Consider the following 144,179-nt stretch of genomic DNA (forward strand, 5'->3'; position numbering starts at 1 on the left):
TGAGGAATTTCAAAGAAAAGAGTGTTGTGTTTTATGCTATGAGTATGAGAAGTTAATGGGGGTCTTTGTGAGCAATTATCCAAAGATAAGAGTCATCTGGCGCTAACAAAACAAAGAAAGCATTTACGCTTTACAGTTTTGTTTTAGATTTAGATCCAAAAGGGAAACGGTATTAAGTGCCTGCATGTGGTCAGTCAAAGAACATACATATTCCTGGGCTGATGGGCAGACGATAGACATGCTGACATGCCTCTGATTTGTTTACTTCATGCAACCCTTGGTAGTCATTGCATCTGCAGCCACTACTGTTCTCATAATCAATCGGATTTGCTGTTAAGAGGTTTAACATGTTCCAAGCGGTCCATTTCCAGACCGCAATCAACAGGTCAAAGCCAGCCTGCTGTTTATTGCCACATAAATATGAAATCCTTCCATTTTATGTATTTTGCTAAGTATGAAAATGACATAATAAAGGCTGTTGTGCAACGAGAGGAGTTCCTGGGTGTTTGCGACAAGGAGATTGAGCTATTTTCTGTTTGGGTTTGTGATTAACAGCCTCCAGGTTGTCTCCAGATGTGGCTTGGCCTCCTCAGACACACACACTGAGTACATTTTTTGATCAATTCTCCAATAACAGAGCGACCCTCTACGACACTATCCATCATCATAAGGGATGACGCACTGATCTAATAAGTAGATCCGACTCCTCGCTGCAAACATGGAACCATTCTTTATGTTAAATGGTGGACAGATGTTTGGGCCCTCTGCAAGCAATCACAGCCAATGATTACCAAACGTCTCATCACACACTATCAACTGGTGAGATGCAAACAATCGCGTGGTGGGGAAACAGTAGGAGGAGGAATTCAACCATCACAGCCTCTAATATTTGCCAGGCCATGGTGACTGGTTGAAGCGAGGCTCCGCAGAGCAACCCTTTGTTGTTTTATTAAAACTGTTTACTTTCAGAGGGAGGTTGGATCAATCTACGAACAACAAGCACAGGGTTGTGCATGACCATCAACTGCAACATGCCATTCTCCATTTGCCCATCCCCTCTGCAGCCTTTTCGACAATTCCCAAACAACAATTTGCTCTGAAGTCTCTCTAAACATCTCACGCAGTCTTAATATGCAAGTCCTGTGATTGATTCCTCTGCGTTATCTTATCCCGGGGGGCCAATGCAGTAAAGTAGAAGCAGTTGAAGGACAATTTCATGACGTTATCGCTTTGTTAACAGCTCTCGGTAATTGTGACGTCTGTCATCATGTATTTTTCTACTTAGCTCTCATACTGTGTTTTTATTCATTTGGCCGTTTACCCCTTCCTCAGATAAACGCTGCGCTGGACGGTGCCAAGACCGTCCATGAAGAATGGAGGCTGGGTACTCAATCTGCATTTGAGAGCACGTATTACAGAAACAACACTGGATCCCTTATCACAGTCAATTCACTCCATGATGACAGAGCGACAGGCCAACCTTCATATGCTCTTGTGTTTTCATGCTTAATTACATTATGTATTACTGGCGTCATGCATCTTAACATTTGTCATAGAGAACAGACCAAAGCTATATGGAAACCCTGTTCTTATCTTTGGATTGGTGTATAATCTAGATTTCGGTGGCTGATATATGATACAGTTGCAGTTGAGTGTTTATATGAGAAACCGTAGTAAAATGTATATTTAGCTACTCAAGGTTACATACTTAATTCCAGCTTGTAGATAATCCTACTTTCATTATGCTACTTATATTTCACTACATCCCTGGAGGAAATACTTGCTTTTTTTGTGTGTGTGATTAAAGTTAAGAGCTAGAAGCCAAGAATAAGTCCAGCAAACAACTTTTTCATACAGATGAAACAAACAAAACAGAATGTTTAAATCATGAACATTAGAGGTGCTGGAAGGCTTTTGCCGGGCTAGTTGCTTCCGGTCTTTGTGCTAAGCTAAGCGAAGCTAACCAACTGTAACCATTTAATTAACGGACAAACATGAGAATGGTATCAAAGTCTTAGCCAGAAAGCAAATGATAGAATCATTCTAAATACAAAACTATTCATTTCAGTTTTAACGTATAAAGCCTATGAATTTATAATGTTGCATTGATGCAGATTTAACTCGTTAAATGAACCAGCTAACATTAAAATGCTACTCACATGTTAATGAATCAGTTGCAGTAATCCAATGATATATTATGTTGCTCACATGGACGATTCTGTTGCATAATTGGTGCTTTTACCTCACTACTTTTACTACTTTTACTTTGTTTCAGTGTAACTTGGAGTATTTTAAAATGGTCATATTGTTTCTTTTACCAAAGTAGCTCATCTGTTTACTCCTTCCACCTCTGATGAGAAACTAAGAGCCCGGTGTCGATATTATTATCTAGTTGCTGTTTACATCCCATGGCCTGCTGAGGAAATAACTTTGGCCAAAGACACCTTTAACTCTCTTAGATGCCGTTGGGCATTTAGCCAGACTGCTCTGCACTGAGCTGGTGTAAATGTGCACAGCTGTGTGAATGTGACGGGCATCCTGCACATGTTCAACTTTCACTCTATAATTAAAGATTGAGTTATAATGTACATTGCTTGACCCATCAGTCTCGATTGAATTGCATCTATCCAGCACCAATCCGGCAAACTCGGTGTCTGACGGATCTCACGACCTGATGGTGGAAGCTGTGCAGTGGGTGACCGTTGGGTCGTGTACGCAGATGCGTTGCTCATGATGCCATGTGAAATCACGAGGATCAGCAGGATAAGTAAACTCACCTCTTCTGGCACTTGAGGCTGTTTAGCAGCATGTCTGTCTGCGGGCTTATTAAAACTTGGCTCCCTAATGAACGTTCGCCCTTGAAGCCTGCTGAGTGCTTCGTGCTGCTCAGGAGACGGGGCTCTGGACACACGGGGCCTCTCTTCCTGCTCCCTACGGAGCGCTCGAGTATAAAACTCCGCTGTACCGGCAGGCTGGGGTAGAGTCATATAAACACTTTTACATTACAGTGAACTGGAATGTTAACAAAAGACAGTCCGCAGAAGAAATTCTTCTTCCTCTGTGTTTTATTTTTTGCGGAAATTCATTTAAAAGCTGATGGGGGAGAGCAGTTTTATTGGCTCCCCGACTGTTTTTGTTTAAACTTTTGTCATTGTCATCTTGTCATCTTTGCCTTGGGTGATTCAAACCCCACTGCTGCGGCATGGGAGAGTGGGAGGAAAAAGGCATGCCATGACTTCACACTCAATTGTGAACATGCCAATTTATGTGCGTGTGTGTTTGTGTGTACACTGGACAAAACAGAGTGTGGTGTAGGCTTGTAGACAGAGTTGCACAATAACAAATCCAGCCCAACAGCCCCCTCAGGGGTGTGATTTATGAACTTGGCAGTGACGGTAGACATCCAGGAACTAAGGCTTAAACTTTACAGACATGAGAACCCCATTCTAAATAATCGATCCGTCCATCTATCCATCTATGACTCTAGAATCTATCTCTTTCATTGAGCTTCGTTTAAGTTTGACACAAAATTAAAAACAAAAAAAGCAGTTCAAAGAGATTCCACAGAAGTGCCTTGATGAATGGGGCAATTTTCCGAAAACATCTGTCGGGGGCCTCGGTATCTGTCTGCCCGGGGGGCTCTTGCAGACAGGTCAGCGCAGTCAGAGAGGCTTTCTCCCTGAGCCTCACACGCCTATTCTTCCCCTCAGTCCTGTCCCATGGATCCCATGGATCCCATGGTCATAACAAGGTTTCATTGATGGCTGTCGCACCGGCTGGACTGAAGTTTGGCCTTTGTTGTATGCTGCTGTTGGTGTTACCCTCTTGACCCTCACGCTGGAGGGATCCCCATCCAACACTGGCGACTGATAATTAGCGAAAGCCCGTGGGAGAAAACACTTTGAAGTCATCTCGGCTAATTGTTGTGTCATCCCCTTTTTCCTTGAAGCTTGCTCGCGTCAACAGAATGTATACGGCAGGCCAATGGTTTGTTCTGACTCAATGGACTATGGGGAAAAGGTTTAATGGATTGAAAAATAACAAATTTATCATGCTTAATAGGAAGCTATTCAGGTCAAATTGACCTCATGCTGGGGGTTAAATCGCATCATAACTTTCTGGCGCTCGACCTTCACTGTTAATTGGGGGCAGTGAAGAAGATTTCTCATCCACCTAACTGTTGCTGAAGAGCACATGATTCTCTGCTCACAGCTAACCAAGCATGAGGCTCGTCCAGCGGGACCAGCAGCCGTCAAACATGAGCATTACACGAGGCTGAGCGCTTCATATAGGAAGGGGAACACTGCTTGAAAACACAACTAGTAATTAGTTTGGCCCAAGCCACGGCACCATACCAAATTGATGTAGTGTCGTGTCGGAGGCTGGAAGGCACGTGTGGTCAGTGAGTCAACCAGCAAATGGGGTTTTTATGCATCATCCATTCCCCGCCGCAAAGATAAACAGACCTTAACCTTTAATACTCAACAGGCTGCCGTCCGGTATCAAAACAACTGATACTTTTAGTAAATCTTTCCCTCAACCTGCATGCAGTCAGACTGTTGAGTGGGCAGCCTAAGGGTGGAATTAAAAAAAAAAAGGTTTATCGCAGTTCCATTGTGTAATTATGTGGGTCTATTAAACAAGCAAGAAGAACTTCCAGCTGTGAATTATAACAGACAGGGTCACAAATACACATAAGACTTTTAAAGGCAAATGGGCATTTAGTTTACCTACAACATAATCAACATTACAAGCTGTGTTAATGATAGCTACTTTGTTGAAAATGTGTTAAAAAGGGAGAGACCGTCTGGAGGCAATTTAGCAGTCAAGTGAGTGGAATCTAACACTTTCGGTGTAAGTGTGTACAATATTTTTACAGGCCCTGGTTCAAGAATGAAACCCATTGAAACCCAATGAAACCCATTTTAGAAGATCACGATACTCATTAAAGTTAAGTCATAAAAATGGTGAAATCGAGCCAATGTAGCCTCTTGACTTGGTAAAACTGGGAATTTCTTTTACAGACCACAGAAGTTTCAGTAAATCCAGTTGCATGTCTGAAAATTGCACAAATCGGAAACGGAAAAGTCATTGGCAGTTTGGTGCCAGACAGTTGGCATGAACTCCCGTCTCACCTTTGCCCTAATTTCTAAAACATCCCGTCTAATATTGCCTGATGAAACGGTGTTGAACAGAGCCATCAGTTCGTACTGTTGGGACATAAGTGTGTGGAGCTGTTTTTTCTCCTGTGGTTGTTGGGGAGGGATGTATCGATAATTGGAGCAGATATCCATTTCTATCATCCCGGTAAAGCCGCTAATGTGGAAAATGCTTGACTTTGATTTTCCATAGTCGGTTGGTTTGAGACACCGTGAATGGGGACTGAAGCTGCGAGAGCGAGCGGCCATTTATCACCCTTTCAGGACAAATAGCAGCTGAGCAGGTCCAGCAGGTCCTAGTGGCCAGGTCACAGCCAGGAGGACCAGGAGGAAGAAAGCCCACCGGACCCTGGTTGACGGCTAAAGAGGCACTCTGAATCAAGGGTGATGGGGCCAGGAAAACTGAAAGGGAGGGGAGAGAAAAAATGGGGGAAAAGGAAAAAGAAAGCTGCGGGTGAAAAGCCAGGATGATCTATCATACACACGATCCCCTCCCGCTGCTTTTTCTTTTGTCAATTCTTCTAAGAGCCAAAGAAAACATGACGACTCAATACTCAGAATTTACAAGAATGCATGTCGCCACGGGCACACTCTCCACCCTGCAGTTATTTCGACATTACTGCCATTGATTTATGTTGCGATGGATTTCTGTGATTTTTGAATGTTTCGGGCTACATCTGGCTAATGACTAGAAGGGCTCCACATTTTCCGGAAAGTTATGGCGAGTTCCTTTTTGACCTAATTGGCCGCCAGCGTGATCCTCCCTGTGAATCCTCTCCAGTGGCATCCATCATGCAGTGGCGTGACATCATTCGACGTATTGTTCAAAGGAGACGCTTTTAAATGAAACCTCAAGACACAGAAGGACCACACCACAGACTTTAAAGGCCGAAGTGGTCGATTTAGAGAGCACTTACAGAATTGAGTAGAGTTTCTAACTGTGTTGAAAACATTAGGCCAGTGCGTATTCCAACAGCCCACCAAGGCTGCCAGCGATACAAACTATTTAAATGTGATAAACAAGAACCAGGAATTGTAATAAATCAACATGAATCTTCCTCTCTCAGTATTTCTGTCTGAACCAACTCCCTTGGTCCAACAAATTTCACTTTCGGTTAACTGGGGAAGACAATTGGACGGTCGTGATCAGATGTTCTTGGTTATAATGTGAAGCAGCTTCCTGGATCCCATTTCAAAGAACAGAGCTGGTGTACTTTTTGCTTATCCAGCCCCTAGATGGAAGCAGGAGGGTAGCAGCTGCCTTTCTGCTCAGCTTTCTTAAATTCCTATCTCAGGAACCAGATTACACTCAAATATTCAGGGAGCAGAACTATTCAGGGTACCAGCGTGTTCATGTACCAGCCCAGGGAATAACCTCATCCACTACACAGTTTATTACACCAGCAGAAAACACACAAATCTGTCCTCCGAGCCCCTGCTGACTTACTCTAAACGTCAAGCAACAAGACAAGACAATGTAGCCCCCATCAAGTCAGGCAGAAAACTGTCCTTTTGACCTGGTTTTTAAACCTCACAGAACCATGCTGATAACATCGCAGACTCACTCAGTAAACCAACAAAACCGAAGATACAGGAAGATGAATTTAGTCTTTTTTGTTTCTCCAGGACGACCTCTGACACGAGGCTTGACTTCATTTGATGCAGTTGGCACCAGGTTATATCACAGACTGTGCTACAACATATGATATAATGAGTCCTGTACAAAAGCCAAAACCGCTTGTCTTCTGGTGTGGCTTTTCAGAGGGGGGCAGAAGGGTAATTTGTAAAAGGGAAGTACTTAATCCAATCTGTGGTACAGTTTTATTGCTGATTTCTTTTAGCGCTGACATCCCAGGCAGCTTAAAGCCTTTGTTAACCTAACAACTCACACCCATAAATGAGTGAGCCGATCATTTAGCCGTGAAGAAGAATGCATGGTGGATGAATTGCCAGTGCTATGATAGCCGACGGTGCTGAAGTCTGTCCGACTTAAACATATTTCTGGATCGCTCCACTATTTGAATGCTTGGATGGTGAATGTTTTCGCTTTGTCTTCAATAATCTAGAGAACAACGTTGCGCAAGGCTTACATGTACAGCATGGCTTTGAAGCGCGCACACACACACACAAGCCAGCGATCGCAACGCCCATTTCAAAGAAAATAAGTATGAATATCATGAAAGGCGAAGTGGAAGTGCCTGTCTTAAATAACGCCCATGTAACCTACTTCTATTACCCAGCTGACAGCACTTCATTCATACAAGCTGGGGGGAGACCCTGTAGTCGTTGGTCTAAGCACATTACATATGTCAACTGTTTCCCTTTGTTGCGCGAATGCCTGTTTCATGTACACTGCTGAATCTGCCATGAAGCTCGATGGAGGCCTTCTGTAACATTCCTTCAAAGGAAAAGGTGTCACGTTCAATGAAAAAAAACTACTATCAATAAAACACATCATTTCAGCTTTTATGAAGCGGTTGTCGGTCCAATTGGACCTCCCTTTTCCACGTTTCCCTCCCAGGTCCTCACTGCTGCCCAGTCTGAACAATGTCAGCATTATGTTAGCTGCTCAAAGGGGAAGGAGAGCTGAGGGCTTTGATACAAATGGCGAAAAGGTAGCTATAGCGGAGTGATTGACGTTCCTTGTTGGTGCTCTCCATTGAAAGTCATCACAGAGACCGATTCACATGGATCACTTAAAATTCTGGAGGCGAGGCTGAGAATCCTCTGTTGATGCTTGCTTATAATGAGAGCCCTACGTTCTGGGTGTAATGATACTGTTTGGCTTTCTAATGGGTACACTTGAACTCTGACCTTCACTCGCTCAACGGTGACGCGTCAGTCCCTCTCAATTGAATGGATGCAAATGTGTCTCGGTTGGGCTGTTCATGCTGACAGCTGAACGTGTGGAGTTTGTTCCCATTGATAGAATTCATTAGAATCCATCAAATGTGTGTTCAGTTGCTTCAGAACGTTTGCCCAGAGCTATACACCGAAGACCATCTCGGAAATGGTGCAATTAAAAGCACTAAGTATCTGGACGGAAGTCAAATCCACCTTGAGCTTTCTTCGTCAAACACGTGCATGCAAGTTGTTTGCGTCAGAGTAATCGCAAGACTCTGAGATTGTTATTGTTACTGTGACCCTGTGCTTTGTATGAAACTGTGCTGTGTAATGCAGTTATATTTCTGCTCTGCGCTTTGAAAGATGATAGGAGTGGCTTGGTTGTCATGCCAGAGTTTTCAAAAGACTCTTTGTGTAGAAGCGTCGGTCATAGCCAGAGACATCCTCCTGGTATTTACTCGAGAGTTCCTCCAGATGCTGCAAATTGTATGAAAGTGGGCCACGTTAAGGCCCACTTTCATAGCCCTGAATGGCCGCCCCACACATCTTCAGTGATTCCAAACCGGTGTTTCTTGTGCCCCAGGGGGTACTGCTGCAGTTGCCAGGGGGTATGTGAAAGATTGTTGAGTGGCTCAACTACTTCACCTCATAAACCCTATGCTCTAGCCTTGAGGAAAAAAAAGACGAAGATAACGTACTCAAGACGAATCAGGAATAGCTCCTCAGCCTATTGTCATTTCAAAGATAAGAAGCTAAGGAATATGAATCCGCTGTAAGTAAACATATTTATATTACCATTCCAAAGTAAATGAGATGCAATAAGGGAAAGAATTCGATTTTTATCCTTGCCTGGTATATCAACTAAATTTCATTGTAACCGAGATCCGATGAAATGATGCAACTGAATGTCTTCTGCTACTCTTTACTACACCTGGACTGAAAATTTGGCAAAAACATGGTGACTATTTTTGTTAACATAAATATCCCATAATCATTGAAATAGTAGTTATGAACACATTAAATATTGATCATAATGGAGAATGAAATTGCCCACAGTGCACTATGAGATATCCACAGTTTGGTCAAAGGAAGCAGTTGCCGAACTTTCCGAACCCTCGTGGCGACTTTTTCCGTCAAAAGCTACTACATTACAGAGTTTCAGCCAGGCATACCGAATAAACTTGCATTACTGAATGAAGTGAAAGTAATGGATACATAATGTCCCATTTCTCCCATTACAAAGAAAGTAGTAGTGCAAATTCAAACCTGACCAAATTGACAACAATTTGTGATAATAATTATACTTCATGACAGGGGTGTCAAACTCATTTCCACTCTGGGCCACATCAGCATCACGGTCGCCCTCAAAGGGCCGGTTGTAAATGTAAGACTGTATAACTAACTTCTCCCGAACATATTGGTAAATAACTCTCTCTGCATTTGATTATTGTTTATTCAAGTGTACAAATATTGTAGCTTTTGTAAATATATTCTGCTGTGATTGCAGTCTGCCTTTTAATTCTTGGACAATGTGATGTTTTTCTTGGAGGCTAAATTTAGCTCCGTGTTTGGTGTCAAAATGCCGACGTGAATTGTATCCTTCATCACCGACACGCCTCATAACGCAGAAGACAGAACTGTTTTTCTCCTTGAAGCACAAACATGTATTCGTTTTCCCATCTTTCATTACATTTTCTTCCCTCTGCATCCATTTTTCTCTTCGTGGACATTTTGGGATTATTTGTCGACCTTTTTCAATTGTTGGAAAACCGCTTTTCGGGCTGTTGCCTCTCCTGTCCACCTGTTGTGATATCGGTGTCAGTACACAGACAACATGCTATCTCATAATTTCAACTTTCTATCTCATAATTTCGACCATTGGGATACTTTTATTTTCAAGTCAAACTTTTAATAATTTTTGTAAAAAACAAAAAAGTGTTTTTTTTTTTTTTTGCTGGCGGATTCGCGGGCCACATAAAATGACGTGGCGGGCCGGATTCGGCCCGCGGGCCTTGAGTTTGACACATATGCTTTATGTAATTAAAAGCCTCATGTTGAACAGCGTCCAGTCGAAAATCTGTACAAATGAACACATTTGGAACATGACAGTGGTGTCGATGAAGTGGTAGACTGCTTTGAGTTTGTCTGACAGGGCTGTAGAGGTACACATCTGCCAAAAAAGGTGGAGAACCAGTGCTCTAGCTACACACTCAGACCACAACATGGGACGACAGATTAAGACACTGATTGAGGCTATAGTGCAGGAACAGCTGAGCGGGAGCCAGCTGCTTTCTCACACAGAGCTGCACAGATCTATCCGTGCAGGCTCTTGTCACCTTCTAGGATGCTGGGGTCAGCTAGGCCGTGATCTTTGCAGCGGGTTGCAAGATGAGCTGTAATCAGCTGTGGCACTCAGCAGAAGTCTCCGCACAGACATGTTGTTTACTCGGAGATCGGACAGGAAAGACGACACCTCTGTCTCTCCAAAGCGTTCATTCAAAAACCTAAAGTGTCAGTGGCTTGTATAGCACATGCTATGGCGGAGAGGAGACGGTCACCGTGACGGTCACAGGACACGGCAGGTGGGAGGAAAGAGGGCGCAGGGGCCGGCGGGCGGTCTGGAACCAGCAGCAGTCCCGGGTGAGGAGTCAAGGTCACTCACCAAGGAGACAAGAGGACGGTGCATCCTCTGCACCATCCGGGGAAACTTCTCCCGGGGCCGACGAGGTCAGCCCTCTAGTCCGCGTGCCGAGGGCCGCATCATCCCAAGGGGACGGCGGGCACGTATCCCCCAAAGCGGGACCGGTTCATGCCGCAGGCGCCTCCCAGGAAGACCTCGCCTCTCCGCCGCGGGATGGTGCGCTGCGCACCGCCAGACAGCACAGAGCCAGAGTGAACCGCAGGCAGAGCAGTAAGCCCCACTCTGCCAGCAGTCTTACTCTCCGCCGCTGTGTGTTTTGGATGGCAGTGGAGTGTGACGGGGCTCAGGGACCACTCGTGAGAGAGACAGGCGTGCATCTTTGTGGGTTGAATGAGAGGAGAGAGAGCGAACTCTTTCTGGGGTTGTTTAAGATCTTATGGGATTGAATGTTTTGTTTCCAGACAGTCAGGGGGAAAGTGATGATGCAGCACGGATGAGAGAGGGGGGGATGAATGGGATCTGTTACATAACCTGTTTTCCAAGATTTCAGGACTGTGAGCTCCTCATATACCTTTTACTGCTTGATCAAACCATGCCTTCAAATTGCCAGGATGCGCGTTTTACATGCAACCTTATGAAAGTTGAACTGCAGCATTGTAAATTGAATTGCTTCACTGTGCCTGCCCACTATAAATGAACTGATGAATCCACACTCAATTCATTTAAATGTTTATAAAAAAAAAGAAGCTGCATTAACTCCAATTATCCAGCAATCAGTGCTGTAGAAGAACATCTGGTTTCTGAAGTTTTTTATTTTTATTGTTGTAGCCTGCCAATTCAAATTGAAATGGAAGGTAACGATAAACGCAGCTGCCTTCACGATAACTCCAATAGTGTTCAAAGGGATAATGGGCAAAAGACGCGCGGTATACATGATGTAACTTGGCAGGAGGAAGCGCGTGTGGGCACATGGACCGAGCGATGCCGTGCAGTGAAGCAACAAATACAGACGGCAAGGGGGAGTTTCTTCTTGCGAAGCGCATCCCTACAACAACAAAAAAAAAGTTCCCGGTGACTTCAGATCCAAGGAGGTGGTGATATTCATGGAGCACGATTCAAACTCTCTCACTTGGAGTAGGAGGACAGCTTCAGCAGCCCTGGAGCCAGCGCGCGGACACTCTCTTTGCGCCTCTTTTTCTTGTTTTAACATCAACTAAAAACAGATGGAATAATGTTTGCTTGAAATAACAGTTATTCAGCGCTGGAAGGAGGAAAAAAAAGTGCCTCACTTTGGACTGTATAGGTGCTGATTTGACAACCTGAAGACATTCATGCGCAAAGTCTTACCTGGGCATTATGAAGAGGTGTCCAGGTTGTTTTTCATTCTTGGGAGAGGATGCCGTCTTACTGAACTCGTGTAGCTAAATCGCGAGACTTTTATTTAATTTGCTCATATTTTTGTGTGACTCTCCAGAAAAAAAGTGTTCCGCTATCTGCGCCTTTTTTCGCGGTACTTTCAAAAACGTAACGCAACCATCCAAAATGGACCGCGCAGGATTTGCTGTTTTGGTGATTTTGACTGTTGCACTGCTGCGACTTGGTGACGGTCACAAGGACACGGCAGGTGGGAGGAAAGAGGGCGCAGGGGCCGGCCGGGCGGTCTGGAACCAGCAGCAGTCCCGGGTGAGGAGTCAAGGTCACTCACCAAGGAGACAAGAGGACGGTGCATCCTCTGCACCATCCGTTGAAACTTCTCCCGGGACCGACGAGGTCAGCCCTCTAGTCCGCGTGCCGAGGGCCGCATCATCCCAAGGGGACGGCGGGCACGTATCCCCCAAAGCGGGACCGGTTCATGCCGCAGGCGCCTCCCGGGAAGACCTCGCCTCTCCGCTCCGGTATGGTGCGCTGCGCACCGCCAGGCAGCACAGAGCCAGAGTGAACCGCAGGCAGAGCAGCAAGCCCCACTCTGCCAGCACGAGGAGGCTTGTTGGGTAAGAATGGCAGCCAAGTGCTGTGTCTGCATGATTCAAAAATGTTTTTACTTTGCTTCATGCTTCACATATGAATGAACTGTCCTTGAACTGTTTTGAGACGAATGCAACGCTGCATCATCACCATCTCCTTCTATTACACATTGCAGCATATTTAAATCAGAGAAGGAAGAGTGGCTGCAGACTATACTTCAGTGTGTGTGTGTGTGTGTGTGTGTGTGTGTGTGTGTGCGCCCCAGTTCCGTGCTGTTGCCTGCAGCCATGTATTACAGTGGTTCAACCAGAGTGATCACAAACACCTGTTTCTCCGATGGCCCTCTCTCAAAGCTACAATTCCCTGATTTTTTTTGTCTCTGTTAAACTCCAAACAGGAGGATGGATTGTTTCCATATTAAATCCCTTTTCTTTGTGTTAATTGAACCCTCGTGCACTCAGTCCTGTTTGTTCCACACACTGTGTAGTAATCAGAGGGAGATTTGAATGGCTCACTGTGGGTTGCAGACAATGACGTTTTCTTAAATTCAATATCTCTTTTGTATGTCACAAAAGAGGCTCTTGCATTTAGGAAATGGATTATTTATCAGGGCAATTCTTGGGGAACACCTAACAAGCAATAGGGGGAGTCAACAAATTGAATCACCATGTGTATCGGCATACATATACAGTGCACTCACCGGACTTAAGCCCAAACCATCACACACAGGAGAAATGATGGGCAGGGATGTAGTCCAGTGCTTGGGTAATATATCTGCATGGTCCATAAATGTATTCTATTGTATATAATCAATACGCCCTGATCCATCACGCCTTATTAAAAGCAACATGATATCCTTCACCCAGACAGTTGCGCTCATGCGTGGCTTGAATTGAGGTGCTGTCTATTTAAAGCGGAGCATAAAGAGAATAGCTGCCTGTAGTATCGCATCCAACATGCTTTATTGCCTTTCTTGACAATGCCAAAAAACACAAATGCCAGCGTTGAATGAATGGGGTTCTTTGAGTTTTCAAGAAGCATAAAGGTGGTGTTACATAGCTCTTTATGAACATTAACTTATAAAGGTCTGCACGGGGGATTGTAACACTTTGATTCATGAGCTTCAGATTAATCATCCGGGCGGCTTGTTAGAGAAAGTGCGTCCATGACACATTTCCTCTCGGAGTTCCCACTCAGCTCTCTCGTTTTCTCTACCCGGAGGCAGCGCTGGGTTCACTTAACTCTCCTTTACATCCGTGTTGACTCAGTATGACTCCCCCTTCTGTTTCCAGTGCACCTGTCGGACGTTTGTCTGATTCAGATAGCTCAGTGGTGAAATAATACACCACCAGCCTCATGTTCTGGTTTTAAAAGAAAAATATAACTAGGTGTGAACATGGTGTTATCCACATTTTAACCTGGGGCATGATCCTAATTATGTCGTAGAAGGTTCTCCATTACATCCATATGTCCCTTGATGGAATTTGAATGTGATGACTGATGTCTTTTGGCACGGGCCCGGCCTGATGTGTTTGATTTATGACGAAGCTAAGCCTGCCAGAGGGCCCAAAACAACGCCATGTTATCCCTGTGACGCCTCAGTAAGACTCGCGGTATCTAATGAGCGCACTCCGTCTGAGGTCAACGAGTCAATTCCCGTTATCGTCTCAAATTCGCCATGACTCAGACGTCCACTTACTGTAATGTGTTGTGAAAAGATGATGGGGCACAGATCCATGCCAGCGCGTCGACCGATGCCCCCGATGTTGCTCTTGCGGTCTGCTGCCTTTTCATCTATCTCACTGCAAGAATTGGCTTGCGCCGCACGTGCGGATTAGAGAGTGCAAAGATCCCAGCTATAGCTGTTTGAAACTTGTCATCTCTCATTTGCTCAGTGATTTATAGAAGAAGCAGGGTGCTTTTCATGTCCCGTGTGTCTCGCATAATCCCTTCAAGGCTCAGATAACTCTGTATTTGTTTTCACTCTGGACTCTCGCATAGCCGAAAGAGGGACTTGCGGGTCCACATTCAGATAGAGTTTCGTGACTTGCCCTGAAATGTTTTTATCAAATAAAATGCAATTACAGCGTAATCTCTTTAAGTGTTCGTATCAATAGGCCAGCCACATCAGAACGATCTGAAACTATAACGGAATGTGCAATCAGATCAGTTTGTCATGCAAAGGTTTGAGGGCCTTCCACACTCACTGTTATTCCCCTATGGATTACGAAGAGGCCCTCTTTATTCATGAACGCTTGAGACAGTATACTGTCAGTGTCTTATTTCAGCTTGTTTTTCTTGCATGTGTTTCAGGCCTAATGTCTGCGGGGGTCAGCAGTGCTGCTCAGGCTGGGCTTTGGCACCGGGAACCAATCGCTGCATGAAACGTAAGTAATAAAAACGTCCCGTGTAAATATTTAATATATTTAAGAGGCCAAAAACGTTCTTTCATTCAGCTACTGAGGACAACAATTTTATTCTTTGCAAACTGAGGTCACACGTGATTGTGAGGCCTTGAAGCAGCACACAAGCAAACTGACATATGTTTGTATATTAGAGCTTTTAAACTGCAAAACTTCTCAGAGAGGCTTTGTAATTGCCCTATGAAAGTTTCCCTCGGGTGTTATTGCCACCATGCCTTTTTATGTCGGATCTTCACGTTTAAATTGCCATCACTTAGCACTTAGCTCCCTATTTGACACAAGCCCTCAATTATGTGTGGAACGGCTTCTTCTTTTATTCAACCACAGCGGTGTGGGATATCCTAACTGCCAGATAATTAAAACAAGAATGAGAACTTCTTTAAACGCACAATTGTACAACATTGATATCCTTGTCTTTAACTTGTATGCAGACTGAGTGTTATTATTGACCTGTTCTTAATAAGGGGCCACATTCAATACAGAAAGTACGGAAGTAAAGTCAAATGTATTTGTGTGGCTCTTTTTGCAGACATGAGTCACAAAGTGCTTCAAAAAGCCATTATACAACATACGACTTACATTATATACTATATACAGAAATGTCTACAACTTACGCAGACTGAAATAACAGCATGGAATCGGAGCTTTTTTAGAGAGAGTTATCTTTAAATTTTACGAGTGACATAAAAAACCACACGGCAGCTGGCATCTATCTCCCCAGCAGCTAGCGAGCTAGCTGTACTTCTCTTTGACTTGTTTACTGTTTTCTCTGTTCCTCTCTGCTAATTATGTCCCTCTCTCACACACACACACACACACACACACACACACACACCCACACACACACACACACACACACACACACACACACACACACACACAACACACTTTTCAGCCAGTCATTTGCACAACAAGCTGATTGGCCCCATCAGCCTCCTAATTACCTCTCCTTCCCTCCTGACCTGTGCAAAAACCTTCTTCCCGGTTTTTTTCTCGACTCCCAGCTAAAGGCACACTTACCGAGGTGTAAATTAGCTGCAGTTCCTCAATTGAAAAGGGTAAATACTTCTAATCTGCCAGAAAGTAACAGGTCCAGTCTAACGTGCCTGTGTTAAACAAGGCAGTGCATCTGAGCAGGTCAGGGATCTGTCCAACCATCTGGACCCTCTTACAGCTTGGCCCTCGCCCAGGTCTGACTGGAGGCTATGCTATCATCAGCTGAGTGAAGCCCCACGGCCGGCAAGGTGCCAACACAAAGGCCCCAGACTGGATCTGGGACTGGAAGCCCCCACGTAGAAGACCTCCGTGGAGGAAAAAAACAGGCTCAGGCTATCTTTACTTCGTCCCCCCCCCCCGAGGGCCAGGCTGCTTTATTAGGAGATGGCAGCATGAGAAAACATGTTCGCAGTGGGGGAAAGAAAAGGAACAAACGTGTCTGCTGGAAGCAAAAGTAAAAACACATCACGGCTGAGCTGCGTCTGGGAAATTCTCGCTGAAGGGATTGAAGTAATGTCCAATATTGAAAGTGTCAAGCTGCAGGCTTCACCCTCGAGGCTGGATTGGGTGTCTGCAGTTATGGCTTCCTAACAATACCTCCTTGTTCGATTGGGTTGAGCTCAGAGCAAATATATGACAGGAATTGGATCACTAGTTGTCCGGGGAGTGCGCCTACATGTCTTTAGAAATGTGTTTATACGTCTGGGTCTCCGTGGGTCTGGTCGGAGATTGTTGTCTGGCTCTCGGAGGCCTCCGCTCTGCCCACGTCCTGGCAGGTTGAGAGCGGACTGTCTCTGTTTTGGGCTTCAGGATGGATGGCTAGCAGACTTGTTTGTGTGTCAAAGTAAATTCCCTGTGCTGAAAATAGCCGGCGTCGTGTGATAGAAACCTTTGATCCATTAAGAAGAACGGAACATTGCGGTTCCACTGCTGTTGTTCATTTCTCTTCTCGTTACCAGCTGTAAGCAGAGATTAAACTTCATAGGTTTTACCCAAGCAATATTGATTTTATTAATGGTGGCCGAGAACCAAAGGTCTGTTGCTGTGCAAGCAGGAGCTCCCGTCGAGATGAATGGAGCATCTTGTTTTTTGGTCATCGCTTATTCCCCCCCCCCTCCCCCCCTGTGTTTGGATTCACATCTGTTCATCAAAAAGTACACTGCTGTGGAGATGAAGAGCAGAAAGAGGCCATATTGTAGCTTCGCCTAGACCCAGCCCACCGCGAGTCTCGCCTTGAGTTATAATACAAGAAAGCCTGTCAGCTGCGTTACTATAACTGTTAACGCTCATCTTGACTGATGTTTTCTTTGCAGAATCTGATTCCAAACCACCGTTCATACTATGCGCCAGTAATAGCAGGCCGTGGGAATCTTGTACACCTGACAGTAATTGCCAAAAAGAGAAATGAGCAAGTTGTTCAGGTAACTGTGCACCATTAGCTTGTTTGGGAAATCACTCCAGAAATCTGTTTACAAAATACTAAGTTGCTTTGCTGTGGAATTAGGATGAGCGTTTAAATAGCTTCAGTGTAAATACAGTAAACCCCCAATGAGGCGGCTAGTACGTCAGCGTAGAACAGCTGTTTTGAAGTTTTGGTTTACGACGTTTCTCGGAAAACAACAATTAAAGTCAGACCTCTTAAAGCCAGTGTTGCTGGAGAATAGATTTGAATTGTATCTGCTCTCCTTTGTATCTGCTTTCAGAGGCTTCACTCTTGTACCTTTGAATGTGAGCTTTCCCTCATACCCGGCCGTGAATGGATTCCAGGAGGCACACAGACCATCGATGAAGATACCTCTTCGTTTCACAACAAGAGCGTCTTAAGAGGCTTTGCTTCCTTTCGACACAGTTTTGCTTTGAGCTAAAAATATTAGCACTGAGCACAGTATGAGAAGTACAGGGGGGCCGTTCGTTTTGCAGGTATTTGTACGTAAACAACGTATTGCACAAATAGAAATTCATTCTAAAGGGGGACAGAACGATCTGTAGTTTCATGGACATCCATCCAATAGTGAGGTCACTATAAACCACATGATGCTAGCATGTCTGGAAAGGAATGCCACGTGTTGGCGTAGCTCACACTGGCAGGGTCACTGTACATCAGAGTTATGTTGTGTTGCTCTGGCTCCTCCGGTTGACATGGCTGTTTTAGTGATTGGATTAATGGCATGGTCTACCACACACGGAGTGAACAGAGTGTTCGGGATAATATAGAATACCTTCTGCACGGGGTCTTCAGACTCCCTGCAGCACAGACAGGAACTGGCTTTACGTTCAACCTGAGCTCATAGTGCTCCCTGAAGTGCACGCTTTTCACGTTCTGCAGTGGAATTCATCTCACCACGCCATACGTCACGCTAATTTAGCGAAAGCACGCGATACATATGGCGACTTGCTGCAGCCGGCTGTGAGAGCACGACCCTCGAGGAAAAGCACACGGCCGGCCTTTGATTTAAACCCCTCGCTGTCTCAGAGAGTGTAGATGAAAGGTGCATCATTCACATGGAGGAATAAAGTTGTTTTCAGTCTCTTAAGCAGTTGGTGATTGACAGAGTGCAACGCGGTGGAGAGGAGTTTCTTTTTGATTGCCTTCCAGCTTTCATTGGCCTGCTGTGCCGCTCAGGGCCCCATCCCAACCCTAAAATAACTCATCATGTAGAGAGTGTCTCTCTCTCTCTCTCTCTCTCTGTCTTGCTTACCTCTCCCATCACAAGGTAACTTTGCCTCTCTTTCCAAACAAAAGATATAGCATGTGGCATGTTCATTCCACCATGTCCCCGGTGTAGCTTGAGTAGGATTGAAGGCCTCCAGTGTCGAAAGAGAACGTAAGTCATGTGAAGGGTTTGACTCAGCTGTTCACTATGACTTCTGTATGTAAATTAAATCATGAAATAACTATTCTTATGAAACACACCCTTTTTAGGTTAGTTGTTGAATCTATATCCCGGTTGCTCTTCGGGCCTTTAGTGTGAAACACATTTTGATCCTCTTCTTCTGCTGCAACATGTGTGAAGCAGCTGGTAAACTATCAAGGACGCACACGTGTGAACGTTTTCTGACCTCCGAAAGCAGTACCCCAAAAAATGCAAGTTCACCATCTTCACCTAATAGATACAAGCCGTCTCAGTTTGCTTTCCGTTAACCTCGCCGGCACACAACAGAATGTCCACAGACGTTGGACACGATCGAGTAAGATCTGCGTCCAAACAACAAGCTCATCCTGAACCTTGGCAAGAAGTTGCGGCAAGAAGTTGGCTCAATGAGAGATGTAGTCACATGTGCGTGTGTTTTTTGAACGGTAGAAAAGAGAATCATTGTGCATAACAAATGAATGAATGAACTGTACTGTTTCGGTTTTAAGGGTAGTACACGGCACGCAGCTAATGGTCACGTGCGTGAGTCAAGCGCATGATGCAGCGTTTGCACCTTGACCCACTGACTCACCCGGACATCCATAGTACTGCTAAATGCATTCGTTACTGTCGATCTGATGAGGCTACATCCTGTGGAAAATGTGCAATTTTTAATCTGCAGAATCTCAAAGTCAGCTGAAGTGTTGGGAGTTCTGTTCGTTTGTTTGATTCACAAAGTTTATGACGAACTTGAGTTATATCTCACAAACTAAATCATACGTTGAGGTTGAAAGAAAGAGAGAGACCTAACACTGATGAGAACCATTCCCTCTGAGCAGCGTTCTCCGTTTTACAAGATCAGCAGGAGGTTTTTTCTGGTGACTCCATTGAGCCGGGGTTGAAATTACTGCTGCAGAGACAGCCACAGAGCCCTCCTCAGCTTTATATGTCGTGTGTGGATTTGTAGGGGTTGCGCAGTTCACAGTTCAGCGGCATAACACTCCCTGGGCAGCGCTGCAGAGAGTTATGGCCCATTAGACAGATCCTGTAATCAATACACACCCCATCATCAACAGAGACGCTGGACAGCTCGCTCCACGTTTGTCTCGCTAAACCAGGAGCGCTGCTCTCTGCACTCCAGCTGGTGAGTCTGTTTGTAGGTTGCAATTGTGTCCTGTTCAGGCCTCCTGCGCCACATGTTTTTCTAATTGCTACCATAGACGAAAGTACAGTAAAAAATCATGTACTATCAGCGTCTGGACCTCGGCCGTCCTCCTGTAGAGTTTTCTTTTTTGTTTATTCATGAGCTGTTATGACACAGACATAATGAAGAAGTAGAACAAACTTGGCCATGTGAAGCTATTTTTCAATAAAAAAAAGTTCACGCTGTCATGATGCAAAAAAAAAAGCATTAAGTAAGCCTAAAAAGCAAGACTTGGTTTGATTGACACTTCCAAAGCAACATTAACAGCCAGCACCCCTCTCCTTCAGTCACACACGCGCTCGCCGAGGAGGCCACAGTGTTGTTAGAGCAGCCCATAGCCCGCCATATATCACGGCACCCTCCTGCTTAAAGACCATGTGGAAGTTGTTGGGACGTGATCCCTCAGGAGGATGGGGTTTGTGGCTTTTTGGCGAACACCACGTCTCACAAGAGTCAGCTTTACAAGTTGCGGGCGCACGCCCCCAGATCCAGATATCCTCCACAGAGCACCCCAGCGTGTGGCTCATCAGAAGCCGAACGTGGGAGCCTGAGGGGTGCGGTGCACGGAGGCACGATATACAGCGTGGCTAAAAGTAACGTACGCAGTGTCGCGGGTCGGCAGTCGAACAAAATGCCCCCACAGAGCTGAGGTGGGTACGGAGGATACAAATCCCTCCCTTCTGGTACTGATTAGAACAATAGAGAAGTCTCATTCTCTACTTTCGAGTTACAGTTACAGCAGTTCGGTTGTACACGGCATGAAGCCTGGATAGCACTTGAACTGGCAACCATGTGGAAATCACATGTTGGAAAGAGATTAACGCTTGAAATGATTAGCATTGAGAGGCAATTGTATTAACTGCTCAATAGACCAATTCTTACTTCTTCAGCGGAGTGCGAGTGCGGATGAGAGGCGAATGTCTAAGCTCGTCTGTCCTCGCTGCCTGCCACAGTCCTAAACACTTGACCTGTTTCATGAGATCTGTCAGGTTCTGTGGCGACTCCTAAAAAGAGGCTCTTGCTGTCATCACAGGACGTTTACCAGACTCCGTGTTCAGTCAGGAACGTTTTACAGTTGTCTATGGGCAGTTTTGTTGCAGCAATTCTTAGAGGCTGTTTTAAACTAAGTTGAGGCTTTAGGCTTTTCACAAACACTGCATCCACATGGTTATACACACATGCTACCGACAGCGTTAACACCGTTATAGAGCGGCTTAGAGAGGACGTTGTGGAGGCCAACACGGAAGTTAGCGTCGCACCGGTTCCCTCGACAAAAAGCAAATGGGATTTTTTCATCGGATTTTGGATTATTGCAGAAAAATAAACTCAACACAATTTTATGATACTCACACGTTTTGTTCAGCCAAGTAATCTTCAAAGATGAACACCACTTTTTGGATTTTTGAAGCTTGAATACAAGCGGTAGAAGTGAAAAGCTAATGATGGCTATAATGATCGTTTATAAACGAACTACACCGCAGTCACATGAACGCGAGTACACACAGCGAGGCTGTCGAGGCGGACTAGTCGACGTGATGACGTTTCGTAGTCTCATTTAGCCACTTGATAGCAACCGCCTTTTAAAGCTTTCAAATTCCCAAGACAGATCTTTGCTGAGTTATTTTAATATCGTAGAACAAAAGGTTATCTTAAGCTTGTGTTGACCACAGACCTTATTTCAGGCATCTAACCAAAAAATGTAATAAAAAAAACATAATCTTCAAGACAAGGAAACCGGAGGTGCATAAATGCGAACTCATTTCCAGGTATTTGGCTCATTCCTGTGCCACTCTATCATGACCTTCAGAAATGGCCACACTGAAACGGCCAATTATAGGTAAGTTGCTGCAACCGTAATTTCTAATGCCATTTTATCTTTCACTGTTATTTCCCAACTTCCTGTCTCTCGGTTACAGCGTTGAAAGGGCCTTTAGTCGAGCCTTTTGTCAAATTCTACTAAATCCTAATCTTCTGAGCGGCTCCCAGCCTCTAAATCTCATAATGGCGCATAATGCGCTCGGCCTGCAGAGAGTCATTCCCAAGATTATTGCGATTAAGCTTTCATTGTCAATATTATTTTCAGAAATGTCAAGTTACCCCAGGTAGCACTGTCGACCTGCGTAAAGTGAGGAGATTTCTCTCCATGTTTGAGTTACTTCAGATATTGGTTTCAAGTTTCCCCTTGTTGAATGAAAAGACTGTAAAGACTTGATGGCTCAGAGGGAGGGGAAGGTGAATCTCTGGTGGATTGTAATGGACTGGAAACGAGCTCGAAGTTGGAAATTAGAGTCCAGTGGACGGGGGGGGGGGGCGGAAGAATTTTCCCGGGATATACACGCACATGCAAGCCTTATAACAGGTCACTGTAAGCCACTAGAGACAATATGGACAATATAGAGACCCCGGGGTTACTTTAATATACGTACAGAATTACTGTGTGATCGCCTCAAGTCCAACCAAGAACTCTGACAATAGTAATAGCTTCGCTCTGTATTTCCTGTTATGAGAAAAGTGATTGTTTGGCACCCAATTGAATCCTTTTTTTTGTAGAAGAATGGATACTTGGATTAAGCATAGCCGACCTTGTTAAACTGTCTTCATGTGTCTTAATTTTGACAGGACTGGAAGAAGAAAAATACACAGACCTCAAACTCACTTAAGTATGAAGTTGAAGGTATTTTTGCTAAGCCCACAGAAAGCACTGTTTCCATATTCATCGTGCTTTATTACTGATTGGTTTGGATCAGCATGTTTGTTTGGAAGGTTCAAAGCTGCCAACTACGGTCTCCTATTTTCAGATGATTGGATCTGGACACAATCTCCCAACACTTGGCCGGTCCGTCTGTAGTCATAATTAAGGCTGAAGTGGCAATGCCAGGAATGTTTGCCGTTTTTATCCTCTTTTATATCCGATTGGATTCCCATTTTATTATTCCTCTCGCAATGTAATAATTGCTGCACATATTTGCGAAATGAATGGAATGTGAGCCAATTAGTTTTAATGATCTGCCAGACAAATCTGCATGACAGCAATTACTGCGACAATGTGTTCAACAGCCCAGAGGCCGGGCCCAGAGACAACAGGCAGTGTATGCATGCCGCGGCCACGCAAGAACGGGCTTCATGTGGGGCACATGTCTGGCTCGGAGTCACCGGCGACAGGCGACATGTCTGCCTGGTGTCAGTTCTGTGCCTCGCGGCTGAAAACGGGTCACACGTCACTCGGTCGACCACGTATTCCAGCGTAAGTCAGCCGCGAACCTCCATTTACTGTGTTATTTTTCTGCCCTCGCCGCTGTTTCTCTTTTCACTTCAGAAGGTTTATTTGAAGAAAGCAGTTTCACACATTACGGAGTTCTTCTCCTGCAGCATAGTGTCACTGGAATCTGTGGCCTATTTGATCCGCCGCTTCATCCTCAAACTTGAAGTTGAACAGACTCCGGACAAGGCGGTGGCTCCTAGCCAGCCTGTACTTTAGTTCGATGATGGATTTAACTCCTTGCCAAACAGAGCTCAGGCAATTCCTGTTTTATCCCATGATGGAAAATTCGGCTCACATATGAAGTTATACAAATCCACAACCACATTTCTCTAAATGTGGATGCTTCATCAAAAAAAAAGGGGGCTACATTTTCCCCAGAGCAGTTTAAACTGCAATGCTTGAGTGAATTGGTTGGTCTAAATATAATTTGCTTTGCCATAAAGCAGAAGAGAGTGCGGATCGTCTGATATATAATCCTCAATTTGTTAGTTTTTCTTATTATACTGCAGGCGTACGATGCGTAATGCAGTGGTCCTTCAATTAGCATGCATCACGATCTGAGAGAACTAAAACACAGAGCTTGATTTGGCTTTCTTTGTGGACTGTGGAGATGAAAGTCTGAAGCTCCAGTTGTTACGCAGCGCTGCCGTGTTTCCCTTGTGTCACTTCAGTTCTGAGCACATGTCATCGGGAGCAGCGTTTTTTCTCGGGGTCCAGTGTGCTTCCACTCAAAAGAAACACAAAGTGGCCCCAGAGTCTGAGCAGAATGGCAATAACAGGAAGCGTGCAGCAGGTAGAGCGCTGTTCGCACCCAGTGGGTCCCTCTCTGGACTGCCAGCACTCCTCACTGCCAAGAGCCGTGGCAGCGTTCCTGCCTGCGATGTGTCAGTGTCCACGGCATCTGTGTCAATAGCATTCCACAGCCATGTTGACAAAGTGCCGCTGTTTGCTTTAGCCACCGCCGACCGGTGGCCTGATTTACTGTTTGAGGACAATGTCACAATGTCATAAATCCTCAAGTGCCGTCTACGACATACATTTGTGTCACAAGATCGAGAGGCTGTTTACTTTCAATTGCTCGCCACAGGTCTTTCTGTTTCTGGAGTGCGATGCCAAGATATGTGTGTGTGTGTGTGTGTGTGTGTGTGTGTGTGGGGGGGGGGGGGCAGACTGACACAAATAATTTTTTCCATGACCATAAAATGACCTCAGCACCGTGTATTTGCAGACTATTGATAAATATTATGCACACATTCATCTTTGAAGTACAGTAAGCCCCTTCAGATTCAGTTTGTTTTACCAAATGAAAGATACAGGCCGTTTCTCTGATGAAGTGTCAGCTATTTACAGTTGGCCTTCAGTTTTTCCCATTCGCTCATGTTTTTATGACCTCTTGCTTTTATTACCTTTCCAAGCTTCCTGTGTTACAGTGAACGCACACGCTGGATTCTAGATCAGTGACGAAAGATATTTTTAGGAAATCACTCCGTATTGAAACGCAGACGGCGCTAAACTGAGGCATGAAACAGGAGTATAGGCTTTACCTCAGCAAGAAATTGGATAAGGATTTAATGTAAGTCATCATATACATTTCGACTGAACAGGGCAGTTAAAGACTCAAGAGAGAGTGAACATGACAGCCCCTCCAGGCTCTCTGCTGTATGAAAAGGACAGAGAGGGTTGAAAAGTGAAACTAATGGCCCCATGATTGAATCAATTTAAAGTGAGCCCCGGTTTTGAGATCAGGGATCTACTACTACTACTACTACTACTACTACTACTACTACTACTACTACTCCTTCATAAGGGGGGTACATGCTCTAACATGACCTGCTGAAAACTTGATCTCCATCTGTGCTCTCTCTTCAGCTGACTGCCAGCCCCCCTGCCAGAACCGTGGCTCCTGCAGCCGGCCGCAGACCTGTGTGTGTCGCTCAGGCTTCCAGGGGCCCCGCTGTGAGGAGGTGACTCCAGAGCAGGTGTACATCCGCGATGGAGGCGCCCTGAGGCGCGTTCAACCGGGGACCAACCCTTTCCAGAAAGACCAACCGCGGCGAAGGCCCTCGGAAAGGCAGGCCGTCGACACCACCAAGGTCCAGACCCCGCGACCTGCGACCAGCAGACAGCCTGTGTAAGTGAAGCAGCTGTGCTTCCCCATGTCGTCTTTTTATAGCCAGGAGGAGCCTCGTAGCTTTGCCAAATAAGGATGGGTCAAAAAAGTTCAGGAGAAATCTAACATCAGCTTTAAATCATAGCCCAGTCACACCATTCTGGTTGGTGGACTATTAGCTGACGAGCTAAGGACTATCACACTAGCAAGCCAGGAACATGCTAGTGGTGTCAGACACAGTTGTCGTTTACTTCCCTCTCACATTGGCTCTCATGATTGAACATTATTGAATAAAGATATATTGAAGAAGGTAAAAAAGCTCTCACAGCTAGCTAGCTAGCTTGGTAACGCTCGCTTGTGTTAACTGCCAGTAAGCACGATTGCTATCTCGGTCACTAATATGAGTTACTAAAATAAGTCCATCAATGGTTGTTTCATTACAGTCTGCAAACCATTCCTGTTTTGTGGAGTGTTGTACTCCGTCAAAGGAGGGTTGCATAAAAGTGGATAGAGCAACACAGCTAATGAGCTACGATAGCGTCCTCTATTTTAGGCTCTCTGACGCTCATCTGAAGCTCTTTCATCCGATGTCAGTACTGCCAAGATGCTTTGCTATTGGTCAGCGGGGCAAATCTTCAAAACAATTAATTGATTTTGCTGTTTTAAAGTGCACCAGGCCATTATACTCTTATAGTTTGCACTTTGCCGAAGCGATTCTTTAATCAACGTTTTAAACCAAACATAAAATTTGTCAGATTGTATAGAAGTCAATGGAAAAATGACCCCACTTGATTTATTTACCTCAGTGAACTTTGTGAACGTGAGTTTATGGTCTCAATCAGTAGTTTCAAGTCTTCTTCGATACAGAATGATGTTCATTTCATAAATGATGGTCCATTTGGAGTCAAATAGAAGATACCAATCACATTGAATCCACTTCATAAACTCCGGTCTAATGCTATGGCACAGTGGTCTACTACTGTACATTTCAGCATATATATGGATTTTTTTGGTGCATGCTTTCGAACAACTTTTTGTTGTTGTAATATACAGTATTCTGTGGCTTTTGTGGTTCTCAATCATTTGTTTTAGCCACCGTTACTGTCACACAGAAAGGCTCACATAAAAATGAATTGACAAACTGCGCTATTAGAATTGCTCTAAACAGTCTTGAACAAACAGTTGTTCATTAAGCTCCCGTTCAACGCTGGTTGTGTTTATCGTCGCAATAAATCAAACCAGATGAACGGGTTCATAAGTTAAATCTTTAATACACTCAATGTAAAACAACATTTTTCTGCCATTTGCTGCCATGCTTGAAAAGGTATTAAGGTAAATCTGTGAGATGTCGGAAAATATAACATGATTTACCAGACAGGAGTATTAACCCATGCTGTTTGCTATGAAAATAGAGCTGGGGGATTATATTTTCTTTCGGCTTTCACTTTGTTCTTTGATTTATTGGAATAACTGCGACTCTAATGTATCCAACTAACAATTGCTCAGACGAAGGCCTCTTCCAGTGCGTTCAGCAAACTCTCCAAAGACTGCTAATCAGACGGGCCTAATAGTTTCTTGGCTTTTAACGTCTGACTGTTTTAGTTCCAGTCGTGTTGGAAATAACTTTTTTTTAGTTTGATTAATTGATCACTTCACCATGGCTGGAGTTGCAGTACATTCTTCATCAAGGATGTTGAAAGGCCGTAATTGTTTCCGGGAAGAGTTTTGACGGATCGTTATTGCTCACAGGTTCAGACTTATCTTGTCAAATCTCGCTCCACTTTGGATTCAGGCCCGGAGTTTTTCTAATCTACTCAAAGTCGGTTAAAGCGCCAGAATTTGTTTGGGCGCTGAGGTCATCGTTAATTTCTCTCCAACAAACCACTTTAAAACATTCTTAATTACATCTGACATTCATGGTGCTCCTCGTGCTAATTGTGAGGGTTTCTCGTGTTATTTGTGCTTCTGCTGGTGTTATGGAATCACGCTGGCTGAGCCATCCACATGTGTGTGGTAGCGAAGTCTACTAAATGTTATGGCAGATGGTTCTTGAAAGAGTTTTTGTATATGCCCTCTTTCCCAAAACAATTATATCGGAGTTGTAGTAAATCTTCTAATCAACACAAGGCCTTCAAGGACTGCACATTTGCTGGGCATGTGTTGTCTTTGTTCTATCTTGAGTCCACAGGACATTTTTGCGTCCTGAGTCACGGATCTGGGACAAATCAAAAGAGACGAGACAGACAGTGTGCCTGAGTCACATATGACTGTGTCCATCGCTCGTGTTTTTCCTGAAACTGACTAAGAGGTGCTTTTAAGTTTAATTGGAGCTATTTCCCCTCTGGTGGAGTGAAACATTTCCAAGCATGCAGCTCAGCATAATCTAATTATTAGTTCTTGTAACCAACAGATTTTTATGAAATCTGCAGACCAGAATAAAAAGCTCCTGCCAGAATCGTAACATGTCTTCCCTTTAAATGTTATTCAAAGAATTATTTGAATACTTGACTCTGGCACTTCCAGCAGGCTTTTTTGAGTGATTCACATATGAAGCTCAGCCCTCGTGAACTGCTGCAAGTGTTTCGCATTCTCTCGGCCCAGAATGATCTTCTAGGGGTGGAACAGTGTTCCCCCTGGAGAAGTGCTGGATGCAAGTCTTGGTTTCACATATCAGACTGAGGTTCCACTGTTTCCAAAGGCAGGGAAGCACCAGCAATGTGAGGTCACAGAGAGTGAGGTTCAGAAAGAGAGACAACGCCAGAGCCAAAGCTCAATTAAGGAGTAATAAGAAGAGCGGGGAGGACAGACGGATAGATCATGTTGGACTTGCCCCCACTAATATACTGAGGGAGCAGACACCACCCCATACATGCAGCTCCAGTGTCCTTTAATTCTAATCTTCTGGAGAAGGTGTGAGGTACTATATATGTCTTTCTTGGCGCAGACTTCGCTTGTTATGTCAACAGCACCCTGTTACTGACCCAGCCTGTCAAGAGGCGCCAAGAACAAGAAATAGTGCGGAGACGGAATGAGACGGACAAGGAGGGAGGGAACGAAAACAACGATAATCAGAGAAAACATCAATTAGAGAGAGAGAGAGAGAAAGTAATCTGTTCAGCTCAGCAAGGTGAAGGGATACAGTCTGACATCAGACAAGGAAAGTGTCCGTGGTGTCACTTTTAAGAGGATTCTCAACATCTCAGTGAAGATTATACGTTATTTAATTTTCAAATGGCCATCACCTCAATCTAGTGTGGCTACACACAAGGCATTGAGGTGTTGAAGGTATTGAGTGACCATAAAGAGATTTTGGAGAAGTGTTTTTTGACTAAACTATTCACCCAATAACCAAATAAGCAGGATATCAACATTTTCCTGTTGTCTCTGTGCTGTGGTGACAAAGTAGGCGTCAGTAACTACGTAGTAACACTGGTGATGATTTGAAAGCACGAGAGCTGGAGGTCCACCGTTTTGCCTTCCGAACAATTCGTGCGGTCAAGTTGCGGTGCAGAACTCCAACTTCCATCGCACCAGACAAACTCAGTGAAGGAGGCGGCCGGCGTGCTTTGCGATGTTCAGCGCTGCAGTCATGGTAAGCGTCACCGAGCAGCGAGAGGTGTGCTGCCATCTGCAAAGTACTGTGTGTTCCACGTTGTGAATGATGGGAAAGACACTTTGTAATTGCATTTCAAACCACCTCCATATGTGTTTTGGATCTGATTTGGATATATATATATATATATATATATATATATATATATATATATATATAATGTTAATTTGCAGTTTTCTCAAGGCAAACCTTCGGAGATAAATCTGTCCATCGCACTCAGATGGAATTTCTCTCTCTAAAAATCTGATGATGACTGCAATGTTGTCAGTCCTGTGTGGGCACAGCTGCCTCCTGAAAAGTTATTTTAGAAATACTATTTCCTAAATAGTCCTACTGAATGACTCCAGCACATTGATGACTGACAGCCTGGAATAAAAGTCTTGTCGGGATGGAAAAAACATATGAGGAGCCAGTGGGTTCCTGGGACATGGGAATACAACTCCTTCCCTCTTCTTGTAATCCTGTCTCCAGTCCTCCACCTCTCCTCTGACCATTTCAACTGTGTCCCAAATGTCCCAGCTGCCTGTTCTGTTGGGTCAAACCCGTAAAAATTGAAAATAGGTACATCCTATAAGCAGCTGGTAAACAAATATCTGTTTCCTCCTCTGACCAAATGCGATTTACTGTAAACCAGCGTTTCCTGCGAGCGTTGTGCTCAGCAGCAGTGAAAGGCTTGTCGCTGTCAGCACCAGATCCTGTAGATCACAACTAGTCTGTCAGCTCCCAGTATGAAGGTCAGGGCCAGCGGTGAACACTCTTGGCTGAGCTGGAACAGTGATAACGCACAGAGGACGTATTCAGCATATCCACTCCACAGCCCCACCGTCCCCGCTCTGACATCGGTCCTCTGCAGGAAACCGAGCAGGGCCGAGCAGGATGTGGGTGCAGTAAGCAGGTCGTCATCTCTCTCTGTTACATGACCACACCAAGGACAGCTGGCAGCAGCTACCTGGATAACATAGCTGTACTGTGATACCGCTACATTTGTTCTGTGTGTACTAGAACTTAAACACACAGTCGATTTTATAACTAGAATGTCTTATGAAGAGAAGGAATTAGTCTAGTCTTGGGCTAGAGTTTGTAGTTGGAGCACATAGGTCAAAGCCAAAGTTCCTCAGTGTGATGTCACAACTGGAAATGATAATGATATTAAGTGATAAGGATTTGATCATTTGAATTTTGGGAAAAGAGAGCATTGGTGTCGGATAGGTAATCGAGTCAGCAGATGAGGTATTGAATTGGAGAAGAGAGCGTTGGATTGATGGTTATCACCACTCGCTCTTTATTTGAAATCTTTCAAATTCAAGGCCAATAGCCTCAATGTCTTGGTTCATTAAAGTAATTGCTCTGTGCAATTCTGCAAAGTAAGATTTGCTTCAGGGATGATTACAGATTTGGTCACACCCAGTAACATATTGCTCTGTTGAAGAAAAAGCAAAACACCCAGTGACATGGAGCAGACCGACCCGTAAGAGGGTGATGCACACGGCCTTTCTCCGCTTTCACTGTTATGCTTATAGCCTCACTGTTTGCCTGGTGACTAATGGGGCTGGCAGCTATGTGGCCTGTTGACTCAAAGCTTTGCACACAGCCGTTTCTCAGAGGAAACTGTGGTCATAGTGGGAGTTCTCCATGTTAATCACCGATCACCAGTTGCTTTCACTCCCCCTCCAGGCAAAACCGCACCACCAGCGCAGAGCCCTCCAGGTGGACTCGGCACCTGCAGAAGAATATTGTTTTACAATCATCGCCAATGTTCGAGGTAGCAATGCTCACTGAAAAAAGTGCCTGTAACCGAGCTTGAATAGAATATGATCATAAAAGTTAAACGGCAGGAGTGGAAATTCACTCAACAGCATTCTCATAACTCAGTTGAGGGGATCATAAATTAAAAGAGTAGCACAAATCCCACAGTAGCTTTCCATCTCTTAATGCTCTTGATGCTTTCGTCTTTGACCCGATACGTGTGTTCGTAAGACTAAAATATGTATCTTCACGTTCGGCCCGGGGAAGTTTTCCCACTGTACCACCTGGTCTGCTTTGCTACTCAAACAGGACGTGTCCAGAATCGTCCTCTTGTCTCCCCCTTTTTCGCTGCCAAAACAGAGGAGGCCTGCAGATGGGGAGTCGGGTAGAAGTAGAGAAGAGGGGTTAGAGTGCAGGCTAATTCCCACCGGTTGTGTGTGCTGCACTCTCCTGAGTAGAGCTCCATCTCGCTTCTAAACCAGGCATATGACAGCGTGCCTCGGGCTGTGATTTGTATCCCTGCGTTGGGAGACTGGGAATGAACTTGAACGAGGTCAGGTTTACTGGCTTTCTGCTTCTGGATCGCAGGCGTGCTTGTGTTGCGTTTTGGTGATACGTACCTTTCCTTGGCCCTGGTCCCTGGCCCCCTGTTCACTTGTGATATGATTGGGATAGGGCTTTCCGGCTGGACATCCCCTGCCACAGTTTTGTAGTGTCGAGGGGGAGTATTGTGTACCTCTGGGCTACTGTGGGCAACAGGTCAAGTGCAGACTCAGCTGTGGAGGCCACTTTGTCCTCAGGTGAACTCTCCATGTGCTACAAGAGCCGAAGAAATGGTGGATTTTGCATGATGGAAGATTGATTCAGCATATGTTTTGTAATAAGTGTGTCTAATTGTACTGTAGATTTTTGAACGTGAGCAAGCTTAACACACAACGATATTGACCGAGCCAGGCCCGGGAAGAGTTGGTGTGTTTCTTTTCTACAAACACACAGCCAAATGAGTCCCATGAGTGTTTGGCTTCCTGCTCGGACAGAGGGAACAAAGGACCATAGAGAACTCAGCGTGGGACAGATATGTCTTTCTCTCCCTCCATCCCAACTCTCCAAAGCCCCGTCCGAAACGCGCTGTCTGGGCCACAGTGCCAGCAGGCTCGGCGTCTGCGGCCAAAAGCTTCTCATCAGGCCGGACTGTGCAGACGCAGCTGTCGGAGGGACAAATACTGTACGGCAGTCAGAAGAAGAGGGGCATCGATCCCCGAATGCACTCCAGCTCCGGAGCTGGAGGCAGATGGAGAGAGCATCAATCAGGCTCATCTCCAAGATATGGGGCACGGTGTTGAAAGCACGAATAAGCAAGCAGTACGGAACCACCTAATCCAGTCCGACGTCAGCATGTGTGGTTAATGTGGGGTCGAGCGGTGGAGGGGACACATCACACACCCGTGAATTTCTTCTTTCATATCCAGACGTCAAAACTCAACTTTGCGTTGGCCTTCTGGTAAAGTTTTTATTGCTTTTTAAACCAATGTTGCAGACCAGTACAAAGATTCCCTTAATCGCGTCTCTTGTTGGAAAACCCTCTTTGGCTTTATTATCAGAGCATTCTGACATGTGACGCTGACCAGCGTACAGGCAGAGCCTCAGTCAGCACTATTTAATGGCTCTTCCTGCTGACCTGTCTTGTGGCATTTGAAGAAGTGAATGATCAGAGCAACTACAATAAACTGCAGAGTATTGAATAGCCTCTCAGCTCACCATGTCTCCAGGCATTTTGATTCTGGCTCCTGAACCACAGCCACCACACTGCTTTTGCTTCCATCCAGAATCAGGCTCTTTCTGGATTTCTCAGAGCTTGAAAAGCCCACATTATAAATGCTGAGGTGAAAACAGACAGGTTGGCACTGCTGCTGGCCCCCTGGAGATGTAAAATAAACTGTTTATTTCACAGCTTTTGGCCTAAGATTGAGTAGACGGCAGTCGTCGTATGTTTTGATCACGTCGTGTCTGAAAAATCCTCAATGAGGTCAGAAAATCTATTTCCCTGCAGGCGGTAAGGGAAGTGAAAGCTATGAAAATGAAGTAGAACTTGACCTCTTCGTTTGTCTGTGAAGCTCTTGGTCCAAATAATAGTCTTTGCTCGATACATTTTTTAAGAAACTTTGCTGCTTTCAAATCTGCAACAGGCCCAGTTGTTGCTCTATTATAAGCCTCATCCCCTGGGGCGAGAACAAAAAAAAGCTTTCTGAATCAATCCAACCCCACTGTAATTCATTTCACCAGGCTCTGGCTGCTACTAGCGGGATTCCTGGAAGGCCGTCCAGACAGAGAGAACATTATTTAATCCAGCGTCGGTGGCTGGTGCGATAAGCCCTCAGACACACCCAGATTTTCACAAGGGGAAATATTCTGCCGGGACCCACAATTATCCAAGTCATAATGACTGGAGATGTTATCAAAGAGAGACTTGGGCCTTAATTGCTCACTGATGTTTGGCTGCATGCGGCTACGTATGTATATGAGAAGAACATGTCCTTGTTTCGGGAGAAAAGGGGCTTATCGGTAAAGCGCTGCACATGTTTCTGTGACGAGGTGTTTTCCTGTTATTCCTGGTTCATGGTGTCTTCTGGCACTACTGGCAATGTTGAGTCACGTTTCCATGGAGCATTCAGTCAAAATGTCATCATTTGTATTTTTCGTTTATTCCGACGACAATACGCCGAGCACTAATTATTCATTCGTTATTTACGTTGTCAGGAATGAAATATGTTTTTGATTTATTTATTCATTGCTGCTCTAGAACGTCGATCTCTCTTCTGATCGTAGTTTGGTCTGAGCACATCTATGTGCCCCAGTAGATATTCTAGGCACATTGATCTTTTTTGTGCTTTATATATAATGCAAGCTCTTTAAAGAAATTGTTAAAAATTTAGGGAAATCTGCTTATTTGCTTTGTATAAATCTTCTCTTTTAACTCTGCAAGAACGAAGTGAGAAATGTCTTAACCATTCCTTTAAATCAACTTCAGGAGTTTTTCAGTGATGCGAAGTTGACGTGCAAGCTTCGCGATTATCTTGCTAATAAACAAGTTGCGAGAGTAGCCAGCGGAGGTTAAAACATTTACTCGCATTCACGAAAAGCTGTAATTGTAGGGCGACTTTAATACGACGGAGGCTGGTGTTGAGTTATTTTTGAATTCACAACGTACACAAACTTCACCACCGTGCCATTTCATGACCTTGTTGCTATGAAGAACACACAACAACAGCGTAATGAAAATGCGTTGGATAATATGTTTATTGGTGCATGCTGAGCGCTTCAAACCTCAGGGTTTTATTGAAAGAAATACACAGGGACCTCAGCGGCGAATGATGAGTGGATGAGGGCGTTCTGCATGAAGCCTGAGGAATGAGACGTGTGACCACATGGGTTTGACCACTGGTGGTACAGATGGTTTGGTGCACCGACTGGGTGCAGGATTGATTCTTTCTCAGCCCACAGAGACTTCTTTCACCTCCTAAAATACACCAAGGCTGTTAAAACAGCCCAAATTTTTAATTAAACTTTTTCCTTCTTTGCCTGCGGGCCGTCACAGCCAGATCAAACATGGGAAAAAACTCTGTCCTCTCAAAGTAAGAAAAAAACAGACCAAATAGTCATTTAATTTCTTGTAAAATATCAGATATAAAAGTCAAATCAAACCCAAAATCATCAAATTCTATAGCGAACAAGTCATACTTGGAACGTTAAAGTTAATGTCTTGGACGTCACAGAGATTCATAACACATTTGGGCTTTGGATAGCAAAACATGAACAAGAGTCAAGTGGGTATGTCTTTGCTAATGTTCTTGAATAACACCTCCTGGGACTAGTTTCAACAGTCTGCACTCTCCTTCCCTGTCTCTAGGCTTTAGTCTGGCAAATGTGGATCACCATCTGTTGTTGAGTTTTACGCGGAAAAAACGAATTTAAAATCCAGAGCATAACGATGTATATAATCGCCGTCCAGTGCACGGCGTTTCACAGTTTTAATCGTGAAAAATATAGCATTTTTGGATGGTTATTCTTCATCCCTTAACTGCTTTGCCACTTGATAGGGAACACTTAAAATGAATTGGGAGAGTGCCAATATGCTTCGCTACATCCAAAAACGGTCCGTACCCCTCACACAGGGCTCTGTTTCCCTCACAGGCCTCTCTCTCTCTCTGACTGCACAAGTGCAATTTGCGAATACACTCGTAAATCTCCTCTTCCTTTGTTGCCAACAGTGTTTGCAGCGGTTGAGCAGCACAACATTTCCATTGTTTCCTTTCTTTCGAGTTCTGCCGTTCCCACCGGTTAGACCGATGATCTTTATGTTCTATAGCGCAAGCTTTGAAATGAACAATAGTCGTTCATGCTTTGTGTAAGCTGTCATTTACTTTCCCATTTACCAAGTAGCTTTTTAAAGTGCCCTAATTATGTGTAGTTCTTATGTAATAGGGGCTTTTGGCTGACGCTCCATGTTGGAAAGAGGTAAATGGCATCATTAAACATTTTGTTTAAATAAAGAGAATAATGACTCGATTTTCCGCAGCAGGATAGAGCGACTCTTGTGTCGATCGGTCGTAAACCTGCCGATGGTTCCAGAGGTTCGCCACTCGTCACGCTGAAGTCATGTTCAGTCCAACACAGAGAGGAGTGAGACGGGACAAAGGGACAACGCTGGGAGCTATCGGGTTGTGCCGCGTGACCCAGACTGGGACGCTCATGCCAGACACCTCTGCCTGCTGTCAGGCTGTCTTGTTTAGTCTGTTCATAGCCAAATGGCTACATCCAACAACCAGACGAGCTTCTCACATCGAGCCTATTTTCTGCATTAGCTGCCGTAAGCCAGCAATCCGGGCCATTAGATGCGGGTTCGGACTTTGGTATTCTCAAACAAATCAAAATGAAAAACGAGCTTTGCCAAGGTAGACTTGTGCTGAGCTTCGAGTGCTGAGAGGGCCCGGTGAAAAACCATTTCATTTCGCAATCCTTTCCAACCTACTTGGCATCCTAAGACCAGAAGAACCAGGCTCTCTGTCTGAAATGCATTAACTGACAAATACGCTTTAATTCTTGTGGAGATTTGTAGAGAGAGCGAGAAGATAATGAAAGCACCTCGGAGACTGAACTGTTGGTGAATGAAATCATATAAACACTGTTCTGGGCTACGGAGATGGTTGGAGATGTAAACAATTCCTGAGGATCTGGGCCACTGGGCGTGTGTGAATCATTTTGGTGAACGGGATCATCAGATAAATCCACAATTTCTTTGTCTATATAAGAAAGAAGACAGTCACCACGGGGATGATGGTAAGTGGTGTTTTCATAGCCCCAGTGGCAGTGTAGTTCAGCATCAGCAGAAGCCCAGAGATCAGAGGGTTTGTAGCCTTTTTGACTGTCCTCCAGCACTTGGTCCTGGCTCGGCTGTGAGCTGTTTGTACTCCTCTCCAGGAGGACGGCTGGGACCGCCACGATGCTGCCTGTCATGCCTTCACGAGCGCGAATATTCATGTCGTATTGCCGCGATGACTTCAAACATTCGTAGCAACTGAGTGCCAAATAACACTTTTGCAAAACACATTGGCCGCTTTACAGTGTGGACTCTTGGCCTTCGCTGTGATTTGTAATTTACTCAAATGTGAGGAGGTTTGGTTCTAACTGCTTTCCGTACGTGAGTGATGATGAGTGGAGGTGGACAGCGCCAATGGTTTTATGCTGCTATCAGACACAAACGCTTTGATCGAGTGTTTGGACTGAGACTAATCGGTGTAAAAGAACTGATTGCTTCTCTTTGAATGTAATCATTGAGCACGTGTTCTGAAGATGAAATAATACATGTCGTGTACGAGACCCAGTTAAGCATCACATCGTATGCAAGTGAATCTCCCTAATGTAATCAAAGTGTCTAAATGGCTTGGCCTCATGATTGCAACATGTGTTCATCATGATTTTTATTTGGCCATTTCTAATTTAAGTAATTGTTCAACATTTTGGTCATTTCGAGAGATAGATCTGAAGATTATATGACGATAAATTCCATATATTTCTCCAATCATTTATTTTATTTGCCTCAATTCTGTCTTTGCACCATTATGCTCATTCAGCAGCTCTCTTATCATCGCCGTCAGTGACTTAATTAAAACTATATGGCCATCATGTGATACCCAAAACACTTTCCCCATCCGATGTTGAAACCACATTCCATGTAATCTTGGCAGAGGTCTTCAAAATTGCTTTCAAGTCGCCCAGAACAAGGCGGGGGAATGGTTGCTGCTTGGATCGCGGAGGCCTTGAAGTTCCTAATGATGACATCAAAGGTGCCGAGTGAGTGGCTTGCCCTCGCCGCCCCCTGATCTGCAGGCAGGGAGGGCAGCGGTGAGCTCATGATGAGGAGGAAGTCACTTTGCCATTGACAGTGAGAGAGACAGAAAGAGCAACATCTGGCTAGGCCTATAGGAAGTGAAGCAGGATATGCTTTGCAGGCCAGGTGTGGCTGTTAGTGATGGAAAAACCCGATCATCTGGAGTGGACGGTGTAGCTGGGGTCAGCCACCTCCTGTAGGTCCTTACCACCTTGGCACCATCACCTCTTGTTTCCCCGTGTCACATCCTGTCCCCGGGACCCGCCCTGGAGATTCAGGATCTGGGTCAGCAGATGTCAGCTATAGTTGATGCCTGCTGTCTTTTGAAAAGACGACGTGAGAGACTCCTATCAAATATTTGTCTCTCCTTTTTCTCCTTTTCATGTGGAATGTGGTTTGTGAGTAAAGGGACATGCATAGGCCTGTGCTATATCCAGCACAGCTGGGAGAGGGTGTGTGTGTGTGTGTACACGTATTCAATTTTGTGCAGCGAGCACACGTGTGTTTATTTGCCCGATTATCGTTGTGCGTCTGCTCGACAGAGCTGATTTAGTGTGCAAATACGTGGTGTGTGGCTAAAAACCACATGTAATACATGTTAATGTATGGTTTATATCCTCATTTGGGGATTTGATTACAGCCTCAACCTTACAGGGCCACAGGTGTGCTTTTGTAGAACTGTTCCTCTGATCTCCCCGACACGGTTCATCTTTGTCTTGCTCTGCTGACTGTCTGACTGGGCAGATCAGTGGGATCCAGATGTCTTTTGCAGGGTTGAATCCCAGCACTCCCCAAGCTTTCTTGCGTCTGAGAGGCACCCGCCTCCCTCAGGTCGCTCACATGAGCTCAGCTTCCAGGACGTGCAACACAGGCTAGGTTAATTGACCCAAATCAATTAACCTAGGCCTGGAAAAGCTTTGTTCTTCGACCCTAGTTTTAATACTTCCTCCAGCCCGGTGCAACGCTCAGGATGTTATTCCCTGGTCGGGCCACAGTCAGACAGAACAGGGAGTTCATAATCTAGTCAAGCAGACACAGTGGGTGATGGACAGCTTTTGTAGTTTAATCACACACTTTTCTCTGAGGCAAACTGATCAGCCACACACAGACACACAAACAAACGGCAACCTGTGAGTCGTATTCCCTTTGGTTGCCTGAGCCTTTATTCTTTTGTTCATCAGTGATGAAAAATCTTCTCTTGCAAAATGTCTTCAATGTCAAACAGAATCTTTTCATTAATTAGGGAGGGTGACGGCTCTGTGATTTAACCCTATGTGCTTAAAAAATGATACGGTATTATTAACATGATTAAAACAAAATGACTTCCAAATCATTGTGTCTCATCTATAAAATCAATTCGGCAAAGCTGTGACCTAAGACAGCAGGAATATTATTTTCTGCTGCACACACTGGACACACTCAAATGGATTTCACAGTGATGCACCTACGTTGCTGATGGGTGTTTCTTAGCGAGTGTATGTATATGTGTGGGATATTAGCGTCATATGTTTATGGTCTTGTGATGATGTGAATGACAGGACCCAAGTGAGACGGGGACCCCCTGACTCCTCCCCTCAGCAGACTGGGACCTCCCGCACTGTGAAACGTTACCCATCATCCTCCGGGCCTATAACGTCCAACGCTCTACCAAATGGCAACGGCCGCGCTAACGGCCACGGCAGCGAACACGGGACCTGGCATGGACACAGAAATGGGCATCGCAACACTCACAGGCCTAGCAGCGACAGCCAGCTGCCCAGGCAGTTCAACAATGCATTATCCCCAGCGGGTAAGAAGAACAAAAACATGTCACTTTACGCGCATACTTAACTTTTCTGATCTCCCTACCCACGTCAAAGCAAACACGATCATTCTGGCTCCATTAACAGAGGCTAGCTTACACACGTACACATGTATGGTGTCATCGTTGAATGGAACATTAACCGCAAGAAAGGAACTTGGCAGTGCCCCAGGCTGCACTTCCCACCTCACCCCCCCTTCTGTGGTCTGCATCACGCCAGACAGACAGACGTTTGATAGAAAAGCTGCATACTGTAGTGTGTGAGCGTGTGTGTGTGAGTGTGTGGATGCTTTGATATGTTTGTGAATCTGCCGTCACCTCTCTGACATGACAGGCGCTGAACCCTGGCGCCTCTACCCACAACAAAAATAAATGTGATCTTGTCTCTCCTAATTCTTTATTCTCCCTTCACTACTTCATCTTCCTCCGATCCGACATCCAGCATGCAGCATCCAACAGCTGTCTGCTATTCAAGCTTGTTTTAGCCGCGTACCACAGCAACGGCTGTTGAACGGCTTCCCAACATTACACAATGTTAACTTGCACTCAAGCTCTCTTTGTCTCCTTCATACATACACACATCCAAAACACCTTCCCCTAAAGATAAAGGGCTTTGGAGGTTGGCCCGATACTTAATAGTATTCTTTCCCCTCATTTGCTGGCCTGTGGCACATCGCTCATTCGGCTGCCCAGCCGTCAGCGCACACCCTCGCACACTTATAAACCTCCCTTTCGCCCAGACTGGGAGTGTGTCACAGTGAGGCTGAAGGAGGAAGGATGCAGCTCGTCTCCAGCCTGTCTCTGCTCCTCCTCACCCAGGTGTGTGTGTGTCTTCCAGGGGCCAACCTCACCTCCAACCTGGACCGCATTAAGATCGTCTTCACGCCCATGCTGTGCCGCCGGGTGTGCAGCGGTGGGCGCTGCTACAACAGCTGTGAGAAGGGGGACGTCACCACGGTCTACAGCGAGAACTCGCAGCAGCAGCCGCCAAAGAACCAGGGCTTCCGACTCTGTGAGTGTCAACTCTTGGGCCTCTGATTACCATTAACCCCTATCTTTCTTGTCTGCTTGTCATCCATCGTCTTCTCTTCTCCCCTCTGGCACTGCCTCTCTTGCTCGCTTTCTGATTCTCACACACTTCCCTTGTGTCTCCAACCGACTGTCTCGTTCTTTTTTTTTTATGGGGTGAGCTTGACAAAAATGGGTTCCCAGTGGCATGCTGTCTGTTCTGAATACCGACCTCAAAGTGGAGGCAGAGTGGTGGAGATTAAAGCTGAGAGCTGCGTTACAAACTCTCACTGTCAAAGAGAAAGAGAGAGGGGAAAGTGGGAGAGATGGGGGTAGACCAGATTAAAAGCGAGCCCCGTAATAGGGGGCTAATCTCCCCCTCGCGCGCGCACACACACACACACACACACACACACACACACACACACACACACACACACACACACACACACACACACACACGTGGAGCTGGTGGTCCCACGCTCCCAACACTTAGCCCCATCTCTTTGCGGTTTACACCTCGCGGTTGGCCCTGCCGTTAACCATTTTACGTGCTCCCTGGGCGAGCAGGGACGAATGAAAGAGGAGAACGAGAGAAAGAGTAGCCGCATGAACAGGATTTTATAGGGATTACATTAAACCTTCCATTTATCTGGGGGGGCTTTGCTCCAACTTCACACAGGAGTGTCCATGGGAAGGGAAGGGTCGGTCAATGCCAACGGTAGGGTCGTACCCCGGCATGTTTCTTAGTTTTCCCATCAGTTTTAAGGGTCTAGCTAAGGCTCAAAATAATGACTACTTGTGAATTAGAGGGTGCACATACTGCACACATACAAGTCCTCTCATTCCCCTCACATTCAAACTGAAACAGACAGACAAACGTGCAACCAACCTGCACTTAAGCGCACTAGACCTAGCTGACTTTTGGATTTATAAACAGGTTGATGTTGCAGATGTATGTGCCCATTAATGGGGTTTTAGAACATGGAGTAGATATTCCAAACACTTCAGCGTCCCGGCAGAGGCCTCCCCCCACGATTACATTCCTGGCACCTCCACGTCTTCCTGAGCAGCGGGTTTGTTTTAATGCCCCAATTTCACTCTTTAGAAATCTCCCTTCATTATGCAAACGCGTGCGTTAAAGAGCGCATTAAAAAGAGATTGCTTTCCATTTCGTCTAGCATCCTGTTATTGCTCGGGCGTACGTATTCGTTGAGGAATGTCAAGTGGACAGCAAACAGTTGTCTCACGCTGTTGTTATGTTCGCTACGCGATGCAGTAAAATCTGGCTGGATAATTATAACAGGCTCCCTTGATACGCACCCCGTGTACAACGCTTACTTTAAAGCCTGATATTAGATTTGGTAGAAGTCTGTTTATTGAGTGAGAAGTGTGTGTGTGTCTTTTTGCTTGTTAGAGGTTGTTAAATGGACAGACAGGGAGCCCGGTATGCAGAGCCGACAGTAGGTTGTTGTCTAAGAATAGTTCTTGCCCCATGCCGGTGTGGGACTGGCCTCATAGACCAGTCCAGGCCTGCATCCCACATTGAGAGGATTTAATAGCCTTCTTGAACTGATCATTTAGCCAGCATGTCTAATCACTGGAGGAATTCCTGTGTGTTTGGACACCAACTCTAGACCTCTCTTCCTCTCTGTTTTTTAAAATGTTTTTTTCCTCACATTGCTACTTCCTTATTCCATCCTCTCTCTCTCTCTCTCTCTCTCTCGCTCTCTCTCTCGCTCTCCCCATCTTCTCTGTTTTCAATCTGTTCCATCTTCCCTCCTTCCGTCTCACTCTTGTTGATGCTATGAGCCAGGGAGCTCTCTCCCTACATCTCTCTCTGTTCCCTATTTACACCCTGTTAAAGTGTTCCTCTCTGACAGAGAGGATGCAGTTCACTGCGTGTATCCATCACCAGCGCCGTCTTTCATCTCATATGGGCGGGCCGTCCGTTTGTCCAGCTGCCTTGCAAAGTGCTTCACTTTTTTCATCCTTCATCCGACCATCCAAGATTTTCCTTTTTCTTATTTGTCTCGGTTGGATATGTTTTTTCCCCCCTTTTGATAGTCTTTGATGTTTTGAGTTAGGGGAGGTCAGATCAGAGCGAATCTGTAAATGGGCTGGCACCCGTCCTGTATCCCAAAAGATAAGGCCAATGAAAGCAGTGCTGCCAAACACCATCTGGCCAGTGCTGGCCTTTTCTCTCTTTCTCTCCCCATGGTAAATTGCAAACTATAAATCGAGCTGTAGACTGAGCATGTTTTGTGATTCAATTTACTTATGTTTTCAAGAGCCAGTTGCCCTTCTTGGAAATATTGATATGACAGTTTGGGAAATTCATGTTGTTTTCCTGCTGCCGGCCAAGCAAGTTTTTCATACACTATTGCATAGTGCATGGATCGTGTATTTCATCCATGCACTATTTTCTCAGAATTATTTCAGGATGAGTCATCACTCATCACCACGCACAGGAGTTACTGATGCGAGGCAAAACATGCCAATGAAGGAGGTGCAGCAGGAGGCACTCAGGACGAAGTTGAAAACAGCTTTAAAATGTGCAGACAAAGCCTGTCCACATGAAGCCTCAGCACATGCCCTTCCTATTAGAAATACCCTTTGTTTCCTATTACCAGATCCTTGTGCACGAGGATCCATAAATCTGTGTAATTAAATGTGGCGTATTGTGTATGCTAACGGATCTTTCACTTAATCTTTTTCTCGTTACCTCTGAATCACCCGCCCCTGTGTTTGTCTCTCCGTGCTCTCTGCAGTCTTCTGTCAGATGCCCTGTCTTAATGGAGGCCGATGCATCGGCAGGAACCTGTGCTGGTGTCCATCAAACTCAACAGGGAAGTTCTGTCACCTGCCAGCCCTGCCTCCTGCCAGACCCACCCCTCACAGACACAAGGATGCCAGCCACCGGGGACCCAAAGCTCCCCTCCACTCCATGTACACTCTACCACTGTCCAATCAGCAAGGTAATCCCCCACCGCTGTGGCCAATGGGAGGGCAGCCATTGGCCTCCCACTGGCTTCTTTTTCAAATGCTGGTGTGATAGGGTCTTTTATCTGTTTTCATTTTATTTATTTGCATAAATGCATAAAGACCACTATTTTTAACACTCTGTCATTACACGCCAGCAGTGGAGGTCAGACTCTATTTTGAGCAGAATAAGTAATGGGTGACTTAGTGGAAGCCGTAACATTGTCCACACAATGCTGCTTTTATCAAACAGACGTGGTTATTAGAAACAGAGCAAGGCCACATCATGAAGTGATGAGACTGAAATCAGATTAACTCACTTTCCTCTTCTCCTGATTTCCAATTTCCTCATTGCGTCTCACTCAGCATCTCGCTTTAACAGTAACTAGCAGAGGCTTTGTTTTAGATTGCCCTCAGGAATCTTCTGTTTTCCCTTTTGAATTAAAATGAATCGTGATAATTGAATGACATGAGTCCAATGTCTGGATTGTCATGTCACAACAAAGAAATGATCCTTCGTGTCCATATGCTTTGAATAACCGCTCAGTTTCACGTACAGGGCTCTTGATAACGTCTCCGTCTTCTCCTCTGTCTCTCCTTGTCATCTGTCTGTGCGACTATATGATTCATGAGTGTGGCTCAGGATTCTGGGAAAAACTGGCACTCCCTGAAGATAGATTCTTCCCTTCTGCGAGGAGGACAAAAGAGCTCATTCTCAACATCTCAACATCTTCTCAGTTCCTCAACAAATCTGTTTTTGGTCTTTAAGATGATTTGATTTGAACCAAAGACTTAAAAAGTCTTTGTGTTGTTGTTGTTTGGTCGTATCTTAAAACTGTCTTCATTGCCGGGAATTCCCCATGTGGAGCAAGCTAAGTGTGGGTTGAACAACTCTGTGCAGGATGTTAGCCGATAGATCGCAGACTGCAGCGTGTATTAGGGCTGCACGATTATGGCCAAAATCATAATCGGGATTATTTTGATCAATATTGCAATCACGATTATTTCACGATTATTCATTACTTTTAGGGATATCTTTTTATTGCACTTTCACGTTTAATAAATGAACAAGAACACTGCTTCCACTTCCAGTTGTGCTACATTCAGGCTCATACAACTCTTTGCATCAGACTGGTCCTGATCACAGTGCATCTCGTAGAAGGAAAATATAGATAAAATAGTATCAACACTTTTTACCCAAAATGAAATCACTTGCCCTAAATCCAAAAAACTTCCAGACAACGAATGATGATCCTTTTCGAGGGGCTAGCTCCTCGCGCTGATATTTAATTTAGCTTTCACACGACACCCGTCTGCTCTGTTGTCTGTCTCTCTACTTCTACCGGAGTGCGCGCATGACACCTCCCATCTCGTTCGCCCCCTGGTGGTCGGCTGACTGTTAGTTCGGGAAGCGCTTGATTTGATATGTAGCAGAGCACGCATTTTAAACGTCAATATCGCAGACGATCATGCTCATTTAATCGTGGCAGCCAAAATCGTGATCGCGAACAAATTCGATTAATTGTGCAGCCCTAGCGTGTATATACAGCTTTTATCCCTTGGCTGAGGATGCTTCCACTTACATTATCCAAAAATTGTAACTATAAACGAGTGATACTCAACTTCCTTTGGCTGGGGGCCACTTTTGCAAAATGCCAGGAGGCCAGGGGCCAGTTAAAAAACATACATTCAGTGCTTAGCCCCTACCTCTGTGGCGAGGCTGTAAATTGAGTGTCACTGCTATAAATTATCCTCTACATTGTATAAACTGTGGGTCTCTTCTCCAGTGTCTCTCCACCCATCCTTGGTGAACGTCCACATTCAGCACCCTCCAGATGCCGAAGTCCAGATCCACCAAGTAGCTCGGGTCCAGCCAGGACAGAGACCGGCCACCGCAGATGGGGCTCACTCTGTCCAGCAGCGCTCTCAGCCTGGGAACGGACATGAACCCACCAACGACCATAGCAGCAGGCAACCACACACCAGTGGGAACGGGAATAACCATGCCAGAACGCACACCCATCAGAACGGACAAGTTGGGAGATGCTTTCAAGAGACAGTTGATGGACAGGTATTGTGTTCAGTCATTAAAACACCCTATGCACACTGTCATCACTAGCTGAGTTAAGCCACCTGGCGTGTCCTATCTCAACATAGGTGTTGACAACAGCGAGTGAAAGTGTTGTTTTACCACAGTCACGCTCCCGTCACTTTCTCTGATTGCTGCTGTCTCAAACAGGAAGTGGGCCTGTAGCTATGATTTAAGTCATGTCCAGGATTTTATGAGCTCCGCCCACACATGTCATCTCATGTTCCACCGGTTCCCCGACAAAGGCATGTTATGAGTTAGGATGTGTTCGGAGGACAAAGGTTGAGCCTAGATATTTCAGCCCACGTGGTCCTCTTTGTGCCTCAAAACGTGTCGATGTGGGCCACAGCACATGGCCGTCAGTCATGGTGTGTATGGTACCATGCATACAGTATGACGTGCACCACAGATTTACTAGAGGTTGCATGGTCGGGATAATGTACGAATGTCACAACAGACATTCGTCAAAGGGAAGGGGAAGTTAGGAAAGGGAAGTACTTAAGTGGCACTGCGTGAGTTTGGCTAATCTGAGGCTTAATACATCATATGTTTGCTTGGCTGTAATGTTTGACTCATAGTCTTTTGCTTTGCAGTTGAAGCAACACAAGGATCTGCAGAAGAGTTGTTTTTGCCAGCATTATTCCTTGAACAAGTTTGTTTGTGCTGATCTGCAGCTCCCATTTTCTCTGCTCTGGCTTCATAGAGAGCTTTGAAATGAAAGCTTCCAGTCAAAATGATTTTTCAGAACCTCAATAGAAGTGCCCCAGAGATGGAGCTTTAGCCGGTAGTTTCCGCTCTTCTCCTGCCAGTATGCCAGTTTGATTTTCCCCAAAAGAATGTCCTCTTTCGTCTCACGAACCTCTATTGGCAAAATAAAATCAATAAGGTCTGATAGGAATCTCTCTTCACAAATTAGCCAAGTGCCTGAAAAGGCTTGCCAGGAGGTTCATAGTTGTTCTGGAGACTCAGCGCTTGTGTCCTCCTCCAAATAACTAGTCTCAGATGTGTCTGGTTCGCTCTGTCCTCTCAGATAGGTACACATGCGCACTCTGAGGAGAACACACTGACATCAAGCCTGCACCCGCCGACACTCGTAAACATTTGAACACAAACAAGCATGCATGCACAAATATGTACACTCATAATCAGAACTTAGTTCTTAGATTTAACGCAGATGTGTGTTGTTGTAGTGTGGCAAGCCTCTGCCAGGCCTAACCAAACAGGATGATTGCTGTGGAAGCGTGGGAGACTCCTGGGGTCTAAACAATTGCCAAAAGTGTCCAACCAAACCAGGTAAGCCCTCCTGACTGAAGCCATCCGATCCGAGCGATTTTGTTTTTCCGCTCTGTTCCATTTCATACTTAAATCTAATCTGTTTCTAATCTGGTCTAATTCTGTTTGTATTATTTTCTGTTATGAGCCTGTTATGTGCCTTTGGTATGTTGATCTCTTGGTATTCTTGTGCTGTTTATTCACATTGGTTCAAAACAACAAGACGTAGCTGGGCTCTGCTTCCACAGCGCTGCATATCAAGGTGTTTAGTCAGTGACCGCAGTTATGTTCCTCAGCAGCAGTTGTTTACGCCTGGTGGATTTTCACAGCATTTATCACAGGCCTGAACAGAACTGATGACTGATGAGGATTAGCACAGAGCAGCCTTCATTAGAATCCTAAACTCCTGTGCGACTCGGCCATGCACTCCGATTGTGAGAATGAAGCAGTTTTTCGCTTTCATAAAACCAAAACCCGGCAAGTGAATGGAAACACATTTAGCATAAAGATGAGAGGCTGGCAGGAGTGCCACCCACCCTGCGGGCGGATTGAGCCAACGTGACCTTGAAAGAGGAAATGAACACCCGCAGTTCAGCCGCTTCCCGACCAGAGCTGCGGTAGGTTTGAGAAACAGCAGCTGGGTGGTTGCACGCCGTCACCGCCAGGCAGGGTGGGTGGTGACACCCTTCACTGTAGCTGGAGACTCTCCCTCGGCCTGACAGCTCTGCGTGTTGCAGGCAGGCCGGGACTTTTGCAGACTATTGAGGACCTCCTGGGAAGCCGCTTTGGTGGCATGTTGGGGACATTTCATACGTTACACACAATCATATTACGGCTGTCAAAGTCATCATTCACTGTTTAATGTCTGACTGGACCTTAATCAGAAGCAGACATCATCCCTCTCTATCTCCTCCATCTATCATAGATGCCGATCCATTGTTTTCTCTCCCACTCTCTATCTCCCTCGGCATGCCAGATTCCTCAGATCTCTTTTGGCTCCCAGATGTTTCCCCCTGCTCCATCCTTTTTTTGTGGAGTGAATACCCCGTTCGCTCATTTTTGTGGTTGCTTTCGGGGGGGCAGCGTACTGTAAGCCCGGGGTCCCAGGTCACACGCAGGCTGGGAAGAAAGGCTAGAGAGAAAGAAGTCAAAATGAAGTCATGTATGTCCCAGAAGTATCGGAAGGATCTTTAAAAAGTGAAATGCTTTGAATTCCTCTGAGTGTTATTGCTCTCAGTATAGACCCTTGGCGAGATGATTCAGCTGCATTCCTCCCTCACTGGCCGAGATGCATGCTTTCTTACGTTTGACAGGAATGATATATAACCTGGAGACAACCGTCCCTGAGGAACGAGGCTGTCCGTTTTATTTCATAGTGAATGGTGCAGTTGTCGGCTTGCGGTGTGGCGAAAAGTCATATCGCTTTGTCTGTGTCTCTTGTTAAGTATGTGACGATGTCATGAAAGCACAGTTTGTATTTAGGGGTGTAAGGCTAAGGGTCAGTTCATAGCAGGTTAAAACATGCACTGTTGACTGACGGGAAGCAATTTTACTTTATTTTCCTTATTACATTTTATAGATGACCACACTATGTTCACTTCTGTTTAAGTAAGTCTTTGCTTCCTGGATTTACTTCAGATATCTCTTATATGCTATATTACTCAACAAAGTGAAGGATACAGTACCGTATAGTATAATCAGCACAAGGCTGTACACAAATATAGACTCAAAATGTAATGCTGTCTGGTTGGGTCTCTTTGTGAAGTCTGTGAAAGTACAGCTGACGATATTATAGAGCTCGTTATTGTTTCCTACTATACACGAAGGACTTTATGTCACTGTTGTTGAAATAAGGGACGGTATTATGTGTGTTTGTAAGTGTTGTGCATGTGAAGGATGGCTGACGTTATGGAGGCATTAATGCCACTGCGGGAGTTGAAGCCCTCAGGAGCCAGAGCCTTTAAAAGTCACATGCTGAGGATTCCTGGGTCATAATGAGATCCAGATCAATCAGAAGAGGCTGGAGTCAACGCCATCCCTCTGGTTCTGATGATGAGGTGCACTTTTGTTTGAATTTGCAACTGATTCAATCTAGGATTATCACTTCTGATAGAGAATCTGATCTAGAGTTGGTCAAAAAACTGCCCTCGAGTAAGGGAGCTAACCCTGTTGAGTCAAGTGAGAATGAGAATGAGGAGGAAGTTTGGACGCACTGGTCCCGAAATTTTGTTTATCCTTGAAAAGCAAAGAGGCAGCAGGATAGTGTTATCTGTGTAACTCTGGGGATGATCTGAGGTCGCCCAACTGAAGGCCATTTGCTGTGGCCTGAGTCTGACCCACTGCACTGTTGACATGACTCTCTATAATTGCGCCGGCAGCCCCTCCCTCGCTGTGAATTTCACGGCTAATGGAATTCCACAAGCCGTTTGTCTCCCCATCTGTCATTGCTGGGCAGCTTCTCCCTCTCTGTGACTCTCCCAGTCTGTGTGAGGCTGGGAGGCTTCCCAGGGAGCCAGTTGAGACGTCCCCGGGGCCTAAAGTAACCACCACACCCACAGGAGCCTTGGCTTCCTCCAACTCTACGTACCTGGGTCATCAAGGTCGCCATGATGTCACTGTCACTGCCCCCCTCCCCCCTCTTTCTCTCTGTAGCGAGGACACTATTCTCCATGAGGTTTGGATCAATATAGTCAGATGAGGCAAAGAAGGAGGGGGCCCACGGAGCTCCACAGATCTTCCCACATGAACTCATACTCGCCTAAATCTCCCATCTATTTCCCCGACATTAAGTCTGGCATCCATCAAGGGGGCCAAAGCCTGCGCTTAATACTTTTTGTTAGCGCTGATCAAACATGAATACTTGTTAATTACCAACGAAAACCAGAGATGCAGTGACTTTGCCTCAGAAATAGGCAGTTGCCGCACTGGAACAGCTCCGCAGCAGCTTCTCATGGTGATCGGATCGAGCCGTCACATGCCTTTGACAGCGTATGATTCATTGATGTTGATTTGGTGTTATCCCTTCACAACTACAATGATGGAATCTATTAGCTGGGCAGCAGCACGGCTAATCAGCGCTGAGCGGACCCAACCACTGCAAGACGTAAATCCCAGTTGGAGGCAGATGGATTTGAAATTTGTGTTGCGTTTCTTAATTGGATACAAGTGAAGTTAAGCATGTTTTTATTGGGAATGTACCATGGCAGGCCTTCTTTTGGAACCAGCCCAGGTGGTTACTGTACCACAGTAAATTGCAGATTATAGAGGAATGTGGGTCTGTTTAAGATGTGTGTTTGATGCGGTTTCCATTGGCATCAGCATCTTGGAAAAGGGCGTTAGGCAAAATGGTCAAACTACAAACAGAGATGTAAACGCATACTTTCGTGAATAAGAACAATGAGAAGTATGTTTTAAGTAAAGAAAAAATCGAATAATCTCCCAATCATGGCCTTTTGGTTGCTGAGCATCTGTCGTGGGATGGTAATAGCAATATGATACAGCAACGCAGCTAAGACTGTTAATGATTGGGCAAGTATCTTGTAGCTTGCACAGTGTTTTTGTGTCAATGCATCTGTGGGAGGATGTTCATATTAATCCCATGTGTCCGAACTGATTAGCCTTTGCTTCACTGGCAGGGACACATTATTTACAGGGCTTGTGATACGGACCGTGATAGAACGGCAAACGTGACGCGTGCCAAGGAGACTTTCAAAGCAAATGACTTCCCCTTGACTTGCTCTAATCAAGCATTGGCTCAAAGGTCAAGAAGAGATGGCTTTGCCATCTGAGAGACTCAAAACTCTCTGTGGTGATTAAAGAGCTCTCTTTGCTCCTAGTTTCCTCGTGGCGGCACCAGTTTGTCCCGTGGCGGCGTGTCAGAAAGTAAATTGCTGGAAGGGATCCTGAGGAGGACTTGGCTTTGGTGTTGGTTGTTTTCCTATAGATTGGCTCCCAATGAGGAAAGGAACACGGTCTCCTGTTCCCGTCCTGTGGATGGCATCGATCCCTCCTACCGCCATAATCCGTCTCCCACGCGCTCTCAGGTTTTCCAGACAGCTAATAGAAGAAGCCCAACACTGAGGTTGCCTCCCAGGCAGATCCCCGGGGGAAACTGGTGAAGGGCTCTGAGCCCTGTGATTGATGGACCAGACCTTTCAGTCGTCTTAGAAGAACAGCCCCCGGGCCGGGTGGTCTACAGAGTGATTGTACCAAATTAGGAATTGAATATTTCTGTACAGCCGAGGAGCCCATCTGACCGTAAACTCTCTCCGTTCTCAGCCTCCTGCCTTTTTCTCTCTTTTACTTTCTCTCTCATTTTGCATAAGCTGTCCTTTCATTTGAATGCCCTCAGCAGGGCCCAGTGTGGAGCAAACTTTACTTTAAAAAAGGGGATTAATGCAGATTGAATTCAGGACCGCACCGTCTATCAAGGAAGCTCCAAGGAATTTGAATTACACTTTCAGGTCAGGAAATTCAAGCAAATATTATTGAACAGTTGCCAGTGGAATGCGCGATACCATTGAGTGGAGACGGACAATAAATTAGTAAGAGGTGATAAAGTCTTTTGTTGAACTAAATGGATACACAACAATTGGAAGCTTCTCTCTGTTCCCTCAGTGGATACAGAGCAGTCTGGGTTTACGGTCTTTGTAACCAGGGGTGACACTAATGATGCGCAGCTTGAGCTCACACTTGCAAGCCACTGCCTGTGTAACTCCATGTTTTCTCCACAAGTGACTGTAGAAACAAGCATGAGAACAGACACATCATAAAATCCTCTTAAAGATGTCGTAATTCTGAGCTTTTTGTACAATAACAACAATGACAGTGCAGAGTCCTCACCTAGTTCTGCTGATTATCATCTTTTCTTGAGGTGAATGTTCAGGAGACATGGTTCTAAATAATCTAAGATTCAGACACAAAGATTTATCAAAACTTGCTCTAAAATTATGTAATTGATAAATGAATTAGCCAAAACTCTCTGCATCTTATAATAAAGGCATCCTGCAAAGGGAAACCAGTATGTGCTGTATGTGTAGAGGGCTGTTGTCAATCTCTGTATGCTGAGTTTCAGCATCTGGTTTTTAATCTTGACTGCAAAGAAATTGCCCCGAGGGAACAATAAAGATCTACTAAACTGAACTCTGATAACAAGCACTTTCAAGATCCAGGAGCCAAATGAGAAAAATGTTGAGCACAATCAACCAAATTAGATCCTGTTTGCAAATAAAGTTTTCCGAACACGTGGAAATGTGGAAACATGCCAACTTTACACCACGTCGCGTTTAATGTCTGTGCGGTACTTACATAATTAGGTCTCAAAGCTGCTGAAGACTTTTACAACGTCTCAATCTTTTCTCTCACGCCATTTTAAGGTTTTTCAAACTCGCTGTCTCTCAGATTCATGTTGTTACTGACTGCAGAGGTCCTCACCTCCCTGCTAATCATCTTTATTGAGACACCCGGACCTCCCCTACTGGGCTTCCCTTGGCATGTGCGCCCTGCTGTCACTCAGGCCAGACTTTCCCTGATCCCGTCGCTGCAGGAGGGCGTGCACACCGCCCTACCACAACAGCTCATTACTCAGAAAACTCTGAAAGGGGGATTAGGAGGCTGCGGAGGAAGATGAGGAAGATGAGGAGGTGGGCAGACAGGAACAGGGGCGTCACTTTGACACAGTTCCCCCTTTTCCCGTTGCCCCCTTCATGCTGACCCACTTCTGCTTTGTCAACCCTCAGGTACATTGACCCTGCCTGGTCCATTGGGTCGCAGCAGGACCAAAACATACCTCAGCTTCCAGGACCGTGTTCCCAAAGCTTCCATGTGGCACGCATTCCAGTCACTCCTGGGAAAATGACACAAACTCATGACCGATTGCTGGGTTGTGCATCGTCGGTAGACGTTTACGGGATTGCTAAATTGGGATCCTGTACATATTGAAAGTTTCTGACCACTTTGTTTGGAATCTCAACCCATATGGTACCTAATTCTTTCCATTAATGAACTTCGATTAACGAATGACAGAGCTTCTTAACACAGATTTGATCAATGAGATTCATTGTATGCGTTTGCTTATGTCTGTTGGCGTAGGTGGCTGATTAGATCTTTGGTCTGGTTCTGCTTGTCCGCATTTAGGCGATCAGTCATTTACATCAGAGCTCCCTTTCAGTCACACATCTCAACACCTTTGGTTTTGTGGAGCTTTGGTCACAGACAGAGCAACTTGTCTCTCTTTCCAGCGCACTCTTTCAGGGGAAGAGATGTGTTTTCTTTGCTGGCAGGGCTGTGACTGTAGTTTACTGTAGTGCAACCTCTGTGTTCAACCCTTCGTCGCTGTGGCAGCACGTTCAAAGCAGTGCGGTACTTTGGTACAAATCATATTTTTTCCTGGCCATGGTTTTAACCCATGTCATTTGTTCCTGTTTTCTGGGAGTGGGACATTTTGGATGCCATGATTTCTCCTTTTGTGTACTCTCATTGGATGACGCAAGTAAAAATGGATGCAAAGTCGTATTTCTCCATTATTTTTCTCTCTCTTTTGAAATCTTGGAAGAAACAACATTTTTTTCCAGTGTGTTTATGTACTGTAGAGAATCATGACTGTCGGGATTAGGAAGCAATATCAAGCACAGGTCGACCATCATCGCTTTAAGCTGTCTGATTTATGACTGTAATCTGAATGGGCTGTAACAGTGAGAAACAGTTCCGTCATGGTAATAAGCATGTCGTTGTTCTTAAAGCTTTCCCCAAACACACATTTTACCATCCAAAATCAGAGGGTGGATCATCTCCTTTCAACATGATATGAAGAAAAAATCTTCATCTCCGTTTATGTCATGGAAAGATCTGCTACTAATAACCACCCTCTCTCTCTCTCTCTCTCTCTCTCTCTACCTCTCTCTCTCTACCTCTCTCTCTCTGTGTCTCTCTCTGTCTCTCTCTCTCTGTGTCTCTCTCTGTCTCTCTCTCTCTGTGTCTCTCTCTCTCTGTCTCTTTCGCTCTCTCTATCTCTCTCTCTCTCTCTCTCTCTCTGCCTCTCTCTCTCTCTGTCTCTCTCTCTGTCTCGTTCTCTCTGTGTCTCTCTCTCTCTCTCTCTGCCTCTCTCTCTCCGTCTCTCTCTCTGCCCCTCTCTCTCTCTCTCTCTCTCTCTCTCTCTCTCTCTCTCTCTCTCTCTCTCTCTCTCTCTCTCTCTCTCTCTGTGTGTCAAACACTCAGATACAGACACACTCAAACACAAACAGACTTTTTTCTCTGCCACGTGATAGTCACATTGACCTCTCTGTACATTAATGCAGCACGTGGGTGCTTGACTGCGTGCCGAATGAGTAATGACATAATGTTTTCAGGCCTCTGTCACTATGGCCACGCTGGCTTATTCACTGCAGCACTTCTGTGAACCTCTAATGGACGCACCTGAAGCATATGATTCCCATTGCTTTGGGGGAATTTTGAGTCATTAGTCTCTTGTTTAAGTGGATTCGCACTGCGGTTGGCGATACAGGTCACGTAGGCTTCCTCAACATATTTATGATGTAAGCACTTCCTTCACGTGTCCCTTGGGGTTGAGGAGCGTTATAGGTAATATGATTATAAATGACGTCGAGTGTTATCCTTACATTCTGCTGGATGGCAGTGCTGACTTATAAACGTGGTTGATGGGTATCCATTTACATACACTCACTCTGGAGTCCCACGGGGCCCAGCTGTGGGTCCCCTCATTTTTTCCTCTTGCCAAGATGCTCACATCTGTAAATTATATGGTCCCCTCCTAAAGCCAGGCTCCTCTTCTGCCTGCGCGATGGATGCGATGCTTTGTGACAGAAAGGCTCGGCGCTCACAGATCTTCTTGCTCTTCTAAAGCTGTGCTTTCTCTTTCTGTTTGCAGCATACGCGGTGATTGCAAATGGACAAGTGGAGTGTCCCAAAGGTTTTAAACGGATGAATCTCACACACTGTCAAGGTAAGCTTTAAAATATGTCGATGAATGTGTCGTAAGTTCAGTATGTTCTGAAAATTTTAATAGATAGCTTACCCATAACAAAAAACGTAGCTTATATTAAATATAATGTGAAAAAACACGTACTGCCCATATGTTTGCATGCATACATGGATCCCTGTGGACCTCTATAAAAGTATTGCTTTCTGTACATCTGGCCCCTGTGGGAACCAGGTCAAGACTACAATTCAGAGTTCAGCAGCCATCAAGCACCTGCGGCTGCTGTTTTAATTGGTCTTTAGGGTGCTCGGTTGAGAATGGTACATCAGGCTGCGATTATGCTAAATGTGTCTCTCTGAGTATTTGGAAGCTTTAGTTGCAGACCTGTTCCCTATGACAGCAGAAGGAAACCTGTTTTGCTAGCTCACCCAGCCATCTCTATGTGAAACTGTTCCCGAGCGTACACTGTATTGTCCTCTACTGCAGCATCCCAGAGGTGTCGAGTTGACAGCTGGCTGGTAGATCCTGAAGCCACCCACAGCCTCTGTAGACAAGACAGTTCAGACGATTTATATTTCTTTCTGGTGTTAGTATACAGCACTGGAATTAGTTGACATGAGAAAATAAACCGCGGCTGAAAGACACAGGAAAAATGCACCGCTTAATCTCCGAACACTGCAACTGAGGCCGATACTTTCAATAACCAAATGCAGCTTCTCTGACGCTCGACCCGAGCTGTGGCAATGACTTGATTAAGGGTGTCATGATCCAAAGGACCATGCTTACTGAAGCGCAATGGAGTGCAACAACATAACGGTCCAGTGGACAGCTTTGACTACATCTATATCATGCCTCATCTACTGGTTCAGCAAGTTCATCATGTTTTCTGATACAGTGCGATGCTACTGATGTTATCAGGTAATGACTGAGCTAGGAAACATATTTTAATCATGTGGACAAGGACACACTTATTCTCCAATAGTGTGTCAACGAGCCAACACATGTGGAAATGTATCTTTCTATTATTCATGCTTGTCTTCTGTAATTGTTTCAAGATGTTCCTCCCTTTCTGTTGCTTACTTCTTGAGTTACAAAAAAGCAAAGCTGACAGTTACCCACATTATTTACTGGAGCGCTTTAAAGTCTCTGTCCCGTTCAGCTGCTGCTCCATTCGCCCAAATTATTTCTAATTTCAGGTTTCGCAGCAACTGCCAAGGAGCAAAAATCCTTCTTTCTTTATTATCAGGATGCCAAACTGGGGCTCCCAGTCTGGGCTGTTTGTAGTGTATTTTATTGGAATAGAGCAGAGCTTGTCTCATATTCGGTAATTGGCATGATTTACTGCTTGCATTCCCCTGACCCTTCAGTGATGTCCACGCTACGATAAGATGCCCCATCAGAGCCGATACCTTATCTTCAGAGGCCGCTTCTCAGAAACTAGGTCAGCTGAATTGGCCATTTGTAACTGTGCTTGTTAGATGAATGGCAGCCATAGATGCCGTCTCTGTTGTGGGTGGTAAGCCGGCGCTCGGAGCAGGTCATATTAGTCATAGGCCACTTCAAAGAAGAGATGATGGAAGTCTTACGTAACTCTTCTGATATTTTGGACCAACTTAATAAGAGTTACTAAGAATTTTAAAACACTGACATTTGACATTTATCATATTGAAAACAGCAACAGGTTGAGGCCTCGACATATTAGGTTATACAGCAGGAATTCTCTTGTGAGAATGTGCTTTTCTCAGTGATGGCTGTTTTGGCTGTATTTTGACATTGTGCATTCCCTCTATTCACAGTTTCTGAACGGATGACTTTCTGGCCCCATAAGTTATGTCTGGTTTGAGACTTCCAAAGTAGTCACGGGGTACTCCCTTTAGCCATAGCAGCCAATACATATTGAAGAGGGGCGATGCTGCCAATTTCTTTTACGGTGTCTGCTGGTGTTTATGTGAGTATTGCTTTTAAGAGCGTCTCAGGCCAAGTAAGGTCGCAGCAGGCTCGCTGACACTTAACGCAGTTTGGAAACTTCTCAGACGTAATGAAGTCATCCAAACGTATCATTAGACAATAAAAACAACCGTGTCAACATTGTCAACTAGAGCAACCAAGCAGAGATTCAAAATAGATGTTGAGATTAGCGCTGATCATGACAGGTTGTCATGGAAGTCAGTTTCAATCCCAATCAACCCACCAGCAGACTGTAACAACAGCACTAATCTGTTGCTCAACCGAACCATGGATTAAAGACCCCATGTGATTAAGGCTGAGCCCAACGCTGACCTGAACTCTGACGAGATAGCATGCTGCTTAAACTAAACCCAGCTCCCACAGTACCTGTACAGGAATATTGTTCCTAGCTCTGTGGAGTGTGTATATCATCAGGCTGGCCATGACATCTGTGGTCTGCCTCATTGTCTTCACAGTACGGGCCTCATCCTTTGCTCATCCAAACAGGTCGCTTTTGCAAACAGAGACACACAAGCTCGTTTACGTTGTCATAACATAGAGGCTGGAGGCTTTGGCATTATAAGGGCAGCCTCCGCTTTCGAACCAGCTCCTCTTTAGAGAGACAGAAAAGTGAAAATAGAAATGGAAAAACAAAGCGCAACAGAGACAGAAAAGAAGAACGAACAGAAAGAAACATTGAGGCATTCTCTGGATTTTCTTCAGTCCACGTCATTTATCAGCGTCAATCCCTTTATGAACTCACTTTTTCCAGCAGGAAGCGAAAACAAGAAAACAAGAGCAGATTAATTAGAATTGGGAAAATCTGTGGTGGCAGGCTGTCGGGTTCCAGTCGTCAAAGCAATGGCAAAAGACCTAATGATGTGCTCTTTGTTTAACACGGTAGAACAACAAACTTTGCCTGGTCCCAGTGTGCTCGCAATCGCATGACTAAGCGCCTGAAATATGTCCCCCTATGCTCCTGGCACGTTAACTGGCTTGCTTGCCTCCATTTGGCTTAGTGACTCCTGTGCTGTTGGAGCAATAATAAAACTCCACTGGACGCTGTATCGCTCCAGCACACGGTTCAGGAGTCAGAGAGGGAAAAATTGACGTAAGCGAGGGATGCTGTGACTTTATTGGACACTGCGAAGGAAAGATGCTGACGAAGATAATAATCCAAAACATTATTCCATTTCCTCCGTGTGATTGTCCAGATTTAAAAGTTTCAAGGTTTATAATATCTTGCAGTGAGACGGGTACGTGATTGAGTGTATTCTGCTTCACATAGGTCAAATTGATTATATGCTTCCCTCATGTCGTCACTCCTCCTTGCTTTCATACAATTGTGACCTGAAAGTTACCATATGTGATCACCTCCCAGCAGCTGGCGGTTTTGAAATACACGTTCTATTGCAATGTTTTGTCACCTTTTGAGGTGTAAATGCTTTACAGCGTCTCTAAAAGCCTTACGTCATCTCTGCTGGTCTTCGAGCATGAAGGCTCTGCCTCTGTCTGCTCAATGAGCAATGCAGTACAACAAATCTGTTATATTATGGATTGTTTATTGCTTGTCAGAGGAAAAACACGACTTCATGATATTTCCATTGTGAGAATGGACGAGGTACTCCATGACTGACGTACTCCATCTTTCACAGACATCAACGAGTGCCTGTTGCCGGGGCTCTGTAGGAACGCCGAATGTCTCAACTCCAAAGGAAGCTACAGGTGCACATGTAAACCAGGCTTCTTGTTGGATGCTGACAGGAGCCATTGTGTCTGTGAGTATCACCATCACTTTGAGGCTGTGGTCATTGTCTCATGTATTGCATCGGAATAAGGAGGACCCATCGCTTCTCTCCCTAGCGGACAAGGCCGTGTCCGACCAGAGGGCATTCTGCTACCGATCGGTGACGGCAGGCACATGCTCGCTGCCGCTTGCTCAACACATCACCAAGCAGATCTGCTGCTGCAGCCGCGTGGGCAAAGCCTGGGGCCCTGGGTGTGATCGCTGTCCTTTGCATGGATCAGGTACAGCCTCCAGAAGTTACCCTGCTGCCGCATTTTTGTGCCAAATTCTTCTACATACTACACGGTTTAAACACAGGGCTTATTTCCTCATCCATCTGCTTCCATTTCTGGTTTTACTGTTCTTGCAGGAAAAACTTTTTTCCGGGTTAATCACTTTTGCAGATATAGAATGTCATAAGTGATCTTGTGCAAGGGCTCGCAGTAGCAGTGAAAGCCCAGTCCCCATTCTGCTCTTTGATAGGCTTGTACAGCAGTTCAAAATAACCAAATGTGCTTTGAGTGGAAAAGGACCAAAAACATAACAGTTTTCATATTTTGGAGGCTGCATAATAGTCGGAGTCTGTCTTGTGTTGTCACTCCAACCCTCAGAGAGAAACCCCGCTAATAAAGCTTCACACACTTAGCCAAGTGAAACATGGGAAGTAGTCATCTTTTTTCTTTCCATACCGATCTAATCTTCAAAGTCTCTGAGAGAAACAGGCTGGTTTTATGGAGTGTCTGTGCTGGCCAGTGATTCATAGGGATTGTCATAGATCAGATATCACAGACACAGACCTCCATGGTGCTGCTCAGCCAGGACTGACACAGAACACAGACACACGGCCTCCCAATATTCCGGACGCTGCTTTTGTATGGCCTGACAAGCTGTTAGATCCATGTTCTGAACCGAGCAGCCAGGCCCATCACTTGTGACTTGGTAACAGGAGCCGGTTGACTGTCATTCCATATTTACTGCAGTTCCTCTGATGTGGCCTCTGATCATATGTAGCCCCATTTCCCTCCACTTTAAATTCATCATTCAGTAGCCTATCGTATCAACATTTCCTGCATTTACAGAGACCACACATCTGTCATTGCTCATATCTATTCCAACCTCTTTTGGCGTAGAGTTGCTGGTTTCAGGTCAGGTAGGGGACACAGTGCTTCCCCCCCATTGCGGTGGTTTGCTGGGCTCCGACACAAAGAGGGGCAGTCTCCGTCCTTTTATGTAGCCAGCCAATCCATTAGCCTCTCACTCAGACGCCTCTCCACCGAAAGAGTTCAAAGGTCAGCCAGTATTACATGATCCTCTACTTCCCCCACTGGCATGACTGGGTCTGTTTGAATGTGCAGATATCCCCCAAACTTTACAAATCCCCTTGCTGGTAGCCCCTCTGTGACAGCTGTCACTGGCCTGCCAGCTAGCTAGTCCTAGAGCGAAACCCGACCCCCTCGCTCACAGCACAGCATGCTCAGCATAACAATATTACACGGATGGCTTACGGTATTGCTCTGAATATCAGACAGAAATATGAGCCACAATTACACTCTGGCCTATTGTCCGCTGCTATGTGTTTCCCACCCTGCAGACCATTTCAAGGAGATCTGCCCAGCCGGTCATGGATACACCTACTCGCGCTCTGATGTGCAGATTTCTGTGAGACAGCTGGAGGAAGAGGATCTGCAGAGCACAGGAGTGTCATGGGAGGAGCAAAGCCCTTTCACTTTCCCTCAGCCTCCATCGTCCCAGCCCTGGCTGCCCCAGCCTAACAGGCCACAGTACAACAACTACCCACAGACGCCACAAGTGCCCCAATACCCCGAGTACCCTGAGATACCACAAGCACCCCGGTACCCTCTGACTCCACAGCAGCCTCTCCATCCCTCTCACCCAGCCAGAGAGACACCTCTGGAGCCGGAAGGTGAGAATAAAATGTTCGGTACTTTAAATCTCTGCCAAACTGACTTTAAGGTCGATAAATTATATTGTGCACTTAAGGCCTTGGAGTTATCCAAACATGGTATTCACTTTTACCACAACACGTGGCAAATACAATGCTGGGTAGCTGAATGAAACACAATCGGCTTTCATTTTCTACAGGATGCGAATGGATCAGTGAGGGTTCAAACATCAACAGGATGTTTTTATCTCCACGTATAAATAAATGCTCGATTCACCATGGAACCTTTTTGGAGTAGTACTTACTGTAAGTCCCCCATCCATCAAAGTGAAACCCATTTGAGTATCACAGCAATGCACACAAGTAATCCCCATTGGCCATCCATCTACCGGTAAATCCTCCGGATTTCCTGTAAATGTGTATCTTCCTGATTTAATGCTCGTGAAATATTTTATTGGCAAAGCTACGACATTTTGATGAATGTGAGGAGATGATTCTGTAAATATTTAGGGCTGTTTGTCTTCATTATCAGAGATATCTTTTTCCTTGTCTCTCATGGCCGGTAGTCTGCGGTACTTTTGTGACATTACTTTCTCTGTCTGGCTGAGGATAAATGTGCCAAAAGCTTTGTTTGTTAGAAATAAAGACTTCCGAAGCTGCGAATGAAGTGTCCAAAGAGAACACGGGCTGTTGTGTATGTCTCGTGTAGACATAATCATACTTGTTAATGCGAACAGAATGTCAACTTTTTGCTACTGATAAACTTTTCCTCTTCTTTCTGACTCGTGGCAGATGTGGAAATTCCGAGCCCGGTAAGTTCTCCCTCCCTGCCAACCTCTTGGCACATATTTTTGAAATGTTTATCTTCGAACGATATGCTCTAGCTAGGTTTATTATGATTATATAACTTATTCAGACCACATTTTGGTAGATACACACCTAATTAACACAGAATACGCCGATGAAAGCTGAATGAACATAAATATGGTGATGAAATGTAACCATAAGATCTTTGACATGTAATATTTGCTTGTTTTCTAGCCAGCTGTTGTGACCGACTCACCACTAAAATATCCAGGTATTTGTCTCTTGGCTTTAATCATACAGATCATAAAACTACCTGTTCACTGCTAACAGGTGCCGCAGTGCTGTTGTTTAATGCCGCTTGTGGTTTGATTTAGCACCTCGAAGCTCAAAGGTCCAATTTTCAGTCAGGCACAGACATGTGATGTGTTTTCTATAAATTGCTGAATTCTGGTCTGCCCTCACGCCAGCGAAAACATTGACATTAAAGTCTGAAGGTTGACTGCATTCAATGAGTATACTTGATTTATTTTGGTCCTTGTACTGTACTGTTTTTAGCCGGGAGGAGAGCGTAGATCATTTTTTAATAGCTGCCCAGTGAGTGACAGCCGCGGCAGTAGTGGTTGGGAAAAACCAGGCAGTGTCTCGTTTAGCTTGTTGACAATGAGAATTTACTACGTGTCACGGTGTTAGCGGTTCACTGTGTTTGCACTCACCCGGTGTTGATCCGTCTTCACAGAGGCTTCTCCAGACTCCTCCATCATCAACCTGAGGCCAAATTCAGAGGACACAACCCACACAGACTCAGCCACAGGTACAAGATGCATTAGAATACACGTATCGAAGACATGAGCTTTCTTGAAACACTGGATATAAAATCCCCAATGTCTAATTGACAGGTCTACGCTGCACAAGGGGCAGCACAGAGCTGAACTCCTCATTTGTTACGCTCTCAGTCAACTGCTGGCAGACAGCAGCATTTGTTCAGGCTTACCCAGAGTTAAATCAAGGAGAGCTTGTTTTGTGCTTTTATTTGACCCTTTTTCTCAGAGCCAATTTGGCTCGAAGATGCCGTGCTGCACAGAGGGTGAGAGGGCGAGAGAACAAGAGGGAAGCTGTCCTGAGCTGACACAGGCCAGATTTATGAGAACTAGAGGGGGGGGGCGGACGACAGGGTTAAAGTGTGTATTGGGGTGACGGAGAGAGTGAGAGGAAGAGCAGAATTGACAGTAATCCTTTAGAGAAAGACATACCGGTACTTCAGTGAGGTTTCCCTTCCTTAACAAAACACCGGGGCCCAGTTCGCTGTCTGTTTTACCACAGTCCATTTGGACAGAAAAAGACTCCAAAAAACACCGAAGTCAGGCTCTATTGTGCATGACCTGCTTCTCGCCGATGCCTTTGTAAGAGCTCCGTGCCGCCTGTCCTCTCATCCAAGACCTCACCTATAAAACAGCAAGACTGGCTCCCATGGAAAACAACATGTGTTAGTGGAATGCAGTATTTTTACAGTGCCTGTAATGTTACATAAACCTAGGTCAAAACTATTATTGCTATACTTCTGAGGTATGAGCGTGCACATCTCTGTGTCTTTTTTGCAGGTATTGACAAGTGTGCCAACGCTCCCGCCATATGTGGCCGTGGCAAATGTATTCCTGTGCAGACCGGCTACACCTGCCACTGCGAGCCAGGGTTCAAGCTCAGCGCGCTGCAGACCAACTGCATCGGTAAGCAACGATGGGAGCGAGAGGGAGACAGGGGGAGCTAGACAGGGGGTAAAAGTGGGACACTCGAAGGGAAGGAGGGGCACACAAACACGCACGCCGCTGACACCGGACGCCCCCCCGGCGTCTCTGTCTATCATCGTCTCTGCGCAAGCAAGTCCTCAACACCAAACATTACACGGCACAGAAGCCTTGAGAAATGAAGCGAGCCAAAATGAAAGAGATCGCTTTGTTTATGTTGACCTTGCTCCGTGATGCCTGACAACAGCGTACAGGCCATCCAAAGACCTGCCACGGTGCTGTGATCCCTTACCTCACGCCGACGGCCTTGGCCGCAGCCTCTGCACTACTCGGCTGGGCTCGGGTCCATCACTGAGGAATGCCTGCGCAGTGGTCAGGGGCTTGGAAAGTGTACAGTCTCTGCTGGTGAAATGGAACTGAAATGCAATGTCTCATTCGATCGCCGGTTCTCACCTTAATTGTCCTCTGCCTTTAATTTCCCTTCCCTGTCTCCCATTGCAGATGTGAATGAATGTGACGAGGACCCGTGTGAAGGGAAGGGCCGCTGTATGAACAGCTACGGCTCCTACACCTGTCAATGCCACAGCGGCTACAGCCAGGTGATCACCCAGAACAGGAAGTTCTGTCAAGGTGAGACACAACCCAAATGACAGCAGGAGACAGAATGTTTCCAGCGGATGAAAGCCACCACAGGCTGTCAGGCTCTCTGCTCGAGCACCGCACGGTCTTGTCTGTCAGCGCTGTTCATTTAAAACGCATCCTGCTCTAATTAATGCTGTGGAGCACAATAGTAACTTTCTTCTCCGTTCTCCTTGGTTTTCATTCAAACTGGCAGACGTTAATGAGTGCAGCATGCCCAACAAGTGCCAGAATGGCAACTGCGTCAACACAGAAGGATCGTACACCTGTGAATGCAGCAGTGGCCACGCCAAGTCTTGGAGAGGCCAATGCGAAGGTGACATGCATGCCCAAGCGCCTACGCACACATTCAGATCACATAACAGCACAATCCTAGCCAGACCTGTTTGTTTGCTGCCATGAGTTAATGCGTAGCTCGGTAACAAAACACATGTATCTTCCTCGAGTCAAAGCCAGGAAGAAAACTATGCTCAGTCCGTGACGAAGGGATTGTATGTTCGCATTATAATTTGTAAAACCCCTTTCTCCCATGCACGTGCACGTTGTTTCTGTAACAACTAATTCAAATTGTTATATGTCCCACCCTCCCTGCGAGCAGATGTAGATGAGTGCAGCGATCCCAGCTCCTGTCCCGACGGTGTCTGCGTCAACACTCTTGGCTCCTTCCAGTGCCAGGCCTGCGGCCCGGGGTTCAGGCCTGTTGATGAAAGATGTGTGGGTAAGACAACCTCCACGCCCGACATCATAGCAGCAGCACCACCACCACTTCCCAAACTCCTACGGGTGCTTCCGACCGCTGCATGGAAAGAAGCTGGGTTCCCCTCTTGCACTGTAAAAGCTTCCTGTATTCGGTAACATTTACGTCGACGGAAGCTGCTGCTCCCAGTTGGCGTCACCAAAAAATAACCAATGTGTCATGGCAACAGGCCTTGCTGTTAATGACTTGCTGACAGCGTATGATGCAGTGCAGTTCACCAAATAGCGCAAGCTGAATTTGTTTCGCTGAATTGCGGCTTTTTGCTCAAAGGGGCACTTTGACTGCTGATGTGCACGGAAATTATAAAAAAAAATATATTTTATGCTTCAAAAGACTTCATATTGGGTTTTTAATATCAAGTGTGGACCACTACTGGGCCCATACGACAGCCTAAAACCTAACCGATGATTTCTATATTCAGAATATTCAGAGTTTCCACCTAGATTTGATCAACGCCTCCACCTAGCAGCCTCTGCATATCCCTCAATATTGTTTAAACACATTCACCGTGTTATTGCTGATCCTTAGATATCACATGGCCGCCGTAAAAAGATTGTTTATAATACTTCAATTTGGGAGAGTCCAAATATTTTCTCTTGGCCACAGCCTTGAACAAACAGCGTATTATTGTTGGAGAGCTCCGGCCACTGTACTGTTGGGCCCAACGGAGGCTTTCTTACCACTGCTGGACGAGGTGAGAGGACCGAGCAGTCACAGGAGATGTATGGCAAGTCTCTTAATTCCCTTGCCTGCAAAGAAAACTCCACTTCAGCTACTTCCTGTTAAATAGCAACTAAGAGGAACCCTGTAAATTAGGGATAACATTCGAGGTACATATTTTTACTCTGAACATCCACCCAGGCAGCGCTAAGAAGCCCAGAGTATACGTCTGGCGCTGTGAGAGGCACATAAACCATGAGCGCTGGGTTTCCAGTATTTGCTTCAGTCAATTGACAGTAGCACAGTGGTTTGGGCCCAATTGGCCGAATCGTGGATAAGCCTAATTGCTGGTGTGATAGAGAAAACAGCTCCATTCCCCTGTCAGGGCTTATCGCGGAGGCCTGAGAGATGTGGGATGATTGCAGAAACAAACTGACAGACGTCTGGCAGTGCCCACTGCTTGGCAAACAAAACCCAGCCTGTGACTTTCTAGCCCTGTTTTCACTGTGTGAGCTCTGTTTCAGCAGCTCTATCATCGCCCTCTCTCCACAAATACTTTTCCTTCCTCTCCCTCCTTTCTCTTCCTCTCGTTATGTCTCTTTCTCTGTTTATTACGCTCACATGATCAGACTTTCTCTCCCCACATCTTCACCCAAGCTGAAAAATCGCCACTGTTAACACGTCCACGATGAAACATTATTCCTGCATGAGGTTTTCCCACAAATATAATTCCTGGGTCAACTGTTCTGACTCACGGAGTGGAAAGGACAGCTACTGCTGCAAATAGTGAAAGGTCCTCATGAATGAGGCACTGATGTACTTTAATTTGGGACGACAGATGAAAAATAGCCTTTTGGCTAACTCTGGCACATTTGCAGAAATGTTTTTATGAATGTGCACTGTCCCGTTCAAATAAACCAATAAAATAAAATAATGATTGCTGTTTTTGCAATCATTTAGCACATCATTTATGTTGTACTTGTTTTCTCTTTACTGATGCAACCCTTATTTTGTATACGCGTCTTTGTCTTTATTTTCTGTATCTTATTGCTGTTTCTTGCTGCAATGGCCCAATTTCCCTTATATGTTGTGTCATTTTAAATAGTTGGTTACATTACAAAACATTTTCTTACTTACCTCTAGTGGTAGGCTTTCTAGCCATGCACAGAGTTTTGCTTTCATGCTTTTAAGAATTATTTCTTTGGGCTTTTTGCTTTCACTCCTACTGTATACAATGCATTTTGCTTCCGGCTTTTACATCACTAAGACATTTACACTGACAAAACTCAGCAGCGATGTTTCTTTTGCTGTGACGACTGCAGTTGAACTACTTTCTACCACAGAACTCGTCCCCAAGAAAACAGCTGACAGGGATTTCTCTGGGTTATGCAGCGTAACTGGGACACACTGGGAAAGATGTGACCGTATATAAGAAGTGGACGTAGTCAACGTGACGTCACCCATTGGTTTGTGGACTGCCGTTTTGGAACCTCGAGTTCGGCGTTTTGACCATCGCCATCTTGGTTTTTGGCCGTCGCCATCTTGTTTTTTTGCATGCAGACTGGACACGAGAGGGTGGGGCTAATTACAACCGAACGCTGACTTTTTAGGCAACCAAAACGGTTACAAGTCACTTTCATTAACTTATGAAAGGGTTAATGCTGTGAGCCTTGTGAGTTGAAATTCCTAAAGATTCCCTCTCATATATGTTGTGTCCTTTCCTGACTTCTGTCCTCAGATGTAAACGAGTGCTTGAACCAAACGGCGTGCGGTCGCGGTCGGTGTATCAACACAGAGGGCTCCTATACGTGCAACTGTTTCCAAGGATACAAACTCTCACCGGACAACGCTTGCCAAGGTAACTGTCAGACACTCATAACGGCCCATATAACTCTGTGAGTACTTCTCCTCAGTGCTACTACAGAAGCCTCGAGGCTCCATTGAAGGGTTATAAAAAACGGCTACAAAGAGTTAGCGGTTGTCTTTATTTTCTAAGGCCCCCTTTTTTCCCCTCTCTCTCTCCAGATGTGGATGAGTGTGGGCTCCCTGGGGTTTGTCTCCACGGCCGCTGTGTCAACTTGGACGGCACCCACAAATGCACCTGCAACCATGGTTACCAAGTCACCTCAGACAGAAAAGCCTGTGAAGGTCTGCAAAGGATTATCTCGAGCTGTTGGGCGTAACTCATCGCTGCATACTTCTCAGCTTGTGGAGCTCTCTTGACAGCAATATAACGTCTGCAAATTGTTGTGTTTTTTTTTTTTGTTAGATGTCAACGAGTGCGCAACTGGTAATGTGTGCCCTGCGGGAATTTGCATCAACACTGCAGGTTCACACACTTGCCAGAACTGCAGGCCTGGGTTTGGTCCGTCAGCTGATGGACTGAGATGTGAAGGTATGAAATCGGCTGTTTAATCATTTACCCTAAACTGGTAGATGGTGATGATTGGTCTGCCCAGTTGTGGTGACTTTGTTATTTGTGTTTCCAGATACGAATGAGTGTGCCCAGGGGGATCTGTGTCTTGGTGGAGTGTGTGCCAACAGGGAGGGATCCTACACCTGTACCAGATGTAAGGCTGGCTACAGAGTGTCCCAAGACCGGCAGAGGTGTGAAGGTAAACTCAATCTCCAGCTGTGCTCCCTCATTCAGTAAAAACCATTAGTGCTTTTACAACTGTTGAAGACTTACTCAACACATCTGGGCCCATGAATTCCCTCCACATATTAGCCGGTCTTTACAGTAATCAGTGTCCATGCATGTCTGTATTTCGCCCAGATGTTGACGAGTGCCAGTCCCTGTCTACCTGTGCCAACGGGATCTGTCTAAACTCAGAAGGCTCTTACACCTGTGAGAACTGCCCTACAGGGTACAGAGTAACATTTGACGGGGAGCTCTGTGAAGGTTGGTTTATTCGACACCACTTTTAAATGAACGCCTGCACAACGCCATATGTATATCATTCAGCCTGAAATAACTAACACTGGTGGGGTTAGTGGTTCTTGCCTTTCATCAGGAATTTGCAAGTGAGTGTCTTAACAGTCTGTGTTGTTTTCACGCCAGATATTGATGAGTGTGCGCTGCCCACTACATGCCCCTGGGGAACATGTACAAACACAGAGGCTTCCTTCACATGTACCGTCTGTCAACCTGGCTTTAGAGTCTCTGAGGATGGACAACACTGTGATGGTGAGGCTTTTGGCAGGAATGTTGTGTTTGTAGACTTCAGCACAGGTGTTTGTAGCTGCCTCTTCTATTCGACCATGCCAGACATTGCCTTAATACCCAATAAAGGTGTGTATGTGCCAGCTCTGTTGAACATGATTCCCAGCTGGTTGAGGCTGTATTTAAGCAGCATCAGGTGTGACAGCTTGGGAGCCCAAAGAACCATCATCTTGACTCCAAAATCCCAAAATACTCCTCCTAGACATCACATCATAGCTGGATCCTGGAGCCCTCTGCCTCTGGCACCGCTCTCATCTAATCCTTGCTCAACACAATGAGACATCAGCCCTCAAATAGAACAAGATGATGTCAGGCGAATGTTCGGCAGATAGCTCAGCTAAAAAGATAGAAGTGTCGACATTTGTAATTCCTAGTTCCAGTGATTACCCATCTGACTGATTACAACTGGCGGGCATTTACTGATTTGAAGCCAAAGATGGTAATCTGTGCTATGATGTGTCCGTGTCTTTGTGTCCAGATGTGGATGAGTGCTTGGTGGCTAACATGTGCCCGGGCCAGCTGTGCTTGGACACCCCGGGATCCTACACCTGCAGGAGCTGTGGAGCCGGTCTGCGACTGTCTAAGGACGGTTACAGCTGTGAGGGTAAAACTACCTCTGTGTTGACCTACCTGCTTAGAACACTTTGAGCTGTCACTATGGTAACCATTGCACCAAAGTTACAGTAGACCAGAGTAAAGAAGAAATGCATTCGACCCCAGAACACAATTACAGAAAATCTTGACAGTGCTCAGTAATTTGTCATGACATGATTTATGAGATCAATGCGGTGAAACGGCTGCTTTCACAAATCCAGGGAGGTTATATCTGTCATGACTTCATGGGAAGCAGAAAAGGGATGACTGTTTAAATGGATTCAAACATGGCCTCGGTTAGTCATATATACTGTGGTGTGTTTTTGAATGGAAGCGTGGATGTTGCCCAAGAGGAAGATCCCCCACTGATATGTGTCTTTGCGCTGGGAATTTTTTTTTCTGATAGGATTTTAATGGACGTCTGATGCCATGGAAAATATTAAGGGCTTAATTTAAAATGAAGTCAACCACTCCCCTGCCTTCCACGTTCTGCGGCGAGCTCACCCTGTTGAACTCGCTCTGTTCACCCGAAGGCAAAAACGGAGCCGTCTCAATCACTTAACAATGGCCCACACTATCTTCGCCGTAAGAAATACAATCTGTAACGGCTCGGGAATTTCCAATGATCACGTAACAGCGAAACCAGTGACTGTTTGTAGATACAGTACTTATGCACCACCCGTAAAAGCTTGCTGTTTTGGATTCGATGACCATCCTGCCTACTTATCTTTCCACCCTTTTTAATAAACAACTGTCAGTGCGATCTAATAAAGAGGGCTTTGCTTACTGCATGTCGGGCTGAGTCACACACACGCACATGCACACGCACACACACACACACACACACACACACATTATTTTTAACAGATAAGCAAGTGAATAGTCAAAAAGTGGAAGTTTCTTTGCTTTAAATGATAACCTATATCCAACCTTTTCTTCTTCTTCTGCATCTTAGACATTGACGAGTGCCAGAGGCCAGATGTATGCCCCACGGGTGTTTGCACCAACACAGAGGGCTCCTTCGCCTGCATGGCCTGCGACCCAGGCTTCACAGTGGCTCCCAACGGGCTCTCGTGTGAAGGTACGACACAGTGGGGATGTTTCACTGTGGTCACTAAAATGTATTGTTTCCAGCACAGTATGGCCTACTGTAGTACGAATAAGTCATTACTTGCTGTTGTAGATGATGCATCACTTTTCTGACATGTTCACCGTGGTCTGGAAGCTCGTCATCCAAATGACAAAACTTGGGCAAATTTGATGTGAGACCCAGTGATTTACAGCTGGTGTGAATGTGTTATACTGATGACATCTGTGTGTGTGTGTGTGTGTGTGTCAATGCAGATGTGAATGAATGTGAGGACCACAGCCTCTGTATGGGAGGCCAGTGCACCAACACCATCGGTTTCTTTAACTGCCTCTGCCCCGCTGGTCTGGAGATGGTGGATGGAAGGTCTTGCAGAGGTATATACACACACACACTAGGGCTGGGCGATAAATCGATTTAATCGATTAATTCGAATGTGTGCTTTAAGGCGATGTGTTTTATTGAAAATCGAGAAAATCGCCCCCACCCCTCCCCCCCGTTGGGTTCCCGTAGTAGAGTGCGCGCGCATTGTTTACAAACTAAAACAATGTCACCGCCGCCGCCGCCGCCACCTCACAACAACAACCCAGCATTTTGGAGACATTCACCAACTGTACTCCGCATGAGAAGAAGAGTGCCCGGTGGAAAGCCATCACGGATGCAGTCGCGATGTATATCGCAAAAGATATGGTGCCCATATACACCGTGGAAAAGCCGGGGTTTATTCACCGTCTCAAAGCTTTGGACCCCAGGTACGTGCTACCAAGCCGTAAACATTTTTCTGACGTTGCCTTGCCTCGGCTGTACAATAGTACACGCCAAAGGATCTCTGCGGAGCTGGAGGGGATGTCATTCTACTCCGCAACAACTGACCTGTGGTCCAGCAGGTTGACCCAGACACCGATCCACTTGACTGGTGGAAGCGTCACCAACTTAACTTTCCAAGGCTAAGTACTTTAGCAAAGAAATACCTCTCTGTGCCAGCTACAAGTGCCCCCTCTGAGAGGCTTTTCAGTGTGTGGGGGGGGGCATTGTTACATGCCACCGTGCATGCCTGAAGCCAGAGGTAGTAGACAGGCTTGTCTTCCTGGCAAAAAATATTTAGAAAAAACATGCACTACTGTTTAATACTGTTGGTTATGTTGTGAATGCACTTGATTTTGTTTACATGCACTTATTTACTGTGCAAAATATGTTATGTTGATGTTAGATCAGATGTTGCACTTTTGAAAATGTGAATGTTAAAGGGTCACATACATTTTATTTCATGCTGTGTTTGTATCAGTGTATTCAGTTAGAAAAGCTTACTGTAAAAAGTTACATTTGCACAGTTGTTTACAATGGAAGGCTACTATTTAATGCCATTTAATGTTATGTTTAATTTAATTTTATATTTAAATGATTCAGGCAAACAAAAGAGTGACCAAATACTTTTTGTATACTACAGGCACCTTTCTACAATGTTCAGGTTTTGTTTGCACTTTATTTTTATCAACCTACTTGGGAAAATCATCACAAAATAAAAGAAAAAAATGTTTTCAACAGCTTCTGTCATCTGCAAAAAATTTTGGGGGAAAAAAATCGATTTAAATCGTGAATCGGATTTTTTGTAAAAAAATCGGAGATTTTTTTTTTAGGCCATATCGCCCAGCCCTAACACACACACACACACTCTGAGTCATCTGACACATAATATGTACCATTAGTGGTTAACTGCTTCTCGTGGCTTACCTCATGTTGGCATCTTGACACAGCTGTCTTTGTATGTTTGTGACAGACATCAATGAGTGTTTAACCGTCGTGGGGATCTGCGGAGAAGCTGACTGTCTGAACACTAAGGGCTCCTATACATGCATCTGTCCTGATGGATACACCACCATCGATGGAAGGACTGGCTGCCGAGGTACAGCAACACACTGCTGCAAGAGCAGTAATAGCAATGGGAGATTATTTTTCTGATGATTTTATGGGTGTTTTTATTTTGTGTAATGAGTCGAAATTGGAGAAAGTTGGTAATAATGTAATAATTAGCCAATATTACTCAAGTTATTTTACAGTAACCTTGTTGGCTTGCACACGTTTTTTCATTGAGTGCAGGCGGGGTAACAGACAGTGTCCTCACCACACTGCCCGGGTGCTGAGGCCAGGCCTGGGACACTTGGCATGGGTGCTCAGTCCGGCCTTTCTGTGTAATGGGCCGTAGCTGTGTCAGCTCACTCTCCGTTCAGACATCAGTTTGATGTTTTTCCAGCCGCACCCAGTGACCCACTGGTCACAGCGATGGGGGGAAAAAAAATGTAGCCTGATCGTCAGCTGAGGAAGGCTTTCAATTTCAACAAACTGGAGCGTTTGCTTTCAAAATACATGAAATAACTTTGGCTAGGATGTCAGAGTTGGATCAGTGTTATTTCTGGTGTGTCTTGCAAGTACAGTAAGAGGTGAAGTTAAGTAAACGGCAGGATGTCTGGCTGTAAAATATCCTGTCGGGATGTGAAGCAGGTAGGTTTGGATCTCTGGGTCCAGATCCCTGCAAGACGCTGGCATGGTCCTTTTGATGGACAAGTTTGACTTATAGGACTCGGTTTAGTCCTTGAGCAGGGTCATTCTTCCACTGAGGCTTTGTCCTTGGAGTGCCTAAGATAACTGTCCAGCCTGCATCAGGTACTTTGGCTGCCCGCCACAACAAATGCGGGGCTCTAATTATCCTATAAATCAGCAGTTGGCGTACATATTTCCTTGCAGCGTGTACAGTGCTGACACATTAAAAGCCAGACCCCTCTGACATGAGCCTGCAGGAGGAGGAGAAGGGAGGATGAGGGTATGCGAGTTTACAGGAATGAAAGATTGAAAGATGGTTTTAGTCAGGTGAGGCCAAAAGGATGCTTGGCCTTGACCAGGCCCAGTCTTTCTTTCAGCAAATACAGAACATACGCAATAAAGGAATGAAACACATCTCAGTTTGTGCCATGACCTTGCTGTGCTATTCAACTCAGGCTTTGAAGTCCTTGAATTAACATCAAAGACATCCATTCACAGCATGTATTTACTTATAGTCTGGCCTATTGTTTTGTTTATTTCCTCTCCCTATCTTTGCAAACGGCTATTTGCCTGGTCGTCTCTGAAAGATGCATCTGATTATCAAAGGTTGGAAAAGGAAGACGGTCTTTCCCCCCGCTCTCTAGCTATTCCCCCAACGTTTACAGCAAGTCCAAGGGCCTGACAAGTTATGTTGTAATGCCGCAATTATGCACTAATCTACAGCTAATCAAGCATGTCGCATTCATTATTATTTTTTACGAGTCGGAGGGAAATGTTCTCAGCCTGAAAGCTGAGGTAGATGTGTTTTTTTTTCCTCCTTTGTTTCCTGTTTGCCGGTATACTGTTAAGTGCTTCAAATGGCCAATGCCTCTTGTGCTCAGACAAGCGCTTGATTACACATTCTTTTTGTGATACTTATGAAAAGGAGTGGTGTTCCCTGTGGACTTAACGAAGACAGAGGATGTATGGGGATATTTAGTGATAATCAATATGTAACAAATCCGAAGACCCACCCTTTCTCTCATCAGCTCTCTTAATTTGTCTGCCTTTTCCTTCCCCCCCCCCCTCTCTCTCTCTGCCTTAGATGTGGACGAATGCAGTAAAGACAATGTGTGCATCCGGGGCGAGTGTCTGAACACTGATGGCTCTTTCATGTGCTTGTGTGAGGCTGGCTTCAAGTTCAACGATGACACGGCTGACTGCGAAGGTGAGACAGAATAAAACCCCCGTGTGACGTTCTGTTGTGTGTGTCATCGTGAATGTTGACCCCCAAACTCCGCTCTGAGGTTTCTACTCTCTGAGCAAACCAACATGTCAGCATCAGCAGTTGTGATCGTCACGCTACATTTAGGCTTAAGCGTACGCAGTAAAGCGCGGTTGGCTTTGATTGATTATCTATCGGCATTTGGGACTGGGCTCCAGTGACAGTGTCCAAGCCTGGCTTAGAGGCTTTCCTCCTTGGTCTCAAGAGTGAGGGGTGCCTGGATTACGTGGCTGGAGCCCTGCACTCCCTCTCCCCTGAGGGAAGAATGAATGACCCGATTGTGAGCAGGAGGTGTTTCTCCCTCTGGAACGTCTCCCTTTAGCTCCTTGACAAGTTCTTTGGTTGCTGTGATAATATTGTTCTTGGCCATTCCTGTTGCCTGCTGCGTTTACTGAGGACAGCCACACCACAGGCCCCCTGGCCGACTCCTGCTGAACAGCCATTACACTGGAAGCAGAGGAACAGTGAAGGGAATTTGAGTGTTGCATGCGTCCGTTGTTACTGTCTGATTGCACATGTGGTTGCGTTTGTGCCTCTGTTTGTCGGTTAGTAACCAACATCTGTCTCTCACTCTCTCTTTTACTGTGCAGACCAGAATGAGTGCAAGGACTTTGGTGGCTCAGTGTGTGGTACCTGGCGCTGCGAAAACACCATCGGCTCCTACCGGTGCTTCATGGGCTGCCAACCTGGCCTCGAGGGAGGAGACGCCACAGACTGCGGTGAGTGGTCAAACCGCGTACAGTTAAAGGACTAGCACACCCAATTATGTTCAGAAAAAAACAGGCCAAATGCCCAAAACAAAGAAAGAACGTTGAATGCATTGTACGGATCTACCTATTTTTGTACCGTTCACCATTTGGACTGTAGTTAAAGATAGAGGAGAGCGTATCCTCAAATCAACTCCGAACTCTACATACTCTACAGGAATCTCCCTCTGTGCATAGATCATGATATCTGTTTGGCATGCAGACGCAAAGAGGCTGATGTGAATCAAAAGGATATCAGGTGCTCGAGGTCCTGCACAAGAGGCCATGGGGGAGGAGAGGAAAAGTGGCCTCTGAAACTGGGGCACTTTAGATAGAGGAGTGCACTGTCATTGGAGGCAGCTGATAATGGTCTCCTCCGGACTACGGGGCTAATGGAGCGTCTCTGGCAGAGACACACCGTGGAACCTGATCACCACTGTTCTCCTTGTGAGAGGGAATACTCTGGGCCTTACCTCTCTCCCTCCCCTATAATTGCATCAGCACAAACCTAGCCAGTTACCTGGATTTATTGGCTGAGGTTTGTATTTGTGCTACAACTGGGCCCCACAGTTGGCCAACAAGAACAGACACAAATCTCCTCGACCACCAGAATACATGAAGCTTTCTGTATTTACTGGCAGGATGAGGCACCTCGGGCGTGAGATATTAATGTGGTTTGTTGCACAACGATTTGAGTTTATCCCTCTGTGTTGCTCTCATAGCACCATAAAACAACAAGTCTGCTTTATGAGGAATATGAGAGATAAAAAGCAAAAGGCCAAATATTTTCCACGTATTAAGGCAGAATCCAAACAGTCACCGGAGAGTGACAGACGCGGACGGGAAAGCAGTCTGAGCGCATCCGAATGGAATGATGTGTTGGCCTGCAGATGGAGGCTGTGGGTGTTTGCGAGTGTGTGTGTGTGTGTGTGTGTGCTTGTGTGTTTGTGTTCGAGAAGGAGAACCAGAGACTGTAACCGTTGTAGAGATTGCACTCGTAGTGCGTTGCGGCTTCACATATTCTCATGACCCTGAGTTTTTATTGGAGCATCAACAGATGGAAATCAGGGGAGAATATGCTGATTGGTGACGGATCAGACCTCCGCCCCCTCCATCACCCTGGTGCCGGCTACGTGTGGCTGCCTCCTCACTGCACTTTATGGCGTTGCCTGTCTGGCACCAGCTGAAGAGTGCCGGGGCCCGTAGTGTGATCAGGGCAGATCGAAAGCAGCTGCTGACCTCCGCTCCTTTTAGTGCCAGAGTCAGAACACTGCGAAGCAGCTCATATCGGTTCAAATCAGTGCCGCGATATGACTTACACATTGTCTTACCAGTCATGGCACATGATTGAAAAAGCTTCGCATTTGTCCCTTATGGTGCCACAAAGCTCCCAGTTTAACTATTTTGTATGGGTGTAAACACTCATACTGCTCTGCATTGGCCCAGATTGAGAAGCAAGCCCTCTCACCCTCAGAAGCTGCACACAATAGTCGCTTGTTTCACCTCACGATTGCAAATTACGGGAGATGCTGCCGTCACCCCAATAAAAGTCCGGGGAGGGAGCTCAATTACTCCGGAGTATTTTTTGTCTGCTTGTAAAAAATCATCAAATATTTAAGAAGAGGCCAGACGCTGTAATTTGCAGTTTCTGAGAGGGGCGTTTTATTTTCACTCACCGGCCTTTCGAAGGGGCAGCGGTTGTCTTTGGCCCAGCTCTCGTTCAGATTTGGAGACCATAATACAAAAGGGGAAAACAGGTTTTTTCCACAGCAACTCGTCAGCGGCAACTGTGCTGTGAGGGCTGTAGCTCTGCTCTGATGCTGTACACGGAGCTCCTTTTGGCATGGGAAAAAGGCAGTACGTGTGTAGTTGCAGGTCATTGTTTTTTAGCTTTAATTCACCATCATGCTCATAAACTCTCTCAAGCTATGCCTAGTCTTTAATAAGGCTTTCCCAAAGGCGGAAATTGTCTGTGGTCACAGACTTGCTAACCTCCCAACCCTTTAAATGTATAGAAATGTAAAGACTTTACCATGTGTGTGTGTGTGTGTGTGTGTTTGTGTGATGCTTTTCTTAGAAGTACATGCGTAATATGACGTTTTGACCTCCGCTGTAGTTAGGTTGTAGATTTAATGTCAGATAAAGCGCACAAACAGGCTTCCTTGAAAACAAATACCGCTCCTCACCTTCTCCCAGTCGCGTGTGAAATAACTTCTGCATATGGGTCCAATCAGACGAGGGGTTGCCCAGAGAATACGGGAGTGTGGGCTGGGGAGAGTGAGCCAACAGTCACTGATTCCTATATTCTTGTTGCCTGCCACCATGTGCTCCAGATTAACACATGGCGCGCAGAGACCCACACCATTAATCCACCCCCCCCCCCCCCCAACCGCAGCATCACCGGATCCAGGAAGCTGGTCCTCATTAGGATAGGTGCCTGTTGGACACCTCAGCTCCTCCCACTTCAGCTGAACTTCTCACCCTCTTTCCTTCCTCAGTTTTTCCCTCCAGGCAATTTACAGCTCTGCATGTGTCCTGACGTAACTGATTATTGCATGGAAAGACTAAGAAAGGCAACACCGTGTCCTGCTGGTGTGCAACGAGCTCTTGGTGTTCTCTTATTTTGTATTATTCATTTTCCTCCCACAAACCATCAGCAAAGTGACTTTCTCCTTGGAGGACAGATGGCTGGTCAAGTAATGCTGCGACTGAAACTCCACCAGCCAGAGTTAGATGCACAGAAAAACAAAGGCCTTAAAAACGGTTTTTGGTCTCGATGCTCTCATTCCTCCCCGGGATGATGATCTTGATTGCGTCTCATCACAACATGTGGTTTGCAACAGATGTTGTTCCGCGTCACACACCAATGAAAATCGGCCTGCAGACACTGATTATTTTATATATGAGCGGCGACCTTTTTCATCACCCTGCGCCCAGACCTCCCAGCTGGCGGCCGTTGTCATTCCAACATTCCAAACTCCACTTAAGCTCTTCACACTTGAGGAAATGTTCCTCAAACTCTGACATACAATACGTTTCCCTTTACTCTGAGAATACTCTTGATTGAGCTGTGGGAACATTATTCTCGAAAACCAATTTTTTACTTGCGATATCTTTTAGTACCCAAATAACTTCGCCACTTCTACACCCGTCTGGCATCTCGATCCACAGCTGCAAAATGCAAATCCAATGGGTTGGCGTTTTTCAGTATGTGTCCATCCATGCTCCCTCTATCCTCTCTCACACAGCCATTTGAGCCCACAAGTCTATTCTAGCAATCCTTTTCAGCCTTTCCCGTTAAAGATTTTACAAATGACAAAGGGAATTTTGTCTCTGCAGTTTTATTGGCTTGTGGGAGCCCCTGTCTCTGACCCCGGAGGCATGTTAGAGAAGTGGCCAAGTCAGGACAGGAAGACTGAGAGAGAACTTGTCCCCCAGCGAGCCTGACAAAGTAGTTGCCTGTGTCGGAGGGGAAGACAGGGCCCTGGCCAAGCACACTGTTCAAATCAAATGGCTTGTGGTTTTTCTGGCACCCTGTCTTCTGTTGAGACATCCTTTATGAGTGCTCAGAGGCTAAATAAAACTGGTTTAGACAATATGTGAATGACTGTGCTTTGCACTCCATAAACCAGTTTGCTGTAATTGATGCTGCTGGACTTGACTTGTCTGTTAAGTTGTTCTGCACGTTTCCCCCGTTTTCAGTCTGAATGAAATGGTCATGGAGAGTTGCAATGAAACTAAAAAGTCAACGAAAAATGTAATCAGGCTTCTGTTAAAGCAGACAAAGTGATGTGTCCTCTAATTGCATTAGTGCAGTTCTTATCAATTGTTAATTGTCTGTCACAATGTTCCCAACTTAACGACTTTCAGAAAATATACAAGCACTGAATTTGTTTTGTTTTGTTATTTCTTAACTCAAAAGTACAACTTGTGGATTCTGAAGTTGTAAAACAATAAAAAACAATTCTCATTTTATTCATGGTCAAAAGATGCTGTGACAGACCAACGATTGAAACGGATGAAAAGGACATTTGCATATGAACAAGTAAACACAATAAAAAGTGCAGCAGAACTGAAACAGAGTTAAGAGGTTAGCAGTGACCAGTGGCAAACCAAACTGGCCGGAGAACAAATTCATGTCACTAAAATGTGATTATTAAAGTCTGTGATTGTTTATTAAACAATAACAGTCAGACTCGCCCTCCAGCAGTATCATTCTTTGGCCCCACTGCTCTACTCAAGACGCCAAGAAACAAGAAATTGCTCCCAAATGTTGCCTTTAAAGTGCAAGCGGTAGTAAATCAGCAGTGCTGTTACACGGTCCAGTGTCACCAGCCTCAACAGCCATGTTCCTCTGTCACACACTGACATACAGCATGTAGTCTCTTCACTGGTTTTATTAAAAGCGTTTTATGATTTATTGCCATGCTAAATAACTAACTACTGCAGATGGTCGGCTGCCATCTGCCAGATTTTGGTCCAACGCTCAGAATCCTTTCACAGTACCATTCGAGATCTACAGCTAAAGTCAAACACATTGAAATGGGTTGAAACATGTTCATTGATTAGGATGGGAATCAACTCCTGTCAGAGGGCTGTCAAAACATCTCTTCATGCAAAAGCCTGAACTGTCAGCCATCTTTCCTCAACTGCTTGTAAAGTGCCCGGGTGAATGCTGACTGCTGGCTGCTGGCTGTAAACTCCTCCGTCTCTTTCGTTTTGCCAACATCCCGGTGACCGAAGTGTCACTTCTTACCCCAGTAACACCAGAACATTCACTTTATTGAGTTTTCCAGATCCATGGCGCCACACTCGATTTCACTGTGTTGACGTGGAGGGAAAGACTCTCTGAATCTGAAGTTTGAAAAGCCTTTGAATGAATTGTCTAATCTGTGCACCGTTGCCGGGCATGTTATGATGGCAGTGATTTATGTTGTTACTGTAACGTCACAACGGCAGTGATGTTTATTTTGGAAAATGGAGAGTGAGGTTGTAAATATTAATGTTGTGCTCCCCCTCTCTGTGCGCGCTCGCCTTGCAGATATTGACGAGTGCGTTAATGAAACCATCTGTGGGAACTACGGCTTCTGCGAGAACACAGACGGCTCCTTCCGCTGCCAGTGTGACCAAGGCTACACCAACCCGGCAGGAGACATGAGCAAATGTGTCGGTCTGTATCTGCTCTTCAATAAATCATTTTTTTGCACATTACTTGTTCAAAAATAAGTGTGGTGACACGATATGTTTTTCTAAAACTCCTATGAAATCACCAAAACTAAGAATGAATACTAACAAGTCTGTGTAGCCAAAGCCTGATGAAACTCACTCCCTGCCAACTCACTAGGGCACCAAATGTGTATTACGCCGCGTCTGAAAATAGTCCCCAACGAGTGCTCTATTCAAAACTGTTTGAGTAAGGTTTGCTGAGAACAACAGTGCCCAGATGTGTTCCAAAATCCAAAATCAGATTTGGACCAGTAAGACAAAGGGTCGCCGAATTCATGGCACAAATTTAGAGTCTACAAAGAAATGTCGAATCAATAGGGATTCAATCACTACACACAAATGTCTGTATCCAGAATTCACTTTCATTGATTATTTGCTGTCTGATATGAATTTCTCTTCGAAGAACGAGACGACCAAGATCGTTTTGTGTGATCTCGCTGCGACCTTGTCGGGCGCATGCCGTGTGCGAACGTGCCTGATCCTACTGACCTCACGCCCTCCTCTCCTGTCTCCCTCAGACGTGAACGAGTGCGAGATGAGCTTGGCGCTGTGCGGGGAGGCCCTGTGTGAGAACTTCGATGGCAGCTTCCTGTGCATCTGCCCCAACGACAATGAGGAATTTGATCCCATCACCAGCCAGTGCCGCTCCCTGGGTAATGGAGCAGGACTAGCACTCACTGTGACCCACGGGACTTAATTCTCCATCCCATCATTGGGAGACGGAGTTTTCCCTGATTTAATGAGCCGTCTCTCATTATCCAAACAAGGGTGACGAGGCGGACATGACTTACTCCACGTCTCTTGACCTGGTTGTTTCCATTTGTTTTCTAGGCTGGGGTTGTGGTTGGGTGGGTTGCCTTGGAAAAATTATATTAGTCTAATCCCTCGAACGCATGATGAAGTTACTCCTCCAGCAAATAACCTAAGTGCCTAGTTACTGTGAACCTATTTCCTCACCAAGACAAACAGGGATAAGGTGTAGCCGCTGGCAATTAGCGTTAAAGACACATTGCTCTGTTCCGTGCTAAAATGATCTTAAGTGCAGAGGTTGCAGATATGCAACGTATTGCGATTTCAGAATGACGGAAGGGGGCTTTTGAGTCATGGAAACACCATCCCATCTCCATCTTGATAGGCGTATGTGTACACGAATTGGGCGTATTTACATTATTCGGCGGCGCGCCCTCAGCGGGGATGTTTTTTCTCCTGCCTGGGCACTAAACCCCAGCTATGCCTCTGTGTACCTTTTTGCCACATTCCGCTGTTTGCTTTTGACGTGTGTTAATCAATCATGTGAGAGTGAATGGTGTGTTGACTCACATGCCAGTGTTTCCATTTGGCTAAGCCCGCAGCTTACGGGTGAAATGCCTGAGCCCATGCCTTTGGACAAATGAGCAGGCTCAGCAGTGGCAGGCGAGGGTAACGCACTATACCTGCTGGAGGCATGTGGACGCACTAGATGCTGTCACTGTGTGATTAAGTTTGCCCCCCCCCCCCCCTGACTTACCAAATCCCAACCACCTCCACAGGTGTGCTTCTGTAGCGAGCCATGACCTCTGACCTCCCTGTCCTGAAGAAATGCTTTCTTTGTTCTCCTACAGCTGATATGCACCCGACACCCGCTGCCGGAGTCCCTCATTCCTCCCCCTCAACTGAGGAGAGGAAAGAGTGCTACTATAACTTGAATGACGCCAACTTCTGTGACAACGTCTTGTCTCGCAACACCACCAAGCAGGAGTGCTGCTGCACGGTGGGGGCCGGCTGGGGGGACAACTGCGAGATCCACGCCTGTCCTGTCCCAGGAAGAGGTACGACAATCTGTGTTGACGCTGTAGAATAAAGTGGGTTGAAGATTATACAGTGCGTGTTGTAATATTTTTTCCATCTTGTCTTTCACGAATGAATCCATTTTTTTTATTTTGCAGATGATTACAACCAGTTGTGCCCTCATGGCAGTGGATTATTACCCCTGCCTGTCCCCTCTACACAACATCTGGGAGAACAGCACCCTTACATAGGTACTTTCTAGCATCAATACTTTTTATTATTTTATTGATATCCATGAGCTTTTACAGCTTCCCTTCACACACAAAGTTACATTGGCACAGACAGGTGCAATGTCCATTTTACTTCCACCTGCATAACGTTTTTAAGACATCTACGACACACTGTCTACAGCTAGCCACGGCTTAATGGTATACCTGCCTTCACACCGGACTCATTACATTGACCGTAGTGTGTCTTTACAGCTTCTTTACAGCAGTGAATAAAGCAGGGTGCCACTGTTGTGACTCTTGTTACTTTCCATCTCGCTTATGTAACACCAAGGTGTGAATCTCTGTGTCCCCTCAGATGCAAACGAGTGTGAGATGTTTGGATCAGACATCTGTAAGAATGGACAGTGTTCGAATCTCTTTTCTACTTATACCTGCTACTGTCGCTCTGGATTCTACTATGACAACATCCGGCTTGAGTGTGTGGGTAAGAAATGGCTTCTATTTTTACTTTTCAACATTTGTCTCATGCCAGTGTCTCATGCCAGTGTTTTTGGCTACTCTCATGATTAAAATTGCTGAATCTTGTACCTCATGACTTCATCTTGTAATTCCTGTCTCTTTAAATATGTTTCTAGATTACGATGAGTGTGGGTTTGGAAGCGCCTGTGAAGATGGGGCGTGTGTTAACACGGCCGGGTCTTTCAACTGTTTCTGCAGTCCTCCATTAGTCCTGGACGGCACACGCCGCCGCTGCATTGGCCTCAACGCCACAGAAGGTGTTACAACTAAAATAAATTGAAATGTTAAGTCTCCCTGTGGTATAATTTTAGATATTATTTTACTGCCATTAACCAGGTAGTGATCAACAAAGAGCAAACTTGTAAAAACAATCAATTTAGGGCTGAACCGAATAATCAATTAGCTGATCAGCGCAGTGTTTAGTCGTGGATGGAGGTGGGGTTGCGTCCAGTCCTTACAGGTGAACGATTGTAATGGAGAGTTTAGAAGTTCATTTTGTTCACTTTATTCAGGTGATATAAACAGCTGGATCTTTAGTTTACGCCTTTTCCTCCTCCTCATTCGATCTCCCAGAAACTCTAGAGCCGGATCACGACGTGCACATGGATATTTGCTGGCAGCGTCTTGAGGGGGACAACATCTGTTCACATCCCCTGCAGGGACACAGAAGTACATACACCGAATGCTGCTGCCTGTGGGGCATCGCCTGGAGTGGACAGTGTGCCTTCTGCCCCAGGAAAGACTCCGGTGAGAAGCTGGGTGCACACAAGACAACGACTGTAATTCCTGTCTTTGTATTAACACATCGCTGTTATTAGCATCCAAAATATAACTCCACCGTGTGCTGCTGTCATTCAGATGACTTCGCAGTGATGTGCAACCGTCCTCGGGGAGGAGACACAGACAGTCTGAGAGAGAGGCCAGGATATGAGTACGGTCTTGAGGGGCCAGAGGAGTCTTTTGTTCCTCCATACTGGGACAGTTATGGCGGCCCTGCAGGACCCTATGACATCCCTGAAGGCATTCCTCTCTTTAATGACAATGACTACGGCGTCCAGCAGCCGCTTCCCCGTGTTCCCATTCAACGACCACGAGAGCAGCAGCCACGACCGGTGGATTCCTATGCTGGTGGGTAAATGCATCCTGTATAATATACAGTATTGGACTGTTTACGGAGCTCGATGTGCTTTCTTCCATTTTTCTGTGTCCAATCAGAGCGCTACGATGGCTTTGAGGGTCTCCGAGCGGAGGAATGTGGAATCCTGAACGGGTGTGAAAACGGTCGCTGCGTTCGTGTGCGAGAAGGCTACACCTGTGACTGCTTCGACGGCTACGAACTTGACCTGAACAAGATGGCCTGTATAGGTGCGTACTTTCCCCGGCATCTTTGAGAAGTTCCTCGACAGACCACCCACGTGTAGACTCTGTGCTCCGAGTTGAAATGTTCAGGGACTTTCTAGAGTCAACAGTGAATCCATCACGTCATTTAATCTTGTTTTAAAATGCGGTGTTGAATCTCAAAATCCAGCCGCAGTGAACTTCGGGTTTAAGTCTTTTGGAGCCAGGACTTGGATTAATTTCAGTGAGGTAACCCTTCATGCAGTATATCATCACGCTCAAGGAGAGGCATTGAATTTAACAACCTTGCATTCAGTTGTTTTATGGGAAACTAATGAAAGCAGGGTACTATTTAAAACCACCGTGTGTTACCCTTTGGTCTGAAGGTCACAAGTCACACTCTGCCAAGAGAAAGGAGACCTTGAATGGTTGCCACTCCGTGTATTACATGAGATACTATATCTTCTAAGTGTACTTTGTTTGTTTTGTCAGAAAGTGAGACTTTCTTGTTGTAATGAAATGCTATGATTACAATATTCTGTCGGCGTACATGTTTATCAGCTCCAAGGCCAGACGTTTTCCCAAGGAAAGTGATTGAATGCCAACCCTGTGGAAACATGTGGGAGCTGTGCAGCTCGTGCCATGCCTCCTTTTATAAATATCACCACGAGCATATCCCCAGCAGAACATGACATAAACAGAAGGAGGGTCATCTGAGATGGACGGCTATGAGATGACAATCAGACCTCCCGTGCTGACAAAGGGAAAGAAAAATCACTCGAAGGCCAAAAGGAAACATAATCCAATGCATTGTAAACCATCTTTCTCAACACTTCAGTGCTCGAGATGGCTGGCAAATCAAGTTCAGAGCCCATCTAGCCCGACACGCAACATGACCTCATGTTTGATTAAAGATATACAAGAGGAAATATTACGCAGCATATCGTTCGTGTTGAGTAAAAGCCCCGTACCTCCAAATGTGAGCGTTTGTGAAACTAATTGAAACACTCTGGTTTACTGCTCACAAGATTGTGTAACGATTTCCACAATCTCAGCTCATCTAATAGCTGTTGTGGAGCTTTTGATCATATCACATGATCTTTATCAGGACGTGGAGTTTGCCCAGTTGTCATGGGATTGTAAAGCGATGCAACTGACGATTAAAGAAAAATATGAAAATCCAAAAAAAACAATTATATTAACAAATTAAGAAATGTTCTTCCTTGTTCGTTTAACATTGTTAGCATGGAAGTAAAAAAAGAGGAAAAATGAAAGAAGGGAAGTTAAAGTCAAATCAAAATTATAAATGATTCTAGCATTCGAGTATCCCACTCCTCATATACCCATAAGGCCACTCAGCAGCAGATGTGGCGCCGGCAGATGTTTGAGCTGTGAAATCTCCTTTGCCGACTAACTCGTCATGTCTCCGTTTCCTTGCAGACATAAACGAGTGTGAGGACATCAGCGACAAGGTGCCCTTGTGTCAGAACGGGGAGTGCACCAACACAGAGGGGTCATATAAGTGCACCTGTTTGCCGGGCTTCGTGGCCTCCGCAGAGCCCCACAGATGCATCCCAGAGTCTGAGCTGGTGGAGACAGGAAACTGAGACAGACTGCTGGCTTCTCCTGCTCCCTCAACGATCACCTTACACCCCTCTGCCCTTTTCCCCCGGGGGCCTGGCACTAAACATCCAACAGCAACGCTGAGACGTCCAAACTCGTTTCCCTACACACACACACACACATATACACAAACATACAAAAGCACACAACACATCCATAGCCCCTCATACACATTCAACAGGACCAGGAATCGTGCAGTGAATGTATTACATGGGATTTAGTATTCACCAGATATCCATTTGCCTTAAAGGGATTTTGTGGACTGATCTTTTTTTATTCAGTAACCCCAGGCAATTTGATATGCAGATATATTTTCCACATTATTTTCTCTGTCACTTTTTTGTTGTTGTTGTTGTGTTATTTATTTCATTTGCATGACGGGCCTCTGCAAACATAGAAAGCGAGCTATTTCAGAGGGCATACTTAATTCCTCTTGTTTTATTTGTCTCAGTAATTGACCTCAGAGACAGCGTGGGGAGGAAACAAATGTCTTTTGTCGGAGAAGGAATGTCATAAGAAATCAGCCACTCATGAATCAGTCTGTGCCTCACTGTCAAACCTCTCACCAGTTTTCTCACTCAGTCATGTGATTAGCATTGGCCTTGGACTAAATAAGAGGCCGGGGTTTGATAAACATCAGAAATTCAAAGAAAGAACTTGAAACCACAACCGCCTTTCTATTCTTCAAGATTAAACCCAGGCTGAAGGATCTCCGGACCAAGAAGTGAGAAGTCAAAGCAGCCAAACTTACACATTAACAACGTCAGCCTTTACGTGAGACCTGGACAGACTGTAGATGTATATGATGATCTCTGTAATGTTGCAATAGGTATAACATGCCTTCCTCTGTTTTGACACCATTTTTACAACCTTAAAACCCGCAGTTAAGTAGGGAAACACGGACTCAGCTGCTGATCCCGGCAGTATTACTAAGTCTAGGCTACATGCTAGCCTAACTTCTGAAACCACAGGAAGGTTGATTCAGTTGAAGCTATGCTCAAATATCACAGCTTAAAATGAAAGATCAGTTGCATGTACCAGTGTCGCACAGGCAAAAGGATCCCAGAACTCACATCAGACCATTCCCATGTTTGCATCTCTGAATGCATGTAAAGACACAGGCTTCGTTGGAGAGGTTTGGTATGTTTTGTACAGATCTAGTACTATGTATTATTTTTGTTACATATTCTCTTAATGCATTATACGAATATTTTGTTTGACATAAAACATAAAATGTAAGAAAAATCTGGCATTATAGCTTTGTAGATTTATACATGTCTGTAAAAATGTTTTTTTTGAAAGCATATCTTTTTATGTATGAGGAGAGTGGCTGACACTGTACCAGAGGAACTGTGTGTATACCCTGCCCTGTGGCGCAGACAATGAAATATATTTTTTTGGAAGTGGCAGCACTGTTCTGACGACAGACATTTTTTCTCTTCAAGTTCATTACAAAGACAATGCTTTTGAAATGCAAGCACCGACTTATGCGTGTCACAACGTTAAGGCTAAATATTAGTAATTGTGAACATCATTTCTTTTAGTCTCTGTTGGATCCTTACGTCATGAATGTATCGCAGACGGTATCAGCCTACTCATTTGGTTTCTGAACTCTCACTTATACCTTTTTGTCTTTTATATTCAGGTTTAATGGCATTATCTGTCTAATGGACTGAACTTCTCAGCAACGCAGAAACATAAAAGTCTGATTTCAACTTTGGACGATGGCTATAAGTTCACGACTAATACCCTTAACATGCATTCATAACCTATTAACCGAAAGTTGTACAAATGTTTCCACTTGATGTCCACTGTACTTTACTGTGCTGTTCAAATCATCGGCAAAGTTGGAATATTTAAAGCCTTTTTAAAAGCCGCAAATAACTTGAGATGAATGTCTTGTTGTAAAGCTGTGGTCATTGGAAATATCATGCGCATTCATTTTGTTTACCTCTTGACTGTAATCGCTATCAGTCATCAAAATAAAAACATAAAATATATCAATCTCTTTGAAGATTTTCTTTGACCGTGTGTATGCATATAGTGATTTGCTGCTTGGGAAGTTTGTTTTAAAACAACAGTCAGTATGTTATTTGTAGTGTATAGTACACTATGACTACTAATGATAAGAAAGGCACTATAGACATTCTTGCACCAAGCAGTTTAGTTCTTGAACAGTTGGGTGTGGTATGCACATGCATAGCTGGCACATTATTGTGTAATGTAAGGGGTCAGAGGTGTGTGTTTGGCACTGATGGAAGACATATTCAGTCATTTACAAAAGTAGTAATACCGCAAGGTAAAAATACTCCATTACAAGTAGAGTTGTGACCACCAAATGTACTTTCAGCTGTCAAATGTATTTATCATGCATAAAGACCCCTTTCAGAGTGTTGTATTAGTAAACACTATTGTTGTTGGATTATTGAAGTGTTATATTATATACTAGCAAGTAATCAGCATTTTTTATGGTGCATTTCACCTGATTCATATACAATTTATATATAGATTGATATATAAATATAGTGATATAGAAGCATTGTGTCACACAAAATGGAAATACATTAGTGCACCTCAAATTGTGCTTTCAGTATAAATTACTTGAGCAAATGCACTTAGTTTCTTACCACTCGTGTTTAGGGGTATTTGACTATGGACATCAATGACAAATTTAACATTTCTGGGGACCAGAAATGCCGACTGAATTAATTTTTAAACGAAAAAAATATGATTTAGTCTACGGTTTTATCTCTGTTAATTTCTTTGTCAGAATCATGTCTTAAACTACATCGCCCTCTAACGGCCAAATAGCACATTACATCACTGCTTTCCCATTTTCCATGACTTTTTCCCATTGGTTGACCAGGGAAATAATCCAGATGGATTCTGGGAAATTGTGTTTACCCTTCAACGCCTACCTTCACATAAAGTAAACAGTAGAGGGATCTGCAGAGGAACTTCCCGTAACAAATGTGCTGTATGAATGCTGGGAATACACCCAAAGTAAAGGCAAAGGGTTTGGTTGGACAATCAGTGCAACAGCCAAAGAATACGGGTTAACTGGGTTAGAGTATGGGCCCAATGTAATATGGGGGAATGTTCCTCCGTGGATACTACCAGTGCACAATGTGGATTTAACACTCATAGAAGAGAGGAAAAAATGGATGGAAAGAAAATTGTATGACATTGGACATCAGACTCAAGTATACATCAATAATAATTATTATAACTATATGCAGATTTATACAGATGGATCTAAAGATAACGGGAATGGACACGTGGGATCAGGGGTATTCATACCAGAATTTAGTGTGACAATATGCCAACGAATTAATGACAGATTGTCTGTCTTTACAGCGAATTATTGCAATAATCTTGGGACTGCAATGGGTCGAAGAGGTCAGGCCTGAGAGAGTGGTCATCTGTTCAGATTCTGCTGCAGCTTTAAACAGCCTGAAGACAAAACAAACAATTAGAGAGGATTTAGTGATGGAAATATCTCTGATAATGTTGAGACTTCAAAGACTGGGAATTAATGTTCAATTTTGCTGGGTTCCTGCTCATGTAGGGGTGGAGGGCAATGAGAGAGCAGATATGATTGCAAAGAGAGCACTAACACTAAAAGAAGAGGAGATATTGAAAATTCCTTTTGGAAAGGGGGAAGCTAAAGCATTAATAAGAGAGGCAGGACGGGAGTTATGGCAGAAGAAGTGGGACAACGATAACAAAGGAAGACATTATTATAACATTCAGAAATCCATAAATGTGAAGACATACAAAGGGAAGTATAGAAGAGAGGAGGTCATAATATCAAGGTTAAGGTTCGGACATACAGGACTTAACTCAACGCTGTATTTAATGGCAAAAATAGACTCAGATAAGTGCACTATTTGTAATGTTACGGAAGACGTGGAGCATGTTATCCTGAAATGTCAAAGATACAATTCAGACAGGAACATCTTGAAGCAAAAAATATGTCAGTTGGGACGGAAGTGGAGTTTGGAGGGAGTTCTGGCAGTGGACGGAGAATGGCGAGAGTGCTGCAGAGCACTGTTGCGATTTCTTAAAGAAACGGGATTAGACCGTAGGATTTAGGTGGAAACAGTGAAGAAAAGGTTACCCTGAATCTGCACACTCCGGTACAGTAGGTGGCGGTATGCACCTATACAAGTTGGTTGCGACCCGCCAATCAAATTTAGAGAAGAAGAAGAAGTAAACAGTAGAATACACCTCCCAGAAACCACCTCGCTTCATACGTGTTCCGTTGACTCGAGCTACCGTACCTCTCGTGCACTAACCGTGATGCTAATGTAAACCTTTGAATAATAAAACGGTTATTTGAGGCGAAAGAGACCGGTAGTCCTCTGCCTCATATTATTGTGCGGAATGCCGCCTTTTGACGAGCGGACACTTGGTTAGCAAGCTAGGAAAGGTATGTTATCGTTAAGAACAGGTGAATAGCTTAGCTGCAATGTAACAGATACTGTAATAAGTGAGCATTTGTTGACTTGGAAAGGTGAGTAATTCACTGTCAATATCGCCTGTTTTTATATCCGTATTAAATCCAGCTAATATCTAACATTAGCTGTGCTAAATGTTGTTATGTGCCCCAGACAGCACAGCTTTACATCTTCTACATAACAACCATTTATTTTTTAATATATTATCAAACGTTAGGTAGTGTTTTATTAGACTTAACGTCACGTGGTTTGGAGGCGGGTCTGGTCCACTTTGTTAAGGGTTTAATTTCCTAATGGCAAAGGAAGAATGCTTTACACAGTTGAACACAACAGGGGACACTTCAGCACTGCGAAACAGGAAACACTTCCCCACATCAGCAAAGCCCCTCCAAAGGACATCAAAGGACAAAGACAGTCCAACTGCTGGACACTTGCCAGAAGATGTCACTCAGTCTTCAAATGGGACATCAGGAAACTTCAGTAAGGATCCCCAAAGCAGTGGAGTGCTGCTGATGCTGGTGGTGGGGCTGTCTTTCTCCACACGCCTCTACAAGATAACAGAGCCCCCTCATGTGTGGTGAGTCAAAGTCATGCATGCCATGTAGATTGTGTGCATCTTTAAGCGTGTGCCATGTTTAAACACGGCGACTCTGTGTCGACGTTTCAGCTGGGATGAGACGCACTTTGGGAAGATGGGAAGCTACTACATCAACAGGACCTTCTTCTTCGATGTCCATCCTCCTCTTGGAAAAGTGAGATCACAAAGGATCCCTTTACCTGTCGTGTCTTCAGGGGGAAACCTCTCCAGTATGAGTATTGATCTCCATTCATCTGTTGCAGATGCTGATCGGTCTCGCTGGTTATATGACGGGTTATGATGGCACCTTTCCTTTCGTAAAGCCAGGAGATAAATATGAACACCACAACTACTGGGGGATGAGAGGAGTATGCTGTTTTCCACACAAGAAAGCCTTCTCTTTTCTTATTCATTAACAGAGATTAAGGCTGCTGATATGCCTGTCCTGCCTCTTGCTCAACAGTTTTGTGCCGTGTTGGGCTCCTTTCTCCCAATCTTTGCCTACCTCATAGTGCTGGAGTTATCTCAGTGGTGCACTGCTGCTCTCATCACTGCCACCCTGCTCATATTTGGTGAGTCATCATCCTTTTATGTCTCTTTTTATCTTACAAACAGCAATTTTAAATGTCCTTGTGCTTTATGTCCTCCTGACAGACACTGGCTGCATCACCATTTCCCAGTACATCCTGTTGGACCCGATACTACTGTTCTTCATCATGGCAGCTGTGCTGAGCATGGTCAAGTTCAACCAGCAGAAGTACAGGTAGCACACCACTGGGACTTTTATTTAAGTGTTTCTGCCTTCTCCTATGCGATGCAATAACTGAGCTAATGGATGACTATAGTTGATAAATTCAACCGGTTAATCATCAATTATTACTCTTTTAAATTGGTAAAAAATTGCCACATTTGCTGGTTTCAACTACTCGTATAAGATGACTTTAATATTGCTGATTTATTTTTTTGTTCAAAATAATTCGATTTAAAAGCTCGTTTTGGACCTTTGTTTGTGGGATTTTTTTTGACCAACTAATTAACTGATTGCTAGACAAAAATGATTAATCAGTATGATCAAATAATTGCAATTACAGTCCTAAAACAATCAGTCTTCCAACAAGAGTAAAACATGCCTGCTCATAATTTATTATTTATTATTAAGCAGAGTGTTTGGCGTTTGCTGTTGTTTTCAGGCCTTTCTCTTGGTACTGGTGGCTGTGGCTGGTACTGACTGGTGTGAACCTTGCTGGGGCATTGGGGGTGAAGTTCGTGGGTCTGTTTGTCATCCTGCTGGTGGGGCTGAACACAGTCTGGGACCTCTGGAGACTTCTGGGAGACCTGGGCCTCTCACTGGTAAACGGCAGCATATTCTTGCATGGCAGTGGTGACTGATTGTGTTGATGAGTAGCGCCAGAGGATTTACTGTTCTGTGCTAATTTTCTGTCTCCAGGTGGACATTACAAAGCACTTCCTGGCTCGTGTTGTCGGACTCATCCTGCTTCCACTCTTCCTCTATGTTACAATCTTTGCCGTCCACTTTGTTGTGTTGAACAAAAGGTGTGTCTGACTACTACGTATAGCCTTGTATTGTATGAAGACATCTACATTTTTTGGGTAATCATGATTGTTTCCTCCCTCCAGTGGACCGGGCGACGGCTTCTTCAGTTCAGCCTTTCAGTCCCAACTAATCGGGAACAATCTACACAATGCCTCCATGCCTGAGTGTGAGTGTGTGAATATATCACATGATGCTGCAGCTGTATTTACTACAACATCTGTAAGAAATGTAGGCATTCCCTTAGTATTGATGACAGCCAGATGGGCTGAAACATTCGCTTACATTTTACTGTCTTTTCAAAGTTTTAATATTAAGGCTTATTGTTTTATTTTATACCCGGTTCCATAATGGGCTATTGTGATGGTTCCTTGGTAATTTAAACTACGTTTCAAAAGTAATTTGTTTTAAATGTAGTTGTTTCTTGTGTTTTGTAATAATTTGGGGCAATATGTTGATCTGATGTAGACCTGGCTTATGGCTCCACCATCACAGTAAAAAACCTCCGTATTGCTGGAGGCTATTTGCACTCTCATTGGCACTTATACCCAGAGGGAGTGGGAGCAAGGCAGCAGCAGGTTAGGCTCACGGTTCAAATGGAAAACATTCTCACACAATTAAATATCTTATTATCAGCATTTTATTTACTTTTTTCTCTATTTCCTTACAGGTGACGGCATATCTCCATAAGGACTACAACAACTTGTGGCTTGTTCACAGACAGGATCATAATGAATGTGAGACGACGCATTTGATTTGCTGTTCAGAGATATCAGTGGCGTTCATTCAAGTCACGAGGAAGTAATGTACGAACCTCTTGTTGTTTGTCTCTACTAAGCTCAATCTGAGACACCTGATCTGGTTCGTCATGGTGACATCATTCGACTGGAGCACAAAGAGTAAGTTAATGAAAGACATATTATATAATGACCCCTGATTCAAAGGATGTCTCACATCTCGATGTCGTTCCCGGTCCTTTCAGAACAACTCGAAACCTTCACGGTCACCTCCACGAGGCTCCTCTGACCAAGAAACACTTCCAGGTCACAGGCTACGGCACCGTGAGTGCACTTACTACTTTTTTGCACTTTCCTGCTCTCCACGGTTGACTGTAGGGATGCTACCTTTGGCCCGTTCTCAGAATGGCACAGGCGACACCAACGACCTGTGGCAGGTGGAGGTGTGTGGAGGCCGGAAGGGAGACCTGGTGAAGGTGCTGCGCAGCAAAGTCCGCTTTCTGCACCGAGCCACTGGCTGTGTGCTGTACTCGTCTGGAAAGACTCTCCCAAAGTGGTAAAACTAGTCTTTCTCTGCTCCTCCTTTGCTGTTCAAGATCCACTATGTACAGTGGTGGAGGAAGTATTAGATCCTCTACTTAAGTTAAAGTACGAGTACCACACGGTAAGAATACACTCTTCTGCATTGAAAAGTATGTCGGCATAATCAGGAAATGTACTTAAAACATTTAAATAAAAGTAGTAAATGCAGAACAATGTCCCCTGTGACTGTTATGTTAATATACTATATATTATGTATTGTTATGATTATCATATTGTAGAAATTGGCTGAGGTAGAGCTTATTTCTAACTATTGTTGTACTATTATTGTGAAAGACTGCAACTCATGATTATATTCTCCATTGCTCGTTTGATTGGTTTATAAACATTCTGAATACAGTGAGCAATGCTGTCACGATTACCCAGAGTCCCAAGGGAAAGTTTCATTCATAATTCATGATTATTTAAAAAAAATAAGGAAAGCAGCGAACCCTCACATTTGTGAAGCGGGAACCGTGAAATGTTTTTCCTTGAGAAATTACTCGATTGACTATCAGAACAGTTCCCAATTTGTTTTCTGTTAATTTATTGAAATGTTGGAGAGTGTAATTTACATCAAAACATATTATCTAAACTCTTCTAATGTTTCTTTCTGCAAAAATCTTAAGTTGTTAAGTAACTAGCAACACACACTATCGGAAAAACTAAAAAAGACTAAAGTAAAAGTACTTTGTACTCAATTCCAGTACTTGAGAAAATGTACTTGGTTACATGCCACCACTGATTATGTATTTGTGCTCAGGGGCTGGGAGCAGGTGGAGGTGACCTGCAGTCCCTACTTGAAGGAGACTCCGAGCTCTCAGTGGAACATTGAAGATCACATCAACCCCAAATGTAAGAAAACACACTCCTTGTGCTCCTGCGCTTCTGTCTACACTTCATGACGTCCGGCACTAACCAACGTGTTCCTTCTGCTCTCCTGTGTTCCGGCAGTGCCCAACATCAGTCTGTCTGTGCTGAAGCCCCATTTTCTGGAGATCTTGCTGGAGTCCCACATTGTTATGATAAGAGTAAGACACAATGAGAAGAGCTGCTGATCCGTCTGTGTTTGATCAGAGCTCATTTATTGACAGTAGCTGTGTCTCTTTAGGGTAACAGGGGCTTGAAACCCAAAGACAATGAGATGAACTCCAAACCCTGGCATTGGCCCATCAACTACCAGGTGCATTGAATGATCTACAATCATAAAAGTTTGTTTTTGTACAATTCTAATTGAATGCATGAGCACTTTTAACGACTACATTGTTCTTTGTTTTATTTATGTAACAGGGCTTGAGGTTTTCTGGAGTGAATGACACAGAGTATCGTGTTTACCTGCTGGGGAACCCTGTAAGTCCGTCTTCAGCTTGCTCCATGTGTCCTGTTGTCGCTCTTCTCTGACCAAACGCACATTAACGCTCTCGTGATTAAATACTCTGTTTCTTCAGGTGGTGTGGTGGATGAACCTGGCCAGTTTGGGATTGTATCCTATCATGGTGGCAGTGGCGTCTATAGCCCTCCAAAGAGGTTTCTCATTGGGCCAAAAAAGAATAGGTAAGATCATTGACTGACTGACTGATCAGCAGCAGTAAATACATGATTTAAACATGAACTAAATGTATCTGTACTCCACTCTGTCATCCAGAGCATGCTCTTGTGCTTATGAGCGAAGGAGGACTGCTGCTCCTTGGTTGGCTGCTGCACTATGCACCTTTCTACACAATGGGGCGTGTCCTCTACTACCACCACTACTTCCCTGCAATGCTCTTCAGCAGCATGCTAACAGGTACCAGCTCCCACTGCATTACGACGGCTTCCTTTATATTGACCAGAGGTTTTCAGGGGGGAAGAAAGAGACGCGATGCAAAGACACCACATGATGTGAAAGGCAATTAATGTACCTGCAGACGATTGATGCAATTTGCATCACAAACACATTTTTAGATTCTGTGTGACTTCTGCGGATATCACTGTCAATTATGATTAAACATCCATATATTCACCTAGAAATCCTAGGGGGGGAAAAAAATACGACTTTTAACTACATAACTTCATCAGGTTTCATCAGGAATCATCAGGTTTTTAAGTTTTCTTACAGTACGGCTGTGGGAACATTGCAGACGGGAGCTGCACCAAACTTTTATTGGTCCCAATTTGCCAAAATGTAAACAAATATCGGACCTACAGCCTGTAGCCTACAGCTCAGTGACTCAATGGCAACATTGTACTTCCTGTTTAGATCCCCCGCAAAGCATTATGGTGATTTCAGATTATAGAGCATGATCAGGGTTAGATTTTCTAAACTCCTGGAAAAATAACAAAGCAGTCATGTTGGTCACAGCATTATAGCCTTCTGTTTGTTTTTTCCCAGGAATCACATTCGACGTTCTGTTGAAAAGCACTGACCTGCTGCTCCACCCACCGTATTCTGATTGGCTGCAGAGACTCGGGCAGGCGGTGCTTCTGTTCAGTGTTCTTTACAGGTGAGACGACAGGCAGAGGAACCTGCCTAGCCTGGTTGTAGATTACCACACAACTCATTTTCTATTATAAGAGTGCTTCTTTTACACTGTATAAATCACTGTAATCCAATTTTCCGTCTGTTAGTTTCTACCTGTTCCATCCTCTCTCCTACGGCATGACGGGTCCTCTGGCACACGAGCCGGGCAGCGCCATGGCTGGCCTGAAGTGGATGGACTCCTGGGAGTTCTAGTCAAGAAGACACTGATATTGTTATGAACATGAGGGACTTTAATCTGCCATGTGTCTCACCGATTTATGGTTTCACAGTGTTTACATAAGTAAGATCATTTTCACAAGGTACTGACTGCACACACTGCTGTCGAATCTCGACCTGTCCGCGTATTTATGTGTCTCAACATTTTCAAGTATTGTAGTCTATAATGTGTAGAGAGTGCTTCATGAAACGGAACCTGAATTAGTGCAATATGGAAGCCAGAGTATTAAGAGAGTAAAGTTCTCAACACCAAGCTGCCTTAACTCACAACACATCTTACATCTTGGACTTATATGTGTGTATGCTGTATGTCACAGTGATGTAAGCTAAAGTGCCTGAAAGGAAGTAACGGAAAAAAAAAAGTGCGGATGTTGCAAGAAAACACTTTTTGTTACATAGTAATAGGCTATCAGAGACTGTATTTTCATTTGAGATTGTCTTGGTCTTAGTGCCTGGTGTTTTTATATTTTATTGTCCAGTACTAGCCTCTGTTTTTACATCATAAGACTACTACGGACTCTCAGTGTCATGAACATTTCAGTTTGATCATTAAACGGAGATATTCTTGTAGTCTGTGTGCTTATTTATGTTCATATCATCAATTTTCCCTCTTGACTCTATTTTGTCATTTTATTTACCGGTAACCCTCATTGCAGAGCATCTTGAGATTGAACATTGTTTTTTAAAGAATGTTCTGTCCCAGATATGCAGAAATAATGAGTGACCGATGGGTACAGTAATACATGATATGCCTCCAAATATGTAGTTAATAGAAAAGAAAAGTATTGCAATCATACAAAAGATCTCAATGGTAATTGTGACTGCTTCTAGTTTGGTGTGGATGAAACTGAACTCCTTGAAAATGTCATAACTTCCGTATATTACTACATCAGAGGCAAAAAAAAACTGCTTTCCCTAAGTCACTTTAAAGAAACTCACAAAGAAGTGTACATTACTGCTTACAGTCTGGTTCTGAGAAACTCAACTGCATTATTTATATGAAATTTATGTATTCCCAAAGTAAAAAAGTTATTCAATGGCTAAAAATAAAATAGAGAAAATCTGATAATGATAGGTTGCTTGACATGCAGCAGTATTAACTTATTTGTGTAGTCAAAGGATGCTGCTATACTGTAAATGTTAAGGTCGGAACTGACCCCATTCAGCCAAAAAGTACATATATGTACATAATGTATTTGTATACCTCTGTCATCACCTCGACGCTGCATTGTACACTTTAACAATAAACCGTTGGCCCGCCCGGTGGCCTGTTTGTGAAGTACACCGGTACACGTCAACTCTGAGGACGGCTGCTGTGATTGGCTGTCGTTGATCACGTGTTTATTCTGAAGATGGCGTCTCCAAATGGAGGTAAATTCTAATTCCTTACCCTGCTTCGCCGTGTGCAAATTGTAAATATTGCATGTTTAAGGATATTTAATCATTAGCGACACCTATTGTTGTCTTGCACCAACATCCCGAGACGACGGAATACACATGTTAGCGCTGTATTGTTACTGTTTGGAGATGTTTTCTCCGTTGGCCAAAGCATTCACTCGCCCCGGTGTAGTAACGTTATATGTATCTGAACCTTACACACAGTCTATGGCTTGAACCCGTCGTTCAGCTTCACCCACATAGCTCGATCTGTGGGTGAAGCTAGCTAAAAACACAGCTAACTTCGGAAGCTAGCTGCTGTAGTTCAAACGGGTCAAATGACCAAATACTTTCTGTGTACAGTTGACAATAACGTTAGTAGTTCTGGGGTTTAACGTTACTCGCGCACACAACGTTATTGTTATTACTGCTGAGACTGGACTCGAGCAACAATTGTACTGCATTTTTACAGTGTAGTATAGTGTAGTAGTCCAATATACAGTAAGACATAACGAGTATCCCTCGTGCCTTTATTAGGCTTCAGTTGCTTTTTGATGATGGTCACTTTCATACATCTTGTACAACACGTTTGTATACGTGTGTGTCTGTTGTATACACTACGTAACTCACAGTTAAAGGCACTACGTTGTTGTTAGAGACAGTACTGGTTAAAGACAGTACTGGACCTAGTTGCAATATTTAATACAAGGCCAGCTATATTGGTTCAACCCAAGTACTGTAGTGACAATTTGATCTTAATTCCTCCACTTTTGTTCTTCAATGCTCCACATGCAACACAAAATGTACACACAGTACTTTGTCATTTAGGGTAAAAACAACCATAAGTGTTCATCTCGGCTTGCACTTTTAAATTCTTTCTGAAACTCTTACCATTACTACATTTACAAATATGTAATGTGCGCATTTTCCACAGAAAATGTTTTTATATTTTCTACATTTTGTGTCGTGATAGGTGACGATTTCGAGAGCTCTTTGCTGAGTTTTGAGAAGTTGGACAGAGCGTCACCAGACCTGTGGCCAGAGCAGTGTAAGTGTACATCCTCCGTGCTCTTGTGCAATTCGTCACGATGGAAATGTGTGTTTTATGTTCATGCCATAATCGTGATCAACCTGTAATCTCGCACACAGTGCCCGGAGTTGCAGAATTTGCTGCATCTTGTAAAAATGTGAGTTAGCTTCACTGTGGCGCTTTGATTTACACACTTGATAATTAAATAGGCTTGACATACTGTGATATATATATATATATATATAGGCCTGATCTATAAATCTTGTTGTCTACTTAGACCTTTGTTGTGTCTTACATCACAGCCCATCAATAATTCACCCCCCAAATGGATGGCTGAACTAGAGAGCGAGGACATTGAAATGTTGAAAGGTAATGCACCAAACAGTAGAAATGGTGTTATTTTTTAATATTGAACAGGAAGATTGTGGACATAAATTGTCTTAGTGTATAATCCTGTTAAACAGGTTAACATTTTGCTGAAACTAGGTACACGTAGCACTTCAGTGCTTTCATTGTGGGTCCTGTTGTCCTCCTGCAGAGCTGGGTAGTCTGACCACAGCCAACCTGATGGAGAAGGTTAAAGGACTCCAGAACCTCGCTTACCAGCTGGGCTTAGAGGAGTGTAAGTACATGAACAACACAAACCTTTAAAAACTGCCTTTGTATTCAAATATTTTTGTTTACCTTTCCTGAAAACACTTGATTATAAATCTATGTGACAAGTATGCACATCTTCGAGGTAGTCACATGTTACCACTAGATGGCGCTCATAGTCTTTCTGTCTCCAGCTCGTGGATTATTGGTGGAACATCCTCGTGTGCTTTTCACTTCCACATGTTGACTCGACAAAGGCGTGAATGTTTTTATCCTAATTCAAAAATGGATCGTGCAGAAATTGGAACTTTTCCCGTTTTGAATCGACTCTCCATCTCTGTGAAAGAGAAATAAATTGCCTTTGAGGTCTTGAAATGATGGATTTAGGTCAATCTTGTTAAAAATGGACAATGTAAGAAACAAGGACGTGCTCACAAGAGCCCACACAACAAGTGCTGAAGCATTTGATTGATGCAAAATCTAGTTTTTAATCCATTCTCCACAGCCTCCATTGTCATAATCCGTGTAGATTAGTGAGATGTAGCTAAGTGCTCTAAGAGGAAACAATCGGTATTTATTTCTCCAGTGAATAAAGCACATAAGCAATAAAAAACTGTGGCACAGCCCCCCCTCTTCATGGGATGGAAGATATAAATAAATGTACATGGATTTTCTTTCTTTATCTGAAGAGATCTTCTGATTGTAGGCGAGGGAGTTGAGCTGTAGAGTGACTGAAATGAGTTCTGCGTTGGTATAATGAACAAATATCCAAGTGGACATACTCGTGAAAAGAGAGCCCAGATGCGAGCAGCTACACATTACCAGGCTATAGATTGTGCAGCGTGTGTGTGTATTTGCATAAACCCGCACGTCGCAAATTCATTTAGCTGTAGAAGTGTCTAATCTCCCCAACTCCCCTAGACCTGCAGGAGCATGTAATCTGGCTGCTATGAAGACGTGAGCTGTCACAGGTGCAGGCCTGCAGGCTTCGCAATCACGCCGCGTACTTCGGGATGACGGGACACAATGACGGTTATTACTGGCGTCGCAGCAGCCTTGTAATGGGTGCCTGTTTAATGCTCTCTGGTTTAATTTTCTCCTTTTCCTGGCTGTCAGGGGAGGCCTTGTAAATCTCAGCTACTTTTTCATCATGTTTGTGCACTCTTCAGTGCCCGTAAACGAGACTTCGTGGAGGGAGGGGGGGGTGGGGGGGGGCAGGATTTACTGCCCCTCCCCCCCTCCGGCATGTGGACCATTAAAGAGGAAGCTGGTTAATGGGCAGAGCACAATCAGGCAGGGAAAACTCAGCCACCCTCCTGCAGTACAAGAACACCCCCCCCCCCCCCTACACCTAGCATACACCTGAGCACAGTTTCTGCTTTCTCATGCATATTGTGTACTGCGCACATACTGCTGCATACTCATGTTTGTACATATGTTTTAGCACAAATGTGAAGGGGGGGGGGGGATCTACCACTCCCTTAATCCCATCCCACGCCGACTCCTTCACCAGCACCCCCAGTAATGTCTGTGCGGCACTGGCCTGGTCCGGTCCCAGAGGGGCTTGACGCGTGCCTCTTCCTCGGGCCACAGCTGTTACTCCGCCCCGTGATGAATGCCCCTGTCGTGGGCCGCTGAGCGCGGGCATCAAGCCCCGAGTCCCTGGGGAGAGCTGAGGACTCTGATAAGTGCTGTTATTGGAGGTAATTGAAAGCTGAGTGTTCCTCTGGGAGGCACTGGAGGGCTACTGGGAACCAGACTGCTGGAGCTGGTGCTGGTGCTCTATCACACTTGTGTGCTCAAGGCTGCTGAGTACCGCTCAACACTTGTCCATCGAAACCAATCGCAGGAAATTACAAAATTGTCAAGTCGCTACAGTGCTTGTATGGCTGCGTAACATTTTTGAGTGAATACCTTTATTCTGAAAATGTAATTATATGTCCAAGTTGGTGCTTTTAGGAGGTTTTCACACATCGCTTGGCGGAAAGAAATGTAGAAAAACGTATGTCATTGAGATCTATGAGAGTTCAAGTGAACAGAGTCACATGGGGAGTAAGATAAAAGCTGAGAATTTACCCTTTCAAGGTTCGAGATGCGAGATTGTTAGCATTTTGATTGCCTCTCAACGGCTCACAACATGTGGAAGGCGAGCCGGCGGCTCACAGCTAACGGTGCTAACAACGCTAAACTACGGCGAAGTGAGTGCTGACCGAGCTAACCGTGTTTAACTGAGGGGTAACTGGAGGGTGGGGGCCGGCGTTCTAGCTTTAAATAGCAGATAGCTGTTTGCTGCTATTTTAACAATGTTGACCATGTTAAATATAGTCCCTTAAAAATTAAATCAAACATCTTTATAGTAAAAGATTAATCAAGCCTGAAATTGAACTGAAGACATCTTTTCCAGGCCATGGACTATCTTATGAATTCATATCAAAGCTTCGATGTCTAGGTGACAGCATCACTGAGTGTATTCTGGGAGGAGGACCACCTGTAGCACCGCTGAGCACCTCTGCTCCTCACGGCGGACACCGAGGCTGACCTCTGTTGCTTCTGCCTGTGTGAAGGTGAGGCTGAAGGCCTTGACAGCTCCTAATGGGCCCACATTCACCTCCTCCTCCTCCTCAGGATCAATCTCGGGCCTATTAGAAGCGTGCCGCTGCTGAATATGATTGCACTCACTGGGCCCCACTGGTGCTAATGTGCCTCCATCAATCCATCAGGCGGGCTGACCACGGGGCGGGAGGTTATGAAGTGCCGGAGCTGACAGCCGCCGCGTGAGGAGCCACTACCCTTCCTCCTCACTACCCTTCCTCCTCACTACCCTTCCTCCTCACTACCCTTCCTCCTCACTACCCTTCCTCCTCACTACCCTTCCTCCTCACTACCCTTCCTCCTCACTACCCTTCCTCCTCACCACCCTTCCTCCTCACCACCCTTCCTCCTAACCACCCTTCCTCTTCCTCCTCACTACTCTTCCTCCCCACTACTCTTCCTCCCCACCACCCTTCCTTCCTCCTCACTACCCTTCCTCCTCACTACCCTTCCTCCTCACTACCCTTCCTCCTCACTACCCTTCCTCCTCACCACCCATCCTCCTCACCACCCTTCCTCCTCACCACCCTTCCTCCTCACCACCCTTTCTCCTCACCACCCTTTCTCCTCACCACCCTTCCTCCTAACCACCCTTCCTCTTCCTCCTCACTACTCTTCCTCCCCACCACCCTTCCTTCCTCCTCACTACCCTTCCTCCTAACCACCCTTCCTCTTCCTCCTCACTACTCTTCCTCCCCACCACCCTTCCTTCCTCCTCACTACTCTTCCTCCTCACCACCCTTCCTTCCTCCTCACTACCCTTCCTCCTCACCACCCTTCCTCCTCACCACCCTTCCTCACCACCCTTCCTCCCCACCACCCTTCCTTCCTCCTCACTACCCTTCCTCCTCACCACCCTTCCTTCCTCCTCACTACCCTTCCTCCTCACCACCCTTCCTTCCTCCTCACTACCCTTCCTCCTCACCACCCTTCCTTCCTCCTCACCACCCTTCCTCCTCACCACCCTTCCTCCTCACCACCCTTCCTTCCTCCTCACTACCCTTCCTCCTCACCACCCTTCCTCCTCACCACCCTTCCTTCCTCCTCACTACCCTTCCTCCTCACCACCCTTCCTTCCTCCTCACTACCCTTCCTCCTCACCACCCTTCCTTCCTCCTCACCACCCTTCCTCCTCACCACCCTTCCTCCTCACCACCCTTCCTTCCTCCTCACTACCCTTCCTCCTCACTACCCTTCCTTCCTCCTCACTACCCTTCCTCCTCACCACCCTTCCTTCCTCCTCATCACCCTTCCTCCCCACCACCCTTCCTTCCTCCTCACTACCCTTCCTCCTCACTACCCTTCCTTCCTCCTCACCACCCTTCCTTCCTCCTCACTACCCTTCCTCCTCATCACCCTTCCTCCCCACCACCCTTCCTTCCTCCTCACTACCCTTCCTCCTCACTACCCTTCCTTCCTCCTCACTACCCTTCCTCCTCACCACCCTTTCTTCCTCCTCACTACCCTTCCTCCCCACCACCCTTCCTTCCTCCTCACTACCCTTTCTTCCTCCTCACTACCCTTCTTCCCCACCACCCTTCCTTCCTCCTCACTACCCTTTCTTCCTCCTCACTACCCTTCTTCCCCACCACCCTTCCTTCCTCCTCACCACCCTTTCTTCCTCCTCACTACCCTTCCTCCCCACCACCCTTCCTTCCTCCTCACTACCCTTCCACCCCACCACCCTTCCTTCCTCCTCACTACCCTTTCTTCCTCCTCACTACCCTTTCTTCCTCCTCACTACCCTTCTTCCCCACCACCCTTCCTTCCTCCTCACCACCCTTCCTTCCTCCTCACTACCCTTCCTCCTCATCACCCTTCCTTCCTCCTCACCGCCACTACTCCACTCTGCTCGTTCCTTCACCTCTCTCCTGTGTCTCTTTGTGGGCTCATAGTTTGCGGTGAATGGCAACATTGTGGTGCGTCTCTTTGAAGGTGACACCTTCTGTGTTGGCTCAGTTTTTTGTTTTTTGTATCATGTTAATGTTCAGTAACCTTGGGCTTTGTGCTGTTAGTTCCCTCAGATTGGCTCCCATGGACATATATTTAGGGGTGCTGTTTCATAATAGTGCTGCTACTCTAGCGGTTGTTCATTGTTGGAAAATCTTGAGCACTTCCACACACATTTTACGACAGGATGACATGTGCGGAGCAGGTTGCAGCTGTATCTGATAGAGCCTGTCCATATCTCAAGCAGGATCAGTGTCGAAGCTGTGTGAAAGCAGAGGCAGGCAGAGCTCAACACACACACACACACACACACCGCTCCTTGGTTCTGCCTGCCTGCCGCATCCCTGAGCAGATCGGAAATGACACCTCATTTCCATAAAGGCATTAGGAATTCATTGGATTTTCTTTCCCAGCTAATCATAGTGCGAGTGTAAAACCTTTTAGGCTTTTTAATGAATGATTTTTGACTGATTGCCTATTAATAAGGACACCTCTTGAACAGGCATAGGCTGGGGCAGGGGTTGGGAGGTGCAGATGTGTTTGTTTTGGTGTGTGTGTGTGTGTGTGTGTGTGTGTGTGTGTGTGTGTGTGTGTGTGTGTGTGTGTGTGTGTGTGTGTGTGTGTGTGTGAGCGAGCCAGGCGAAAATGCATCGGAGGAGGAGGAGAGGAGGGCTGGGCCCTCTCGGTTGGGACATAAAGAGGAACCAGTGGCTCCCCTGGGAAATCACAGCTCGTGTCTGCATCTTAAATATCCCTGTGAAGTATCAATAAGTGGGTAATTGAATTTTGAACACAAACATGAGCGTCAGGTGTATGTGTTGCAGGACGGGGGGGGGGGGGGGGGGGGGGGGTGAATGTGTGCGCCTCCAAGTGTTTCTCTGCTCACGTGTGTCGTCTCCTCTGTGTCTCCGCGGTCCCCCCGGGGAGGAGGGCGGCGAAAGAGGATGTTAAATCCATTAAATAAAGCTTACAGCCCGTAATAGCTGAGCAGCACTCAGAGATGGGCAGTGAGGGTCAGATAAGTCCTCTTAACTCTTAATGAAAGTGAATTGGGGCAGTCAGGGCCGGGGTCCAGGACTCCAGTTAACCCAGGTGGTCATCTGTCTTTGGAGCTAACAGGGGTCCAGGGGCTCGCTGGGATCGTGCCACGGAGAGAGGCAGCCGGGGGGGGGGAGCGATGATTACTCTCATTTTATACACAGGGGAGTCGTGGTGGGGGCTGGGAGTGGACTGTGACAATGACACCCAGATCATTCACCGTAAACGAGGGGAAAGTAAGATGTTACACCAGCGCGTTTTCCTCTCGCATTTACATTCGGGCCACCTGTGATTTGTCACAAGGACAATGATTTGCCAGACTGGGACAGGAAATCGCAGAAAACATTCGGGTTGTGCCGCAGAATCTCCTACAGTGCAGCGTTTAGCTCGGGTGGTTCATTTGGGGCAAAAGGGGGCAACATTTTAAATAGCCACGAGGCATACTTAGCTGGTTGCAGATATAGGTTAATCTCCATTGTTGCAGTGTGCCTGTGCAGCATTAATCAGGACAAAACCTACAGCCAGAGGATTATTGGGCTGATGTGGGAGCAGACTGTTATCTGCTCCGTACTGGCTGTTTGTTTACACGTTGTGTCTATTTATGGGTACAAATATTTCAAATTGCTTTCGTGAAAATGGATTGCAATATGGGTCACATTGTTATATACAGTAGGATGTGGCTGTGTTTACTAAACTAGCTGCGATGGAATCTCAGACCAGATCTACTGTAGGGCTGAATGACAATTAGATAGCAACAAATCAACAGGGCAAGAAGATGGCCCACACAATCCATAAGGTGTCATTTAGTATGGATGGCAGTGGCACACAGGATGCTGATTAACTTAGTACAAAATTAGTAATTGACCTTTCTAATCAACTAACCAAATCTCTAAATCCCACTAATCAGTATTGATCTACCCTGTTGTATGACAAAGTGTGTGTGTGTGTGTGTGTGTGTGTGTGTGTGTGTGTGTGTGTGTGTGTGTGTGTGTGTGTGTGTGTGTGTGTGTGTGTGTGTGTGTGTGTGTGTGTGTGTGTGTGTGTGTGTGTGTGTGTGTGTGTGTGTGTAAGTGAGTGAGTGTGCAAGCAGGTGGGCGTCTGTTTTTGAGGCTTTCTAACTGTCACAGCGCGGCTCCATAGGATGCGAGTTTACAAAAAGCATATTTATTCACAAAGTAACCGTGGACTAGAGGATCATCACACCTCATCTGTTTATTTGCAACCTCCAAAAAAATGCACTGCGGCAAAAAAAAACAAATGATCACATCTGTGTTCATGTTTTTTTTACCATAAAATTTCCTGGAGAATTCCATTTACTACCTTTTCCACACAAGATGTTTTTGACACGTTACTGGTGTAAATCCATTTAGATGCTTCGGTTTCGGGGTCCTGGTGTTGCGTGCCGGCTCACCGCCAGACGAGCCGAGTATCCATTCAAATGTAGCACAAATTAGAAATGAATAATCTGTTACAATAATCCAGATGATCAGCAAAAGAAGGAAGTCGTTAAACCGTGGCAGAGGACGAGGGCGCCACGAGATGACATAATACAAAGAGTGTCGGTCAAACTCCACACAAACCAAAATGAAGTGTGATTAAAATATGGCATTTATGTTTGTTTTGTGTATTTACTTGAGAAAGTATTTTTTTTCCCCGTCTCTTCAGTGGTGTGGAAGTTTCAGAGAAAATTTCCCCCTTAAAGGGATAAAGATAGTATACATTATATTCTATTCTTGTAGCTCTTTCACTGGTCCCACTATGTAAGCTGTTCATAAACTGAGCTCTGATTTATGTTTAATGGGGTCTCTTAATGTGATTATATCAATGATATTTCTATCTGAGCAGGGCGAGGCTGAACTGAACCGTAATTAATAAGACCCTCAGTGGGGCGAGGGGGTCTCGGGAGTGGCAGAGCCGTCCTTGATCCATCTTACAGAGAGGGAGAGAGAAGCATGACACCTTAAAAATCTAAAATACGCTTCACCATTCCTCGTGTAACTGCTCCTAATTCCAACGTGACATCGGCGCACTTGCGGCTTCTGGGTCACCCCGATGTAATTGCTTTCTCTCGCCTGATTTCGACGGCTCCGTTTCAATCTTAAGCACCCTACGCATGTCCAGGGGTCCTCCGGTGACTTTGTTTGGGGTGATTCGAAGAGACAGCAGAGTGCAAAATGAATCCATCCCATTCCAATTAGCATCATCTTCAACCTAATGAGGGACACCTCAAGGTGATGTGGCCCCCCACGCCCAGATGCACCATTATCGTTCCACGGCGGGCAACTCATTTCAATCTCTAACTGGCCCGGCTTTTTCATTACATAGTGTGTGGGGGGGGCGACTTCACACGGGCAGACAGCAGCTGAGATCCTGATCATATTCTTATCGCAGACATCATGAAGGCGGATGACTTTCTGCTAACTGCATATTTGAAATCAGTCCTCTCTCTCTCTCTCTCTCTCTCTCTCTCTCTCTCTCTCTCTCTCTCTCTCTCTCTCTCTCTCTCTCTCTCTCTCTCGCTCTCGCTCTCTCTGCGCGCTCTCTCTCTCTCTCTCTCTCTCTCTCTCGCGCTCTCTCTCTCGCTCTCTCTCTCTCTCTCTCTCTCTCTCTCGCTCTCTCTCTCGCTCTCTCGCTCTCTCTCTGCGCTCTGCGCTGCAGTCTCATGTGTGTGTGATGTACAATGGTAGAAAGTAAATAGAGTCGCTGAGGCGATCTTTGCAGCTCATAACAACTGGAATGCATTTGAGATGTTGATCTCATCTTTAACAAAGAGTAATTACTGCACCTGGAGGCTGCATCTCCAGCTCTTATAATGATCCCTGCGGTCTCTTAAGTCACACAAGTGTTCGTCTTTGAGAGAAAAGTCTCGGCAATGGAGGCGGTCCCACTGAAGACCGGTTTGACAAAAGGGTCCGCAGAAGGGCCAATCCTGTTTTTGGCACAGTTAACGCTCTTTGTGGTATGTAGGGCCTCATCACAGATGTCGATGGGAATCAGTTGTGGGGGGGGGGAATGAGCAGAGCTGGGAAATATTTGCACGATTATGGAACCGTAATTTTGGTTGAATTATTTGTACGTTCATTTACAGTTAGTGATATAGTCTCTGAGAGAGAGAAAAACCTGTAGGCGGTATTTACATTAAATCATTTTATTCTAATGCAATAAATAGTGTCTCATCTCATGAAGGTTACAGTGTCGACTATCTTTTAGACGTCTGTACTTTATTTCACAAAACATTTCTACTTACGACTGTTTTAAAACAGTACTGTTTGTATTAATCAGATGTTTAATTCATTTATTTGGAGGAATACAATTATCCAGAACTTCAGGATGATGACAGAAAAGGAAATCTGTGTCACAGAGTTTAACATTATTTCCTCAGATTCGGATTTAAGTTCAACAACCGTATTTAATGCTGAGTTGTTACTGCTGAGATGAACGTCACTCTTTTGCCTTTAAAGTGGTTCCCTGATTCGCATTTTGTCTTATTTTATACACGGCCATATCCCGTAATCACAAGTGGAGCTTAATAGAGACATTTTGCTTCTATTCTTACTCCTCGTGCCTCCACACAGATGCACGCTTTCATGCATGCGTAGGTCTGAGTGCTCGTGCCTCACTACATTGAGACGGCAATCAAGCGAATCACAAGACTCTTTGGTAGCGACGCTTCCATTTTATGTTGTTTTCCATGTCCTGAATGAACAGATGTTTGTATAAATTACCTCCCGGTGTGACACTCTCGATATTAAATACATGCTTTGCATTCCTAAACAAGCGCTTAGAGCTGCAGGCAAACGTTGTGGAAGACTGACTGATTCTTTCCAACTTATGAAAGATTGTTGGAAGGGTGTAAAGCAAGAGTCTTGGTCCCTCACGCGCATAATAATGAAATACAATATGTGAGTATGTGACGTTGTGTCTTCTTGTCGTCCAGCCAGGGAGATGACCAGGGGGAAGTTTCTCAACATCTTGGAGAGGCCCAAGAAGTGACGTGTGTTGTGTTGAAGCAGCAGGAGATGTGTGACTCCGAGGTGAATGTGATTGGTGTGTGTTTACCGATATGCACAACAACATAGTTCAAGGACTTTTACTCTCAAAATGTGAATGGAGTAAAACTGCTGTGTGTGTGAGGGTCACACACAGCAGACCTGTCGTCCTCACAGATACAGAGATGCCTTTACATTGACAGAAAATGTAGAATGATGAATTTCTTCTCATTGAATTTCTCTGTTGCTTGATGAAATCTCCGTTATTTATTCTTATTTCTATTTTAAACATGATTTACTTCTTTTTTGTGTGTGTGTGTGTGTGTGTGTGTGTGTGCAATTTGTGAGGGTGTTTAATAAAGTTTTAAAAAGATGATTTCCTTTCATTTGAAGTCTTTGTGTGTGATTAACTTTGCAGTCAAAGCAACTAACTTTGCTTCTTTCTTGGAGAACTTTTAATTAGGGCAGCAACCCGAAGCCTCTGCTGCTCCTCCAAAGTGCAGCACGTCAGGAGCTCCGACGTGAGAGCGTTCTCCCGGCTACCAGGCCATGCTTTCCATTTAATGAGCAGGAGAAGCAGGGTCCCCTAACACAAAACATTGCGTAAAAATAATATTGCGCATTGCGCCTTTAATGAGAGCTGACATAATTACTAGGACCATTTCTTTTCTAATTAGCACACTTCAGCATTTGTCGGAGCAAGCGGGCAGGCCAGAAGAGAATCAGACAGGCATGCCGAGTGGGAAACAAAAAGAAGTCCATCCGCCATAATTAGGTAAGACAATGCCTCGGACTGTTCTCGGCTGGAGATGTCGCTGGGGCTCTGGCCGCTCACTCCCAACCAGTTACACTTCTCCCCGGGCCGCTAATAAGCCCCTAATCGTCTTTCCGATTCACACGGCCAGAGGCCACCGTTGCCTCAGTGGCTTCACCCCCTGCCTCTCACGCGGACCCTGGCTCACCCCTCCTAAAAAAAAGAAAGAAAGGACTATTTTCAGTACTGTGGGTTGCTGAGAGAGTGGCTTCCGCAGTGTGTGCTGCTGGAGCTTTCTGGTGAGGACCCCAGGTCTGGAGGAATATCGAGCACTTTGTGGAAGCTAATGATGCAGATAAATGACTTTTGTTTTACAATAACAGGAGGTGATCAAAATAGCATACTACCCCCAAATAATGTCAATACCTTGTAACCACCAAACAATACTATAGCTTTGCCTATGGGCCTTCAAAATACAAAAACATGTTTTGTGATGCTGTTGGAGATTACACTGTTCGCACCTTTTTAAAAGTGTTTATACGTAGTAACGTGGCTTTGATAAGCCTTCACTGATGCTTTGTAGCTCAATAATAGGACAATAATAAATCCTTCTCCAGCCACCTTACCCTCTGGAAAAGAGTTGTGGAACATGTTGACAAAAAGCCATTTGTTAACAACTGCAAAAAAACGTTATTAATGACTTATTACCATTCAACTGCAGGCTTGTGGCCTATTAGAGCGTGAAGGCCCCCTTCAGTATTGATGCATTGCAAACATGTATAACTGCATTGTAAACAGGTTGAAAGTAAAATCATCAAACCTAGCAACCCACATCTTGTTTAGGTTTGAAAACATACAACTTACCAGGATAAAGTACATTCAGTATATTCTGTAGAAATACTACAAGTAAATCCTGCATTGAAAATGTTACTCAAGTGGATCATTATCTAAATGGCTAAATGTAGGATACGTAGAGAAGCGAAAGTATTTGTTCTGCAGGAAAATGTCTTTGACTACAATATTTGAGTAAATGAATTATGGTCCATCACTGCAACTTATAAAACCCTTCTGACAGCGAAATGTTTCAAGTTGAAGTTGAAGTTGTTTGTTTTGGGGATGGCTGCCGTCACTGCGACTGGTTGCATACTTGTTGATGCTGACTTGACGAACATTCAGTCTGCTGAGCGTTGACATGGTAAGCGACCTGACACCCACAATATGGGCCCTCAGCCAGACAGCCTTTTCAAGTAACGGGTCAGTCCCCACAGAGCTGGTCATCCATATGGAGAGAGAGAGAGAGAGAGAGATCAGAGCTCCATCCATCCACAGTGCATTGCCTTGACCTCACATACCTTGACCTTAAATTAGCTGTCAATTAGTGCAAATTAATCAACTCCTCGCCAAATTAAGCAATGCCGACGGGCAGCTACCAAACATGCCATTGTGGAGGAGCCATGAGAAAGCTGCGGGGCTTGCAAACTCTGTCTGTACTGGGGGGGGGGGGGGGAGAGGGAGGGGGGGGCGTCGGCTTCCATCATCCAGTGCTTTGGGGAAAGCAGAGGCTCTGACTGCTTTATTTTTTTTCCCCTGACTCGGCTTTACATGTGTGCTGTCATCAAGTTGTCCTGCGCCCTGTGGACACAGCTGGATTCAGCAGACTGAATCACACTCAGAGGTTTCTATCCTCATGCCTGAGGGGAAACATTTGCTTTTAGTCTTAGAAAGCAGAGTTGTACACCACTTTGATAAACCCAATAAAAAAAAAGACACATTGAAAGCGCTGGTGTTGGACTTCTTGAGAAATGTTTCTTCATGTTTATGTGCAAAAATCGATCTGCCGTGGAGGAGTCAATGCATTCAGTTGTATCTCCCAGTGCTGCTGTGACCTTCCTGAAAAAGTTGTCCTCTTGTTCATTTTCACAAATGCATTTTTAGCTTTAGCAGTCACATCAGCAGGATATGATATTCATTACAGTGGGCGGCTTTTGCTTGCAGCTGCTTATCAGTTTCTGACCTGCTGCAGAGGAACGCCCGTTTGAAGGTCATACATGCTGCATACGTTTATCATTGCTTACTCACACCGAGGCCGTTAACATCATGTCTGGAGGTCTGAGAACACTTTGTTTCTAATATTGCACGATACGCCCAGAAATGACACATGCCGAAACAGGAGGAGTAGGCAGAGAAAGGATGCGGGGTGGGGGGGGGGGGGGGGGGCAGATAAACAAAAAATGTCCAACAGCTGTTTGCTTTTTAATCTGCAGCCGTCAGATCCTGCAGGTCTTTGATGGGCAACCCAATCTACGCGAATGACTGAACTAGATCTTCCCTTAATCTAGAGCCTTATTAGGCAGCCTCTCTGCTGCATGTAAATCAGCACGCAGCCATTTTCATATTGGAGATGGATTATTAAAAGCCATGCAGAGAGGAGACGTGGTGCACCATCAACAAACCAAAAAGGCCTGTATGGATTGCAGCAGGAGGGATGATGGAGGGAGAGGGGGCAGTAACTCGTAATAGACGGGTCATCCTGATTCACACCCTTCCTTGTTAATAAATGACTTGATCCCAACAGGCTGATGTGTCATTCACATATCCTAATAACATTGATTTCTTCATTACAATTTCCACTAAATAGGCCCCAATTACTTTCAACTGGCCAGCCACTAATTGCAGCAGCAATATTTTTCTCCTTCCTAATAAGCAGCACATTTCACACTGTTTGATATGCAAAAATGACGTTGCAGGGCAGATCTGCTGAGGCTCGCCTAAAGTCACAATTTGTGTATTTTTAGGTTACATTAAGATAAAATAGGATAATCCTTTATTCGTCCCACATGCGGGGAAATTTGCAGGATTAGAGCAGCAGAGTGGATATCGTGCAAACGAACAAACAAGAGACATAAGTGGAAAAACAAGATCAAAACAAGTATAATAGTCACGTAATCACACAACGCTACAATAAAGAATTTAAATAATTACATTTGATATAGTTGGACTGAATGGTTGCACAGTGGATTGCACAGATTGTGTGCATTGTGTGACTTGAGATTTTATTGCAAAAGCATTGTATTATTACTTTGATAATATACAATCAAGCCATGTGTGCAAAGTAAATCTGTTGGAAGCTCTACGTTCACAAAATTAGCCAATCCTTATTTTTGTTCGAAATGATTTGCAACACAATTCATGCCAATGTAAACTAAAATGATACCATAAGCAGGAAATATAAAAACAGCATTTATATTCATGAGTTTAAATTTTGGCACAGACATTTTAAATTAGCTTTATGATAATGAGAGTATTCTCTCTTTTAACTTCTCAACCCTCTCATTATCTTATTACACTGAAACAGAATGACGATGACCTTGGTCTGCATCTTTATTATTATTATTATTATTATAATAAATATTATTAAAATAATTACATGACCCACAGTACCATATGTTTTCTATATGTTCTGCAATTAAATCACAAATCAACCACATTCAGTAAAGCCTATGCAAAGACTGGCATCAACTAAAAATGCAAATACAAAAAAATCTACGAATTGTTGAAATAGTATTGCCTTCATATTTCATCAATTTGACAACAATATTCTGCCATGATGCCAAGATTATGTTCTAGGCCTATATGACCCGATTATTCAGTGTAACATTCAAATTAGTCTTATTTTTGTTAATGTAATGATGCATAAATTAATAATTATTAACAGGTCAGGGAATTATTTAATAGTCTTCCATTTGTGTCCCATATTCTGTATATTTCTCCCTCTCCTCCGGGGAAATGTTGCTGTGATTTAATCTGCTCTGGAGTCTGCTGCCGTGGGATTAACGCAGTGCAGGACCGCGCAGCGTAGAGTGGGTCCATATCGTCCAGCTGTCGTTTTTTGGGAGGGCCTTTGATTTGCGTGTGATGAGTTTCCCATATAGCATCTGGAGATCAATTATCAATTCATGTGAGCCAGTGGATGTACAGAGATCATAGCTGTGTGTGTGTGTGTGTGTGCGCGCGCGCGCGTGCGCGTGTAAACAATTCAGCTAAAGGTAATACATACTGATTTATTCTAGGCTGTTGAGGTAATTCTGCTACATTTCAAAGGTAAGTAAGAGGTGTGAAATAGACGATTTAATTAGGCCTGACTATAAGGAAAACGAATAAAACAATGATATATCTGCAGTGAGTTTATAATGGCTGCAACAATATTTGGTGTTTGTTACTATAAATGTAGTGATACAACTATAGTTCCCTATCTTTGTCACTTTTAGTCGATTCCAGGTTCCTGACGCTATAGTTCTCATTCTCATTGCGCCCCTCTCCCTGCAGCCTTGAAGAATCATTTTATTGCATCCTTTCTCTCTGTAGCCTAAAACCTTTCCTCGTTTATCCACATAGTCCTGATGAAATGCAGATATGTATCCGAGAGGGCGTTTAATGCATCCTTGATCCACAGGAATCCTGAATCCTTGCAGCTGATTGGCTGCTGGGTCCTGCCTCTTGTTGGGACGGACCTGTTGGATAAAAGGACCATTTTCTAAAGGACACTTGTGTGTTACACAGACGATCATGCACTGGGGACCATCCTGTAAGACGGTATAATAAGAAATAGGATCTTTCAAGTAGCATCCGAAGACACCATGACGGGGAAACAAGGCGCCGTGCTGTCGGAAAGTTTACATTTATCGGAGAAAACCTCTCTGGGTGCGAATGGAGGGAGTATCAGCCACCAGCCGAAGAGCAGCGCGACCCATCCGCCGCCCAGGTGCACCGGCTTTGGCATCCAGGAGATACTGGGGCTGAATAAGGAGCCGTCCGCGGCCCCGAGGAGCCCGCTGAGCTCGCTGCCGGTCGGGGCGCACTTGATCGCCGCTAGGTCTTTGCTGGGCCCCGTCGGCATGGGTGTGGGTGTCGGCATGGGATTATTCGACCCTCGTAGAATTCCGTCGTTTTACAGACAACCAGCGTTTTTGGAGACTGTGCTGTCGAACGCACATGATGTTCACCTGCAGCCCCACAGCAGGTCCGTAGGGCCGCTGGACACCAGTCAGTCTGCCAGCTCAGGTGATGTGATCTCAGTCTATTCATTCATTTTAAATACTGATCTCACTGATACGCCATTTTCATATTTCCAACCTGCTTCTGTGCGTGTATTGTCATTTTTTTTCACATTGTATTATTATTATTATTGCTGTTGTTATTGTTAATGTTATTATTATATTGTGTGGCATTATATAAAATAACTGTTGTGAAATGGCTAAATAAAATAGCAGTGTTGTTTCAGTGTCAACTGTTATTTATTACATTTTAGTTTTTTGAGGTTAAAAAATGTTATTAACTGTAATGCTTTTTTCTGTTCCTTGTTTCGAATCCAGACTCAGATGATTTGTCTTCAAATGAAAGAAAACTCTCAAAGTCATCAGTAAGTCAAAGCAAGAAACGGAAGAAAAGACGCCACCGGTTAGTGCTGATTCGTGATTATGGCAAATGTTATTTTGTTTAGAAATGAGACCATTTCGCAGAAAGTCACGACTGTATTTTCAAAGTAACGAGTAGCATATAACCAGTTAAGCCTACAAAAATCAATGTGCAATGCTTTCTCTCCAGTTCATTTTTTGTTTTGAAGCTTATCAAAACAGACAATGAACTCGTCAAATCACTGATTTTACTATAAATTAAACCCAGATCGCTTGTGTTGCATCCAATGCATGCATGTTCTGTTTGTTTTGCGACATTTCTTACACCCATGCACATGGATAATAAAAGTTCTCGTTTATAGAAATCAACTCTTATTTATATAAATGTGTTCAATGTTGCTTTACCTTTTTTAATTTTTTTATTTACGTCTTTATTAAAATCAGACTGGCTTGATTCCTGCAGGACACAATATATTATGTCCAATATGTCCACATAGTTCAAATAATAACCCGTTTCCACAGGACCATATTCACCTCATATCAGTTGGAGGAGCTGGAAAAGGCCTTTAATGAAGCGCACTACCCTGATGTGTATGCCCGGGAGATGTTGGCCATGAAAACAGAGCTACCTGAAGACAGGATACAGGTAACACTCTAGTTAGGCACTCTGATAATAATAATAATAATAATAATAATTCTGCATCATTCAATCGATAGTTTGTACTTGTAGATGTTAGACCTATACCATCATTTTATTTTGTAACATATACACAGTTTTTGTGTTTCACTCCATTTTCATTTTATCGAGACAGCCCTTTAGGGTTCACTTTAACTATTAGAAATTAAGCTTTATTTTAAATATTTTAATTATATATCCTACATCAAGATGTTATAAGGCACTGAGCCTACCTTTAGACACCTTCATTCCAATAAAAATGCTAAATCTGAAATCATTCTTTTTTTTCTTTCTTTTTGGCTGTAATCTAGAAGCAAAATACTCAAATAGGTCCGTCAAATATTTTTTATACATAACAAATAATGCTTGGCTAATCAAAGCAAAATAAAGGCACGTATTAAGTCAAAGCATTTTAGCCTATATTAATAATCCTAATCATAGATTGGATATTGTTATATTCTAGACTGACACTGCACATCGAAAATCACACATCATAGACCATTCTTGTAATAATAATAATATAAGTGTCTTTAAAACACATCTCATTCTTTTCTATTTGGTGTGTGTGAATGCAATAAGGCAAATATTATTATCGGCCTTATGAATGTTCACCTGTAATTGTTCACCTCCTGTAACATGTGAGCACGTGCCGCCGGCTGCTCTGACGTTTAAGGGCAGATGGGCGAAGTGAGTCCCCGCAAATCGATCAGCGAAGCTGCCCTCCTGTCTGAACAAAGAGCGCTCTCCTCCAGCACTCCTCGCCAGGACAGATGATCTCTCATCGGGCGCAGTTGGATGTGAAACAATTTGTTCTCGGAGAAGGAGCCGCTAACGACCTAATCAAGCTATCAAGGCGGAAGAAGATTGCAGTGTGACCTGGACCATCCATCTGCTGGGGCGCATTTTAATCTCGTTCTCATTACGGGCTGCAACAGTACAGCCGCAAATAAATAATAAAAAAAGGAAATAAATAAATAAGCCCAGGCCTGCTCCTATCCTAAATAACATGAACACCCAATTTGTCATTGAGTGTAATTAGTTAAATCAGATGAGCTCGGGAGGCTGGCTGGCTGCTGGAGGTACGCAGGGAGTTCAAATGAAATAACTACATTGAATTTATTAGCACGGGTCAATAGCGCTGCTCCCCCGAGTCCCGGTAGTTTAATTTCCCGTGATATTTGCCCGCCTGCCCGCCATCGATTGGGCCTGAAATTAACTTATTTTTCAATCAGCCTCTGCGTGCCCCTGGGTCACTCCTCCTCACAGCTTCCACGCGCGGGCTTCTTTTGAGGGACAGAGAAGCAATTTCTCATATAAAAAAAAGTACCTTGTATGAAATAAGGGTTATCATCAGAATTATCAGGAGGAAAAAAAAGAAGCATGAAAACGGTTTGATCGTTTTCCATTTAATACCCACCCCCCTTACTCTCTGCACAGAGCCATCAGCGGTGCCTACGTTTAACAATCCTGTGTTGTGCTATGCTATCAATTTGGCCTCTCTCTGAGCTGACAGATAGCCTGCAGAGCCTTAAGCAGTTGTTGGCTGTGGCCAAGTGAAGTGTCATGGTGTGGCAAACCATCTATAACATGGCCACAGGTACAGCTGCAGATCAGCTGTGACAGGAGGCACAGATCCTTCACACCTGTAGCCAGCAGCTTATGGGAAATCAATGGTCTCAATCCAAACGGTGCACTTGTTATCTCAAGTTACTGCGAATCACACTCGAGGTTCCCAAATGGGCCGTCTTTGAAATACACTTTTCATGCACAAACAACAGTACAACGTTAACAACGGCTTAAGTCATGGTTAATAAATGATGTACTACAGCTTTGCAGGTCAGAAGCTTTTTGGGTTGTGGAAAGTCCCATTTGATTATCCTTTCTAATAATGCAGTTATAAATGTGTGAATGCATTAATAGATACTGAGGTTAATATGGGTTTACACTTTATAATAAGCCCTCATGTTTGCAGTTCTAAAATGGCGGCAGAGGATATGGACCAAAATCCAAACAGAAAGGATAAACAGCTGCCACCTGGACTTTTCTCAACCTAACAACCCAGAATAGTCCTATAACTGACACATTACATGATTATTAAATCATTTGTTCGTTATTGATAAAGCCAAAAGCTCTTTAAGGTGCCTTATTAGAAAGCGATAGATAGATAGATTATAGACAACATTTCATTTCAAGAGTGTAAATGGTTTGTAGCCAAACTACAGATGAGTTATTTGTCTCATCTGGAGGTGAAGGTGAAGGCGCTGGTGACTGATAACTGGTCGTTGTGTCCTCCTGTTACAGGTATGGTTTCAGAACCGCAGAGCCAAGTGGAGGAAGAGGGAGAAATGCTGGGGCCGCAGCACTGTGATGGCTGAGTACGGGCTGTATGGAGCCATGGTGAGGCACTCCATCCCCCTGCCAGAGTCCATCCTCAAGTCTGCCAAGGACGGCATCATGGAGTCCTGCGCCCCCTGGCTGCTCGGTGAGGCTGCTGTCCTACTGTTTCCCCATGCATTCAGCATCATTGTCTCACTGTGTCAACAGTTCATTGTTGTTCTACGTGGAGAGTATATGTACCTCATTGTTAAATAGTAGCAGTACAGCGTAATCATAACCGTGGTGGAGTGATGGGCCGATACACTGCAGGGACTTATGGCAGATGCTCTAATTGTAAAGCAGCAAAACTTTAAAATACAGAGAACGTGATGTCGACTCTGCAATACTTAAGACATTTTCATGCCTGGCCCATCATCGATTTTAAACATTAAATTCTGAACCGCAACTATTTTTGCTATTTTTCAGTCCAAGATGGCTTACCAATCAACAGACGCTATTCTAAATCTGAATACCCGCAACTCTTTGCAGGGATGCACAAAAAGTCCACGGAGACAGCAGCCCCCCCACCGGCAACGGGACAGTGTGACGCGCCCCAGCAGCCGAGCTCTCAGAGGGCGGAAGAAGCCGAAGCGGAGGAGAAGAGGTCAGAGGGCAAGTCCGCCATTTCTAAAGAGGAACTGAGAGAGAACAGCATTGCTGCACTCAGGGCCAAGGCACAGGAGCACAGTGCCAAAGTGCTGGGGACGGTTTCTCAGGACAGACTGCTGGAGGGCAAAGAGGAGAGACAGGTGGCCGAGGAGAAAGCCGGTGATCCCCTGAGTCCCGCGGAGGAGGAGAAAAGTCCCTAGAGACCGCCACGTTCCTGTGGACTGATGATGTCATGAGTGGGCTGCACTTCCCCAACTGTCCTGAAAGTGTCCATACCTCATTGACTTCTCTATAACTGGCCTGCGTGTGGACTTCTTTAAGAAGAAAACTCATCCGGCCACTGCTGCACACACAGAGGATGCAAAATGCACTTTTTTTCTGATTTACTTCCAAAATCCACAGTTGTTGTTGCTTAATGCGTAGTAGAGAAGATTTGACTGAGTGGGAGTAAAGTGTTAATACTGGTGTATATAGAGAGTCAGATGAGTCAAATTAAATCGAGTACAACAGTTACATCATATTAATCAGGACTACCAGCGACCCATGAGCAGTCAAGTGCATTCCATTCGTGGCATTCATTTTAATGTTGCTTGCACAGATACTGAATGGTGACATTTCAGATACAAACCGACAGAAAGTAATTGTTGTCCTATTTCACACTGTATATACTTGATATATTAATCTCTCCTCACCGAGGCACAATTTGACATCATGTTTACTTGTAGTCCTAAGAAATTGTTTGTGTTTTCATTTCAAAATATGTAGAACTCAAAATACAAAATCATAAAATACAAATAACCTTTTATTAAATGTGGCTTTTTGGTGTCGATTTGTTCTGCCTTCCTTTCAAACAAATGGTCAGCTGTCAAGGCGTCGCTGAAACACAAAGTTGGAGAAGCCACTTTGTTGTCACTTGATGCTCCGCCGGCTCGTTAGGACACGGTCTACGGCTGCATGCTTGGATCAGCCCCTGTAATCCGTCGCAGTTGAGAGCCTTCACCTTCAGATTAAACTGAGGGACCAGTGCTTTTGGGACGTGAAAGAGAGGGAACGCAAACCCCTCCGAGCGGGATGACCTCAGCCCGCTTTCAAATCACTTTAATATGCTATTACCAGCCGACTCGCAAGCTGTTTCATCCTCTTAACCAAACACAAAGTCGAACAGCTTTACTTGTTGGCGATCTTCGTTTTCCAAATAAAGCTATACATCACGCCACTTCATCTCAGCTTCACCACACGCCTATGTGTCTGCATTAGCTGTAATCCATATCACATTTTAAACGTCACCCTCAGTTAGCTAATGGGGCGTCCTAATGAGTTGAACAATTGAGTTCTCCTCCAATTAGGCAGAGTGCAATTTCAAAGGGCAAGGGACGACTGTTATCAGTATGCTGCTGCGTGTCTCAGCACTGAATGGCCCTCAGATTGGAACCATAATGTCACCCAATGGGGAAAAGGGTTGCTAATTAGGTTGTCGACAGAGATAAGAATACACACAGTAACTAATGATGGCTATAGGAAATGGACTGGAGTGTGTCAGAGTAACAGGAAATGTTAGAATGAACCTGAGGCCTATACTTGCAATGAATAAAGTTCATTGCAAGTATAGGGACAGCGAGCAGGGGTTCTCCTTCCTCATTCCTATGGACACATTTCCTCCTATGCACTGTCTGCAAGCATATTGAAGGTGGAATGAACCTGGGAGTAGCATTTAAAAAGGCCGTATAGAGAGGCATGCTTGAGATTTGAAGGGTGGATTTCCGATGGAGAGCTCATGCCACAACGTTAAAGACGTTTTGTTTTACATTGAAACCTGGAAAGACAGATACACTTCAGACAAATCCTCCCCGAGCTGACAAAGAGTCAGTATCTTGAGCAGAAGTGTCCCTTCACACTCATAGTCTTGAACCTGACATCACCGGTTAAAGGCTAATTGTTTTGCCTGCTTCTTTCACCATTTACACCATTTACACCATTAACAATGGTGGGATGGATTGTCATGACATTTTAAGCAAATGTTCATCTTTCCCTGAAGATTAATTACAACAACTTTGGTGATCCCTTCACTTCTTCGTATAGTGCCATCAGCAGGTCAACATTTTCAGTTGTTCAATACTTACAGGAATTAGACCATGCTGTTTAGTCTTAACTTTCAGGATTATTAAACTCACATTTTAAGCAATAAACATCATAAGAAATATGATTTTGCACCTCTTTTAAGGTGGAATTCTCATTAAACATCTCAATAGCCATTTCGGCCTGAGTGACAGAAGTGGTTTGCAATAGACTGAGCCCTCACCTCCACAGGCCCTCAACCCAATTCATTTATTGAGGCCAAGACATATACAGAGTGAGGATTATTCCTCTAAGTGCAAAGCGATTTAATCCCCTGAGAGTGGAATAGAAGGTTATGATAAATCAGATTTGCTGAAGATCAAGCTGTTTACATTGGATATGAGGAGGCAATTCACAGTATCCCAGATGGACAGTCTGCTTGTTGAAGACCATCAGAAGATCATTTCAATCCATGCAAAGGCAAGGCGAGTTTATTTGTATAGCACATTTCAACAACAAGGTAATTCAAAGTGCTTCACATGAAACCATTAAAAGCATAAAGGCAAACGTAAAGGAGATTTAAAACATACATTGTAACAATAATCGATGTCTCCCTGAGACATTACGCTGCACGCAATCAACCATACACTGCCGCAATTCTGCAATTATTGCAAAGCGAGATCAGAGGGAGGTTTATGGAAAGATTTCGACTAATGCAACATTAGCATTCAATTTCTTTTTGATGGGTTGGTGAGGAATATGATCTCATTGGTGAGATGAAGTGCATGCTGATCATTTTGAGAATACTCTGGGCTCCAGATGCTGCTGAGTTGAGATCAAACACAAGATGTAGTTCAACTGAATGTGGTGTTGTTCTGCCCTCTGCTGCACAGACTCATCAGCACAACCACTTTTCAGAACTATTCACAGATGGCTTTAGAGCTCGACCTTTCTTATATTGTTTCTTCCATTTTTGAACAAAAATAAGGCTATTTATGCATCCCTTTTGTGCTCCAAAGTGTCTATGGGAATTCATTTGTAATCAACTTATTTCAACTACTCCTATGCAGTGTGGACACATGGACGTTTTTTTATTTTTTATTTTCAACCTGCACTTTTTGCGTATTCTTTTTTAAATCGTTAAATTTCACGTTTGCTTTAAATAGGATACTACTTTTCACTGCATTGCTACATTTAAAGTTGCATACGCTACATCAGTGATTTTCAACCTTTTTTGAGCCGCGGCACACTTTTTACATTTACAAAATCCTGGGGCACACCACCAACCAAAATGACACAAAAAGACACTAACACAGTACATATAATACATATAGTTAATAATATAGTTTCTAAATGTATTTGTACTCACTTAGTGTGAAACCTGGGCCTGTTTCGATGAACACAACATGGATATCCTGGCAGGAATGGTAGAAAGACACACACGAAGCTCTTCCTCAACAGCTCTCAGTCTCTCTCTGTTTTTAGTTTTTATCGCTGTCAAGCTTGAGAAGCTCAGCTCACACAGATATGTGGTTGAAAACGGGAGCAATGTCAAAATAGCTTTGTTGGCCAGAATGGGGAACTCCTTGGCAACAGCTAACCAAAAACTGTCCAAAGGAAGATCAGCAAAGTTTAGCTTTAAACCACGATCTTGTTTCAGTTCAATGAGTTCCTCTTGCTCCTTTAAAGTCATGTCATTTCCAGCAACGGATGCTGAGCTGTATGGGTCCCTAACCCAGTCAAGGCATTCTGTGAAGGCTGAAGAGAAATAAAATGACAACTTCTCCTCCAGAGTTTTCAAATGTTTGCCAATCACCTCGCACATTGCAGCAGTGTTGCCATCCTGCAGTTTCTCGGTGAGTGGGAACATCTCAAGGTTGCCACGCTGCACATGTTGTTGCCAGAGCTGCACCTTTAAACGGAATCCGTTCATTTTGTCAGTGCTTGTAAGCAGGTTTTCATTTCGGCCTTGCATCCGTGTGTTCAGTTCATTCAGATGATGAAATATATCAGCCAGGTATGCCAGCTTTGCACACCACTGATCACTTGCAAGCAGCTTTGAGAAATCGGGCCTCTCGTCTGTCAGAAACACTTTAAGTTCCTCTCGGAGCTCATACACACGGGCCAGCACTTTGCCGCGCGACAGCCACCGGACCTCCGTGTGGAGCAATAACACTTTATGTTCCGCTCCCATTTCCTCACACAGAGACGCAAATAAGCGAGATTTCAAAGGTCGCGTCTTCACAAAGTTCACTAAGCGCACAACATCATCCAACACAGGACCTAGATCTGCTGGTAAGGTCTTTGCAACGAGGGCCTCGCGGTGCAAGAAACAGTGCGTAACAGTAACAGCTGGGTTTCTTTCTTTGACCCTACTTACGAAGCCTTTGATGCGCCCGACCATCGCTGCGGCTCCATCAGTGCAGACACCTGTGCAGTTTTCCCACGTAAGCCCGCTTTTGTCAAGATATTCCGACGTGACCCGAAATATTTCATCTCCTGTTGATTTTTCTGGCAGTGCCTTGCAAAATAGGAAGTTTTCTCTAATGGCTTCTCCATCCACAAACCGCACGTTGGCCAAGAGCTGACAATGTCCACTAATATCCGTCGACTCATCAAGTTGCAAGGCTAATTTCTTACTGATGCGCATCTTTTCCAAAACAACAGTTTCTATGTCCGCAGACATGTCATCAATACGTCTGGCAATTGTGTTATCTGAGAGAGGCACTTTAGCGATCTCTTTGGCCGCGTCAGGGCCGAGCATCTCATTCACAATGGCTTCACACGCTGCAGCATTAATGTTTCTGCCACGGTGTGGGACGTCTTTGTTTTAGCTACGAGTTCAGCAACAAGGTAGCTAGCTTTGAGGGCTCTCTCGTTTACCTTTGTGGTTTTTCTCAAAACAGTTGCCTGTTTCTCATTGTTTGTACGTAAGCGTACAAAATAGTCCATCGACTTGTTTTGAACGGAAGGGTGTTTCGTTTGGAGATGGCGTTTAAGCTTGCTTGGCACCATGGCGCTATTGGATAGCTTCTCACCGCACACCAAGCACAGCGGACTCGGTGCCGTAGCATCCCCGGTGAACGTAAATCCAAATGAAAGATAGCTTTCGCTGTATTGCCTCGAGCTCACCGTCTTGTCTTTTTTCTTTTGTCGACCACTCATACTTGGGCCTTCATCTGGGTCAGAATTTTGTCCAGCGCCCTGTTCGGCATTTGCATTTTCCCTTCTCAAAAACTTCTCCATCACTGTCACCTTTTTCTTTTTCTTTTTTTCATCACTGTCACTTGCTCGTCTTGCTTTGATCCCAAACTGTCACTGTCACGTGTCGCGCAGCACTAACTCTATTGTCTTTACAGGTATTTAAATCCCTCTGCTGCCACCCACTGCCATAGAAGAGTATTACATTATCTGCGACACTTTATTACAGCACAGACACCCGACAATGGTTAATTAGGTGATATTAGAAAATTTCCCACGGCACACCTGACGATCTCTCGCGGCACACTAGTGTGCCGCGGCACACCGGTTGAAAATCACTGCGCTACATAGTAAAGTCAAAAGTCACATGTAGAGCCAGCCCGATACACTGTGTGAGAACGGTACATAAGAAAAGGAGACAATCAGCAGCTGCAGCAGAGAAGAAGCTGCAGCTGCTTCTGCGGCCACAGGAAGGCAAAGCTCCGCGTGCAGAGAGGTGACACTCCGGAAATGATTCATTGCAAATGTTTGAGTTCACGGGCCGCTAATGTTGATTGTAAAATACGTTCCAGGCACCGTTGTGCCCATCTCTCGTTTTATTTATTGTGTATTTTTGTTTCATCGTCTGAGTTTTGTGTCTTTTCTGGTTGGTTCTCGTGAGGCTACACTGAGGAGGGCTGTTGTCTATTTTGAATTGATTACCAGTTGTATGCACATACTGCAGACTGTCGGTTTGGACTGAGGGGTTCTTGGTGCTGATGTTGGTGCACTTGTTTATAAGTTTAATGTAATCTCTTTAAAGATGTTCTTTAAGTTAACAGAAGTATCATATCATCACCTCACACTGTTACGTGTACCCAGAGTACACTGATTCACTTTTACCCTTTACTTTTACTTAAGTGCATACGTTTTTACACAAGTATTTGCTTTTACTTGAGTAAAATGTCTTTTAAAGTAGCAATACTTTTACTTGAGTACAATATTCTAGTACTCTTTCCACCTCTGTTGCTACTTTACTATGTACTTCTTTTTTTTAAAGTTACAAATCCAGCTGTCATCATGAACCAGATGTAACAACGACTGGATTTTAAAATTCATTCATACAACTAAGCGGTCTGGTAGTGGTAAAAAATAAAATGCACTTCACCTAAAAGCTTTGATATTAGATTAAAGATGTTTTACATTTGCTAAATATCATCAAAAACAAGTACCGGTACTTGTTTTCTCCCTACAGTTAACTCTTGATCTTGGAAAGCACAGATGAAGACATTGAGTCTCCATTGTGATCAAGTTGAATTCCCTGGAGAAAGTCAGGAAATAGACCTTGTGCTAAAATGTTCCCAAGGCAACATTCTGCCTGGGCAATATAGGACAGAAATCTTGAGGCTATTTTTACATTTGCCTGCTCTGAAGCGTCTATCTGAAGATAGTAGCGTGAACTCTGGGGCTGTAAGAAAATGTCCCCACACTTGAGTATTGCAATAGTATGTTTTGTGACATCATTGTTGTAATCTTCAGCCATGGAGAATGACTGCTTCTGTAATATGGTGAATGCAATGAAGCCACATCTTTATACTATGACAGTTTTCCGAAAATTTGATTTTAAAAATTGCAATATATCGCCTTGCTTACAGTATCGTGATATGTTGAACCCTAACCCCTGTATCCTGATACATATTGTGTCGCCAGATTCTCTATGTGCCCCAATATAAACACATGAATGTACTGCATACAGTATATATACTGTATTCTCTATAATACATGCACATAAACATGCATACACAAAGTTTATGCATGTTGTTACAGGATGCCCTGTATCCTGATACATATTGTGTCGCCAGATTCTCTATGTGCCCCAATATAAACACATGAATGTACTGCATACAGTATATATACTGTATTCTCTATAATACATGCACATAAACATGCATACACAAAGTTTATGCATGTTGTTACAGGATGCATGTGCTTAATAGTATGTGTGAGGACTTACACTATGTAGTGTGTGTGTGTCTACATGTTTATACACAGACATGCCAGCAGTACATGTATATTCACATTCATACATATTCACATTTGTCTTTAAGTCTTTTAATGTGTCGTTCATTTGTGAGCATTACATTGAAAACTGGCCTTGAGCGCTTCATCTGACTGCCTGCGGGTAGTGCTGCATTTCATCCACATGAGGGCAGTCTTGAGCTGCTTTCCAAATCAGAACCCCTTTGTGAATTTGTGATCAGGTGAATTACAAGTTGACAGTTACATCTTTTCTATAATCCAGTCAATATATGAAGATCCTGCTGCTAGAACACTGCGCACATCTTGACATCGATTCATATCTGTCCGGCTGGGGGAAAAAGGGTTATATTACAATTTTTACAGCAGACATGATCCTGATATCTTGATCAATATTCTCGTTTCTCGTCACTCCTCTGGCGCTCTCTGTGATGAGGCTGTCAGCTGTGGGTTAATGGAGATGGGATTGATACTGCGGCTAAATGATCCGTCTTGGCTGGGGGCTGATTTCATCTCCAAGGTTCTTCTACTTTTTTCTCCAAAACCATCCAAAGGGTTTGATCACACAGAGCCAACCAGCTCTCTTTCACGCTTCACTGGGTAAAAACCATCACCTCAGTGCTGCAAACTGGCTGAAATCAGTATTCCGAGGTTGTGCAGTATATTTGCGGGTGTTTTGTTTGTGATGGTGCTAATTTCGCCTCACAAGCCTTTCGATTAAGCGGCTGATTGAAGTCTGGTGTAGATGTCTGTGGTTTATCGACGACTACTGCGCTTTCATTATGAGCTATTAAAGTCTGAATACAGCAGGAGAAGAAACAAGGGAATTACATAATGGAAAGTCAACAGATGTTTATTCCACCTGCTGACCTGTTGGCATTTCCTTTCATCATTTCAGCTTTAAAATCATCCGCCATTTGTGAAATTACAATCCTTTAATAAACATATGCATTTTATTTTATTCCCCCCCCCCCCCCAAAATGAAAGAATCTGAAAGCTCCTTATACATCGGGATTAGAGTGATTACAGTGCATGGTGGGAGTTCTGCGTCCCTGGATAACCTTCACTGTCTTAGATCAGCTTCATAGACCTGACTCCTCTGTGTCGCTAGCCTCCTGCTCTGGTAATGGATGTCGGTTATCTCCTGAAGTTGGACTTGACTGCTTGTCCCAGAAAGATTTATGATTTATGATGATTCAAATCAGAAATCAAAACTCACCTGTTCAAAACTGCTTTTAACGTGTGACTATTATTGTGTACTCTGTTTTTAGTGTATTGTTTTTATATATGATGATTTTAATGTAAAGTGTCTTTGAGTGTCATGAAAAGCGCTATATAAATAAAATGTATTATTATTATTATTATTATTATTATTATTATGATGTGTGGCACAAACCCAGCGGCCGTCCACCCTCCAGCCTTCACTGCTCGGTAGTTTCAGGAGGCCATCTGTGGGCCGATTCAGACGCCGACTCCAGTCATCCGAGCGGATGTAAACCGTGTTGGTCTCTATTTGCTTAAATATTTTCATACCTAACCTTTTGTCTCCTCCTGCTTTTGTACCTCAGAAACTGACATCACCCCTCCCCGTGAAGTGTCGGGTACCAACTCATCTTCCTTATCTGAGGGTGCCATTGGATGCTTCTGCTGGCACAAGACGTCAGGTTTGAGGAACGCTCGGAGCGAACAAAACGAAGTCCAGTGGGACTTATCAAGAGAAGAGAAACATGGACTGCTAGACAGTGCTCCCTTGTTGCTCGAGAGTGATAAGCACAGCCAGAAAAGGAGGCTGTGAGGTCCTTATCAGTCCAGAGTCCTGGCAAATGCCGGCGCCACAGAGGGAGGCATGTTGCTGTGCGACAAAGGTGTGAGGACAGATAAGCATGTTTGTGAAATGCTTCAAAGATGAGCTTAACTCTGATAGTAAAGGAGAGAGGAGAGAGAGAGAGTTTCAGACATGGATGCTGACATTACAGGTGCTGCATGAGATGTCTTCAATTCCACGTGCACACTGAACAGATTTGACCTGCTGAAGCTAAGCGGTGGTCGTAGACAAACTCAGATCCTTTACTTTTTACTACAAGTTATTCGATTGTGAGTAGGGTTTTACTGTTTTTCGCTGGTGGAGGCAGCGCTAGAGAGCTAGTTTGAACTACTTTAGTTTCGTCCAGTGGTTCGGACCCTTGGGGGTGTCCTATGAATGTTTCTCTGTATTAGATCTACAGTGGGGCACAATCCATTTATTTTTTCACCTGTTTAACAACGACATTTAGACTAAGTTACCAAAGTGGGGACCTAGCAGGAAAACCCAAAAGTCTTTTATGTTGCTCTTCTTATAAAGAATGACTCATTTACAGTATACATACGTGCTTTATGAAAGTGTTTTTCCTTTTTACAAAAGGCAAGTAGACACAGGTTATTGAGATGCAGAGCTAAATCTTGGCGGAGGTTTTAGATTCCACCATAAGGCATATTTTCCTTCAGTGTTAGTAACAAGAATAAAATACATTGCTCAGCATCTGGATTTGGCTCTGGATGAGTTAGAATACCAGTGTCTGAAACTCCTGGTGTGCTGAAATGCTGAGTTAGTACTATTATATGCTAATTGCTCGCTCCACGTAAAGTGTCGCAATCTCAGAGGGCGACAGACACGAGTTTTGTTCCATCCGTTGCCAGAGACGTCATTGGTGCTGCTGTTGACCTAGAAAGTGCCCCGACATAATCAAATATACATTAAATGTGTCTGCCTGCCTGGGAATTGATCTCTGGATGAACTTCAAACAGCATGCAAGTGTCTGTAATCCACCAAATGAACTGTGTGTTTCTGATTTAGGATCTGTCACACAATACACAGCCAAGAGCTTTTCCACTTTTGCAAGACGACAACTATTTCCCCAAAAGATTAAAACGTCAGGACACAGTTTCCAGCTCCCTCAATCACATCCTCCCACTGTGGTTTTGAGAGCCGAGTTAAAAATGTATTTGCTGAGTCATATTTTCGAGTAGTACACTTGATTTTTCTATCCTTTTCACAGGGGGAGTCTGATTGTTTTCATAGTTTTCCAGGATTTTTTTCCGACTAAATGTTAGTAAAACGAAAGGATACAATATCCACCACCTCAGTAATCGTTGCAACCACTTCAAATACATCCTCTTTTGCAGAGGCATTTGCACAAACTGAAGATGTTGTTTGCGCGTCTGTTGTCTCGGATTAGAGAGTGACAGGCATTTCATCGCAGCAACGATAAGAATCATAAAATGGCTTTCAGTCGCATGGGCACTCAAGAGCGTCATGCTCCTTATTAATGTGGCACTCGGCTCTAATGTCTTTTTGTCTTTTCACTGCCTTTCCGAATCTTTCCATGTTCTTTCAGCCCATTCATCATGTTTCTCACCTTAGGTCTCTGTGCGAGACCAATTCATTTTCTCTTGTTCCTTTTGTCATCTGCTAGACGTGGCAAGTCTGGGTAGTATGAGTCGACAAAAAAACCGACTGTTGGTTAATTTTAGATACAAGGATTATATTTAGAAACACAGTACGGGCGTATAATTCCTTTCAAACAAAGACCTGCGTTGCCCACATTAAAAGTGTTCGAACATACCTAATGTAATATTTGCAGAAGTTCAGATTCAACCTGCTGCTGCATGACTCTTGGAAACTTTGTATTCACGTGGGGGCGGATGACGAATAAAATCAGTTTGCTTCTGGTGGTCTGAGCTAGCTATGGATGCTGTGTGTGTGTGTGTGCGAACAGGCGTGGGTGAAACTCCCTATCTATTGTGGGAGAGAAAACACATGCACACTCGCTCACAGAGTGAGCCCACTTCAGCACCCCGTACAGCTGCCATTGATGAGAGCGTCACTTTCACCCCCGTCTATCCCATCGAGCCACATTTCATGCATTACAGACTCTCTTGAAGAGAAGCGGCGAAAAAAACGAGGAGGCAGACAAATATATGAGAGGTCATGCTGTGCAAGCTTTCCTGTAAAACTTGCTTACCGTTGCGATCTGGCTCCATTTACTCTGGTAGAGTGAATGATGGGGTATATATTTCATTCTCCTCTGCTTCGTGAGCTCAGTATGTGGCCAGTGCTGTCTGCAAGTTGAACCTGAAGGGTGTTTGGGACACACTGGCTCTGGAGGCTTGTGTTGTGATGGGATGGCATGTGGGGCAAGAGAGGACGGGACGTGCGTGATGGTCCTTCCAAGTCCTGGGGGGGAATAAAGTGCTGCTCTCATTTAGCTTTGACATCCTGACTTTAGAGAGCGGGCATTGTTGCTGACACTCACAAGCACTCTGGCAGATAAAGTCACCTCAAGGCTAGACAGTGAGTGATGCCAAAGGCGGCGGAGAGCCGTGGCAGTTACAGCAGAGGCTTGTGCCAGCAATAGGAAAGTGTCAATACAATGCTCTGTGGTGGACAATACGCTCTGACAGGCTTCTCGAACCACACAATCCATCAATCCACAATCATTCACTGCTTCCCAACCTTTTTGTTGTCTGATGTACCACAACAGCTTAAGTTCAGCCCCTTCAGCGAGCCAAGCCATCATGCTCCAAACGTATGTATGGATTGTAAACTGGATGTTATCTAACACGGTTAACTGTATAAAAGTGGATGCTGCTGCAGTATTGTTTCATGCAATCAAGTTGTTCGGTTTTAAACACTCGGCAACACCTTGTGTCAGTGTGTTACAGCTGCCTTTTGGTCATGGGTTGTGTTTTTCTGTTGATAAGTGGAGCTTTCCACACAGCCCCTGGCAACTGCAGAAGTATCCCCTAAAGTAGAAGCACCCCTGGTTGCAGTGTCAAAGAAACAATGAATAAGAGATGAGCGACATAGCAGATGATGTTTCATTATTCATGCCAAATGTATTTATTGACCTAATTTACAGTACACAATAAACACACATAACTCCCTTGTCCACTGCTCAGCAACTTTGTGTACACTTTTCTTCCTCTTCGTATTCAGGGTCCACTTCTCTGTTTACCGACGGGAACAATTTTCGGTATATTCCTGGAATAAACAATCACATATCACAAAAGCCCACAGACTGAATGTTTTTCCAAGAAATGAATTTAAGAAGTGGACAACATACAATCTGCAGTACTATTGGCAGAGAATACAGCTACTATGAAGGTAAAATAAAACGGCTGTAAACGACTAATGCGGTAAAAGGTAGGTAGTTACTGCTATGTTTTAACATATTAGTACAGCACAGTCTTCGTGGAAGAGTAGTCATCCTTCTCAGCTTGAGCTGGTGGAATACCTCGGTGGGAGTGTTTTATACCAGAAACAAAGATTCAGTCGGATCAATATGCAGTCCAAGTAATACTCCATCCACACGTCTTGGTTTCTTCTTTTCTCCGTCTTTCTGATTTAGTCTTTTCTCTTCATAGAGCCTCTTTTTTTTTCTTCCGCAGACAGCCAGGCGGCAGAACAGACACGTGCCTTCAGGAGAGGTATCCCACCTCGTCTTTTCCCTGCCTCCCACCTGGATTCGTCTTTCTCTATCTCCCCCCCCCCCCCCCCCCCCCCCCCGAAACAAGCCGGTCCCAGTGCTATACGTGTCCGGGCTTGGACAGGTAGGCTATGAGGGCCACAACCACCCCCACATACATCCCTGTTCCAATGGTGATGGAAAGAGCTGCCAGGAAGAGGGCTCTTCTGGAGCTCATTCCTGCTCCGGAGAAGTCTCCCTTAGAGATGGCCTTGCCTGTCTGACGAAAGCAGAGAGTGAAATGAGCTTACTCATCAGCACCGAGTGTATGAGTAGGCGTTAAGCCACAGTCAAAAGAGAGAAAACAAGAAATGCTCTTTGGGAGCCATTAGTTACCATGGCAATTAGGTAATTATCCATCTGACAGTGACAAATGTGTTATTTAGGTGTTTTGGTTTCCTATCAAAAAAACCAGCCTGGGCTTTTATTTATTCTTCTGTCAGGTATAATTTCCTCTGCAATTATTGTGGAAGATGTGGCAAAACCATTCGGATCTGCTGCGCTTTGCTTGAGGTTGCAGGATGTGAGACTCATCTGTTCAGACCAGAAAGATGCTGACGGTAGACTCGGGTCTCAGCTATGGATGCAACCCTTTAAAAGGATGTAATAAAAGTGCACCGCTCACACGTGCATACCGCCGACCAAAACTTCAATGTTAATGGTTTCCGAAAGTGAACACAGAGGACTGACGAGTGGTTCGAACTTGCTGAATTTACGTAGTCAATCATCTGAAACAACTGCAAGGAGTGTCACAGGCAGGAGAATGGGCTGCGGTATGGCACTTGTCTGAGTGCTTGTGCTCGCTGACCTTAAATAGCATGCAGTGTAATCAGATTTAATGACGGGCTTAAGGTCTCTGGGCCTTTACCTTGTGAGAGTAGTAAAAGGCAACGATGCCCAAGGGCCAGAAGCAGCAGAGCATGGAGAAGATGGCTAGGCCCAGGTAGTCCCGAGGGGGCAGCACGAAGAAGTCGTCCTCGCTCTCACTGTCACTGGAGCTGTCACTCTGGAAGACAGCGGGTTGATGAAGAATGATTAAATGTCAGAAAAGGAGAAGATGATGCACTTTTTTTTTTTTACATGACTGCTTGTACTGCTTTGCACAATTCGTGAGACAATCAACACATTGACAAAAGGTGAGTGTAGGGATCTTGACACTGACACCTAAACAACTCTGGGGTAAGGGTGACATGTGTTGATAGGCAGGTGTACTTTGAACATGTTAGAAGTGGTGTAGCTTGACAACTCGTGCCCCCCCCCCCCCCAGGCCAATGTATCTGCCCTTGTTTCACCACCACCCAGGACATGATGTGCTCAGTCAGCCAGAAAGGATTTGGTGCCTCTGTCAACAACCATGAGCGGTTTGACAGATAACACGGGATTAACGGATTGTTCCATCATCGCGAGGTGACAGGGGAAACTGCAAGAAGGCCGTGTCATTATGTGCTAAATTGCTTCTACGGCGTGAGAGACCTCCGCCATCTCTCCTCAATACACCGGCGTCTTATAAGGCAGCAAGTGTCCAACAGGTTCTCAATGTCTCCATACTCAGGGCCACAAGGGCTGAGTGGGTCATTGAATGATAGATTGGAAACCCACTCGGACTACATTGGCACATTGCGTCTGCAGCGAGGACGGCAGTACGACTGCACGGGTGACCTTTAAGAGGACGTTGCCGTACTCTTCTCGGGCTGTCCCGGAGACGTAGTGGTTGTTAGTCTAAATAAATAGCCCCATAAGGAGCGGGTTTTATTTGTTCGTCTTGCAGCCTGCAGGGATCAATCAAACAGAGGAAAAGGAAGGCACAAAATGAAAATCAATATGTAAGGCAGGACCCGTACCAGCCATTTTAGAGGCAATTAAAGAACCGTCGGGTTGGCGGGCAGAGAAGAAAGGAGCAGTACTCGAGCGCTGACGACCACGTTTTTAAGCATGTTGTGCACAATTTTCTTTCTTAGCTTCTAATCTGATCTACCTTTGCCAAACCGTAGAATCGACTGTAATTATTTGTGCTATTTTCAGGTGTAGAAACCTTAGACGCTCGAGGGACGTGGAGGATAGCAGTACTATACTATAGCTACCTTTGCCAGGAGTAGATTACGTAGCTCCCTGCTATCTGCTTTATGAACACTGTCCACCTGGACAGCCGGGTGTGATTCATCAAAACAGCAGCTGGTCATAACTGAATCTGACATCACATGAATAAACCGGTGCACAAACAGCAGCAATCTCCCTTTTTTATCTCGACCTGATAACAATTCTGAGTGACTGGTGCATTCAGTCCGACTGACAGCCTGTCTGATACCGAGTCCGGCCGGCTGGGGACACACTCCCAGTCTGGTCTGATGCCAGTAGAACTGATGGGGCTCCGCAGAGGCACAGTGCCTTTAACAACCCTGTCACTGCGCTCTCCGAGGCCTCGTTAGAGTCTGGAGCGGACATTCGTCTCCACAGACCCACAGCGGCATCACCCACACGCTCTTGTTCCTTTATTACCTGCATTTTATATTTTCTCTGTCACACAGGTGTCAAACATCTGCTGACAAAAACTCGCTGTAGTTTTTTGTAGTATCTGCTACGGACTATATTCTGGAGTTTTGGCATTTGTTATTTTTAGTCTCCATAGCTGTGAAAGTCCTCTGAATGTGTGATTGGACTTCTATGCATCAACACACATCTGGTACTGTGTGTGTGTGTGTGTGTGTGTGTGTGTTTTCATGATGCACATGCATCCGAGCACACACACAGGAAGGGAAAGTGAAGAAACGCAGGTGCTGAGCAAAAAGTCTCATATACCAACTGGAAGCCCAACTTTCATCTGAGCACTGTTCACCGGATTCATTTGCTCTTTTAAATTGACATGGATTAACTTTAGCTCCCGGCTCACCTGCTCCGACGGCCAAGTATCAGCGGAGTCTTGCTTAATACCCTCACAGCACAACATTACTTATGTCGCTGCTGTGTCTCTATCTATCTGCCAGGCCAGAGCTGGCTCGATCATCAGCCCAGTTCGGGTGCTATACTTCTTCCTCTGCCAGCTCAGAGCCCTGGGTACTTCACAAGTGTCCCCGGATGAAATTAGATTTTTACCACTTCTTTGCTCTTTTGCTGTCTCGCTTTTCTTTGCAGAGTGAAGTCCGAGAAGAGCAATAGCCTGGAAAGATAAACTAAGATGAGTCATTTTCTTAGAATGTAATTATAGAAAAAAAAAAGTGTACAATTACCCTGCACTAGATTTGAAAGACTCCAGCAAATTGACAATTTAGAGAAGAGAAATGAGCATGAATCACACTGGCAGTCTATTAGAATGGTAAATTAAATAATAAGCATCACTATCCACACCATGGCTCACTTTCTGCTGAACGATGGCGCTGTCTGTTACACTTCGAGTGTGTGTGAACGCCTTTAATTTCAATCTCAACACGGCCAAATGGCTCTTACTTCCATTCATTTGCTCTTTAAGCGGTGTAGTTACAGTAATTATTCACATAGTGCTTGTAGCAGGGGTGACACACTTGTATAATCATGTATCGGGCTACAATTGATATATATATATATATATATATATATATATATATATATATATATATATATATATATATATGTATGGCTTGTAGAGACTCTGTATATGAGGCACCTACCCCAAATAAAATACCACTAAAGCACTGCACACTGCCACATATGCAGAAAATGTATTATTTTGTGTGCCCTCTGACCTCATACTCAGGATCCTGCTCGTCCTCCACCTCGTATGACACAGTCTGGATCTTCGCATCCTTCTCTCCTTGTATGCTGTCCAGAGGGTTTTCTGTGGAAACTCCATCCAACACAGTGCATTTACTCTCTGTGAACGTGGTCTCAAAGCTCTCGCTCTTGGAGTCCTTGCTGTGAAGGCTCACGTCGTCTTTGTACAGGATGAAGTTGGGCCTGTAGAAGGCCTCCACTGCCAGATGCAGGGATTTGGCATCCAGGAACTGTTGAGTCTTATGCTCGCCATTAGTCCCAGTGTAGTAGTAGCCAATGAGGTTGTCCTGGTAAGGCTGGCTCGGGTAGTCACACTGGTAACCCTGGTATTCGTTGTGCACCACTTGTCGGCTGGTTTTGTCTAGCAGGGGATTCTGGAGCTCACTGAGGCTCTCCATGATGGCCGCTTCAAACGTCTAGTGGAGCAGAGGATGAAGTCCAAAAAAGATTTAGCAGTCTGGTAGCTCGAGAAATAAGTACAATTAAATAGGATTCAAAAAAGCAATAAATGACCAGCAGTACAATTAAACCATGGCACACACAGTCAGACCCGACATTGGGTTTTTAGTAATGTAATAATTTAGAAATTCAGTGCAGGAAAGATTTCATCTTGCTTTGGAATTCCTCTCACAAGCTCTCACCAGTCTGGGCCATAAAATCACCATCTGCTGTATGTTCAACTATTGTATCTCACACCCTCGGCTACAAACATTTGGGGAAAAAAATATCTTCCACATGTCTCGGCCGCCTGGCGGGCTGTACTTTGCATTGCGTACTGATTACTTTGACTGTCTGAGCTGGCCTCGCTGAGTCCTCTTTAAATGAGTGAAAGATCAGTAAAATGAGTGTTTATGTAAAAGACAACAACAACACACTGCCAGGAGAGGCCGTCACTAAGGCAACACGTCAGCCAATGAGAGGCTGTGGGATCTATACGTAAGCATGTCCAGATTTGAGTAAGCAAATACACGGCACCAACGGTCGGATCCTTTAGGACAACAAAGACGTCATCCGTCAAAGTAATCTTTCATCCTATGCGTTATGATGAAATATGATAAAAGCCACGGAGGCGACTGCATCATATTTTGGTATTATAGAAAGCCATTTCATAATCTTTTTGTTGGAAGTGCAGTGGTGACAAATGAGCCACAGGGTGGAAATCCACAAGAAAACAAAGAGGCTTTTCACACATAGAGAGAAAAAAAGGGGGATTGATTGATGAGGTTTGGGAGGCTATTGAGTTGCACAGACCTGAACACAAACAACCTGGGCTTAGCCAAACAACACGAACACCCACAAATGAAATGCCATCCAGTGCAACATTAGCCTCAAGACTTATATCAATGCCTCTGATGGAGTCGAAACAAAAACTACAACACAGGAACTCTCACGAAGCTGCCGATGTGTATTGTTATTATGAGTATTGCATTGGTTTGCATATATTATTCGCCAATTACTTCCTGGCCCACAGAGAAGACTCGCAGCAGACCTCTGGCCTCTGTGACCCCCTAGAGAACAAAAGCTCATGCACTCTGAGGTTTCCGAGCTGTGCAGCGTGAAGCGTGAATAATGTGCAGACCAATGGCTGAATCTGAGCCCACACACCAAAGACTCTGTCTCCATTCTCATGTTTCTGAGGCTGAGCCACTCTCCAGATAACAGGGGATTCCATTACACACTACATTCGACAACAAAAACCACATCCCACATGCACAAATAATTCATCTCCCACCATGAAGATGTGCACTTAGCACACGTGAGTGTGTGCTTGGACTCCACAATCATTAATGATCATGAGCTATAATCTCTCTGCCTTCTCTTTTTTCCAGTTTATTCGTATATGTCCCTCTATCTCTCACACACACATAATCACAAATGTTTTGTTATTTTGATGATATCACACCTTTTTATTTGTTGTCATACAATTTGAAGTACTTGATTTACAAATTTCATATAGCTGATCATGAGGGACACCTTCATGTTTCGTCACTGTTTTGCCCGTTTGTATTAAGGCAATATCTCATCTGTATACCCTGGAATAAGAACATCATTTGGATTCTAGTCGCTAAACATCTCCGAAAATCATCTTACCTGTCGTGGAAAATCCTCCCGCAGCTTTGCTCAGCATCGTTCCTCGGCGCAACTGAGTCGAGACGGACGGACCCACATTTCTACTTCACATCATCAGTTTTTGGGATACTGCCATCGCAGCGCAGCATATGCCATCCGATTAAAAGGAAGTTATTCCGCGTGTGCGAGAATGGACTTTGCTCACTGAGCGCTGCCTGCCATGGCACCGCTGCTGCGTCTGACAGGTAGATTTTACGCACAGTGTCACACTGAGCTCAGGCTCCTAAAACAACTCCGGCTGAGCTGACTCCAGCCGACTGATTGGCTGCGCGAGGCGCTCTGCAAACTCTAATGCCGACCACGGATTTGACATTTTCTTACTGTAACTACCTTGCCTGGGCGTCCTCCCCCAGAGTTGCTGTTTAGCCTCCTTGCATGAGCAGAGAGTCATTTGGAAACGGGTTGCTAGCCCACTGAAATATACTTCAGACCGCATGAGCCAGCATTCCCACTTTGCAGACTGGTAAGAGTCGTGTCATTGAGTTATTGCATTGCTCGAAACAACTTGATTGTAAGCTGTTTCAGTGTTATTGTTCCCAGCTGAGAACGCCCACAAAATGCAGGAAACACACAAAACAAAATCTTCACAGAACATTTTTTTTATAAAGCTCTCCTTCTGCTGCACGGATTGCAGGATTCTTCTTCATGGCATACTTTCAGATTATATTCTTATTTTAAATAAAAGTGCCAATTTGTTTTCTTCTCCTTGCCGAAATAGCTCAGCAGTAAGCAACTATTAAATTCATTGCACATTTATATTTAATTCATATTTTCGACAAATCCCATGCATTTATCATGAGCCTGTCAATTTGGTGGATCCTTTAACTCCACTCTGCTAAGCTACTTATGATTCCATGCCACAATTTATCGTTGTAAACACTGTTTACATAACATTGGTATGGATCTATTTCCCATGCAAGCAAATGGGTGACATGAAAGATCCACACAGCAAAACTAACACCAATTCATTTTGATCCCACTGTAGAATAATAATGGCAGAAGTATTTACAGGGACACCGTCTGGGGTGTGGACTCATCCGAAAACTACTAAAAACAGTGTTTATCAGAGGCTGTAATGCTATGCCAAAAACTAAAAGACTGATATGCAGCTGCTGAACACTGGACACATATCTTATTCAGAAGGAGCACTCTGTTCCACAGGCTCATAAAAATGTCTGGAGTTAATAATGTGCAAGCCAAGGCTCCGTCACTTTCACTGGGCGATGCATTAAGGCGCTGATGGACACTTTATGGGGGAAACATGGAGCTGCATTTATAAGACTGCACACACGAGCTGCGTCTCTCCCAGAGTCACCTTGTGTTCACATGCGCGAGGCGACGTGGCATAACAGCCCGGCCGTCACCGTGATGGATACCTCTCCCTCAGGAGATGAGTATATTTGAAGAGGGGACCAGAATCTGTAACTGTTCATCCATTGTTCTCCTGTCTTTCTCTCTCCCCATCAGCCTTCACAGCAGTATTAAGAGTAACGTTTTCTCATGAAGATCTGTGTGAAAACGGCACAGGAACATCTGCAACACATTCAAATCTAGAGGGAAACATCATGAAGATTAAACCAGTAAAAAAATAAGAATAATTGGTGCCACATTAGGCATAATTTGTGAAAATGGAAGATTTCTCCTTGGACCAGGCTTTTGCCAACCTTCTGTATGGGCTCTGAATATTTATGGTCCTCACTGTGCCCCTTTCTTTTCTGCTCCATTTCCCACTCTATATTTAGGCACTGTGTCACTACATAGCAGATGCACAATTTGTCAAGCATTTTCTCCCCAGAGTCTTGTAATTTCAAGAAATTAAAAGATTATTAGTGCTGCGAATGCAGGTATTCATGTGCAGTTGATTGACAAAGCGCAACACTAAAGCAGAGATTGTTTTTACAGTTACCTCTTATTGACTTTCCTCCACCCCTGTTGGACATCGCAGCCGACTCCTGACACCATGAACTTTCCTGATGCCCATTAACCAGCTTTAATGATTTAAATTGGGAATTAATCACCCTAATCCGATTGGCAGAGATGGTATCAAACCACTTAATTTGATCTGGCCTAGGCGGCTTTTGCAGAGAAAGGGGCGATTTAAGCAGCTTTTCCCAGATGGCCGTTGTGTGCATTAAACATTGTAAGAAGGCGTATGCAGTCAGAGCACCTCTGACCGCTGAAACAGCCCATGGGACTGATAAAAAAGAGCAAAAATGCACAATTAAATCTGTCTGGATCCTTAAAAATTCACTTTTGCTGCACAGTTTACACACATATTTGTATTTACAGCACAATTTCAAACCATTGTTGTATCTGCTTCATTCTTTAAAAATCAAAAGGAGGCAACCAATTCATATATTTGTGGTTACTTTCATAAGATGCACAGGTTTTCTGCTGCTGGTGTTGATTGCAGACATCAGGTGTTGCATCCTTTTGGCCAAAGAGGTCAGTTTGTAGAAAACAGTGGGACTTCAATCCCTGCGGTGCCAGGTGCCAGGGCTTAAGAGCCCACAAGCACAACAAAAGCTTTTTAATTATTTGTTGAGGTCTGATAGTAAAGCCAGGCGATCTGTATAGCATTGAAGGAAATTGATTTATTGCCCTCTTACATCCAGAGAAAATGAGTTTGACTCCCACAGTAGGTTGTCATAATGAAAAACATAATAGTCGGAGAATGCCAACATTATAAGAAGCAATTCCATTAAAGTGTCCGAAAGTTGCCCAGCATGTGACTTTTCAAGGTTCTTCCACAAATGTTCAATCAGAATATTAACAGTCGTGTCTAGGAGTTGGCCCACGTCCGTGTGCCGGTGCAGGGGGAAAGGATGTGCGGGGCAGTCCCTCGGGACCGGAAGAGGCTTTTTGGCTTTGCGATTATCTAACACACAAAATGCAATATTAGCTGAAAGCGCTCCATCAGGAGGGGGAGAGGTCGGAGTCTCAGACGCAAGCACCACTTTGTAGCTCTGCCCCTCTCCTATAAACACATATCCCTTTAGCGGTGCATGGAAAATGCAAAGTGTGCAACTTGGGAGATGTACCAGTCTGTAGTTGCAGTAGATAATGTCAATCATAATTGGGCTTCCTCCTACCAAAGGAAAGTGAACGAGGATAGTGGGGAGCTTCTCGTCTTCACACATCGTTCCACCCTAGAGAAACGCTGCGTGCAGATTAATGGCAGCCTCCGTGGCGAGATTTGAAAACTTCCATTAATGGAACACCAATGATAATTTATTTGGACAGCCGAGCTGCTTCTCTGTGAATCATGAAGTGGCCTCGGGACCATTAATATGATGGATTCCCTCTAATATAGGGACGCTGTGCCAGTAGTCCTAGCTGTGAAAAGAAAAAAAAATACTACCTGTGTACATTGTTTGTGTTGTTGATTTGACACTGTGTCCCTCTTTAAGGGGATTGACGATTCAACAAAAAACATATATATACCTCAGAGGATTACCATTTGAAACATACAGTGCTAATGAACACACATTAATCCTGTCTGCAGGAATGCCAGGCGATGAGTCCGTCAGGCATGACAGTCTGCTGTGCGACTTGGAGGGATATGGTTTTATTCAAAGTCTATCCCATCAGTCCAAAAAGAAGGACTAACAATCAAATGTGCCCAACCCTGCCAGAGCTACTATCCCTGATGCATCACGGGACCAGCCTGCATATGTCAGAGCTCGCCGCCTTCAGATTGTCCATTAAACCTATTAAAGCATCGATTAAACAGCAGAGCGTTGTGCTTTCAATATTTTGAGCACAGACGAAGGCAGATTTCCCCTTCGGTCTGTGGTTGTGCGACTGCTGTGGAAGGCTCATGAATAGGTAATCGTATAGGAGCTGCTGCAGGTTAAGCAGGAGAGCTCGCTGAGGGCCGTGGTGACTCATTGCCCTGTCTGCTTGCATCATGTCAGTAACCTGGCGTGTGCACCTGTCACTGTTACCCCCTACCACCACCTCGAAACCACTGACGCACACAAATAAACAAGAGCCTCTTGGACTATCCAGATATTTCCCCCAGTTTATTAAAGTGCCTATAATCAATATTTTTACAATGAATTAAATGACTGCATGTAATGTGAAAGGAGTCACTCTTAGTGACAAACCCATCTAGAGTTATTTGCTACGCAGTTAGCGTTTTTAGCATCTTTCAGCAAATTGTTTTGGTTCATTCTCACAGAGTCATTTTGTTTTCAGCAGAGAAGCTATGAAACCCACTCTATGCACCAAACATCGGGGAGCATTTCACAGCTGAAGAGCCAGACATTTGATGCAGAGTTGATGCAGACCCAAACAGAGCTTATAGGACCGTGAATATTGTACTTGGACTCAATAAAGGTGCTAGATTCAAATTGCAGAGCATTAATGTAGCAGCAAACAGATGTAAAGATGAGTAATATGTCTACCTGAGCTGAGGATGAAGTCGCTCTCCCTCTGTGCGTGTTGTTATCCGAGCTTCTCCTTGCTTTGTTGACATAGCCGGGCCGGCCTCGTTCGCATTTTAGCGCATGTGAGTCTCTCTGTTGTGGCCCCACTGGCTAACTAATGGCCACCACTCTGCACTGCACTCATACAGTGATTACCGCAGACAACGCCTTCCCGATTCATGGTGTCATCGCAGAAGCATTGCGCCCAACCTTTGTTTGTCGTTTGTCGTCTTCGCTGGCTGAGCTTCCCAGCCCTATGTTGCAGTGCTGGCACAACGATTGTGCTTTATTTACGAAAGTCTTGTGCCTTTGTGCATTCAGCTGCTGTGAAAATAAGGCTGGTCCAGAAATTCTTCATCAGTTTTTGTCGTGCACAAAATCATTTTGTACTTTGTGAACAACACAACTAAAATGCTGATGGAATGATTGTAGTAGATTGCATAATCTTCTGCAGTTCAATGTGTATGCAAACCATATTCCGCTGAAACAAAAACGAATTATTTCATTTTATGACGCTTGCACTATGCACCGTAAAACTCCTCGTCTGCTTCTCCCTCTGGTTTGAATCAATAGCCATGCGTTTGCTAATGTTCCTTTTCAATGTTCTACGCCGAGCTGTAATTGCAGGTGGGTTTATTATCTGAGCCTTGGCAGGCTGTCGTTTGTGCCCAAGCTATTTTTAGTGCACACTGCCACTGTGGCTGATGTTGTGCCTAATAAACAATACAGGAGACCCTGGGATTCCTGTGGGTGCCAAAAGGTCAGGAAGGACTACTTGTTAGTGTGTGCCTTCCTGCCTCTCATTTTCAAAAGCCTCTAATGGACCCACATGGGTCTTTCCACGCTGAAGGAACAATCCGGACATAATGAAAGAACTGCAGGAATCTATGATGCTCTGCCACACCAATGTTTTCTGTGTCAATGGCCTGACTATTCAGGACATGTGTTGACTTGGACTGCCTTTTATGAGACTCAAGGCTCACATGTGTAAACCCAGGGAGAGGAGTAATCATCAGGACGTAAGATGAAGAAAGATTTCTGGAGCTGTTCATCTGTTCCAGCACTCTGGTCCAAGGCTCTTTAAATGACCAGACTGCTCTGCACATTAGTTTGGTCATCCGTCCCCGGACAGCTGTCTGCTGCAAGAGCGTGATCATCCTGAAAAGCTGTGTCTCATATTTTTCAAACCCAACATTCTCACGATGTTCTCTTATTTCATGACAGAGATTCCCATGCTCCGTAACATGAGAATAACCATACCAGTTCATGTAAAGCCATGAAACAGGCGGTTAGATCAACATGACAGTTGCTTGGGGGGGGGGAACACCATGTGAGAAAATGTCTGCATTGTGAGAATGGTTATAAAAAGATTCTCCGTAAGCTGATCTGACTATGGATGATTCCTGACAACATTGACATTGCTTTCCCTTGTTAAGCTGAATAATAGATGCCTTGCTATGTATAATTCATCTGAAATGCAGTATTTGTGAACTTTCTTTTTATGAGTTCAATGTTGGAGTTTCACAGCCGCTGTGTCAGTTTTTCCACATCGAGAGAAACTGAGGCGATCTGCTGGATGTAGTCCAAATGAGAACATCACAACCTCAATCGGAGCAATCAAAGCACACTAAACCACAGAGCTGGTGTTGCCTTTTTTTTCAAATTGTCTGAATTAAAAACAAAACATTCATGCACAAAATATTAGCATATGGCCCCACGAAACAAATTCACAAGGTCCATCACAACCCAACTGTGTATATCCAGAGGTACTGGACACTGACAGTAATTGAGTCAGTTTAACACTGGGGACTGCTGGAAGTATACATATTTTATTGGCATATCCATATTTTATTGAAGTGCTCATTATGTTGAGTGATGGCTGAGATGGAGATTTAATCAGGTCCCTTTTAATCTCTCATTCATTTCATAATGACCTATTTTTCATTTGACATTGAGTCAGAGGTGGATGAGCTATTTTACTAAAAACTGGCACTGAGAGAACTGTCAGCAAGAAAGTTTCTTGTAGATTTCCACTTCAAGCTAGAAGTGAAAAGCTGATGGAAGATACTGACGTTTTTAGCAGGATTACCCAAGGACTTGCCTCTTCATTTCAGGGACTAAATAGAGACAAGAAGACTATCAAGTTGTTTTAGTCGGATCATTTTTTTATTTGGCGCAAACTGAAAATGTTAGGTACCCAATACCCAATACCCAATACTCTTGTATGCCTGATGTCGGATTTGATCCTGTTTTCACATATCTTATACCGAGAGTCTACAGCCAGGCGAGGCACTTCTTAAGCTGTACTTATCTAAGCTAATTGCTAACGTCAGTGTACTAACAACAATTTACCATGCTCACCAGCGAAACTCCTTCTTTTGTAAAATACCCGGCAATAAAACTGCTGCGTTCTGCACACACTGCAAGAGTACATTTTCGGTCGCACACGGTCGAAATGCCGATATAAAAGATCCGTTTTGACAGCCAGATAGCAATAGCCTGAACATGTGGTAAACCTTTAAAGTCAGCGTTTAGGGGTTTGAAAAACCAAACATGCACATACTGTATTTAGTTGTACCTCAAGTATCACAGGTGAAAAATGTTGAGCTGAGAGTGGTGCTAAATGAAAAGTTAGGCGATCCCCAAACATATTGCAGCCCATTTTGAATTGGACATGAATGTGCGTACCAAATTTCATGGCAATCCGTCCAATAGTTGTCAAGACATTTCACTCAAAACCACAAATGTCAGCCTCATGGTGGCACTGTAGAAAATTAGCACCAAAGTATCACTTCATCCTCTGGGAACCATGAATGTTTGTAAAAAAATAAATAAAAAAAACTGTACCAATCCATCCAGTAGAGACATTTCACTGAATATAAGTGAACATTTTGACCTGCTAGTAGCACTAAAAGAAGAGTCAGGGCATCACCAAATACATAAAGTTTGATTCCATCCATAGAACCACACTGCTAACATGCCTACAAATGTATGAATAGGTTGGTAAAATAATGTACACGTAAACCTCCACTTCATTTCTGTACTTATACTTCTTGTATCTTCATGAGTGAGCCGTCATAACGTGGCCTGGTGCTGTATTTGCACTGCATGTGCTATAAAGAGATTAGCACGAGTTAAACATTAACAACTGAAACTATCAGCGTGACACATAGAGTAGCTTCCTCCTACAAGGTGTGTTGTGAGGTATATAAGGGATGACAGCTTCTTAAAATAGGTTGACGATGTGATACCGAAGGCAACCACGGTTACCAAGATTGAGGTGAAGGGGGAGGGTGAATCTGTAGAGGAAACATGATGGGTTGTCTGGGTTAGTAGCGTCAAGCTAATTCACTGTAGATTGTGCTTGGAGA

The 144,179-nt window shown here is 44.6% G+C and overlaps 5 protein-coding genes across 7 annotated transcripts; 4 read left to right on the forward strand and 1 right to left on the reverse strand.

Moving 5' to 3' along the window:
* Positions 1-12,186: 12,186 nt before the first annotated feature.
* LOC306790375 (latent-transforming growth factor beta-binding protein 2-like) lies at positions 12,187-86,687 on the forward strand (the record flags this gene model as incomplete). Of its 2 annotated transcripts, XM_079286584.1 has the most annotated exons (41): positions 12,187-12,635; positions 14,923-14,996; positions 25,216-25,477; positions 38,742-38,992; positions 39,843-40,016; positions 42,784-42,990; positions 44,782-45,065; positions 46,274-46,376; positions 54,241-54,315; positions 57,894-58,016; positions 58,102-58,266; positions 59,616-59,948; positions 60,720-60,739; positions 60,969-61,005; positions 61,471-61,545; positions 62,333-62,458; positions 62,978-63,106; positions 63,312-63,431; positions 63,714-63,833; positions 66,271-66,390; positions 66,558-66,680; positions 66,802-66,927; positions 67,022-67,147; positions 67,309-67,434; positions 67,594-67,719; positions 68,234-68,359; positions 69,305-69,430; positions 69,694-69,813; positions 71,214-71,339; positions 73,059-73,181; positions 73,829-73,957; positions 79,026-79,154; positions 79,729-79,863; positions 80,812-81,018; positions 81,136-81,228; positions 81,563-81,691; positions 81,843-81,983; positions 82,300-82,473; positions 82,585-82,854; positions 82,942-83,091; positions 84,505-86,687. In XM_079286584.1, the coding sequence occupies 41 exons, from the start codon at positions 12,187-12,189 to the stop codon at positions 84,669-84,671; spliced, it is 6,219 nt and encodes a 2,072-aa protein (XP_079142710.1). In that variant the 3' UTR covers positions 84,672-86,687. The 2 variants fall into 2 exon arrangements, with proteins under 2 accessions (XP_079142710.1, XP_079142711.1); XM_079286585.1 differs by lacking the exon at positions 79,729-79,863.
* A 2,318-nt stretch (positions 86,688-89,005) lies between these two features.
* On the forward strand, positions 89,006-95,878 carry pomt2 (protein-O-mannosyltransferase 2). Its single transcript, XM_079286406.1, has 21 exons — positions 89,006-89,724; positions 89,815-89,899; positions 89,988-90,092; positions 90,188-90,296; positions 90,379-90,487; positions 90,915-91,074; positions 91,172-91,278; positions 91,363-91,445; positions 91,745-91,854; positions 91,947-92,013; positions 92,115-92,175; positions 92,259-92,337; positions 92,418-92,569; positions 93,356-93,447; positions 93,547-93,623; positions 93,704-93,775; positions 93,883-93,942; positions 94,041-94,146; positions 94,238-94,378; positions 94,964-95,075; positions 95,200-95,878. Exons 1-21 carry the CDS (start codon positions 89,441-89,443, stop codon positions 95,303-95,305), a joined length of 2,277 nt encoding a protein of 758 aa, XP_079142532.1. The 5' UTR covers positions 89,006-89,440; the 3' UTR covers positions 95,306-95,878.
* A 776-nt stretch (positions 95,879-96,654) lies between these two features.
* On the forward strand, positions 96,655-108,275 carry lin52 (lin-52 DREAM MuvB core complex component). Its single transcript, XM_079287278.1, has 6 exons — positions 96,655-96,700; positions 97,680-97,754; positions 97,856-97,893; positions 98,039-98,105; positions 98,275-98,358; positions 107,848-108,275. Exons 1-6 carry the CDS (start codon positions 96,682-96,684, stop codon positions 107,901-107,903), a joined length of 339 nt encoding a protein of 112 aa, XP_079143404.1. The 5' UTR covers positions 96,655-96,681; the 3' UTR covers positions 107,904-108,275.
* Positions 108,276-113,290: 5,015 nt separating this feature from the next.
* vsx2 (visual system homeobox 2) lies at positions 113,291-117,928 on the forward strand (the record flags this gene model as incomplete). The annotated part of the gene is made up of 5 exons (XM_079286699.1): positions 113,291-113,714; positions 114,026-114,110; positions 114,590-114,713; positions 117,045-117,225; positions 117,609-117,928. The coding sequence occupies 5 exons, from the start codon at positions 113,291-113,293 to the stop codon at positions 117,926-117,928; spliced, it is 1,134 nt and encodes a 377-aa protein (XP_079142825.1).
* Positions 117,929-130,565: 12,637 nt separating this feature from the next.
* LOC306790266 (synapse differentiation-inducing gene protein 1-like) lies at positions 130,566-136,472 on the reverse strand (the record flags this gene model as incomplete). Of its 2 annotated transcripts, none has more annotated exons than XM_079286436.1 (4): positions 136,340-136,472; positions 134,221-134,664; positions 131,373-131,510; positions 130,566-130,724 (listed from the first exon to the last, which is right to left on the reverse strand). In XM_079286436.1, the coding sequence occupies exons 2-4, from the start codon at positions 134,644-134,646 to the stop codon at positions 130,566-130,568; spliced, it is 723 nt and encodes a 240-aa protein (XP_079142562.1). In that variant the 5' UTR covers positions 134,647-134,664; positions 136,340-136,472. The 2 variants fall into 2 exon arrangements, with proteins under 2 accessions (XP_079142562.1, XP_079142563.1); XM_079286437.1 differs by having other exon boundaries at positions 130,626-130,720.
* Positions 136,473-144,179: the final 7,707 nt, after the last annotated feature.

Source organism: Melanostigma gelatinosum, assembly GCF_949748355.1.
Source record: "Melanostigma gelatinosum genome assembly, chromosome: 16".
NCBI lineage: Eukaryota > Metazoa > Chordata > Actinopteri > Perciformes > Zoarcidae > Melanostigma > Melanostigma gelatinosum.

What these genes read in the sequence shown, in the direction of transcription:
- lin52 (XM_079287278.1), top strand. An exon ending in AGACCTGTGGCCAGAGCAGT is followed by an intron (nt 97,755 to 97,855) that starts GTAAGTGTACAT and finishes TCTCGCACACAG; the next exon opens with TGCCCGGAGTTGCAGAATTT. An exon ending in TTGCTGCATCTTGTAAAAAT is followed by an intron (nt 97,894 to 98,038) that starts GTGAGTTAGCTT and finishes CTTACATCACAG; the next exon opens with CCCATCAATAATTCACCCCC.
- pomt2 (XM_079286406.1), top strand. Translation starts at nt 89,441, where the DNA reads ATGGCAAAGGAAGAATGCTTTACACAGTTGAACACAACAGGGGACACT. An exon ending in GAGACCTGGGCCTCTCACTG is followed by an intron (nt 91,075 to 91,171) that starts GTAAACGGCAGC and finishes TTCTGTCTCCAG; the next exon opens with GTGGACATTACAAAGCACTT. An exon ending in TGGGAGCAAGGCAGCAGCAG is followed by an intron (nt 91,855 to 91,946) that starts GTTAGGCTCACG and finishes ATTTCCTTACAG; the next exon opens with GTGACGGCATATCTCCATAA.